At 44.6% G+C, this 141,834-nt stretch overlaps 4 protein-coding genes across 23 annotated transcripts in view; 2 read left to right on the top strand and 2 right to left on the bottom strand.

Moving 5' to 3' along the window:
• Positions 1 to 49,204, top strand: part of BCL9 (BCL9 transcription coactivator) — a 62,718-nt gene extending 13,514 nt beyond the window's left edge. The window contains 10 exon segments of the mRNA XM_054060723.1: positions 32,120 to 32,202; positions 35,189 to 35,495; positions 37,083 to 37,399; positions 38,300 to 38,489; positions 38,939 to 39,038; positions 39,469 to 39,597; positions 39,599 to 40,432; positions 40,434 to 41,700; positions 43,745 to 44,005; positions 45,644 to 49,204. Coding sequence (XP_053916698.1) covers positions 35,443 to 35,495; positions 37,083 to 37,399; positions 38,300 to 38,489; positions 38,939 to 39,038; positions 39,469 to 39,597; positions 39,599 to 40,432; positions 40,434 to 41,700; positions 43,745 to 44,005; positions 45,644 to 46,752 — 4,260 coding nt within the window. The 5' untranslated portion in view covers positions 32,120 to 32,202; positions 35,189 to 35,442 and the 3' untranslated portion in view covers positions 46,753 to 49,204.
• Positions 49,205 to 51,203: 1,999 nt separating this feature from the next.
• ACP6 (acid phosphatase 6, lysophosphatidic) lies at positions 51,204 to 61,564 on the bottom strand. 2 transcript variants are annotated; one of them, XM_054056464.1, is made up of 10 exons: positions 61,191 to 61,209; positions 60,292 to 60,420; positions 60,068 to 60,198; positions 59,342 to 59,421; positions 58,439 to 58,526; positions 56,731 to 56,863; positions 55,968 to 56,068; positions 54,608 to 54,703; positions 54,230 to 54,395; positions 51,204 to 53,905 (listed from the first exon to the last, which is right to left on the bottom strand). In XM_054056464.1, exons 3-10 carry the CDS (start codon positions 60,160 to 60,162, stop codon positions 53,765 to 53,767), a joined length of 900 nt encoding a protein of 299 aa, XP_053912439.1. In that variant the 5' UTR covers positions 60,163 to 60,198; positions 60,292 to 60,420; positions 61,191 to 61,209; the 3' UTR covers positions 51,204 to 53,764. The 2 variants fall into 2 exon arrangements, with proteins under 2 accessions (XP_053912439.1, XP_053912438.1); XM_054056463.1 differs by lacking the exon at positions 61,191 to 61,209 and adding an exon at positions 61,340 to 61,564 and having other exon boundaries at positions 51,209 to 53,905.
• Positions 61,565 to 79,201: 17,637 nt separating this feature from the next.
• On the bottom strand, positions 79,202 to 98,006 carry GJA5 (gap junction protein alpha 5). Of its 5 annotated transcripts, XM_054074446.1 has the most exons (3): positions 87,810 to 87,942; positions 87,691 to 87,710; positions 79,202 to 82,100 (listed from the first exon to the last, which is right to left on the bottom strand). In XM_054074446.1, exon 3 carries the CDS (start codon positions 82,046 to 82,048, stop codon positions 80,939 to 80,941), a length of 1,110 nt encoding a protein of 369 aa, XP_053930421.1. In that variant the 5' UTR covers positions 82,049 to 82,100; positions 87,691 to 87,710; positions 87,810 to 87,942; the 3' UTR covers positions 79,202 to 80,938. The 5 variants fall into 5 exon arrangements, with proteins under 5 accessions (XP_053930421.1, XP_053930409.1, XP_053930405.1 ...); XM_054074434.1 differs by lacking the exons at positions 87,691 to 87,710; positions 87,810 to 87,942 and adding an exon at positions 97,693 to 98,006; XM_054074430.1 differs by lacking the exons at positions 87,691 to 87,710; positions 87,810 to 87,942 and adding an exon at positions 97,699 to 98,006.
• GJA8 (gap junction protein alpha 8) lies at positions 88,088 to 141,446 on the top strand. 15 transcript variants are annotated; one of them, XM_054074320.1, is made up of 7 exons: positions 97,762 to 97,858; positions 100,392 to 100,520; positions 101,975 to 102,093; positions 102,599 to 102,719; positions 110,753 to 111,117; positions 111,562 to 111,655; positions 134,604 to 141,446. In XM_054074320.1, exon 7 carries the CDS (start codon positions 134,614 to 134,616, stop codon positions 135,808 to 135,810), a length of 1,197 nt encoding a protein of 398 aa, XP_053930295.1. In that variant the 5' UTR covers positions 97,762 to 97,858; positions 100,392 to 100,520; positions 101,975 to 102,093; positions 102,599 to 102,719; positions 110,753 to 111,117; positions 111,562 to 111,655; positions 134,604 to 134,613; the 3' UTR covers positions 135,811 to 141,446. The 15 variants fall into 15 exon arrangements, 14 of the variants coding, with proteins under 14 accessions (XP_053930381.1, XP_053930312.1, XP_053930304.1 ...); XM_054074337.1 differs by lacking the exons at positions 97,762 to 97,858; positions 100,392 to 100,520; positions 101,975 to 102,093; positions 102,599 to 102,719 and adding exons at positions 88,093 to 90,685; positions 90,909 to 92,311; XM_054074329.1 differs by lacking the exons at positions 97,762 to 97,858; positions 100,392 to 100,520; positions 101,975 to 102,093; positions 102,599 to 102,719 and adding exons at positions 88,093 to 91,035; positions 97,488 to 97,536.
• Positions 141,447 to 141,834: the final 388 nt, after the last annotated feature.

Genomic DNA, 141,834 nt, shown 5'->3' with positions numbered 1-141,834 from the left:
CAACTTGGTTAGATACAGTCAGGCTGGGAACAGGGTGAGTCTTATAGCATAGACAGGCTTTGCAAGGATCTCCATTAACTTGAATCAGCCTCTTCCCTCAGCCATCACATACAGCACAGCTGAGCCACTGTTACTAAACAGTGCTGGGATGTAGTTTCTAATCATATGCAGCATTGATGCAAATCATGCAAGTACATATGGCTGTCTGTGTGTGCTCAAGAATAATTTTTTTTAAGTTATAGTAAATCTTAGCACTGCACAGTATCCTACAGCAAACCTCCTTACTCCATGCAGCAGTCGTGGCCCTATGGATAATTTAAAGTGCGGTGAGAAGTTGTAGCCATCACTGAGTGACAGCAGTCTGTAGGTTTAGAATGAAACAGGCTGTGGTGGGACACAGCTCTGTTAATCCACTGCGTCCATTAGAGTAGAAGGTGACATGGGCCAACCAACAGAAACTACTTCAGAGAACATTTTTCTACCTTGGAAGGATCTGAGATCATCTGAGATCTTGAATTTCAAGATCTTCAATTTTAACAGAGTTTATCCATTGGGGAGGGACAGTCCATTTCGAAAGCAAAGTGCTGATGAGTCCAGGAATGACAAAATCACCCTTGGATTTTTTTTGTACATGTGAACTCCTAGAAGTCATCTATGTTGGTATAAATGAGATCATTTGGCCTAATTAGTTCCAAGCTTAATTAGCAGTAATTATCCCAACATGGGAGTAATACCCGAGTAGGAAGTACTGAGTCCTCGATTAGATAGATCTCTAATTGGTGTTACAATATTGTAATTAAAGCATGCTTATACGCCTCTGCCTCTGCAAGTGATTTGTTTTATGTCTGATTAAACAGGGAGTCCGGCAGCCTCAAGGAGGCCAGGACATCACCACTGATTGAAACAGTGTATTGTTCTTTGTTATAGGGAAGAAATGATGAATCACATATACTAGGAAACACTGTGGGCCAAATTAATCCTTTGAGTAATTGCTACTGGAGCTAGGGAAATTACAACAGGGGTGAATTTGGCCTCAAGTGCATAAGCTCTATCTGTATATCACACAGTTAAACAAATAGTCATTTGAAAGTGCAGTCTGGCAATTACACCGTCAGACGAATGCAAGTACCTTAATCTGCATTTGCAATCACTGGATTGCATGGGTGAGTTTGTTTAGCTGCTGGGTGATCACTATTAGATTGCACATTCTGCTCAGATTTTGCAGGAGGTGGTGCTGTGTGTCCCGGGATGTGCTGCACAAAGCAGAGACTCAGATGGCTGCTGCTGGCTGCAAGTGTCCTCTCTGTTGGGCTGAGACCTGAAAGGTACCACCACTAGGATCACCGGGGCGCCCTGCAAGTGGAGGCGATAGACAGATAAAGTGTCCTTTTTGCTCCCAGCGTTACCTTAAATCTTAAAGCCAGTCTGACCCTCCGTGGCAGAAGACACCTCAGAAGAACAGGTAAACCAGATGTTTTTTGAAGACTTTTAAGAAGAAGAGATAGAAATGAGAACTTTCTGAAATTAGTCAGCTTCAAAACGTGAAAGCTTCCTATGTCTTTTTAAGAAACCACCTCCTTAGGAGTTGGCAAGTGTGCTGCTTTATTACTTATCTCTTTGCTACATGAGTGGGCGACTGTACTTCCTGATTTGGTTTTTCAATATAGAGAGATCATCAGCATAGGTCTGCAGAGGACAGTAACTCCTCGCCTACAGAAAGTAACAAATAGGAATAAGGATGCATGCATCTTCTGGCTGTCACAAAAGATTTCAAAGCACATTTGAATCATAGCCAACGGAAGATGTCAGCTCATTTCCACTTTACATCTGCAGAAACTGAGGCACAAATCAGTTATTTCTCTTGCTGTACCTCATGGAGCTGCTGTGTATGGCAGCGCTAAAATACAGTACAGCTCTCATCACCTTCTGCTTCACTCACAAAAACATCTTTCTTTTCCAAGAGAGTCCAGAAGGAGGGAGGTGACTTGAGCAAGGAAATAAAATACACAAAATTCTGTTAAAGCAATATTAGGGATAAGATTTTAAACACCCCATATACAGGAATTCAAAGCAAGGGTTTCCATAGCAGCATTGCTTGGCCATATTGTATATAAACTATTTTGCATTGCTTTCATGATGTCAAAGGCATATTCTAATATCTGTGTGTGCAATATGTCTGAATCAGAGTTGCTATGGAACTTAAAGCTGAATTACACCAGAGAGGCATATTCATGTGTGGTGCTGAGAGGAAATAATAGAACTAGGTTTTGTTAGGATTTTTCTCCAGCGATACATTTTTCTTAGAAAATTGCTGATTTGCCAAAACTGTTGCTATTTTTGGGAAAAGTTGAATCTAGTTTTGTATCCTGTCTTGGAAAAAAAAAGTGGAGCAAACTTTTGAAGCTGTCAAAATCAAGTAAAATGCTTCAGGAAGGTAAAATGAAATCTTGTGTTTGTTTCACTTGTTCATGGTTTCTAGGTATAAGCTGTGAAAATGTTTTCCTTCTTTTTCCTGATCAGGTATAGAACAATGATTTGAAGTCTTCAAGATCTTGAGGGAGTAAAAAGCGCCTAACCCTAAACAGTCCTGAAAATTCTGGGAAGGGGGAGGTGACAAGGGAGTGCCTGCATCACTCAACATCATGTGTGGCTACCCAATGCACTGGAGTGGGAACAGTGGGCGAGGTTACCCACCAAGTACCTTTCTGACTACCTGGTATTCTGCCTGTATATTCTACTGTGTCAGATAGAAAGAAAGGCTGTTCAGTACTGCTCAGATCTTTCACAAGGCCCAACTCTCTCTAAAAACCCCAGGTATCACCTGGGTATCCTAAGTTTAAGCCTTTGGACAAGAAGGGTTTTGGGTAGGAGCCCCTGTCTCTCACATCGTTAAACCTCCCTTCAGCAGATGATGGGATCTCAGTGAGGAAGAAACTGCCACCTCTGCCTAATGAATGTCCCACGCTAGGGGTGGACCCTGTCCTTCTCACCTCCATATGCATGGACAAAGGGCCTCCTTCCTGGCAGCAGAGCTCTTCCTTACACTTGTCCCCCTCCACCCCCAGCTTTCAGCACCTCATCCATGCTCTGAAACTCTTTGGTGAAGAAAGAGGGGTGTTGTGCCCAGGGCTAGGAAGGAGTTGCTAGCACTCATGGAAAAGCCCTGTGAGTTGGTTTGGCGACACTCTTTCTCCTGGCAGCAATGTTTCGTCACTGCCAGCATTCCCAAATGCTGGTGTATCATGTATGCCAATGTCTCCTTTCTCCCTGCTCCCTCATGCTGTGATTGCTAATTTCTGTGTCTGAAGAGCTGTAGTTTAGCCTTGCTTTGCTGTATATTGAAGCCATTCTTGTTTAGGAAAGAAACTGCAAAAGGGCTGTGTGAGAGAGTTAAAAAAGGAGGAGAGGTTGTTTTTCCTATGTGGCAGTGATGGATGCTGGGTATTAGTGAGAGACAAGCTGACAAACATCTGAATGAGTGGAAGAGACTCCTAACCCAAAGGGAGGAGTTGTGGTTTAGGTTAAAGCCACAAAGGAAGTGAAGGAGGTTACCATTTTCCTGTCTGTGGGCAGGAGGTTCTCCTTGTGCTCATTTGAAGGCTTAGCTCTAGCTCATTCTTCCCTAGGAACACACTCATCTGTTTACTTCTTGAAAAGCATTTGATCTGGCATCTGATCTTGGGAGTGACAAACATCCCCTTTATCCACAGAAATCAGCAGGAGCTGGAAGCTAAAGAACTGGGAATTGCAGTCTAATTTATGGAGCCAGATATTCTAAAGCATCTTGTTAAGCCACATGTCTTGTTTGGTGCTAGGGGATGTAGTGTATTTCTCCGTGTGTCTTCCTCTTTCTGATTCCACTCAGATTTTTTGTTGTAAATATCCATACCTCTGTGGGCTGCTGGCTTCCCCCAGGTCTCACTTCTTTCTTGCTCCTGAATGACTGGCAAATTGTGTAGCCATCCTGCCTGGGTCTAGCAGTCTCATGTGCTGATACAGGGCAGATTCTGAATGCCTTTAGGTTCCTACTAGCATGGCCTGCGATCAGTATTTTCCTTGATTTTCACTGCATGTTTCTCTTTTAATGGCTCAGTGGCCCTAGCTGTATGTTGAGAAGTTTGTTGTCTCAGCTCTTACAGCTTCACTCTTTGTCTGCGAGGAGAGAGTGAGTGGTTAACCCTGGTGTGCTGTGAAAGGCATGCCGGGAGGGAGATGAAAGAATATAGGATTGCTCTTACAAGAGAGAGCGAGCCTCATCCTGAGTCTGAGGAGTGCTGGCATGCGAGCTGGCTATCTTAACCCAAGGTGTCAACTGGCGACTGCACAGTTAGAGCCGCTGTCAGTGACAGTGACTTTAGTATGTGCCACCAGTGCCTTCTGATCACCGTGTGCTGTTGTACATGAAAAGAGAATCTGAAAGATGTTCCCTGAAGAGCTGTTATGTGGTCTCTAACCTTCCATTAACAGCTCACCTTAGCCCCTAACCCTGGCCTCGGGATGCAGCAGAGTAATTTCGTTTACCAGGTGTGAAAATCATATTTTGCCATGTGAGGATGATTGCTCTATCAGGTGTATTACAGTGTGGTGGGGCTTTTTTTCTTTTATAAAGGCTTTGTTGGGACTACCGTTAAAGATGTATATGTGGCAAATATGTCCTTTTTTGCAGAGTGTTTCCTTTTAGGGACCTTCACAGTATTGATTTCAAGTAGATTTTCCTTCTCTGTTTTAAAACATTTTCTTTGCCTATGGATTTTCAACATTACTCACTGAATCTGTGTGCAGTGTGTTCCCCAGACTGTACTATCAAGCCAAGGTCCCTCACTGCTGGCCTTCAGGGACCACTTTTGAAGCTGAAAAGACTGTTCATTTGCTGTGTAAACTTGGTTCTGAGCGACTATCCAGTGTTACACCCTTCTTACTCCAGGATGTATGCTGTCGTCTAAGCGAGCTGTGAGTCTCCTTTCAGCATGTGCGAGTGGATCCTAAACCCAGTCTGGCAACAGTCTCGAGCTATCCCTTGCTTGGAGTGAGAAGTGTTTGTTTGGATGTTTTAGTTATAAAGGGAAAATAAGCTGTATAATGGGGAAGTGAAGAAACTGGAGTGGTAAGCAGTGAAATTGTAAGGTCATTTGGGTTTTTGTATCAGCGTTTTATTGCTCGAACTCATCCTTGTGGCCATTAGAGTGAGGTGTGGGGTTTCTTTTTTGGATAGGCCAGACAACTCAGCAGGGAGGGTGGGAGCGCTGACACAGCACAAAGTAAAGGAGTGAGGCACTGCTGCCCTTTCAAGGGGAATTGCCTGTGAGGAGCTGGCTGAGGTCCACCAGCCATCGCTCTGCCTCGGGATGAGGCCCTGGGATCCATGTTCTGCTGGTGGGTCAAAGAGCTCTGTGGTAGCCGGTTGAAGGTGTGGGTTCAGCTGTCTTTTGGTGGACCATCTATATAAGACACTGAAGACTTGGATTCAGACCTTAAAGCATCTGGCTTACAGTGCTTGGCTGTGTTTACTGTAGTGTTATAGCCTTAGGGCCACAGAAAGTGCAGTTTTATTTGAAATCATTGGAGTTGTGCTTGCTTATGGCAGCAGGGAGCTGGGGACATTTTTTTTTGGAATGTGTTGCCAAGAACATAAACCCTTTTCTTTGGGAGATGCTTTGTAAGGATGGCTCAAGTAAGTGCCTGGGAAGCATTGTTCTAATGGAAACAAGATGCAGAAATTATTTGGTCTCAGAACAACTGTTGTTTCTTCCCCACATCTGTAACTTCAGAGTCCAGCATTCTAAGGCTCAGTCCTTCTCTCCTTCCTCATTACCATCAAATCTTATTTTTGAGGATCATGTACACCACCAAGAGCTGGGACACTGTGGAGGACACGGCAGTCTGTGCACAGGGGAAGCAGGGACCTGGATGAGGAATCTAGTTGACTTGCATGGGACCCAGGCAGGCTGAAATGATGTTAACTGGACAGAGCAGCAGCAGTCTTTGTTGTCTGATTCTTAAGGGAACGTTCCTGTGTTTCAGCATTTAAATGTTTATAGGAGATTCATGCTATACTCTTTGTTCCTGGATACTCGTATAAAAGCAATTACCAAAAATGCAAGTGGTTCTTCAAGACAGTATGGCCAGAATATTACCTGCATTCCTTGCATGCTTGTTGGGCTGCTGGCATTCATTTTGACTTAGTTTGACAGAAAGGACAGGCAAAAGGTACAGGTTGCGTGTAGGAACAGCCCATCTTTTAAGCAAGCCAAGGCACAGGGAGTGTATCCCCATCACAGTCACATTACCAAGGCAAGTCCCCTATGGAGCAACCATCTCACACGTTAAATGGATGCCCTGTAATATAAAGATAGAGATAGAAAAGAAACATGCTGTCCTAGGTGTCTCTCAGGACCTGCAAGGCAGGTATTGTAAGCAGATGTATTCATGTTAGGGAATAAATAGATATCATTTAAAATAAGCTGGCAGATTTTGTGCTCAGATGGACTAGGAACATTTGTGCAGTCTGTTATTGCAGTTCAGCTGTGACGGGCCAACAACTTCAGCAGAGAAGGACTAGCAAAATGCTTGGGCAGAAGTATGTCCAGTCATGACATCTGTTGCTAAAGTGGTCCAGAGTCTGCACCGTAAAAATGCACAAGTGAAAATTCAGAAAAACGAGTGAAGCTTTTCTATAACTGAGCCAAAGCTCTCAAGTGCTCTCTAATAAGAAAGATTCCTGTTTCTGTTGGTCTAGTCCTCCATCATCTAGGATCTTGCAGATCTGAAAGATACTGCTGATTACTGCAGAACAAAGTCAGCACCACACTGATGATAAGCCAATGTCTAAACTAAAGAGCAAGGGGAAAATCTGCTTGTTTTCTTTGGAGGGATCTCACTGTTTTATGTAATCTTTGTTCAACACCTGTAAATCACCGACTGGTACTTTTGAAATGTATTTCCTTCATCAAAAGCTATTTGAAACAACAGGTAGCACCTATCCATTCAGCCTAAGCTCCCTTGACATTTTTAAATGACAGATAATGAAAACTGTCTTCATTATAACTCAAGCAATTTCATCAGACTGTCACCAGCAAACAATGGCAAATTAAAGAGTGAACATCCCTCGACTCTACTCTGTTAGGTACCTGTGCAAGAATACCCGAAGTCTTTTCTACAGCTGCTAGGAAATATAAGAGGTGATTTCTCAGGTGGGAAATGTTCTGGTATGCGAGGCACTGGGGGTCAACAGGAACGCGTTAATAACTGTCTGGAAACTGGTGGTCAGATGGCATAAAAATGGAGCACAAATGTGAGAATGATTGTGGGTGAGAGACATGGCTTATCTAACGGTGCTGAATTCTGCACTGCCTTCAGTTTATGAATGGATTTAAAGCATGGTGCCAAACAGAGCATATTGCAGTTGTCTAATCCTTAGGTGACAGAAGCAGGCATGATAGTAGACAGAGCTGCATCCAAGAGGACTCATCAGAACAGTCCAGTCAGCCTGGCATTATTGCTACCTGATCTATGGGAATCAGTCCAGGCCCCTGAATCTGAACTGCCAAAGGGAAACCTAGTTGAAGGAGCAGCTGTTGAGGTATGGTGCTAGCTTATCTTACCCTGCTTGTCTCTGCCCAGCTGACATTGCTTAAGGCCTGCCTGCGCTTTCCCCCCACCCCCAAATTCATAGACTTAACCAAGCTACCTCCCACAGTTAGATTAAAGGGAGATAGAGAGCAGAAGGGGCATTTCACAATAAAACATCATTTATATGAGATGGCTGTGGCATGGAAGATGCTAGCACCAGGGTGTGAATTATAGGGGTTCAGAGAAGAAAGAAGCTGTGGCAGGGAGAGGATTGTTATTGGAGCACACAGGGAGCAAAATGACTGAGATAGAGGGTGTAGATAAGTACTTAGAAATAGCCACAGTGGTGTGATTTGGAAGGAAAATCAGTTACTGCTTCAGTCACCAGTGGTGTTCAGTTTAGGGAGCTGAGTGGTAAATTACAGGCAGGTTAGGACTTCAGGAACTTCTGTGACCCTGTGAAATGCTGGAGAGAGAAAAGTTGCAGTAATGGTGAGTAAGATTCAGATCTCATCTATCTGAGCATGAGTATCTCAAGGTGAAATAACAGAAGGAGAGGAGGCGGGAATATTGATTTCTGCCTCACAAAACAGACAACAACACCTACTTTTTCATAGCAAGAATTTAACCATTCCTGTTAATGGGCCAGACTGCAGTACAGTGGGGGCTTGGTTTCTTCTTCATGTGCAATCTAGAGGGGAAGTCATGCTAAAGTTATTTTTATATTATTGTAGCCTTGCAGGAGAGACATGAGCAAAATTTTACCCTCGGAACACCTGTACAGGGCACACAAAGGTGTAGGACCAGCTATGGTCTGTAAGTGTAACCTGCCTGCCCTGCTGCCCTGTTGTACAGCAGGCGGGTACCCTGAGCAGCCGGATGCTGGAGGAGCAGCACTGGAAAGCACAAAAAGCCTGTTATGCCAAGAGAGCTGTTGTATGTGTTGGCGACAGATGATGACTTCTGTCTGTCTGAGGGCAGACTTATCCTCCCTCTATTTATCCTGTGAGAAAGATGCTCCTAATGGAAGGTGCTTTCTTCAGATGGTCATGGCTTCACCAGAAGTATTCTTTAGGGAGCAAATTTTTGTTTGGTTTGTTTTACACCATGAAAGTGCACGTGTGTGCCCCAGCGCTGCGGGGCAGGCATTGCAGAGAACGTAGCTATATTGTCTGTGGCAAGGGTGCTTGCTGTCAGCAAGTGGCCGAATGGAAGCAGGAGGTGAGTTTGGCAGTCTTCTGAGCTGCTGCTGTGTCTTTTCTCATTGAAGTCAAAGGTGATTGTACACATACAAAGAGACTGTAAAGTCATGGCTGAGAATCTTAAGGGTCAGGCAATTCCACAGCCAAATTCCCCTGGTGACGCCTCTGCAGTTGGTGTGTGTTAGTGTTTACCTGTAAAACATGGGGATGGTGTAATGGGAGTAGTGTTCCTGGGCAAACATTGATTTTGGAGTCTCCTGTATGCCAAAATTTCCCACCTTTGTTTAATATGAATTCATGTTTTTCATGTGTTGCATGAGCATATGTTTCCCCAGATTCTGTTTACCTGATTTCCCTTCTGATTCAGTATCTCTTCTCTCCTTCTCCCTGTTTTTTTTTTAAATCATAGAAGATAAAGCTGAGCATTTATCTCTGGCTGCATGGTATTTGCCTCGTACCTCCTTATTCACTGGAGAGATGACTCTCTAAATAGGGCAAAGATCTTCCTGCAATTGGAATGCTGTAGTATGTGGGATTTGTTCATTGAGTCAGAGTTTTGATGTGGGTTGTCTTGAAGTAGGAGACAGATCAACTAGAAATCTCTCTGGAGATCCCGAAGAGTATTTTAAACACAGGCCCAGTTCCATCCTCCAGCCCAGACTTGATAAAAGATCTGATTGTTTGGATATACATGTGAATAGGAAAACACAAGGTCAACTATTTATTTTCAGCGTAGAAAGGAGAAGTGAGAGCAGGGCCTTTCTTGCCCACCTGAATTTGCCATCACCCTTACGCTGTTGCTATAGGGTGATGCTGTGCTGCCAGTGCTGGTCAGATCCATCAGCCAGTCTCCTTCCTAAGAGAGGTCGGTGCACTGTGCAGCCAGAGAGACAGTAATAGTCCATATAGGTGAGCTACAGGTGGTCTTATGCCAGCAGTGGGGACAGTGGTAGGGGGGTGTGTGTGTGTATGGATACTGACATTGATGCATATATATATATATTTACATTTCCCTCCTCTGTGAGTCAGTGAAGTCTCACACAAGTCACGGTGCAGAGGGACTGTTCCCCCAAATCAAGTTAAAAATGTTCTGTGATGTTTGCCAGACTGAGGTTTAGCAAAAGTGGGGAGATTTAGGGTAATGTTTAATACCAGAAGGCACTAAACTAGAAAGCAAACCGCAACCCTTCCCCAGGCTTGATTTCCTAATCTTTTAGAAATGATTTACAATAAATAAGAGACTTTCTGAAAGAAGGGGTTTTTTTCCAAGTTAGCAGTGAATGTTAAACTACCCTTCCCTGTGGTCCTTTCCTGTCTCTTTCACACTGTCCAGCTTTAAACTTCATCCTGCAGCAAGATTCATGAAGGCAGCTCCCCTGTGCCCATGCAGAGAGATCACGGTGGTATGTGAACGGTAATCGCCTGGATTCCTTACAGAAATGGGTTGTTTCCTTTCGAGAAGGCTCATTAGAGCACGCAGCCATGTAAAACCTCAAAGCTTGTAAGAAAAAGATTTCATCAAGCCTGATCTTCTCTTGTCCTGCAGATCCTCTGATCATTTACACTACAGCAAAAAAAAAGGACAACCCCTCCCTCCCAATCCTAAAGCAAACAAAACAGAGCAAAACATCCTCCTAATGATGTGCGTTCTTCACTTCCAACAGTGATAGTGTTTTACTCCTACTTTGTGCAGGTGTACATGAATGCACAAGTCAGGAGGCAGTACAGAGAGCAGAGCTCTTAGGGAGTTAGTGGAGCTTCCCTGCTGGAAGGTTATAATCACACTGAAAGAGGGAAATCTTGCCTCAGCAGACAGGAAATATGTGATGCAATTTCAGCACAGAGTTGCTGGAGATAAAATGGCCCATAAACTGAAAAAAATTGTAGGGAACACTTTGCATGGCCCAAATGTGCTATGTCAAAGCTAGTAGCAAGGGATCCTTTGACTGCAGAAGAAGTGGTGTACTGGCTACAGATGTGTGTAGTGACTACATCCATTACCTGCAAGGAGGAGTGCACATCCCTCATCCTGGGTATAGTGACTCTTGGCAGATTCTTCTTAATGGTGACAGATTTTCTTGAGGGAAGGTTTTTAAGCATCAATGACTGAAAAGGCTTGATTTGCTGTTGCACGCGAGGTGAAACTTGTTTCATGTGGAACGACTATGTGGTTGGGGAAGAGGCTCTGCTTCAGAGAATGGATGGTCGAGAGCACGGTGTAACTTCAGAAGAGAGTAATGCCGCCAGCATTCACACACTAAGGCTCCATGTTGCCATTTTGCCTGCCCTCAATTCCATCTTCAAAAGTTCCTGTTCTTCAGATGTTTCCACCTCCTCCAGTTGTGCCAGTTCAGCCACTTGTGGGGATGAAATCTACCTCGGAGTTGGTCTGGCATTAAGGATTTGTTGCTGTTAGTAGAGCTTTAAAAAAAAAAAAAAAAAGTTGGATCATTTAAACAGCTCACCTATGAATGTGGCTGCATAAATAGTTTAAATGGTACAAGTGAGCTGCAATAACTGTGAGAGAGCACATGGCAGGATCCTCTTAAACTGGGTCTGCTGTAGATGGAATAGTGAAATGGAGCCACAGCTCTACACACTCTTAGCGTTATTTGCATGAGTAGCTCCATTGTGTTTCAGCGGGACTCTACTTACACATGTAAAATTCAGTGTTTGCAGGGCTAGGTCCTTAAAGACGATAAAAGGCATGATTGGGGTGCGCCATGCTCTGAAACACAGACAGAAAGTGTAATGCAAATGTGTTTTGCTGGCTGGCCTATCTTGTCTGCTCTGTCTGCTCTGCAGAACACCTACTGTAGCAACTTTCCTTAGGCTTGGATCTCTCTAATAGAAGAGGACTGAGCTTTTGAATAGGAAGGCTGATCTTCTGTCCCTGCTTGCAGCCAGGGAGTTGTGAGGAGAGCATACGCAGTGTGGTGAGAGCTGTAATGTTTCCAAGATGTTCTTGGATTTGCTCTCTAAAGAGCCGGGAGAGCTGGCTTCTCTGGGGCAGCTTTTATGAGCTTGGCCGAGGGAGGGCAAGGCTCTGATACAGGGGGATGCTCTTGAGGTTGGCAGTGATGGGCCTGTCGTCTGGGACTCCGCTACCTGAAATCCTGCCTTGTAACCTGCTATTGCAGTTGAGATCATTTGGGAGCCTGTTGTTGTCAGTTCCCATGGTAAAACTCTTCAAGGACAGGAGGAGGGATTTCTCAGCTGAGAATCCCTGCCTTGGGAATTCACTGCTCGTGGCAGTTTGCAATGGCAGATTCCCAAAGGTGTGGTGGGTGAAGTAGCAACTTAACTCTTGAGAGTGAAGCAAAACACCTTGATAGTCGCTATCTGGAGCCCCAAAGAGAGGAAGGAAGAGACATAAAGCCGTTGGAGGGGAGAGGCTTGGTGTGGTTATTTGAGACCGCTGCCTGCAGAGTTGCACAGTCATTTATAACTGTTTGAAATGTGGGGGGATGGGGTCGGGGGGATGGGAAGGGAGTTGTAGGAACCACAGCATCTGCAAACTGGTAGCATTTTATGCTCCTTTTCCCTGTTTTAGCTTTGCAAGGGACAAGGTACCAAAGTACTGGGTCAGAGGAGGGAGGAGGGCAAAAAAGCAGTCCACTAGCAGCTCGTATTTTGTTGCTGCTGTTGTATGTATCAGGATTGAAGTACAGGGTAGGATCTTCAAAGGTACCTTCAGGAAACGAAGTAGGGTGCCTGGCCTCTTTTGGAAAATCCCTACTGCCCAGGGGAAACAAACTTCCTTTTAAGCAAACCACAATGGGTCCCTGAGGTTGGTGAAAGCAGGACTGGTCTTCTGCCTAAAGCACCGCGAGGCAAATCTGTTCCTTACACCTTGTTTTACTGCCTGGCCGGTCTACTCTGTACAGCTCCGTACTGCTCTTGTAGCCTTTCCTGGGCTCAGTCCACTGAGCCCTCTCTGGTGTGGGATGTGTAATGGAGAGAGGGAATTGTAGGTGTTGCATGAAGAAAGATGCATATCAAGGTAAAAATAGAAGAGATTTATGTGTCAGGTAAAAGAGCAAGCTGAACAGATGGCAGCAAAGGTGATGGTTCAAGTGGAGGTGATCAGTCAGGTTACAACACTTCGGCTTTAGAGAATGCTGCTGTGATCAATGGAAAGGTACAGGTAGGGCTGACATTGGTGGATGAGTTGCAAAGACTGGCCAGAGAGCAACGGTTTCAACCTTTGAGTTGTGGGTCCTGGTAACTTGTAGTCCCCGGGGACTTGTCTGGAAGAGGTACCAGAGAGAAGCGAGCAAGAGGCATTAGTGGGCTGAAAGTCTGCCCAGTGGGAAACTACGGTGTCTGGTCTGCAAATCAGAAGGGATTGATTGTCTATCAAGGGTGAGAGGTGTGAATTGGCTACTGTTGCAGTGCTGAGAAAGCTGTAAGGAGTTCTTCAAGAATGTTAGCAAGTGAGCATGGAAGAGGGAAGGAGAAGAGAGAGACAAAAAGGAGGAAAGCCCCTTAGGGACTGAGGACTGAGCGGAAAGAGGAGGTGGTTTTATCTGCCAGAGCAACGCCCGCCCGGTGTGAATGCTCAGTGCTGAAAGGGTCTTCTTCCAAAGAGTTGGGTTGTTTAAAAGTGGAAGCTGGACAGGGTAAAGAGTGGGTCGTTTGAGGATAAAGGGAGAGGGAGAACACACTCTGCATTTCTATTCACTTCTCTTGTATTGGCAAAACAGGTTATTCAAGCATCGTGGATATGCAAAAAATGATCAGCCTGCTTTCTCTAGCTAGACTGGAGCAGTTCTGTGCCACCGGTGGTTTGGAATGCTCTTCCTTACAGCCCACAAGATCGCCCATTTTAAGAACATTTTGTGAAGGTGAAGGAAAAGGATTAGTGGATGTTGAAAGTGCTCTTTTCACAGAGTAAGTCACAGACTGAGAAGGGCGGGGGATTGCTACAAATCTTCAGAACTCTTAGCTGCCAGCTGGTTTTCAAAACTACATTGATGTTTAATCCCCCAAGCATGGAGCATTTGTTCAGGATAGGGCCCTTGAGCATATTTAGGAGTTGATAGGTTGTGTCTGTTTGTCATTACTGTCTGGTTCCTCCCTGCTCAGTCGCAAGCTGCTGCTTAACCCAGCGCTTTCTCCCATCAGAAAAGGCTCTCAGATCTCAGAGCAGCTCCATCACAACCCGCTGGCAGCTGGTGGGCAGCCAGGTTGCTCTGCCACCAGGAAGGAGCAACACGCTTCTCCTCCAGAAGTTCCCTCTCACTTTCTTCCTGCTGAGCTGATGGCCAGCCATCTCCTTCCTTCTCCAGAAATACATGGAAAAGAAATTCCGTACTTGGTATCAGTGGACCTGAGCAAGTGTGGTGCTCCATAATAGTCCTGCTCACCCACCCAACACCTTGGGGCCATGTGCCTTTCAGGATGACACCTGTGCCCGCCTTGGCTTCCCGCTACTTGGAAGCTCTCCTCCACAGGTGGCTGATGCCTAGCCTTGAGGCTGAGGCAGTGCCTGGCGAAGGTGCCATGGCACAAGCTGCCCTGGCAGCCCAGGTGGCTTTTGGGCAGGACAGTGCTGAGGTGGGAGCACCAACTTTGAGCCTGGTGACCTCCTTCCCGCACCCTCCCCAACCCTGCTGTGCGCCTCCCATAGGGACCCCTGTGAAGCTTCGAGGCTTAGCATGGTGTGCACACCCTCCCTCCCCATCCCCTCCCTCACCTATCTTCTCCCTTCTCTGTTCCCTCCCTTCCACTCCTCTCCTCCCTTCCCCATCCTCTCCCCTTGCCCATCCCCTCCCTCTCCTTTTTTCCCCCTCCTTTCCCCTCCATCTTCTCCCTTGCCCATCCCCTCCCTCTCCTCTCCTCCCTTCCCTATCCCCTCCCTTCCCCTCTCTCTCCTCCCTTTCCCTATCCCCTTCCTCTCCTCTCCATCTCCTCCCTTCCCCATTCCCTCCCACACCCTCCCTTTTCTCCCTTCGCCAACCCTTCCCTCTCCTCCTTTCCCCATCCCCTCCCTTGCCCATCCTCTCACTCCCTCTCCTCCCTTCCCCATCCCCTCCCATCCCCGCTCCTCCCCATCCCCTCCCTCTCCTCCCTTCCCCATCCTTTCCCTCTTCTCTCATCCCCTCCCTTCCCCATCCCCTCCCTCTCCTCTCTTCCCCTCTCCCCATCCCCTCCCCTCTCTCCTTTCCCCATTCCTTCCCACCCTATCTCCACCCTTCCCCTCCCTTCCCAACTCCTCCCCCTCCTTCCCCCCACTTCCCCTCCCTGCGGGTCTCGCGCCGTTTCCGTTAGGGGAGGGGGGCACTCTTCCCCCCCCCCCCCCCCCGCCCCCCGTTCGCCGCCTCAGGGGAGCGCGAGGTGCTCTTGCGCCGCTGGGCGGGGCGAGGGGGTTGTGTCCCGCGCCGACAGGCTTTAGGGCGGGGGGGGTGTGAGGCCGGGGCGGCCCCTCCCTGTGCCCCTCCCCTGCGGCTTTGCGGGCAGCGGGGCGCGCGCGGAGCCCCCGCCGCGGCGCAGCGGGGCGGGGCTGGAGGGGGGGCGGCCCCTTTAAGGGCGCGCGCTCCCTTTAAAAGGAGCGGAGGGGGAGGGGCGGGACACGGCCTTATGTTAATGGCGGGGGCGGTGCCGCCGCCGTGCCGAGCTTGGGAGGGTGGGGTGGTGGTGCTTCTTACCGCGGGGCGCTCGCCGCGGCGGGTCTGTCCCTTTAAGAACCTGGCTGCTACCACCGTGTAAGCGACGGCGGGAGGAGAGCGTGTGTGCGGGACGGGGGTGGTGGATCGAGTCCCCGCCCTCTCGCTGGGGCGGGCGAGACTACAGCCCGGAACGGGGGGGTTGGGGGGGAGAGTAAGAAGAGGCGGTCCCGTCGTCGGAGTGAGTAGGGGACGGTACCATTCCTGGGGCGGGGCGCGCGCGACGGGCGGTACCATTCTCCTCTCCGGGTTGCGGGACTCGGCGGGGGGGGGAGGGGGGGGCCACAGGAGTGGGGGAGTGAAGGGTTGAGGTGGGGAAGCGGTGTAAGGGAAAGGGGGGGGTCAGCGAGCGAGAGGGGCCGCGATGGGCGGTACCATGTGTGCGGGGAGGAGGGGGGGGGAGGCGCTGGCGGACAATGGAGCCTGTGTGCGTTTGCGGGAGGGGGGGGAAGGACCCGCCGCCGCCGGGGGGAGACGCTGCGCCGCCCCCTCCCGCCCGGGGCTGAGAGAGGAGCCGCGGCCCCCGCCCCTCCCCCGGGCCCGGCGGTGAGTGGGGGGGGGGGGGTCGGAGGGCACCCCCGCCACCGCCCGCACGAAGTTTGAGAGTTGGGGGGGGGGGGTCGGAGGGCGCCCTATGCGGGGCCATGTGGGGTGTGAGGGGGGGCAGCGTGTGCTGGTGGGCAGGAGGGGGTGCAGGGGGTGCCTGGGGCTGTGTTCCATGGAGGGATGTGTGGAGGGCAGGAGGTGCCTGGGGGCTGCGTTCCATGGAGGGATGTGTGGGGAGCAGGGGATGCCTGAGGCTCTACTCTCTGGGGCAATTTGTGAGGTGCAGGGGATGCCCAGGGGCCTTGCTCTGTGGAGGGGGTGTGTGGGGTGCAGGAGGTGCACGGGGTTTTGTTTTGTGGAGGGGAGTGTGGAGTGCGGGAGGTGGCCGGGGGCTGCGTTCCTTGGAGGGATGTTTGGGGAGCAGGCTAAGCCCAGGATGTGTTCTCTGTAGAGAGATGTGTGGGGTGTAGGGAAAGCCCAAGGGCTGTGTTCCATGAAGGGATTTGTGGGGTGCAGGGGATGCCCGGGGCTCTGTTCTGTGGAGGGGTGTGTGGGGTGCGGGGAATGCCCAAGGGCTGTGTTCCATGATTATGTGGGGTGCAGGGGATACCCAAGGGCTGTGTTCTGTGGAGGGATTTGTGGGGTGCACGAGGTGCTTGGGGGCCGAGTTCCATGGAGGGATGTGTGAGGTGCAGGCAATGCCTGGGATGTGCTCTCTGTAGAGAGATGTGTGGGGTGCAGGGGATGCCCAGGGGTTTCTTCTGTGGAGGGATGTATGGAGTGCAGGGCATGCACGGGGTTTTGTTCTGTGGAAGGATGTGTGGGGTGCACGATTTTCCCAGGGGCTCTGCTCTGTGGAGGGGTGTGTGAGGTGCTAGAGATGCCCGAGGGATGTGTGGGATGCAGGGAATGTCCAGGGGCTCTGCTCTGTGGAGGGATGTGTGGGGTGCAGAGGTAAGCCTGAGGGCTGTGTTCCATGGAGGGATAGGTGGGGTGCAGGAAATGTCTGGGGGCTCTGCTTTTTGGAGGGGCATGTGTGGCATCTTTGGGGTGCACAGGAGGGCCTGGAGATTGTGCTGTTTGGAGGGACATACGGAGTGCTTTGCATCGCATTCTGGTGCTGGGGATGCCCTGGGGGCTGTGCTGTGTGGAGGCATGAATGGGGTGCTCTTGCTTGCAGGGGATGCCATAGAGGGGTGTCCTGGGTTGCCATGTGGTGCATGGGATGCCCTAAAAGCTGTGCTACTTAGAGGGACGTGGGGAATGCTCTGCTGTGCAGGGGATGCCCTAAGGTTTCTGCTGTGTGGAGGGATTTGAGGGGTGCTCCAGGTTGCACTGGGGTGCATGAAAGTGCCACATGGCTGCATTCTGTGGGGTGCCGGAAGCTGAGCTGGGGGGGCACTGTGTGCCTAGGTGGATGTGCCGTATGGAGAGGTGTGGGGTGCTATGGTTTGCAGCACTGGGGTGCTATGGAGGCCGTGCTGTATCAGTAGGTGTGTAGAGTGCTCTGTGCTGTGGTGCACCGGCGTGCCCTAGGATCTGTGCTGTGTGGAATGGATGATGTTGGTTGGATTATAGAGGTACTTCCGAGTTTTTTAATCCCAGTGAGGGATTGGGACATATGATGGGAGGGGATGCAACATTGAGGCTAGGCTGTTATGATTCAGAGTGTGGACTGTCCTAGGAGTATGATGCTGGTGCAAGTAGGATGAGAACTGGGTTGATGGACTCTGTAATGGACCTGAATGGAGGGATGGGGGCACAAAGGTCTGTGGTAGGGATATTGGGAATGGGGTATGAGGAAAAGCAAGCACTGAGGAGGTGTGACGTTAGATGGTGAGGAAGGGATAGAGACCTTTGTTGCAGGAAGAACTGAAATGTGTGTATCTGCAGGAAGGGATGTGGAGAGGTGGATGAAGAAATGTGGAGTATGAAGTATGCTGAGGATAAATAAGTTGATATGCAAGAGGATGGATGTAGTGATGGGAAGACGTAAGGAGCTGGGACTTGAGTGATTGGGAGAAAGGGATGTGGGAGTGGGATTATGGTATTGGGAGGCATTTGGAGCCAGAATACAAGGTAGGAGATGCACGTGTTTGTAAAGGGAATTGTGAGGGTCTAGAGCTGGGAAACAGCATAGATAGTTCAGGGGGAATCCATGGAAGCTAAGCATGGAGGGTCAAATTGGTCTGTGGGAAAGTTGTGCAAGAGGAGTTTGTGGGATACTAAGATTGTGGGAGGGGATCTTTCATATAGAGATCGTGCGGAAGAGCAGGGGAAATATGTTTATTTGGAAGTGTTTCTGCTGTGTAGAGAAGAGGCAGAGTGTGTCTGTGTGTCTGTGTGTCTGTGTGTCTGTGTGTCTGTGTGTCTGTGTGTCTGTGTGTCTGTGTGTCTGTGTGTCTGTGTGTCTGTGTGTCTGTGTGTCTGTGTGTCTGAATGAGAAGGAGTCTGTGTCCTGGCCCAGGGCAAAGGGATGTACAGGAGGCTGTCACTGGGATAAAGGGGCTAAATCTGTAGAGATATCGGAAGTTCGGGAGACTCAGGGTTGGACAGTGGTGACAAAAACAACACTGGAGACTCCAAATGTCTAGGAAAATGATGTGACAGGTGGATACATGCAAGCAACAAGGCTCCACTTGTAGGATGAGAGCACCACGTATTTCTGTGCTGTCCAACTTTCTGTCCTTGAGGCCGCTGTGTAAGTGACAGGATTCATGGGATGAAAAGGGTCTCTGAGGATTGAATGTTCAGGATGTTGAAAGTGGATGTTGCTCTGGAAGGGTAGACAAAGCATGAGGACACAGATGGGAAGAATCAGATGTGACAGTCAATTGTGGGTTGTTATTTGGGTATAAAATATTAAGGTGGGATGATTACATAGTTAGTGGTTTAATAGTAAACAGAATGAGAAATCGGGGAAATTGTCATACAGCAAAGAAAAAGTGTGAAATAATAAGTGGCAGTAGGGAGCTGATTGTGGAGCAGTTCGAAGCCCACCAATGGGAAAGGGAATATGCTTTTATTTTCCAGATGCCAAACCTAACTTGGACTCTGAAACTGATCTGAAAAGACCCTGACCCTCACTTTCTGGGAGAGGAACATCAAGTCTTGTATCTTCTACCTTGTAAAGTAACATCTCCATAGTTTGGGCATCAGCCTCACTAACTTTGGGGTAGAGAAGAGAAGATTGTGCCAAGCCAAGTCAGACTCATTAAGCCTCCCTGTTAGTGACTTGTTGCTCTGCTGTCAAAATACAGTTGGAGGAAGCAGGGGAGACAGTTCTTCCAGTTTTGAAGAGTTCCAGTAACATTTTTATTTTCTCGGAAGATTTTGTCCTCAATGTCTCTGTGAAAAGCCCACACAGATGTAATTGGATGCTCTGAAGCATCCTAAAATGTATCAAGCTTCAAAAGCAGGAGGAAAAAGTGATGTAGATTTTAGAAGGATAATATTTGGTTAGTGATTGCTCAAAATATTACAAAAACAGGTGTTGGAAAGCTAGGTGAAGCATTACACGAAATCAAATAAAGAAATCGGAATATGAAACGAAAGAATTAACATGCTTAATCAGCTTTGTTCCCATCTTCTTGTTTACCTCTCTCCTGCTTTATGAGGGCTGTAATGCCTGATTGCTGTCTACAGCGGGATGTTACAGGTGTTGAACTGGTAAAGTTGAATAGAGGCAAACACACAGTTGTGTTGCATTCACCCTGCGCTTGCAGCGGAGCTGCACTAGCGGAAGTGCACACGCACATATCCCATAGCAGGCTGACCTGCTTTCTCCTGGGAATTGCAGGAGTTGCTTTGGTGAGATATTATAGCCATTTTGGACAAGTTGGCATGATGGCTGTGTTGTGCGTCGTGGCTTTTTTCCCTTTTAACAGTGATCTCCGAAGAGATTATTTTTAATGAATGTGTCCTTTTTTCTTACTCAGAGCATGAAAATGGCTCAAGGGCTCATATTCTTTCCCTGTCTCCCTTGCTGGCCCCTCCTCAAACAACAAAAGAAAGGCAGCTTTCCTTTTTTTAAGTTGGAGTTAGCAACGATGTCAGTTTTGGGATTTTGGAATTTTTCCAGTGGTGTGAGTGGCTTTTTTTGTTGCTCTGGTTTTTGGGTTGTTGGGGTTTTTTTGTGGTTTGGGTTTTATTTTTTTTTTTTTTTTCTTGTGGAGAGGGGTCTGTGGATCTTCGGTCTTGCTGCACTGTTGTGAACTCTTAACACCTTAATTGAAGGGGTGGGGATGCTGAATCACTAACAAAGACCTCCTTTATCCAAAATGTTAATCAATCATTGACGTTAAATAAGTGTGAACAAAACCAAACAAAAAACCCCCACCCTAAACAAGTTTTTGTCTGAGTTCCCCTCCCATTCAGCTGCTCATCTTTGGTCAGGTTAGCATTAGAAATTCTTTTGGGGTTGTATTTTATATGTGTGTGTACATACTTGGTTTTGGCAAAATTTGGTAAAAGTTCTGTTGCTGACTTCCCGGTGTAGTTTTCCCAATACAGATTATTAAGCTCATAGATGTGATGAAGGTGTTTTGGGAGAAACTGCGATCTGCTCTTGCGTGAGGGAAGTGGTCAGACTATGACAGTACTGCTGTAGCCATCTTTTTGTGGGCTAGGGGTGTGCGTATAGGTGTCTTTTTAGGTTTTTGTGGTTTTGAGGAGGTGTTTTGTTTTCCTTTTTTGTGATCAGTTAGTTTATTTATGGATCAACACAGTCTTCTAAGCTAGGCAGGACCTGAATTTTGATGTGAAAGAAAATAAATAGGTTTCTGTTCATACAACCAGAAACTTTCTAGATCTCTTCTGTATATTACGAATACAAAGGGTGTGGACTCCTTTCTTCCCTTTGCTTTCTCCCCTTCCCTCCCCCCCATCTTGCGTTTCATCTTTGCAGTTCATGTACTTGGATTGTTTTCAGTTGGGGTTAGTCCACAGCCAGAGAAACTGCATTTGTCACTAAATATCCAAATATAGAAACTAAGGCAACTGTAAGCCACGAGGCTAAAATATTCATATACCACAGCTTTTCTGAACAGTTTATATGTTTGAGGTGGATAAGAATGGAGTACCTTTGATCCATATTTGCTAGTTATTCAAAGGCTTGCTGCTCTGTAATATGTTGACTTCCCATGCCTATTTCTCCGTTTCTTTCTAGATTTGTTTTTTTTTTCCTTTTGCGTTTTTGACATGTAGTGTCGATTCTGTTGCCTTACAAACTGTGCCTATGGCTTAGGAATTTTTTTGTCTTTTATAAATTCAGTGGAGGGAAAAAATCCCCCACAACTTTATCCTGTGGAGCAATTTACACTCAAGTGAGTATTCAAACTAATTCCCATCTTAAATGTCAGCTGCACTACGGAGCAGGGTTTGATCTCTCCCGCTTTCTAGAAGTTTAACAGAATTTTGTCAGAGGGATGCAGACAGCCTTCATAAAATCCTTCTATCTAGTTTGTGTGGCCTTGGACTTCACAGAAATCTCTGTGCCTCGGTAAGGTCTGTGGTCTGTTTACATAGATATGAAGTCCTTTAACCCAGCAAGATTTGCTATGGGCTTGGATTTCCTGTGTAGAAGCACTGCTCCAGTCCCTCTAGTCTTCCTGCTGGCAAAATAACGGTGTTAACTGTGGTTTTCAGAGCAGTTTGTGAATGGGAGGAGATTTGATTGCTGATCTTTTTGTCTAAGAACTGCTCTGCCTATCATATTTTAAATGGCTTTCCCCCGTACCTTTACTTGTCTGTTAGGTTTTCTGTTTTAAAAGTTTAATAATTTTGGGACTGGACCCCCATTGTGGTGGGGACTATACAAGTGCAGAACAGGGACGTTTATTCATAATTAGAACATACAGATAATCTTGAACTAGAGCAAAAGAACCATCTGTTGGGAAATTTCTGAAGAGTTACCTTTAAGACAGTGCAGTCTTACAAACTCTAGTGAGATCAACAATAGCAAAACATAAGGTCGTATGTTAATGTGTGCTCTATCCAAATGAACTGGTCTGCTGTTGACTTTAATCTGAGCATTATTCATATTTTTGAAGAAATGATGTTGTATTTTGTGACTATATTGTTACCTGTAGCCCTGACTGCCTTCTCCTTGTATGCCTTGTGTGCATTTCTTTTGGTGCTAGAGTTGACTCTCCTGTTTTGGCTCTTCACCACCCCTCTGTGTGTGCTGGTACTGTTGCTGTATGCTGAAACAGATCAAAGAACTTATCTGGAATGCAAGTAGCCTGGCAAAAAAAAATACTTAGCCTGCATCAGTTTGCCAAAGTGGTTCACTGTTTGGCCAAACAAATGGTTGTACAGACGCATCAGACAGTGTGGTGCAGGGGTGGAAGTAAGCATTGGTAGCAACAGTTTTTTAAGTTGGTCTTGCTGTCAAAAGGAATGCTCATCTAACTGTACCCCTAAGAGTCTGCTAAACTTGCTAAATGTTATTTACACCTATTTGTTACAGCTTCCCTTGCCTGGAAATGGTTCCTTCAGCTTACCTTGTTCTTTTTGCCAAAAAAGTTTCTCATCTCTGAAAATACATGCAACATATAAAAAGAGAAATCCTCTTCAAGAAGCTTTAAACAGGGCAAAAATAAGAGTATGGTGATTTAGCTATGGAAAAGTGGCTGCTTCAAGACTGATGATACAGAAGATGTAGTGTAAATTCCTGATAGACTATTTAGTATGGTTGCAATTAAGCAGTGAAACTCATACTGTGAGAATCATCAGGAGCAACAATTCAACAAGAGTTAAAAGGGATCATATGTCTGCAGGAATGTGAAGAATATTCAATTATCATAATCAGTGACAGTAGAAATTTTGGAAGAGATATTAAGCCTGTGGTCTAAGCTTTGATTTTTATCCTGCTCTAACAGATGTACTTCTGTATTGGGAAAGAGAGAGGGAATTGCTTTTTGTGCTTTGGTTTGCTGTGGGGTTCTCACACACTTCTGTGGAAATTTGATTGAGACCAGTGTGCAAGATGTCATTAAACTGTATAGTCCTCTGGTTAGATCCTGGTGACCCATCCTGAAATCTGGTCTGAGCTACCAAACTGTGGCGACTGCAAAGCAAACGGCTTCTACCTGACTTTTTACGTTTCTTTCATTCCCGCTTCTATGGGTTGTTCTTACCTGCTTCTTGGCAAAGTCAGGTCTCGGTGCTCCGTTTTTGGTCTGCTTTAACAATACTCATTGAATTTATTTTAAAGGCTGTTGTGAAATTGCAGTTTACTATGTCTGAAGAATGGATGTTATGTGCTCCAAGATCCCTTTTTTCAGACAGACTTAAAAGCAGAGCTGAGCTTTTCCTTGTTTGGCCTCTGAAGAGCAGCTTGTGGAATAGGGAAGGAAGATGTAAAATGGAACTGTAAGGTGGTTGGCTTGTTTGTCTATTTTTAAAGTATAGGCAGAATCAATGAAGTCCTTTTGAAGGAAGGAAAATGGAAAGTGTGCTTTACCAGTGACATAATTTCTTTCAACAAAGTGGTGTTGAAAGGTGGTACAACTATGTCCTCTGAGAGATCACTGAAAATTGGGTGCTGTGTTCTTGAAAACAGTACTGATTTTAAGTGCTTCTTAGCAGTATGGTCTATGACAAAAAGAGTGTATGATATACACAATAACTTAACTGGATATAGAATTGAGGAAGAGCTTGCTGGTTTCTGTATTGAGTTTAGAGCAGTTGTGATTCAGGCACAAATAGCTTGAATCAGCTAGCTGCTCAACACTGAGCGTTTGCAATTTCTCTGAGCTTGTCCTGCTTTCGGGCTGTTTGGCCTCTTAAGGAAGCAGTGCCACTCTATTCTTGCTTGTTTTTCTGGTGGGGCTGTCTAGCATAGTAGCAGAGTGATGGAGCTTTAAATCGCTGACCTGTCTTGTCCGGTATGGTCTCCATGTGCCTGCTGTTGTTCTCTATGCCTCCTGAACAAAGGGTGCAGATACCTGTGTTACCTTATCAGTAGGGTGGCTGAGGCCCTTGGGCTATTTGAAAATCGGGTTAGTTTGGATTTGGTGGCAAACTTGAGAACAGAACCTGGCTCTTGATGTGCCTACAATTTGTCTACTGGACCAAGTTACTTAAGCTCTACAAATTGCTTTAAACCTGTGAGTGTGCTCCTGTATGTTGCACGAAGCTATCTTTGACACCTTTGCAGTGTGTATAGAATTATGCAAAACCTGAAGGAAAATTCTGGTTTAGTGATCACTGCTAAACACACTGGCTAAGATCAAAGCAGTGGACCCTTTTTCAGGTTACTCAGAGCTATGCTCTCTGCATTCTGCTAAACTGATGTCTTGGTATCACTGTTCCACTGCCTGTGAAATGGCAGTATATTATGTATGTACCAATCTGGTTTTGTTTGAGCATTGATTAGAAATGTATTTGCAGTGTAATATAAAACTAAGCTGTAGCCTGTTGAGGTGAGCAGCCACAGTTTCTACAGTGAAAGCTGTTATGATGGAGAGTTTAGGCAGTCTTATGTATGGAGAAACTCTTTGTGGAACTTCTGCTAGTGGAACTGAAGTTTTCCACCACATTTTGTATGTGTGTATGAGAAGTGAGTAAAGAACTAAAGACCAGAACAGGTTGACAGCTTGTTAGCAAGAAAGTGCTTTCTTCTGTCTATATATATGTATATTAAAAATATTTTAACCTTCTTGTAATTGAGGATAGAAAGTTGAAACTATCAGGTAAATAGCCACCATCCCACAGAAGAGCTTCTGGATGTTCTTGTGAAAGCTAGCTTTGATTTGACAGTTATAAGTCTTTGAAAACAGCACTCTGTTTATACAGTACAGTAAATACTTTGAAGTATGCTAGGCTTTGCTGTACATGCGTGGCTAACTAGAAGAATATTAAACGTGTACATCTTGTGTTGAGTGAGGGAGGATCCCACGGCAATTGGAATTGCATGTTCTTCGTACTTTTATAAGATCATGTCAAAGCAGTAGATTTGATAATAGACTTGATTATACAATTGCTTAATTTCTTGTCAAAATAATTTTTGCATGCAGTGTTCTGAGATCTTTTAGGTGACCTCATGTTATTTATCAAATGTCAGTTTTTCATCCCAGCAGCTTTGATATAATAATGTAGTATCATGGAGTGCTGTGTACATGCAGTCATAGCTTGCTGGAGTTCTTTGAAGTGCCTTACTCCTGAGAAGAGTCATTGCTCTGCTGAAGATCCTACATTTAATGGCTAGGAAACCAGTATGCAGCAGCATTGCACTGTCACTGAAGGTCGTGCTACATCCAACATGCCTAATGTGAGTCTGAAAGCAAAGTAATGAGAGGTTCAGTGCACCAGGGATTCATCCCCCTTGACACACATCTTACCCAGCAATAAGGTGCATGGGATATAGTAGCTCTTCAGCTCTGCTCCCGTGGGACTGCCTGCTTTGCAGTGTGCGCTTCCCCGGTGGGAGTGCCTGGTACTATAAAACAGCAGAATGGCTTGTGTGATGGAGGAGAGCAGAGGGTGGTGACAGTCCTGAACTGAAACTGGTCTCTCAGTCAGTGCTGGAAGGTAGCAATGCTCGGGAGAGCCTTGAAAAACTGTTCATTTGGGATGAGAGAGAGAGAGCAGATACCTGTTAAGGTGAAGGTTAACTTGAAGGCAGCTGTGTGGGTCGCCCCCAGCAATTCTGACAGGCATCATGTATGATGTCCCCTTGCAGCATACTTGCTTGGTGTAGCACTGGCTTTTCCTCGGAGGAGGTCTGTCCTGTGCTGACCCATCCCAGCCTCACTTAGCATATGAAAACTGACAAGATTGCAGCCTGAGGAGTTATGCCTGAGGACTGTTTCTTATCTTTCATTCTGGAAGCCTAGTGAAGGGATGCCAAAATGAAAAGAGAAAGATCTTGATTTTTTTCTGTGCTGAGCTGATAGGTGCCTTATTCTCCCAAGCCTTCTGCTTAAACACTGTGGTGTTACTACATGTTTAAGAACAAACTGGTGCCTCCTTGGTTTGGTCTTTGTCAATTATTTCTGTGTGTCTTGTTTTTTTTTTCCCCTCCCATTTCTCCACAGATTAATTTCTGAAGAATGGGCTGCTGGCAAGCTTGATGCAAGTGTCTTTTACCTATGGTTGTTCATGCTGATGTCCCTATTTAAATTTTAGAAAAAATAAGCCTAGAGAAGTAAGGGAAAAGAGTTCATTTCTGATTCTGAACATATTGCCTACTAGCAGAAAAGTAGATGAAGTTTTGACAGAAAGCAAAACTATGAAAGCAGCCTATGGAAAGCTCTGGCGTTGCCTACCGGACTCCTACATGTAATGCTGGGGCTGTTAACTACTAACATGATGTAGTAAGCTGTAGAAGCCTGTCATATATTAGGGAAATACTGTTAAAACATTTCTTGAAAAATCTCTTATTGCTAGAGCTTTTGATCTTTATCAGTGTTAACAGCAGTAAGAACTCTAGAGCAGACAGGCTGCTGTTAAGGTAAGTGACGCGCCACGTAAAGTGCTTAAAACTCCAGTTGTAATGTACATAAACTGCTCCCAGCATTGCTAACATAGGTGGAGCTGAACTGATGTTGGCAGCTGCGTTAGAGTATGCCAAGGCTGAGTTGAGGTCAGCGTGACGTCATGGTGCACTGCAGGTTTACGCAACAGCGTGCCTAACACCCTGGCAGCAATCTGGCTGACCTGCACTTGGAAAGGCCACTGATGCTGGTGAAGCTGAAAGGGTGTGAGCAGCAAGGGGAAGCGTCTATAGCATTCCTGTACAGAAGCAGATAGTGGTACTGTAGGCTTTGGATTTTTTAGGGGGTTTTCTGTTGGCTCTTTTCCCCAAACTGACTTCTGGAACTGTGTCAGAATTTGCCAAGAGTTGTTCTAGTCCCAGATGTACCAAGTAGTAGGGAAATTGAAACGGACTTCCGAGTGTCTGGCTGTGTGTACACTTCGAATCTGCTCACCAGTGTGCATAAGTGTCTGCTCCATTACTTTGGGGAAAGAGTTATATGAAGTCAACAACCATCTAGGACCATTGTTAATCCCATTGTATTAAAAACACGCTGAAATGTTCTTAGATGCACTGCAGTTTAATGGACATGTAGTAGTCTTTTTGTTAAAGAAGTGCTATTACTACTCCCAGCTCTTAAAAGTGATGGTTATGTGAGTGTAGTGAACAACATACCTACTGCAAAAGGTTATTTTAGAAAATTTTCTGTAAATATCTAAAAAGAATAGTTATTTAAACAACCTATATGTCATGGCTACTGCTGGTTATCCGTGTGCTTGTCAGAAGGAGGAAGGAAGATAATAGTTGGTGGAGATACCCTGGTTGGGGAGCAGGGAATGGATACATAAGAAATGTCTTAAACCATTTTATTTTCTAGCCTTCAGGTTTGTATTATGCTTTGTCAGCAATTGTCTTGATTGCACTTTTTAATGATAGAGAGTGAAAAGTTGAACTTTCTGTGGCTGTCCCTGTTTTGAATGGACTTCAGGAGGAACTGGTTCTTTTGGAAATGTCCATGTGTTTGGTGATAGGAGCTGGGCGGGGGTGGGGGGGGAGAGGGAACCTGAGAAAGAGTATCTGCACTGTCTTACTCAAGGTACGTGTATGGGCAGGCACAGGTAGGCTTAGTGGAGCTACACTTATATGACCACGCATACCGAATTTGCACAGAGGTGATGAAGTATGTTATTATAGTTTCTGGGAGGTTTGTCTTGCGGTCCTGAATTGTTAAATTAATCTCAGCTACTTGTAGGAACTTCTCTTCCTTGTAGTGGCATAGTCCTGCTCCTTCCCTGTCAATGTGCTTGTAGGTCATCAAGGTGCCAGAGTGATCCTGTCTTTGCTCTGCCCCCTTCTCTGTGCTCTAAGGCATGGAGGTAGCTGTGGAGTTTAGGTTACAAGTTCTAGATTCTTCTTTTGATTGAGTGTCACCTCTTGTACGAAACCATGAGCAAAGAGCTAATGTTGTGCAGATCTCAGATTAGCAGTGATTTCTCTGATGTGCATAATGAGGAATTCTTCGCTTTGGAAGACTGTGAAGACTTCACATACGCCATCGTTTTTTACTGCCAAGGCATACATGTAGAAAAGTCCATACTGTTTCAGGATAAGTTAAGACCATCTAGAAATTGGTGACTGGCTATGAGTTGCTATCTGATCAGCTTAGTATTAACAAGATAACTCTTACTGTTGTGAAAATAATTTATAAGTAAAGGGGATTTGTGGCTTATTAGGGAATGATGGAACATGGTATTTTCCCCAAATCAGCAGCTGCTTTGAGTAGACCATGGTCTGTGTACTGCATGAGTTGCCCCTAGTGCAAGTGGCCATTGCCTTTTTGGCAGATGGAGCATATGAGCAAATCAGTTTTAAGGGTGTGGTGTGATAACTGTGTAGTTTGATTTAAAGGATGAGGTCTGCAAACCCTGCAGTGTGGAAGGAGTCAGGACAGTATGTAGTGAGACCATCTACTGGTGACTTGCTTGGATAAGCAGAGTTGTGTTTTGTCTGGGTGACGTGTATTGATACTGTGTCTTTAGTCCCACCAGTTCTTTAGATACCTGATGTATTTTTCTGCCCTTTCTTAAGAAAAAGATCAGAGGGACCTGGCAGGAGAAGGGTGTATGTGTATTTGAACCAGCTTAAGCCTAGTGGTCCTTGTGCCATCAGTCACTGCTCTCTCCTCTGTGCGAATGCCTGTGAGTTTGTGGCCACCTGGTTTGCTGAAACAGGAAGCTAGTCTGCTGGAAATTAATTGTATCTTACCTAGAGCAAGTTTTCAGTTGGGTCACAAGTGCTAGCAGTGGATGGAAGGGAAGGCCGTTTGAAGTTGCTTTCCTGGGCCCCACATGCGCTTGATGTACAGGAGGCAAGATGGCATTTTCAGCAAATCTGTTTGAATGCTCATGGGTCCCATATTAGTTGGATTACAGGCATGTGCTTTATGCATTCATGGGAAATAAGAAGGGGAGGACAGCTTTTGCTAAGAAGTAGGGGCAGATTTAAAGGTGTAGTTAAAAGCCCTTAGTAAGGGCCATGTCTAGAAGTTGGGACTTATTCAAGGGGTTGAAGAGTGTCCTGTGTCCCCATATCCCCAAGTGTCATGGGGAGATGTGTGTGGTGTAGAATACTTATGTCAATTTTTCTCTGCGCTTTTCCATGATCTTACTTGAGTCTGATGGTTCAATAAAAGCATTGAATAATATACCTGCATCCTCCTTGTTTCCCAGTCGCACTCTTTATCAGTGAAGTGTGTAATCAAGTACTTTATTAAACAGCAGCTTATTAAAAGTAATGTGTGGTTCAGCTTCAAGTGTGCAGAATAAGCACATGCCTAAGAAAAACTGGTAAGTGCAGCACGTGGCAAGAAGCAGTGGTAGCTCTTGGGGTGTCTTGGGTGTTGTGGGAGTCACCTTTTGCCAGTGCAGCTGTTCAACCTCTTATGTGGTTGAATGAGGGTCTGAGAAATAGAATGTGCCCTTCCCAGTAAAATTGTGCTGAAGAGCGCGTTGGTTGATTCATTGCCTTGTTGCACAGGGAATCCACTGGTGGATGCACATGCAGAGGTTTGCTTCCTGGTGGCTGTTGGGAGGAACAGTTGCTCAAACAGCTTCTGATGCTGATGCTGCTGTTCTTGGTCCCTTCTGAGGCCACTGCTCTTCCCAGAGCAGTCTCCTACTCCGCTCTCTCTCCCACTGCACTACCACAGCTACAGTTCAGGATGCTGGCTCATTTTGCATTCAAAGCCATCATTTGTTTTCTGTAGTAGTAGGTCTCTAGCCTTTTTTTTCTTTTTCCATACTGATTTTTGGGCTCTCACCACCCTAAGTCCGGCACAGGCTGTCAGTCTCAGAAAGGCTGCAGGGAAAAAAGTGTGCTCTTTCCTATACTCATAGAAAGAGGTTTCTTGCCTTTAATGCTTCACGTCACAGTAAGGCCACAAGTCTGATACTTTTATCTACGTGGTATGCCTTTATTTAATCTCTGTGCATTCTCCTCAAAGAGGGAGAAAAGACTGAAGTGAGTCACTGACAACTGCAGCTGTTCCCACTGAAGCAGCCATAATGCTGTACACCTCCAAGTACCTGACCACTTGTCACTATCAAGCTTCTGCAGTTTAAGAGCATAAGGAGCAAAAAGCTAGTTGGGATGTTTTTTTTCCTTCTGTTTGCAGTACAATAATATGGTGGCAAGTTCAGAGAGGTACAGAGATGGTTCATGAATAAGTTACTGAAAGATAAGCAAAGACGTGCATTTGTCTTGTTAGTTACTCTGTGGAAGCTGTTCATGTATATTTTGTCACCTTTTTGGCTCTTAAATTCACTGTGAAGCAAGCTGTCTTGTGCCAGCTGTGGGCTAAGACCATGCAGGTGAGCAGCAGAGATGGTGAGCTAGGTGGTGGAATTACATTGCAATAGCTGCCTGGGTAGCCTTAAGAGTGGATCGTGTCTGATCATTTGTGTCCCTCTTGCAGTCCTGTGCTATGGTCTGTAAGGCTGCCCCTGCTCTGATACTTTGCTAAGCTGAACTTGAATCTTCCAAGCAGTAGAGCTCAGCCCATTTGCTGCAATAGATTCTCTCCATCCTGATGTGTCGTGGTGTTCATGTGTTCTCCCTTTCACAGGAAAAGGTGATCTCTGTCACTGCTTTGATAGAGGTGTGTCAGTATTGGCACTGGCATGGCGTAGCTTGTATTGTTTCATTGGGTGGGGTGGGGGAGAGGAGATATAACTGGTTAATTGGATTTGGGGATGATTGTGCTGCTATGTTAGGTTTTACTGGATGAAGCAGCTTGTTGCGATAGGTGTTTGTTTCAGCTTCTGTCTGCAGGTGTGACTTGGCTAGATAAGGATGGTCTATCATGTTGATGATTTCATTGTTTGATTTGGCTGGACTGGGTGGAGAATGTAGCTGCATTGTTTGGGACTAACTTTGTAGTTTGGTTTTGTTGAAGTGGATTACATGCAAGTGCATTGCTACATTATTAAGGCAAAGCTGCAGTAGGTAATAGTTGGAGAATGTTGGAGGTAAGAGAATAGACACAGGGTTTCACAATGTGTAACTAATTGAGCCTCGCAACAGCTCCTGTGTTCCTTCCTGTTGGGAGATCTGGTCAGCAGGACAGGATTACACAGAAAACCTCTGGCAGAGGTTTCGCTTTGCAGTCCTACTTTGAGGCTGTCTGTGCTGTGTAAATAGCTGAGAGTGCTCTGAGAGACCAGACTGGCCCTGACAGTGTGAATGTTGTCTCGATTAATGCTGTTCTTGCAGCCTCTCCAGTTTTCGCAGTCCGTGAGGGAGAAGGTGGCAGGTCGCTGCTCTGTCTTACTTTGCTGGCCTGAAATTTATCATTAATTCATGCCTCAGGGTCTGTGTTTCCTTGTGTTACAGAACTTCAGGTACTAGAATTTGCTTTGACATGTAAGCGAACATAAATTGATGCAGGATTGTCTCTATTACTGAAAGTGTGACTGGTGGGTTCTTGGGCCTTATAGGAAATAACTGTAGTGTAAGGTGGGGCTGACCCTGCTGTCTAGAGCAAACTTGCAGTATGTCTTGGGAAGGTTTGCAGTTGGATTGCCTTCTCCCTGTAGCATAGCGCAGTGATGTGAAGTAGGAGCTGCTGGAACATTAAATAGTGTTCCTTCCTTCTAAAACCTATCTGGTTTTCCCCTAGATGTGCCTGAGTGATTGGCTGGCTTTACTTGATGCTTGATGTTTTTATTTATACTTTGGCTGTGGAGGAGGTTGTATATATGAAGCACAGGCATTTGGCGAAATTTCTGAGCTCATAGTGACAGGAAGGTGAGCTTTTGAAGACAAATGTGTGCGGAGAAGGGGAAGTTACATGTCTGAGCTTTATGCCAGCTTCTCTAAGCACAGACAAGCTCATGAGAATCCAGCTAGCTCAAAAGTGAGAGTGCTAAAGCAGGTCTGACCTATTTCTTCTCCATGTGCACCATGCATCTTCAGACTCTTCCAGTTTGATGGTGGCTTTTTTGCAGCTGACAAATGTTGCCAGTCTGGACAGAGGCTTCCCCTTGTCAGTGGTTCAGAGCAAGTTTGAATTGTTGTGCTTCTGTGGCTGGATGTCTGGGAGGGGCTTGGCTGTGCATTCTTGTTGGTGAAACTCTTCCTCTCTCTTCCTTTTCTAGGTGAACTTCTGTTGTGAAACAAGCGATTTGCAACTCATGGCCTCCACAATGAGTACTGCTGTGTCGTGACGCCAGGGGTCTTGGTAAGCTACTTGTTGGAAAGGCAAGGACCTATCATATCAGCAAATGCAGGTCCATTTCTTTTGTCTCTGCGATTGAGGTTCGAAGTAATTTTATACCATCCAGATTGTAAGCTGCAACCAAGTGGAGTGAGGCTACTTTTTGCTTGTTCTCACCTCTTCCGTTGAGCTTGCAGTGGCGCTGATTGTGGTTACATGGTCAACTGGAACAGGAGACTAATCCAGCTGAATAGAGATTTCTGCTGTTTCCCATGGATTAGTTCACATTTAGATCTTTCCCTGCTCTGGCCAGGACAGAGATAATGAGAATGAGTAGCTAGTGGAATCATCACTTTTCTCTGCAGCTGTTGCTTGGCGTACCTTAAAACAGTCCTGAAAATAACAGTCTTAGACATAGCTTGCCAAAATATCTTGAAAAGTGGCTTGACCATTCACTGTCAGCGGCTCTGCCTCTAATTTTAGAGCAATGATAAGGACTTTGCTATAGGAGGCAGGCTCCAGCTGCAAAAATCCATTTCTCTAGAGCTTTTCCATTATTGAACCCTGGATTCCCAGACATACATGCATTAGAAGTGCATTTAGAAAAATCATGAAGCATTCCATTTCACATTATAGAAGATGGTACATTCCCAGCATGCAGAAATGAGAAGCAGAGGATGTTGAGTTGCTGTTGTTCCACCAATGAATATATTGATGTATCCTTTATAGCTCTCTATGGTAAGAAGAAATTTAAACTGAGATTGGAAAATACAGTTCCCTTGCAGAGCACATCAATTCTAATAGATGGAAGATACATGCATACAGGATAATAAAAAAGTAGGCTTAAAAAGGTGGATGGTATTTCCCCACCCTGTGAAATACTTGAAAGTTTGGTGATGTCAGAAATATTGTGCAGCCACTGTGATCCAGATTGTTTTTCATATTTTCTCATTGCATTATGTAAGACTAGGAGTCTAAGAAAATTCTCATCTTATAGTAAAAGCTAAAATGATAATGCATAAATATCAAAGGAGGAAAAGCAGGGGATGAAGCAACTAGAATACTTGAGCTTATCACAGTTACCTACACCCGGCTTTTAGCATTAGGTAACACTCACTTTAATGCTATTGTTTCTTTTTTCTTTCTTACCTGAAATTCACCATATTTTCAGTCATACCTTCACTGTAAATGAGGACTCTGAAGTATTGCTGGTTCCCTGACTTTTACAGATGCATAAAACTCTTTTGAAAAGTGGAATTGGTTGCTGCTGATAATGTTATGGTTTTGTTGTCAAAACAGATGTAGGAGCCAAATTGGCATGCAAAAATAGTACAATTCAGATACTTGCGAAGATGTTCTCTCTTGTCTTTAATGTATCTGAATAGCAACAGTTCCAATTACAGTGTGATATAGTAACAATAGTAATAGAGTAACTCCAACATTGTTCTCGGAATCGGTAGGATGACCAGCTGATAGCCACAGAGAGGCGTGTGGATCCTGTGGAGTGTGTGGCTCAGACTGGAGATCATCTGATTGTACCTAATAGGAGGCATTAAAGATGAGACCTTTATGGCAGAAATGTTCCCTTCATTAATGGGTTTGTGCAGCTCAGTGGAGATGAGAATTGGGAAAAGGATGATTTCTCTGGCTTATGAAGGAGGCAGGTGATAGAGGGGAGAATTTCTGGGGACGATGCAGAGCTTCGTGGAGCACTGTGTAGCACTGTCATGTTAAAAGTACAGAAGTGCAAAGTCTCTAAAAAGTGTAATGACATAACCTCACAACAAGATAAATTTGAAGAACTGAAAAAACATAGTGCTCAGTACTACAAATTACTGATAACACTTCTTGGCCAGAAGTGGTTCTACAGTGCCTGTGTTTCTTGACTCTGATGTCAGCATGTAAGCAAACATAATTTTTGTTTTCTAAAGGCAATTTGAACAGTAATTTCTTCATAAAATTCGAGACGCTTCCATTCTGGTGAGATTTATTTTGTTTCATTTGATACACACGGGAAGAAACTGCTTCTTTGGTGCTGAGAAGGAATACCAGGAATATTTACATTTGAATAATATTTAACTAGCAATGCTTAATACATTAACAATAAATCTTGGTTAGATTCTAAATTAAGTGGATTTGCATCTGAGTAGGTGAGATGAACAGGAGAGATTTTGTTGAAACATAAACAAGACAGAAATTTGTTCCAAAATTATTTAGCCCAGAGAACGTAAACAGTAATGTTCAATAGTCTCCTCCTCCAGAAACAATTTTACATGCCTTATTGCCTGCGTCATGCATGTTGTTTCTTAGAAAGAAGGTGAAAAAGCCCTTGTGTCTGGTTTTTTTTTTTTATAAAGTCTCAATAGTCTATAGTATTGCTGAGCAAATTTCAAGGGGTGGTTCTCTAGTGATCTCTTGGCCTCTCAAATAGATATGATGAGCGACTAACCTGATATTTTCAGCGTAATCACAGCTTAGCTGGTTGCTTACAGGTGGTCAGGAAGGCATTTTATTTTATTTTCTTCCCTTTATGCAACCCTTAGCATGTATCATTGAAGATATGTCTAGTTATATTGGACCAAGGAGGCAGAAAAGATTTCAGCAAAGTTTACGTTCTTAAGAAATCAGGTTATAGCCATTCACAGGGGAGTTCTGGATAGCTAAGTCATGTTGAGGATTTGTAATTTTGGCTTCCTACTGACTTGCTGTGAGATGTCTACAGATGTGGAGTCAAAGTGTCTAGGTATGAGTTGCTTCCTTGTTTTGTTGACTGCAGAGTGATTTGCTTTGGGTGAAGGGAAGGTGGACTTACTGCCTGTAAACTGAACGGCCAGCCAAGGCTGCCTCTGGTTTGAAATACGCAACTGTAGTGAGCCATCTGAAAGCTCTTCTCCTGTGCCTTCTCAGTAATGGGGAAGAATTGCCGTTTACTGCTTCACACCAGACTCGTAGCTGCTTGTAAAGTTCCTGACCGGTTTTCTGTTCTCTTGTTGTGGGGTGGTTTTAACAGCGTGCCCTGGAGATGCGAGACTTCCCCTGGGCAGCAGGAGGCACGCGTCTAGAGAATGCTGGAGCTGCAGGAGGGAAGAGCCCCGTGCAAAACCAGAGAGGAGCAAAGAGAAAAAAGGCAAGCAGACAGCCGACATTGAGAGAAGCGGGTGGCAAAAAGTGCTTCGACGCTGCCTCTGGCGGCACGCTCCCCAGAGGAACTTGACGAGAGCCCATCTGTGTGTGTGTGAGACTGTGAGCTCAGGATTTCTGTCAATGCATTCCAGTAACCCCAAAGTGAGGAACTCCCCGTCAGGCAACACACAGAGGTAAGGAAAAGAGCCTGCGATCAGCTACTCTGGATTGGTGAATGATGCTCTGCTGCAGGATTAGCCAAGGACTAGTGCATGTGACTTACTGGTCCTCCTTTGTGCTCCCATTGGACCCGCTGAGTACCTGAGCGCTGATTGCACAGTGCTGATGAACCTTTGTGTTTTCTAGGCTCAGGATGAGCCGAAAGCTCTGAACCTGTGGGTACTGATTCTCTGTTCCTCGTGCCCTCTTCCTTCCCATCATGTGTCTTAATAGACTATAGGAAAGAAAACATACTCTTTCTAGCTGGTTTTTTTTTGTTTCACCCTCCTATAATTATCTGTTTCCCTGAGGAGTAGTTGGGCAGCAAAAGGTCTTTCTGTCTGTACTTTCACAAAGAATGCTTCATCTGTATTATTGGTCTGAACAGCCTGGAGAAGTGATCAGCTTTGTGCTGAGATCCTCTGCATCGTTCACCTGCCAGTGCAGCAGATCAGCATCTCTCCTCTGCTAATTTGGAAGGGGAAAAATATGGAAGTGAAGCACTGTCTGGGGACTTACAGTGGTCTGACTGACAGCATTCTTGAGTTTGAATATATATTCATAGAGGTCATCTGGACCTTAAGAGTAATTCAGGGGGAATGCCTCTGAGTCAGATTGTTGTCTGAAGGGGCAAACTGCTCGTGCAAGTCCCACAGTGAGGATGCTCGCAAGCGCTGCCTGTTGGAAGTAGCAGTGATAAGGTGAAAACACAATGCTGAAGATCTGATAGCAGTGGAGTAACTGGAGGGTGAGAAGGAAGGGGTGGCTCTTGCATCTGTAAAGCCCAGATGAGCAGAATATTTTTGGGATGCAGTTTACCAAATAGAATAGGGAAGGAAAAACTTTGAATTTCCTTTGGCAAATTAAAGAAGCTTCATGTGCCCCATTTTGCAGGAGTGTGCAGAGAGGCGGTATCCTTCTCTTTCCTTATTCAGAGGCAGGTTGTAGCTGGTTTAATTGTTTTCATGGTCAGAGGTTTGTGTTTTCCTGGCAGCTCGCCGCAATGTATGATGAATGCTGCAGTAATGCTGGGTTTCCCTTGTGATCCCTGTAGAACTGGATAGAGAGGTGCAAGGGAGGGTGTGTGTGGGGGCATTCTGTTCTGATGAGAGCTGCAGTGTATAGATATAGTTGGGGTCCAAGAGAGTGGTGAGGTGAACTTTATTGTGCCTTCTTTGTTTACTCTGAGCTGGTCTTGGTGCGAGGCGCTTCTCTGTGCACATAGAAACCGTTGTCTTTATTGACAGAAGCCTTAGAGGTAGGTCCTCATGTGACAGTGGTTCCTGGGATCTAGCAGGTCTGTAGCTTGCCCTAGTGCCTTCTTGAGCAATGAGATCCCATCTTGGATAATAACCCTTTCAGGGCATGTTCAAAAAAAGCACCTGCAGGACTCTAAGCTTGCAGGCATTTCTTATTTGTCAGCAATTGTCTTAGCGTGCAAAGGTGGCAGTGATTGTTCCTGCTTTTTTCTAAAACGTTCCTACAGGGTTGAATGAATCCATGGTGTGATTTGTCACTTTTTTCTTTTCCTGTTTTTTTTTTTTTTTCCCCTCTGTCCCCAGTAGCCCCAAATCAAAGCAGGAGGTGATGGTCCGTCCCCCTACAGTGATGTCCCCGTCTGGCAACCCCCAGCTGGATTCCAAGTTTTCCAACCAAGGCAAACAAGGGGGCTCCACCAGCCAATCCCAGCCCTCTCCCTGTGACCCCAAAAGTGGAGGTCACCCTCCCAAAGTGCTCCCTGGCCCAGGTGGGAGCATGGGGCTGAAGAATGGGTCTGGAAATGGTGCCAAGGGGAAGGGGAAGAGAGAAAGGAGCATTTCAGCAGACTCCTTTGAACAGAGGGAAGCTGGGACTCCTAATGAAGACCCTGAAATCAAAGGTATGTTTTCTAGGATTTGTGCGCAAGTGCAGGCAGTTAGTCAAAGTCCTCTGTGAGAAGGCAAATCACTTGGCAAGTGTTAGCAAAACATTTATTTGTCTGAGGTTCTGTCAGTTGCAGCCAACAAAGTCTAAAGATCTTGAGAGTACGCAAAGAGGAGAGGTTGTCATAGCTGGCATCAGTAAGTGTTCTGTTCATGCTCAGTTAAAGTGCAGACCTCACTCTGATGGGAAAATTCCTTGGTAACTCTGAAACTCCCCTAGAGAATTTGAAAGTACAAATGCAACCTGTTGGTTTCCTTATGGCCTTTGGCCTTTCAGGAACCGCTCTGTTGTAACTGGGGTTTTGAACAATATGCAAGTGTGTTTTGTCAACACAGATACACAACCTGTAGCACCCTGACTGGTAACACAAGCCAGAGAGTTGGTATTTCTGTGCTCTGTTCTTGGCTCCAACATTGCCTGTATGAGGCAGTGCAAAATCGGACTAGGTGTGCAGTTGTCCATCTTTCCTTTGTTGTCACCTGGCTAAGGTGACTGAAGGAAGAAAAAGTAAATTTTTGCACGGAGTGTTCTCCTTGGGTGCAGACATAATTACATTTCTTCATTTTGGTGAGTAGTTTTCCTGCTTTTCTGTATGGCTGTTGGAGAACACAAAGGGATCAGCTCTGGTAGCTGCTGCTTGCCTTGGAGAGGGACAAGATAATCGTTCTCCCAGCAGTGCCTGTAGAGCAACATGGCATTAAAGGGAAGATGCATGGTGTAATACAAGAATTGCCTTTAGTTGTGCGTGAGCGAAAAGCAGGAAAGTTTGGAGAACGAAAAGTCAGTTTCCAGAAGTGATTCCCAAAGAGCTCCAAGGTAGCGATACCCTTCTCTTTACCTCTTTCTCCCCTGCCAGACTGCAATTCTTCTGATCATGTGAAGTCCCAGGAGTCTCAGCACACACCACACTCCATGACTCCTTCAAATGCTTCAGCCCCAAGGTCTTCCACGCCTTCCCATGGCCTGACTGCTACTTTGGAGCCAGCAAGTGGGCAGAAGACTCCATCCAAAGTGGTTTATGTCTTTTCTACTGAGATGGCCAACAAGTAAGTAGGTAGATGCTTGAATGTCTTCGGAGAGCGGGGCTTACATTTGTGCTCCCTTTTTGAAGAGATTCTTAAGTGCGTTTTCTCTGCCAAGTGCTTTCATGTAGCAAAAAGTTATTACTTGTTTTGGGCACGTTGAAAGGGCTGGAGTGGAGAATGTCACTACCTCTTGCCCTCTGAGAAGTGGTTATTTATTCCTCCAAGGTGTGGGTGTTTTTGTGAAATGCTGGTAGATGCTGTTTTGCAATCCGTGCAGTGAGTAGCAGTCGGGGTAGTGTGAACTGATGAGTTTGTAGATGTAAGCATTTTTCTTTTGCTACTCATCTGAAGTGAAATATGTGCGGTTAAGTCTCCTTTCTGCCAGCTGAAGGATAGAAGGGAGGATGGTTGAGGAAAGGAATGATTCTTGACTTCAGCTGGATATATGCATTATCTGTCTGTCTTTGCAGGGCTGCAGAAGCTGTGCTGAAGGGACAGGTGGAAACCATTGTGTCCTTTCATATCCAGAACATCTCAAACAGCAAGGCAGAACGAAACACTGTACCCTTGGTAGGGAATACCTGCATGTGGGTGGGAAGGGAAATGTTAAATTTGCTTCTGTGTGTGATTCAGAGATTGATGATTATTTGCACTCTGAAGTAAGTTTTAGGGTGGAAAAGAGAGAGGCAGTTGTTGTTTTGGCCTTCTGTAAATAAGTTTCTTGGATTATCCAAAGAAGAGTTTGAGTCTTGTGATATTTGGGTAGCATATTTCTGACTCACTGCTCATGCAGAGCTAGTACAGAAGAAAGGGGTACCTGCTGTAATGCTTGAGCAAAAAAAGTACCTGCATGGCCAGGATGCTGCTCTGTAATTGCAAGGCTAGCCTTTCTTGCAAATTGTGGGCTGGTGGGATTGAGACAGGACATTTCATTTGCACCATTGCTTATGTGACATGGCTGTAAGACAAGAGAGTGATGGTGTGTGGCTTTCTCTTGCAGAACCCCCAGATCACTGCACTTCGGACTGAATCCAAGCCTCTGCCGCAGCCCCAGCCCCCTGCTGCCCAGGACCAGAACCCTCCCCAGAACGCCAAAATGCAGCCGACTCCACCTGTGTCAGCGCCGGTATCCAAATCCACTGCCCCCCCCATGTCCCATAGATCAGGACAGTCCCAGTGTGGAAAGCAAAGTGATGTCTGTGGGCAGCCCTGCCAACTCTACCCCATTGCAGACGGAAGCATTTGGGCAGAGTTCAACCCCCAATAATCGAGCAGTTAGCCCGGTTTCCCAAGGTAGCAATAGCTCTGCTGCAGACCCCAAAGGTCCTCCCCAGCAGGTGTCTGGTGGAGACCCATCCAGTTTGGGTGAGAATCCAGATGGACTGTCACAGGAACAGCTGGAGCATCGAGAACGCTCGTTGCAGACCCTGAGAGACATACAACGCATGCTCTTCCCTGATGAGAAGGAGTTTGCAGGAGGGCAAAGTGGGGGGCCACCCCCAAATGCTGGGGTGCTGGATGGTCCGCAAAAGAAAACTGAAGGGCCAATACAGGCCATGATGGCTCAATCCCAAAGTTTAGGCAAAGGGTCAGGGTCTCGGACAGATGGTGGGGCTCCGTTTGGCCCTCAAGGACACAGGGACATGCCTTTTTCCCCAGATGAAATGGGGCCACCTCCGATGAACTCCCAGTCGGGACCCATAGGCCCAGACCACCTGGACCACATGACTCCTGAGCAGGTGGCCTGGCTCAAGCTGCAGCAGGAGTTTTACGAGGAGAAGAGAAGAAAGCAAGAGCAGGTGGTTGTGCAGCAGTGTTCACTGCAGGACATGATGGTCCATCAGCATGGACCTCGTGGGGTGGTCCGAGGCCCTCCCCCTCCCTACCAGATGGCCCCTGGGGAGGGCTGGGGACCTGGGGGTCCAGAGCCCTTCCCTGAAGGCATGAACATGTCACACTCTCTGCCCCCCCAGGGGCATGGCGCCTCATCCCAACATGCCTGGGAGCCAGATGCGCCTGCCTGGTTTTGCAGGAATGATGAACCCTGACATGGAGGGCCCCAGTGTTCCAAATCCCTCGTCCCGGCCTGGGCTTTCGGGAGTTAGTTGGCCAGACGATGTGCCAAAAATTCCAGATGGCCGAAACTTCCCTCCTGGCCAGGGTGTCTTCAGCGGCCCTGGCCGAGGGGAGCGGTTCCCAAATCCACAGGGCCTGCCTGAAGAGCTCTATCAGCAGCAGCTGGCCGAGAAACAAATGGGACTCCCTCCTGGCCTGAACATGGAAGGCATCAGGCCTGGCATGGAGATAAACAGAATGATGCCCTCCCAGAGACACATGGAGCCTGGGAACAACCCCATCTTCCCTCGCATGCCAGTGGAAGGGCCAATGAGCCCCTCTAGGGGGGACTTCCCCAAAGGAATACCCCCACAAATGGGCTCTAGCAGGGAGCTGGAGTTTGGGATGGGCCCTAGCAGCATGAAGGGAGACATGGGCATGAATGTCAGCATGGGCTCCAACCCACCTCTGGTCCCTCAGAAGCTGAGGGAGGCAGGCGTTGGGCCGGAAGAGATGATGAAACTGCGCCCTGGTGTCTCGGAGATGCTCTCCTCTCAGCAGAAAATGGTGCCGCTGCCGTTTGGGGAGCACCCACAGCAGGAGTATGGCATGGGTCCCAGGCCTTTCCTTCCCATGTCTCAGGGCCCAGGAGTTGGTCTCCGAAATCTCAGAGAACAGATTGGGCCTGACCAAAGGACTAGCAACCGGCTCAGCCACATGCCGCCACTACCTCTCAATCCCACCAGTAACCCTAATAGCCTCAACACTGCTCCCCCTGCGCAGCGCAGCCTTGGCCGCAAACCTTTGGATATCTCTGCAGCTGGTCAGGTGCATTCACCAGGAATCAACCCCCTGAAGTCCCCCACGATGCGCCAGGTCCAGTCTCCCATGATGGGGTCTCCCTCTGGGAACCTGAAGTCCCCTCAGACGCCCTCCCAGCTGGCAGGAATGCTTGCGGGCCCCACTGCTGCAGCTGCTGCTGCCTCCATCAAGTCACCCCCCATCTTGGGATCTGCTGCTGCTTCTCCTGTCCACCTCAAGTCTCCATCTCTCCCTGCACCTTCTCCTGGATGGACTTCGTCTCCAAAGCCTCCTTTGCAGAGCCCTGGGATTCCCCCAAACCACAAGGCGTCTCTCACCATGTCTTCTCCAGCCATGCTGGGGAACGTGGAATCAGGTGAGTGCTGCCTCTCCTAGCTGGATTTGGAATTGGGTTACCCTGAGGTGTGTGGGAAGGATGGGGGAGGAGGTTTCTTGCAGGGGCAGGAGCCTAGACAGTGCTTTGCCCAAGGGTCTGGTTGGTGGCTGCATGAGTGGAGTCCATGTGCCTTCCCTCCTCCTGGTGTATTTGTGGGTTTGCACTGTGCTCAGGGTAAGGGCTGATTGCTTGGAGGACACAAAAGTGAAAGAGTGGGGTCAAGAGGTGTGAAAAGATGTGATGTGTTAATGGGAGAAGGCTCTTCTTAGAGTGTGGTTTTTGGCTATTCTGCCATAGCTGGCGGTCACTGTAGCTTCATGGAGAAGTTCCTAATGATGTTATGAAAATGCTTTGAAATAGACGCTGACAAACACGTCTTGAGCATAGTTAGCCAATTGTCTATCTAGATGTGGTTCAGGTATGGCTACAGCTTTCTACCTTTATCACCACTTCAACCATTTCAGAGAGAGCTTAACACCACTGTAGGTAGCATTCCGTAGCATTCTGGAGCCATATCATGCCTGGCAGCTTGGAGCGAAGGTGATGGCATTCGCTCATCTGCTGCTGAACGTCTCTGTGAGCCCAGACAGGTCTGCTCCGCTGGCTGTAACAGACTGGGAGAGGAGCGCTGTGCCCACATTTCCCTCTAGTGCCACTGCAGGTGACAGCGCAGTGGCCGGGATCTGCTGGAGTTGGAGGGTGACCCCTTGCCGTGCCTGCGTGGTTTGCTGGCTGGGTGTCTGTCCTTGGGAGGTGAGCCTGGGTGTTGTGTCCAACGTGGCTGCTGAGGCCCTGCCCAGCATAAGCCCAGGTGTGTACGAGTCGAAACTGAATCACAGAGTCATTTAGGTTAGAAAGGACATTTAGAGTCCAACCCTGAACCCAACACTCCCAAGTCCACCGCTAAACCATGTCTGTAAGTGCCACATTTACATGTCTTTTAAATATCTTCAGGGATGGTGACTCAACCACTTCCCTGGGCAGCTATTCCAGTGCCTGACAAGCCCTTTTGGTGAAGTAATGTTTCCTAATATCTGGGTTAAACCTCCCCTGGCGCAATGTGAGGCTATTTTCTCTTGTCCTATCACTTCTTACTTGGGAGAAGAGGCAGACATCCACCTTGCTTTGGTCCATGCGAAACATGCTTAACGAATGCTTTTACATGCAGCTCTTCCAAAGCATGAATGTTTTGGCATTGCAGGATTTTTGTGTTGTCTGTTCTCCTTTCCTTTTTCTGAAGGGAAGGGTGGTGCTGAGGAAGGTACAGTGAATTCTCGGTGACAGTACAACTTTGTATTATCAATGTAGTCTGGGTGGCATGAAATTAATCAGTGAAGAACAAAGGAGATTGGAAGTACAAGTGAAGCTATTTCTAGTTTTAGGAGAGCAAAGGATGTTGTTAAGCTAATAGGTGCAGAGAATGCTTCTTTAACTGTAATGAGTAGTAAATACGTGTATATAAAACCTGAAATGAAATGATAAACAGGGAGTTCTACTTGTAGCTGCTGATGCAGCTTGTCAGAAATCTGCCTGCACATCTGAGCATATCTGCTATAGCTTTTGTTGTGCTGCCTATGTCTTTCATGCTTGTTTGATGCCCCCTAAAGAAAAAAGGAAAGGAGTTACAGTTGACATTTGTTGGGTGCAGGAACATGTAGTTGAGTATGGATTTTCATTTTTATGGCTAGACCTAGTACCTGAGTCTGTCTTCAGGCAGAAGTTGAGTAGTAGGATTTTCAGACTTACCTTATAGTGCTTCGTGGGAATTGGTAGAGGCTCAATACAAGTGCAGAATCCAGGATAACAGCTGTTAACCATCTCAATAATTTGGCTTATTTTTCTAGTTGCCTTTCACAGGTGGTGACTGCATTAGTCAGGTGGTTTCTTGGAATAAAAAGGAGTGCTAGTTTTTGAGATTTCTAGAAGAAAAGGGTGTGATTTAAGGAAAAAATTGTAAGAAGGAAAAAATAAAGTTTTTTTTCTTTCTTTCTTTCTTTTTTTTTTTTTTTTTTTTTTTACTAAGGTGGTCCACCTCCTTCCACAGTCAGCCAGTCTGCTCCTGTGACTCTCCCAGGAAATCTTCCCTCTAGTAGTCCTTACACAATGCCTCCAGAGCCAACCCTCTCCCAGAATCCCCTTTCCATTATGATGTCCAGGATGTCCAAATTTGCCATGCCCAGCTCTACACCACTCTATCATGATGCCATCAAAACTGTGGCCAGCTCAGATGATGACTCCCCTCCAGCACGCTCCCCTAACTTGCCATCTATGAACAGTGTACCAGGTAAGAAACTTAAACAAGAAACATAAGTCCAGGCTACTGGGTAATACAGTGAGGGTGATTTTTTTATGGAAGCATCATCAAGTGAAGATGGTTAGAGGGAAAAGCGTTGAAGAATATATAGCCATGGATTGTTCTTGAGGAGGGCAGTTGCAATTTTATGAAGTGGGGAAATGAAAACTCTCCTTGCAAGCGGTTTCTTTCTGTTCAGAAAGTGTCTGTTCTTCAGAAAGCATCTAATCTGGGAAACCCTTATGTACAGGAGAGATTTCCACTCAGGCAAACTGGAATTACTTGTGTGAGTGAAGGCTGCTCGTGGCAATAAGAGTCAGACATGTTATCCAGAGGAAACCGTTCTTCCCCTGTCTTGAGGCAGTCAAGTGTTTTGGGTTTTTTTGGACACAAACATCTTGTCTCTTCCTAGGTTTTGTGAATTGCTTTTGTTACTGAAGTGCGTGTTAGAGCTCTTTCTCAAAACATACTTTGGATAGAATCATAGAGTGGTTTGAGTTGGAAGGGACCTTAAAGGTGGTCTAATTCCAACCCCCCCTGCTGTGGGCAGGGACACCTCCCACTAGATCAGGCTGCTCAAGGTCTCTTCCAACCTGACCATGAACACTTCCAGGGATGGAGCATCCACAACTTCCCTGGGCAACCTGTTCCAGTGCCTCACCACTCTCATGGTGAAGAAATTCCTCCTTATGTCTAGTCTTAATCTTTCTCCTTCCAATTTAAAGCCATTCCCCCTTGTCCTATCTCTCCATGCCTTTGTAAGAAGTCCCTCTCCAGCTTTCTTGTACACCCTCTTCAGGTACTGGAATGACAGGTGACCTCAGCCAAGACTGAGGGAAATTGTCCTGATCTCTACCTGAGAGAGTTAAAGCAGAAGTGAAATAAAACACTGTTCTTTTGGGCTGCTTTGTGGGTGAGCACATTTATGTGAGAAATCCAATCCCTGCTGATAGCTTGAAATTTGTGAGTACATAGCTAATACAAAAATAGACTATAGCTCCTCCAACCAATTGAGCTAATGTATTTGAAAGAGGGAATAAGTAGATGTTTCATGAGTGACGACTGGTGGTGAATTCTTGAAGACTTTTACCTGTAGCTTTACTGTCTGTTTCAGGCAGCAATGATCAGAGTGGCTGAATATACCTGGGGAAGCTGGCTAATTGAATAAGTTCATGATGATAGCTCATTAACCTCATTGATTTCCACCTCCTAGTCTTAACGAAGGGTTACCTGATTCATCAGTTTGAATTTTGAAAGGAGATTTAGTCACCTCCCAGTGGGCGAATGTCCATCTGCTGATAATCTGCCACAGGCATTTTTGTTACTACCTGCATTATCTAGACTGCCAGGGAAGCAGTAAAGGTATGGGTTGGATTGAGGTCCTACTTGCAGAGTAGGCTTTACTCACCTTTTGATAGGGCAGTGACAAGCTTAGGGAGGCTGCTGTGCAGGTCGCATCAATTTTCTGGTTAAAATACCATTTTCCATAGCCACTGATGCTTTTTACTAGCGATAATTGGGGTTTTTTGTGTATGTGTGAATTTGGTAACCTTGCAGAAAGCTCTCTGATAGCTGTGCTTTGATTATTATTGGTTGTTATCTAAATGTGATTCCTTATTTCTTCCCTAGGAATGGGCATTAATTCTCAGAATCCTCGAATTTCAGGTCCAAACCCAGTGGGTCCAATGCCAACCCTTAGCCCAATGGGAATGACCCAGCCTCTTTCCCATAACAACCAGATGCCCTCTCCAAATGCTATGGGACCCAATATACCTCCTCATGGGGTCCCTGTGGGACCTGGCCTGATGTCACACAACCCGATGATGGGGCATGGTTCCCAAGAGTCTCCAATGGTACCTCAAGGACGCCTGGGCTTCCCACAGGGGTTCCCTCCTGTGCAGTCCCCTCCACAGCAGGTGCCATTTCCACACAACGGGCCCAGCGGTGGACAAGGCAATTTCCCAGCGGGAATGGGCTTCCATGGAGAAGGACCTCTGGGGCGTCCTACTAACCTGCCCCAAAGTTCGACAGATCCAGCACTTTGCAAGACTGGAGGCCCTGGTGGTCCAGACTCCTTCACTGTTCTTGGAAACAATATGCCTTCGGTTTTCACTGATCCAGAGCTGCAGGAGGTGATCCGTCCTGGAGCCACGGGAATACCAGAGTTTGACCTGTCCAGGATTATCCCGTCGGAGAAGCCTAGCCAGACACTACAGTATTTCCCTCGTGGGGAGGTGCCGGGCCGCAAGCAGCCACAGGGTCCTGGGCCTGGGTTCTCCCACATGCAGGGAATGATAGGAGAGCAGACCCCAAGAATGGGACTAACATTGCCTGGCATGGGGGCGCCTGGGCCAGTGGGAACTCCGGATATCCCTCTTGGGACGGCTCCGCCCATGCCAGGTCATAATCCGATGAGACCACCTGCCTTCCTGCAGCAAGGCATGATGGGGCCGCACCACCGTATGATGTCACCAGCACAAACAGCGATGCCTGGCCAGCCTGCGCTAATGAGTAACCCCGTGGCCATGATCCCAGGCAAGGACCGAGCCCCTGCGGGGCTGTACAGCCACCCGGGCCCTGTAGGGTCACCTGGTATGATGATGTCAATGCAGGGCATGATGGGACCCCAACAAAACATCATGATTCCTTCCCAGATGAGGCCCCGAGGTATGGCTGCTGACGTTGGCATGGGAGGATTTAGCCAAGGCCCTGGAAACCCAGGGAACATGATGTTTTAAGCTGCTACCATAAGACTGGATGTTCTGATCCTTGTCAAGATGAGATTCCAAGTCCTGAGGGCTTTTTTGGGAGCTTCAGGAGTACAGTTTGGCCATGCAATAGGTGAAAAGAGACCAGAGGACACTTTGGGAAATCTCGAATGTATGGAATTACCTGAAAAAAAATTATTCATTTTAACAGGTTGTTTTTTTTTAAGATTTATTTTTTAAAAATTATTTTTGTGGACTTGGGTATCCCGTGACGGCACCTGCTTTGAGAATCTGTAGCTGTATTTTGAGAATTTTGCCATTTGTCACAAGTTGCACCATTCTCTGTATGTTTACGTCCTTTGGACTGGCTTCTCCCAGGACTCTCGGTTATTTTTGGGGTTTTTTGTGTACTGTACTATATTGTAAAAGGGATTTTAGCAGAGACTTTAGTCTTTGGGGTGAGAGGAGAATGGGATTCTAGGCTGTTTACTTTAGGTGGAGAATCCATCTTCAGAACTTCGGGCTATTTTCCTTCAACTCCAATGTATAGAAAAACCAAACTACGACCTCAGAGCAGAGTATTAATGAAAAGCACAAAAAGGAACTTAAGTTCAGTGAGGGGAATCTTTTAAAAGAAATAAATAATAAGTTAAGGACATATTTTTCAAATTATGGCGTGCTGTCCAGCACCTTCTGTCTCTCCCTCCCACTCTTTATTAAATAGGCTTCTCTCTCTCCGTCCCCCTTCTGTCTCTCCTATGGCAGCTGCAATACATTGTGTTATTTTGGGGAGTAAATCTAGGAGAGCCTCTCCTCCTGTGGGGACTCCTCCCACTTTTAGGAAGGAGCTGGACTTGGACACTGTTACATCCTACAGTAGTCTCTCTCACTGTTTCCTATTCTCCTTTTCTTAGAAACCCCAAGTGATTTTATTAATGTGGGAGTGGAACAGACACTAAAAGTTATCCAGGATTTTTTTTGTGGTTATTTTTTTCCTCCCCAGCGTAAGACGTTCTGTGTAACCTCCATTAAATTTGGTACAAAACCACTCGCCAGGGCTGTGGTGTCAGAAAAATAAAATATATTGTTTCTTACAAAAATGAACTGTCTTCTTTATCCAGTCCAGTTGTTTCTATGTACATCAGACAGCTGGCCAGAGGACTGCTTGCTCTTCCTTCTGATCACAGCCAGCCTAGAGGCCAGATGGGGTAAGCTTTGGCAGCTCCGAAAAGTCTGGTCTGTAGGCAGTTGTGTGCTCCTTGCCAGGCGCTTCTGTTCACTTAATCCTGAACTGACTTTGTTTTCCTTTGGAGTGAGGTAGTATTTTGGAACACCCAGGGATGGTAGTTACATTCTTCCTCCATTTGTTGAGGGTCAAGGAACAGACAAAACTTGTCTCTGTCCCTTCTTCCTGGTGAGAGTTTTCAGCGCTACGGAGGTACGTGGTTTTGAGCTTTCCCTAAATAGCGGCATCGGCCTGCTAAGTGCCAGAGTCTGACACAATGTGGAGCAGCTGGGGTTGTGTTGGAGTCTGGGGGCTTTGGATTGGGTAGGGTCTCTGGCTGCTGTTGCTCAGAGGCTGAGATAGTGGGGAACAGGTACAATGACGGTGAAAAATTGTCAGTGAGTAGGTTTTTATCAAGACAACCCTGCTGACTAAATGGTTGCTTTCCTTTGTTTCTCACTGGTGGCTTCCTAATCCCCCTGTCTTTTCAAACTTGCCTTTTGAGAGAATTTCAGCAAGAAGGTTTTATGGTTTTGTCTGAGGAGCAAAAATTTGGATGCCAAAACATGGATCAGGAGTTGAACCCTCCTTCTGGAGAAGACCAGGAGGAGCCAGATGTGGATCTGTAGGGCAGGGAGTGGGCTCTGTCTGTCTGCCCCAGCTCTGTATATGGAGTGTGCAATCTCTGTTCTTCCTTCCACTTGCTGTTACTTGAAATTATTTCAATGAGTAATTTCCTCAAAGGGCTATTTATTAGTGTGAAACTTCATGTGGAGAATGAGTATCTTTAATATGCGTGCGTGTGAGGGTTTTTCAGGGTTGACTGATCCTTAACTCTGGAAAAAGAATTGCTGTCTGCGGCCAGTTTACCAAAGTTCTGTTGCTAGTATTACAAAATGAGTGAAGCCATGCACTGTTAGAGGCACGCAAGCCTTGGAGCCTTCTGTTGCCTGCTTCGAAATTCACCTTTGTGCTGTCATGCAAATTTACAATGATTTTGGGTGAGAATTACTCTTTTGACAAAGTGTAGGATGTATGTTGTGGTGCTTCCCTCTAACAAGACAAGCAGCATGCCTGCAGCACGGGCTTGTCAAGAATTTAGAAAGGGCTGACAATGACACAGTAAGTGTTATTTCTGTAGAGCGGAGTTACCTCTTCTTCAAATGCTTGCATAGCTCCCTTTTGAGGACTTTGCACGGCAGTTGTCACAGTACAGCCTTTTAAAGTGGTGCTGCTTCTGCCGTGACTCCTCACTGTTTTTACCACGTTGAACAAAGCAAATTTCTTGATCGACATGGAAATAACCTGCAGGGTTGGTTTGTTGTTGCGTTTTGGTTTGTGGGTTGGTTTTTTTTTTTTTGTTGTTGTTTTTTTTTTGTTTTTTTTTAGCACAGTATTCCTTAGTGCCTCCTGTGCCTGGTGAGGTATTTTGAATAGCAAAGGATTTGAGGTGGCTGTGGCTTATTGTAGAAAAATCAGCATAGGGAATTCACTGTTTCAAAGCCACTACCATAGTGAAAGGATACATTTTAAAGGTGCTGGATAATGAAGCTCCTTCTGATGCTGGCATTTAGTATCTTAACAATGTTTTTTGTATGGAAATTGCAGAAGACATGGATTCTGCCGAGTCCACTTAGGGTGCACTTAACCTCAGCGGTGTTGCCTGGTTTACACCAGCTGATTCATGAAGGGTTGCTAATCTCTTAGCTGACTCCAGTCGGAAAAACAACTCAGTAGATGTAGACTAGATTACTTAATTTTGCTCTGATTCTACTTCTCCTCTTTTTGCTTCTCAAATGAAAAAGCTTTCTAGCTGCCAGCCTTGCAAATTCACCTTGGGATCTCTAAGTCGGTCTCTGCTCTCTCCTGCTTATTTATAATCAATACTAACTGTGACTCAGCTCTGGTAGTCACGGTGCAGTGGAAGATGGAAAGTGAGGGTGCCACTTCAGTTTTCTTCCCTTCCCCCTCCTCTCTCTCTTTATTTTTTTCTTTTTAAACTTTCAAATCATCTTCCTCCACCTTTGTTTGAAAGAATGAAATAGACTTTATTCATACATGCTTGGCTGCTCTTCCTCTCTAGTAACATGGGAGGAAACAGTCTGCTGTTCAAATTATCTCATCCCAGATGGCTGCGCAGCCGGAGTGCAGAGAGACTTAAAAGGTAAACCCAGCAGATGGTGAACTTCTGAAACACGAAGTAATGTGCCTGCTAAATCATAAGTTTAAAATATTTGAAATCTGTTTGTTTTAAAGTAGTAGACTGTTGCAAATAGGTCATCTGTGAAGTACACTGGCAGTTCTAAGCACCATCCAAATAAACCCAAGCTTTGTGCCTGTATCATGGGCTAGCTAATCTACCAAGAGCATGACAAGGAGGTAACTAGCCTTACGAGTTTAGTCCTGACCTACAGACCAGTATGTAGAGTTCTGATCTGCATCGATCTTGGCTGGGATTTGAACACTCTGGTGCTACTGGTGCAGTACATATCTACTGACGTGGAGTAGATATTGGGTGTCCAACTCTTCCTGAGGGAAGCATGAATCCTGAACAGACTGTGTCGACTGGGAATGCAACGTTTGTTGTGATAGAGTTGGGACTAATACAACTATGGCATTCACAGGGCTTAATTTTGCAGTGCTTAGTATGCTGTCTGCTATGCTGGTTTTCGTTCTGGTGGCTGAAGAAGCTACATTTCACTGGTGGTGGTCTGCACTTATGATGGTAAACGCTTTCCTGATGCAGCCTTGGCAGGCTGTTGGCTGAAGCCTGTAACCTATTTTGATGTTTGTGGAGATGATCCATGTTTGATGTAGGACTGTATTTAGTACAACACACTTCACTGTATTGATTGGTAGTAATTCTTAACCTAAAAAGGGTAAGTTGTCTTCCATGTGTGCTGTGCACCATCTTTCTGGTGAGGTGACCTCTAATTTAAAGATTTTTCCATTTTTAGCCAGGCCACATAGTTTCCAATTATTTGTGTTAGTGCTGTTTGTTCTGGTAGATGTTACACCCAGCTTTTTTATCATACTCTTTCTGCTTAAGATTGAAGTGTATTATCAGGTGTGTTCTTCAGGCCTTAAAAAGACCCAAATCCAAACTGCTAACTTTATTATGGTGGTTTTATTGACAAATATACCAAGCTCACTGTCCTCTTGATCTCCTTTGACTTTTAACAGTAAACCTTTTGTGTTGAGAGATGCAAGTCCTTGTCCGCTCATTATGCACTCAGATTTTAGGCTTGCAATTGGTTTTGGTTGAGTCAGAGCATGAGGTAGGAGAGAAAAGTGATGCTATTTGGTCTGGGATACTGGAAACTTTAAAAGATCATGTTTTACATGAGAAGAAAACAAATCCCTAAATTTAAGTTGACTTATTTCCTGCCAATTATTTACTATACTAACATTGCCTAAGTGAAACGTTCTTTTGAGGATAGGTTTGCAAGCAAAATGGAAAAAAAGTCTTTTAGGTTTATGTTGACCAACCTGCGTTGACTGCGTTGGACTGAAATAGCAAGGGAAGCAGACTAACTTGGATTAGCAGCCCCAACTCAAGTCTGATGGGACCTGATGGTTGAACACATTTGCTGCTCGTGTCAGCAAGCAGTTCTCATTAACAGCCCGGATATTAATGTTTTGGCTATTTCTTTTCCTGTCCTTTGGGATTTGTGTCTTTCTCAGTTCTTGCGAAGAGTCAGCTGTTCATGTAAATGCACTAGTTGCTTGGGAATATTCCAGATTTCTAGAAATTTTTTATTCATGTTCTCAGAAATGCATCAGCTCTTCCATGTTGTGTTTGCAGTTCAGCCCTTCACAGTTATCTATGTCCTTTGGTCTTAACACTCTTCCACCATCCCACCAATCCTCTTCTGAGATCATTATTTATGCTAGTTTTGGTCAGAAAGAAACTACCCCTTCATCCTGTGGGCCATGACTACCATGGAGTTTCTCAGTGGGATGAGACCAATGCACAGCCCAACTACTTCCACACTGAGGGGAAGTGCAAGGCTGTGACATGGCACAGGGGCACTGCAGAAACCCTCTAAGAGGCAATAGTTAAAGAATCTTCCCGGTGGAGGCTTCTTCCTAGACAGTGCCAAAAAGCTAGCCCATTTTTCCGAGTTCTTCTGTTATTGAAATGTATAATACCCTGCCTAGAGTAATGGGATTATTTTAACGGTGTGAATGATGCACCCCTCAATAATCTTACGTGCACTAGGACGGCTGATGCTACCAAGTTCTGTGGGTCTTGACCATGTTGCCATTTTTAAGGTGGTTGCTGTTTTTCTGGGAGATGCTCCCGCCTCTTGTTTACAAGACATGTGAGTTCCCACTTTGTCTAGTTGTAGGATGAAGGCTTCCAATGCTGTTCCCCACTATCCCTGTCCCAAGCAGTCCGTGCCTCACAAATAACTTGAAGTTGTATGCCTTAAGTTTCCCATTGCCACGCTCCAAATACTTTATACCGTGCATATGAGAACACTTGTTTGGAGCAGTACACACTGTTCTCAATCAAGGATAGGCCATTGATTTTTATATAATGGCATTAGCTTTTTAGGCTGTAGAAAAACTTAGTGGAAAATAACAATGTTTTGTTTGCTTTTTTTTGACAGCTTCTAATAGCAGTTCAGTGAGACCTCCAGCAATGTATTTAGCATTCAAATGATTCTGTTCACTGTGCTTGGTGTCAACATGTAATTGTGGTGGGAGCAGGCTAATGAAGGAGTAGAGGTAAATCCAGCCCACGCTTCTCAGGGAGAAGGTACTGTAGTGCCTCCAGCCACATACCTGTCAATGACTTACATTGACATCACTGTGGTCTGTTTTCACTAACTGAGAAGGGGTAACGCAGAATTAAAACTGCAGAGCCATTTGAAGAAGTAGCACCCCCCATATTTCAGCCTCTACATATCCCAAAGAAAGTAGGTCGGGATCCAAGTTTTATTTACTCATTGAAAAACGTGGATTTTGGCAACCTGTCGATCCTTAGTTACTGTCTTGCAGGACAAAAAGTGTCATCATGTCAGCTAGAAGTAGTTCTGTTGGGCTAGGCCGGTGTATGCCTGCTTCAGAAAGAGCAAAATGGATGCAATGCTGCCCAAAGTTAGAGCCAATAGGAGCTTCCCAGACTTCCTTGTTTTTGAAGCATATTAGGCAGAGTTCACCAAGAGTGCATGTTCTTGTACTTGTCCCACTGTGGTTGTTTTGCATGTTCGCAGCAGAGTTTCCATAATTAGAGGAGAGCAGGGAAGAGGTTTGAAGGCTTTCTGTCCCTTTGGAGATCTGTGTGCTAAAATGCCCTCAAGAAGATTGGGTAGCTAAATGCTATGCAGTTCGGGAGGTTCATCTGTCTGCAGAGCGACCCTCCAACATGACAAAAGAAAGGGGGAAAAGGCACAGTGGCTTTTGCAGTTCACCATACATAAAAGCAATCATTATGTCAAAGCTCTCGAGTCTGGTAGCACAGAGCAATCTGGGCTTCATCCCTCAGTCCCAACAGATGAAGAACAGGTATGTTTTCTCTCGTATTCCTGAAGCAGCAGGGCAATTTAAAAAGGTCTGTTCTTCCCCTTGCTGTTTTCAGCCTCTCTGTGCTTTTGTACGGCTATCTCAGGAGTGAACTCGAGCCATTCTGTTATGTGGTTTCTTTCATCTGGCTGCTAGCAGTGAAAAGTGACACTGTGCCACCCTGTGTCTGGTAGGAAAAAGTCCCCTCATCTAAAATATCCTTACAATAGGAAAAGTTGGCAGGAACATAAAATAAAATAGTCAAAGATTGTGACAATAAACTAATTTTAATTTAAGACAACTTATTTATGAGTCAGCTGGCTGATTCCCCTCCATTTGGGAGCACAGGTTGCTGTATTCCTCTGGACTGACTGAGTACTGTTGAAGAGCTTCTAGAAATTCCTCCAGTGGGCAGAGACCTGCTCTACATCCTTTTACCACTTGCTCCTGCAAGGCAAGAAAGGACAAAATCACACATCCTGTACATTGCAAAAGCCTTTTTTTTTTCTGATACTGATGTATTCTGGGGCAAGGAAATACGCTAGTCGAGGTAAACACAGAGAGGCAGAGGTTCAAAGTCTTTGCCTAAGGTCACGCAAGATCCACAGCCAGCTGAACAGAGAAGATATCTTAGCGACCGTGGACGTGCTGTAGGTGTCTGTTATCTGGCTTGATGGCATGCTCAGAACAAGTCTTGTTTCACAGCTTTACACACGCATGGCAAAACCAACAGCCCAAGAACTGTATGAAGGAATTCCCCATGTCTCTCACCTCTCCATGGTAAGACATGCGAACAAACCACTCTTTGGATTGCTGGTGCTGATAGAGTTCCAGGGTCACATCTGCAGCATATGGTGGCCACTTGCGATCGAAGGTGCCCAATGCCACCAGGAGAGGAATAAGGGTAGTGTCATGAGAAGCATAGAGAATGAGCTTTCTGATAAAAACGGAAGGAAAGAAAAAACAAAACAAAATCAAACCTAAAATATTATCTCTCTTCCTCCATGGACAGTCAGTAGCACTCATGCTTTTTCTAGCAGCTAAGCATTCATTCTCTCTACCCCACACATTCAATACCTTTCTAACCCAACTTGTCACACTGATAGCAAGTCAGAATTTATAATTATTAGAGAAAGATCTGCCCCATACCTGGCCTTTTCAGCTGGAGATGAGGGATCTACTGTTTCTGTAATGTTCTTCTGTAAGGTATGGAAAAGGAGACCAATGCTCATCTTAAGAACTTCTCTATAAAAGAGGCAGAAAGAAGTTTTTAAACTTTCAAATTAAATAATTTTAAACAAGCACCTTTGTTTAAAATTTTTAACCTTTCTCATAAAACTGGCACATACTTTTCTAGTACAACTTGATAATGTGTATCGAGTGTAGCTAAGAACTATTAAGTAAAATTTCTGTTGTTACTTTTTATTTCAGCAGTTGCATAGTCACCACAGAGATTCTAAGGTGATTGCCGCTTGGGTGGGGAGAGGTGTTAACAAGCAGTCTCATGAGGTGTGGCCCACATAAAGGGAAACCTGGGAACTCCTTGATGTTCTGTATGCTATTTTGTTTCCCTAGCTGTGATTTCTGGATGCACATTTTCAGCTAGGGAAGATGAATGCAGTTGACTGCAAAACAGAAACTGAAGCTCTTGGGGTCTTTGGCAAGAAGGGGCTGGGGATAGGGGGGCAGGATTCTGGGAGGTGGATAGATTTACAAATCAGTATTGAACAAAGATCTTTAGACAACTTCTGGTGTGAAGGAACTCCCTCTACCTAATGAATACATCAGTGGACATAGAGGATGAGTGTGACTGTGGCTCTCCTGGCTGTCGTGGGAGTGGGCGAATTCAGTCTTTCAGTAACTGAGATCTCTAACACAGGTGAAAGAAAAGGTGAACAACTCAGCCACCCTTTCAAACAACTGTGGAGGAGGTAATTAACTGCATGTAGCAGCAGATTCTTTTGCAAGCACTTACATGTGTGCAGGGCCTGGCATCTTTTCCACTAGCATCAACACTTCTCAGCCCAGCTGTGCCAGTGCCATCCCTGGGATAAAGTTCCCAGGCTGGAATTCAGATTGTAGTTGTGCACCTGCAAGGGCAGCCTTGCCTGTGCAGCCTCAGTGCTCAAGCTGGAAGCATCTCCTGTTCTCTTCTGCTTTTGCCTTTGACACAGGTTCACTTAAACAACTGTGGCAACTGAGGCATTTACTGCCTACGTCAGTGGCTCACTACTGTTTCCACAACTCAGCTAAACAGGACGTAATCCCACATCTTAGCCTCCTCAGCATGGACTCCCTTTTTCTCAGCTCACGTTCCCGACTCAAGGCACTCGACTTTACGCTGAGGTGGCTGAGGCACAAACGTCGGCAGAGGGCAGTAGCCTCTGGCGGGGGAATGCATCAGATCAGAAAGGACTCCTCTCAGCCACAGTACGCTATTGTAGCTCATCCACCCGGGGTGAGCCTTAAGACTACCTCCGAGGCTGGAGGCATGGATACAGGCACTCACCTTGAAGCATCTTCCAGAAGGAAAAGCAGGGAGTCAACAGATCGACGCTCAACTGTCTGCTCAAAGTTTTTCAGCACAGGGCAGCTTGGCAGATTGTGCACCTGGAAGGAGAATAGGTACTGTGACAAGAGTTTGCCCCTTTCTGAACCCAGCCTGAAAACACACAGATGATGGCTCCCAGAAAACACCTGTTCATATCACAATATTTGTGCTCAGTATTGTACTACAGTTCTAGGATGGTTTTAAACATACAAACTCGCTCCGAGTACCAAAAGGATGGACGTTTGTTCTTGAGGGTACATTTCTGTGTGAAGGGAGTATAATGCCTGGAGCTATTCAACTGACAGCCAGACCAATTACCTACCAGCAAAAACGAGGTACTAAGCGGGGTACAGTGTCCTGGAACCAGGATTAAGATGACTGTGTTTAGGTGCTGACTGCTAGAAAAGGGAAAGCATTTTGTAATGGGGCAAGAAAGGCCCAGCTGCTCTTGTAGCTCTACTTCATTACACTTGAAAGAGAATACTAGATTTCAAGGTAAAAGCATAATTACTGGAGCTGGGCCTTCATTTATCCTTACAGCAAGACTGATTCCGCATCTTGCTTTTTAAAAAGGCCATGATATTTCTACGAACTTTCTGGATTGCATAGAAAGGTACTGGGGTACCCACTGGTATCGGTGGATGTTGGCTCTCTGTGCTTTCCTCCACAGAGTAAAGGGATGTTTCTGCATGTGACAGTGCAACAGAATTGCTTAGCTCACCTGCTCAGCACGAATGTTATCAAGGAGGAGAAAAAAATCCACAGGGTTATCATCATCAATACCCATCTTCTCCTTAATTGTTTTCAAGTCATCAGAAATACCTGGCTGTTGCAGAGCATTCTTCAGCTTTTGCCTATTAGGGAATTAAGAGAACAAAACAAAACTTTTTTCACACATCAGATTATTTTCTGGGTTTGTGTGTTTTGTTTTTTTTTTGATGTGACCCCAACACAGTGGAGTTGTCTTGCATCGCTGAGGGACAGCAGAGAAACACCACAGGATACTGATGGATTCCTGGTGTTAGGAGTCTAAGCTGAAGAGCAGACACTGTGTCTAGATGTCAAGGACTGGAGCTGGCTATCTACTCTCACAGAGGTGGGGGGGAAATTAAGATGAGATGCAAACACTTCAGAAGCAGTTCCCATAAGCAAGGGTTGTGTATCAATTAAAAGATCTTGTCATACTGGAATAATACAAGCCTATGTATTCAGGGAGTAGCCTTTAACTACCTCATGAAAGAAGAAAGGGTAGAAGCTTTAAACTTCTTGCTGTGTAGTGTAAGAAAAAGGAAACGCCTAGATACACATAGCTTAAATTCACTTCTTGCTTTGTTAGAAGTCATCTGCCTCTTCACACTGTTAGAAATTTTATTTTAAAAAGTTTAGCTGACAATACCCGTGCTGGCCGTGTACTTCAAGCAAAATATGTTCCATAGGTTTTGTTTTCTCTGACCCTGATCTGTTGGGGAGGAGGTGGGGAATGTTTTCTAAGTTTGCTTTTTATTTTTCCAGGAACAACTCCAGTTTCTGTTTGAAATCAAATGTGTTAGAAATTCTGCCATCAGCAGACTGTAAACCTAGGTGGTACTTCTTACTGCAGCTTAAAAAAAATCTGCCTTGATGTAGTCACAAAATGTGCTCAGTTGGTGAGTTTGGATGGGAGGGAACAAAAGGGCTTGCAATTTACTCCCTTTTTGGACAGTTGGTGTTACCAAAGGAGGCTGAATGTACTGCTTCTGTGCGCCATCACCTCACCTCAGTCAAGAACAACCCTTTGCCTGCAGAGTCAACCATTATATAATGAACTTTTGCAAGCAAATTCCGGCAACTCTTGAATTTTGGGCAAAGATTTATTTATGTATAATCCAACTAAACTAATGTTTGCCTCTTGCTCAGTGTCCACCCCGTATCCAACCTGACACAGGCATCTAGAATACTTGACTCAGCAAACATGGGTGTTCTTTCTGTGTAGGATGTTCTTTATTTTACTTCATTAGCCTTCCTTAAATATGTCAAGGCCTGTATATTTCAGTTTCTTCGAGGTATAAATGTGACAGTAACATTGTAATAACCCCTGAACCAGAAGTTAAATATAAAGAGGAGGTTCAATATCTTCACACTTGAAAGACTTGCTAAAGGATGTAGATGACATTAATTCTACCCTGCAACAATGCTGCAGAATAGCTATACATTAGCTAGTAATGAGTGTTTGCTAGACACATACTAAATGAAATCAGTCTTTTAAGAAAAAGTCTCTATTTTTTTCTTCCGGTGCCACTGCTTGGTATATGACTAGCTAACCACTCCCAAAGAAAAGTAAGTGGCAGAGGAAGAAAATAGGGAATGTGAAGAAAACGTGCTGTTTTAAATTAGTACTGCTGAAAGGAAACAGCAGTGGAATCATAAGGGGAGGTATGGCTGGCAATTACCTGCTCAAGCATTTCAGGTGCTGGCAGTTGTGGTAATTGGGGTAGAGGATTTCAGAGCTTGCTTCATCCGTGACAATGACAACAGATCCTGTGGAATGAGAAGGAAGCTTCTGTGATCACTGCTGCATCTGGGTGTCTTTAGACTGCTTTAATCACTCCCACAGTCTTTGTGCTCAAGTCCATTGTTGTCAACTAGCAATTCCCCCTGAGCTATTACCTGCAACATGAGCCACTGTGCTTGTTTCTGTGCACACAGCATTTAATTCCTCAGGGATGTCTGCTCTGCACCTTGTAAAGCTTTCAGTTGTTCATTCTTTCTAGTGTTTTTACGTGACAAAAATTAGTTTCTCTGTCATGAGGTGTAAGGAGCTTTGGCAAGTCACTTTTGCTATTTGTTCCTGGAACTGAGTACAGAGGGAACAGAAGCAAGATCTTCAAAACACAGAGCGTATTTCTAGGACACACAAGTAGTTGTCAACTGCAGGATGCAGGTGAAAGTTACTCCATATACTGAACTTGTACAGGATCTTGGTATTCCTACGGCAGAGATACTTGGGTTTCTCTGAGCAACTTTTCTCAGATGTGCATCTTACGAGCACTGGATCTGAAATTTCTTGCCCCCTTGATTCTGAAGTGGGCTAATGTTAACCTCCTCAGTAGGTCTGAAATTGCAGCATTCATGGCAACAGATCCAAGCTGAGCAGCAGCAGAAAGCTACGCAAAGACAGGGAGCAAGTGACAAGTTGATAAGGAACATACAGAACTAGAAGAGTATGGAGAATAGGCACAACCAACCAGGGAATAAGTAACAACCAGGAGCCAGAGGGAGCTGGAATGTATGAGGTGTGTATGCATCTAGGAAAGACTGAGAAAGGCAAGGCACTGGTTAGAAGTCTCCCCAACCTTCTTTCTGCTGTTGGAAGAGCCCAGCCAGCAGGCACCGTGTGGACTCCAGATTCCGGAAAATATTAGTGGAACGGACACTAAAAGAAAGAAAGCAGTTTGTGATGTAGCACTTTCTCCTTCACATGGATGGGGCTGCAGCTGGGGAGGACTTGCTGGAGCAGGGGGTTCTGCTTTCACTGTCACTTTGGAAACGTGTTGGTGGGATTCACCTCACCTCACTATAGCTGTCTTAAAAAACCAAACACCTGCATGCGAACTGCCCTTTAACTTTCCTTCAGAGATACTGAAGATGACAAAAGGACACTTTTCTGGTGTGATTTTAATCTCATCCTAGACCAGGCACTTCCAGCATTACTGATTTGAACAGCAGGGGTGCACTCCATCTCACTGAACTTCAGCTGTTTAATCTACAGTGAGTTCAACTGTGCTCCAGAAATGCCTTCCTCTTCCCTCACCATAAAGGCGCATAATACCACTATCAATGGCTAAATCTAGGTGAGATAAATCTGTCCTTGACATTCCTCTTGGGACTGCTGGGAAATCGGATGCTTTGTGTCATAAGGGAATTCTAGTACCTGGCTCTGCAGGCTGAGCAAAGATAAAGGCTAAGGGCTAGCCGATCTGTGTGTGAATTCTATACTGGTTGGAAAGCTTCCCTAGCGCAGGGCTACTTATTAGGAGAGGAAAGCAAGGGAAGTCTCAGCAGGGAATTGAGAGACTCACAAGACCTCATCAGGCTTAAATGTTGGTGAGAGAAAATTGGCTTCTTCCACGTATCTTCTCCTCAGCCTTTGCCCCAGGGCAAACATCTGCTGCATCCCTACTGTTGTCAGCTGTCCTGCAATTACACCACCCTAGGAGCAAAGAAAAGGAAGGGTCTCCAGTGGAACACAGAAAGAAACAAGTCTACAGAGGGAACATGAAGCCATTATGAAACACAGCCTTACTTTGAATGTGATCTTTTTGTATTGCTCCTCATAGAGTGAGGGAGGTTGAGGCCCTCCATTTAGGTCAGTGACCACATAGTCAAACTTAGTCTCAGCAGGCACATCTAAAAGAGAAGGATGCCATTCCACCTGTTCCAAAACAAACAAACAGTGATTCAGTGGAAAATAAAGACTTTCAAGAGCATTAAACTAATGCTGGGCTGTAATTGTGTGTTGCCTTGCCAATACCGCAATACAGAGCCAAACAGGTCTCTTCAAGCACACACAACAACGTGTCTGAAATGCAATGCTTGCTTTCCTTTGCTTAAAGGAGAAGAAGCTGTCAGAAATCACTATTACTGCCAGTTGTTATGTATTAAAAAGTTTCTTTAGCAAACTACCAGAGCTATCATCTGCCTCCTTGGAGGCAGATCCACTGCAATGACACTAAGGCAGGAAAGTGTGTGTTACCCAGTACCTGGTGCAACATGTAGTGCTGTGGAGAACAGCTCAGCACTGGGCGTTAGAGAACAAAGTCCCGGGGACAGCAATAACTCCCGTTATTGCCTCAGCCCTGTCATGCCCATCCCTGCATTCTTGCTCTGAGGGCTCCTTGCAGACACCATTCCCTTTGTAGTCACCTGCCCCACTACCAGGCGCCCTTCCACATGAAATCCCAAAATTCTCATGTTTTCAGAGAATCATGGAATGGCTTGCATTGGAAGGAAACATGAAGGTCATCTGGTCCAACCCTCCCTGCAGTGAGCAGGGGCATCTTCATAAAATCCCTAGAACCCAAACCATTCTTTCATAGAATCGTAGAATGGTTGGAAAGGACCTTAAAGACCATCCAGTTCCAACCCCCCCTCCCACGGGCAGGGACATCCCACTGGGTCAGGCTGCTCAGAGCCCCATCTAACCTGGCCTTGAACACCTCCAGGGATGGGGCAGCCACCACCCCTTCCGCAAATTTACTCTCGGTGCTGCCTTGGGAGGGGACATTCCCCCCCCCTCCCCCCAATTTACAGGCTGATGGAAGCAAGGCAGCAGCTCCATCCTCGTTTCTCACCGGCGCCGCCCCCGGGAGCGGCCGCAGCGGGGTGCGCGCCCCGTGCCGGAACACCACCTGCACCAGCTTCAGCTCCAGCTCCCGCCGCTCCCCACCGGCGCCCCGGGCAGCCGCCGCCCGCCGCCGCTGCGCCCACACGGCCAGGCCGCCCACGACACCCAGACGCGTCCCCCAACCCATGGCGGCAGCGCTCTCGCCGCCGGCATCCGCACCGCACCGAGGGGCACGACGGGAAGCGGAGTCCGCCGCTCGGTGCGGGGAACGGCGAAGGCGAGGCGGTGGACTACAACTCCCGGCGCGCTCCGCGCCGCGAGCGCCGGGGTCGGGCGTCGCGGGGAAGCCGCCGCGTGGGGGGCGTGGCCTGGAGGGGGAACTCAATGGAGAGGGGCGTGGAGAAGGGGGCGTGGCCTGGAAGGCACTGTTCAATGGGGGCGTGGCCTGGAGCTCACGGCTCATCAGGGAGAGGGCGTGGCCTGGAGGGGCGTGACCTGGAGCAAACGGTTCGATGGCGGGGGCGTGGCCTGTGAGGTTCGGGTCGATGGGGCGTGGCCGATAGGGGCGTGGCTCGGTTTGGCCCCGCCTCGGGGCGCCCGGTGCAGGTTCAGTCAGCGCCGCGGGAGGGCGAGGAAGGAGGCGGCCCGTCGCCCGCTCCTTAAAGCGCTTAGCGCCCTGCAGCCTGCCCTGCAGCGTGCCTTCTAGCCTTCCTGCTGCCTCCGCTTTTCTCTTATCACAGAATTATGGAATGGTTTGGCTTGGAAGGGACCTTAAAGCCCATCCATTTCCAACCCCCCCGCCATGGGCAGGGACAACCCACCAGAGCAGGCTGCTGGAAGCACCATCCAGGCTGGCCTTGGACATCTTTTCTGTACTCTTATATTAACTCTGTATAAGTTCTTTTTCCGTGGGGAAGCTGCTGGGTGCTCCCTCCCTTGGGGCTAATTCAGTGGCTTCAGTCATGAAGCTTCCCATGAGGGAGAAATCAGAATCAATAGGTTGGAAAAGACCTCTTGGATCATCGAGTCCAACCATTCCTATATGCCACTAAACTGTGTCCCTGAGCACCTCGTCTACCTGTTTTTTAGATACCTCCAGGGAAGGTGACTCGATCACCTCCCTGGGCAGCCTATTCCAGTGCCCGATGACCTTTTCCGTGAAAACTTTTTTCCCGATATCCAACCTGAACCTCCCCTGGCGCAGCTTGAGGCCATTCCCCCTTGTCCTGTCCCCTGTCACTTGGGAGAAGAGGCCAGTTCCCTCCTCTCCACAACCTCCTTTCAGGCAGTTGTAGAGAGCAATAAGCTCTTCCCTTGGCCTTTTCCTTCTAGACTGGGTATTTTTTGCTGCAAACCATTCCTACTGAAGGCATGCTTGACCCGGGGAGTGGTGCCTTCAGCTGGTGCTTATTAGTGGATTGAATTTAGTAGAAAGGAAAGAACCTGTGAGGACGGAGATGGTCCCTGCGTTCCTCCCCACCTGGTTGCTTGCACCCTCCTGTTAGCAGCTGCCGATGAGAAGGAGGTTTTGGGCAGGAGGGGAAGTTGCATTCGGCTCATATCTCACACGGACCACCCACCTGTGCACAGCATGTTGGTCTTTGATCAGCCCGTGTTGATATAACACAAGCAGTGGGAGAAGTTTCCCTCTTGGAGTTCCCTCTGGCTCACGTGTTAATGTCAGCATTTCACTGAGGAAGGGAACAGCTCGGCTCCTTACTCCTGTAGCTGGTTTCTCTCCCTACCTGTGCTCAGTCGCCCCATTAACCTTACAAGAAAGAGTTTGTAGTTGATGCTAAATGTGGCACAGCAATTTGTTTGTTGTTCTTCTTTAAATGAGGGCTTTTTTTTTCCCACTGTGAGTTCTCTAAATAAGGTCTTTTTCAGCCTGGATGCCCAGGAGCACACGCCCCAGGAGGGAAGCAGTGAGCCTTGACCTAGTCTTGTCCGGCCTGTCATTCCCACCACAGCTTTGGGAGCTGACATGGTGCTGGTGATGAGCTGCAGCAGTGAAGCGAGTGATGGCACCAAAGTAACCTGATGCTACCTGGAGGGCTTCAGGTTTGTTTGTAACATTGGTGCTGCCTCTTGGTAGCACTCAGCAAAGCTGTCCCAGGGTGAATGTGAACCCAGTGCCTGGAGATGCATGTCCCACTCTTTGTCTCTTCAGTTCGTTGCTTCTCCTTTCCTGGCAGTGATGTGGAGGACCAGAGAGTCTCTATAGACTTAACACTTCAACGCTATACAGTTTATTTTTTAGTGTAGTAGCAAATAACTTTGATACATGTGAAAGCTAGAGAGCGGTGCCTTCATAAAGTCTCTCCTGGACGTAAAATAATTAGCAGGTTCCTGTCTCCTTGTTTCCTATGAACCTTCTGGTTCAAGATTCAGTGGTGATGTCACTCTGGCATAAGTAATATTTTCATCAGGGAATAATCAGGTTTTTTTGTTCCTTAGACCACATCCACTCAACGTAGATTTATCAGGGATTCCTGTTCACTCCTTGTCTTCCATCCTGCCTCCTTATGAGTATTATAGGTTCCAGTACTCCTTCCTTTTCCTTTAGGTCTGAATTTCTACTTTACCTAGGACCTCTTTTCTCTCCCCCTTTTTCCTAGTTGTGCTGATGGTTCTGAGTGCTCTCATTTTCCTTGCTGCCCTTGTCCTCTGTCTTCTTGCCATTTGTCTTTACTCTTCCAGGCTGTCAACATTTTAAAACTCTCCAAGGAGATCAGGGGAAATTTTATAGAAATTTGGGATGTTAATGAAAGCTATTTAACAGTTATTGTTTTATTATCTGTAAAAATCAGTTCTTTAACTTGTCCATAGACCACTGCAGACCTGGCTACACTGCACTTGCTATCTCCTTCTTTCTGATTTTCCCATCTGGAAGTGGGCACTGTCTGCTGGCACCTGGATCACTCCTTGAAGTGCTGAAACTGCTAGACTGTGGTCTTTGAAGGGTAGCACACCAGTAAAATGCCATGGAGACTGGGCCAAAGAGGGTGTTTACAGTAAATGAGGCCTTAAGGAAAGCTACTGAGTGGACATCGCTGCAGTCAGGTGTCGCTGTCTCTGGGGTCTCATAAAGTGCCTACGGTTCATTACAAGGGTAAAGCAGTCCCCTCTGTGATTCATTGCTGCCCCAGTCTGGAGCATCCCTTCCTCTGGGGTGGGTCTTGCTTTTGTTTCTAAGACTTTGATTTTCTGCTTGGTCTGAAATGTGCAGGTCTGTTGCCTGCCTGGGCTCTGAGCTTCCTGGTATCTGTGTGCTTCCTATTGCTTTTCTTGCGGTCTGCTGCCAATGACACACCCTGGGTGACATAGAAGGTAAACGTCAGAAAGCCTTACCGGACAACACTAAGGCTGGTATCGTGGTTGCCTACCTGACATCAGCAATCCTCTGCACCAGCAGACAACCTTTTCTTGGGCTTATTGCATTCAAAAGCTCGTCACCTACAGCGAATGCTGGCAACGTGTAGGCTTCCTTTGCTGTCTTGGGCCAGACTGGGCAGTGAGAATGAAAGGACGCAGTGTCCGCATTGCCATCATAGCCTCCTATCCTGTCTACCTCTCCCTAGTTCTCATCTGTCCCATGTTCCACTGTTTCTATTGCGGGCAATTAAAGAAATCCTGGAAAGAGGTCACCTCTGAAAGAAGGAGGAGCCCTGTGTGGCCGCACGGCATGGGTGCCAAGCTGGTGTCAGGCTGGGAAAGAAGCTTAATGCTTGTAAATGTTCGCGTGGCAGATCTGGGATCTCCTGTTCCCGGGAGGGGCTGCCAGAAACTCATTTATGATCCCTGTCACCAAAGCAGCTCAGCGCTTGGCAGACTTTGGAGTACAAATACTACATTACAGATAGAAATCTGTGGCAAAGATAACTGAATAATTTGCCTTGTGTTGTGAAGAAGACCTGGCCATAGAAACCGAGTCGCTTAACTATCAGTTCTGAGGATGCCTTTATCTGTCTCTTAGGAGCTGTATCTAGCACCGATTCAAGCAGAACTCACAGAACCGCTGGCTGGAGGGGTGGTGGCAGGAGGTAGAAGAGTTGCACGCACCTGGTGCACACAGGGAGCGGGGCAAGGGCGAAGGAGCAATAGGAGAGGATGGTGACCTGTACAAAGGCCAGAGGGAGGAGCTGCTGCAGGTGGTGAGAGCCAGGTACAGCCACAAGGACGTGCAGATGAGCGCATTTGGTGACCTCCATGTGTATTTCGAAGCAGTGCTTTTCTGAAAGGATTACCTCAAATGTCTGAGCTTATAGCATATGGAACAGAGAGCGTGGCAAGAGCAGAGAGAGAAGGAAAAAAATATTTCAAAAGCCAAGAAAATAACAAGTGGAGTAATCTAGCCTAAATCTTGTCTTGTAGGAGGGTGAGGGGGCTGAGGATGCTGTGGGTATAGGAAATAGGAAAGTGTAGTTAAATGCAGGGAGGGAAGGAGGAAGAGAGCGAGAGGTGATGCAGTGGAAATGAGGTGAGGTGGAACAAGGAAAGAAGCTCATAGTGGATTTATTTGAATTTTCATTCAAATGTTGCCCTGAAAGAAACCCCCAGTTCCTGTGAAGACTGGGATTGCAGCATCCCTCCTGTGGGGACTTGGCTGCTGCCAAGCAGCATTACTGTTGAGATGTATTTTAGACTATACCATGCCACAGCAGGTGTCTGCAATTAGAGGAGAGCTCTCCAAAATAGCAGGCGGCTGTCAAATTTTTTAGCAAATGGTGTTGCCCTTTTTTTTTCTTTGTCCAACTGTGTAGAAATTTATTCTAAGATGCATCATCTTTTCAGAAACATTTTCAAAAGACCTGTTATTTTTACCCTTCTGTTGCTTTTTGTGACCAGACGAGGAGCAGAAGGCTAATCTAATGGCTACCAGGGGTGAGTTTTGTTCCACTGAGGGAAGTTTAATGAACTCTAACAAACAAGAGAGTTTCAGGAAATCTTCCACTCTGAAGGCAGAGAACAAATTTCCTCCTGACTGGAATTTAACCAATTTACAATGATTGCTGCCTTTGTGAAATATTATTATTGCTATAATTTGTCTTTTTATAGTGCTTTGTGAATGTATCACACCTCAGAACGCTCTTGTATGATAACTTTGCATTTACATCCTCATTTTCTTGAAGAGGAAACTGAGTCATACTGAGTTTCATAGTTTGACCAAACCACACAGTTATTGTGTGGCTGATATGTTGATAAGGTGTGCAACGAACTGTCATATTTAGACTTTTGTACCACAACATAGATTCAAATTAAATAGTGTTTAAAAAATACCCACCAAAGAAACAATTTATCCTGACCAGTTTCAGTGCTTTGTTGTTTCTTGGATTAGGCAAATACCTTCTCCCTGAACGAAGCGGTATAGCTCTTTGTGGTGATTATCAGAGATATACCATAAAATGTCTGTGCACTAGAGACACAAGCATTTGGACGCCTTTCAGGTAAGTGGGATTTTCTGCCCCTGAATGGTAAGGCTCAGAAAATAAACTTATATTGCCTTGGTTTCTTTTGTTCCTTCCCAAATGTTTATTACTCAGCAAGGGGAATGGACTGAAAACGTTCTCCTGCAACTCTACACAATACAGGCTGGAGCTGCACTAGGAACCTGGCAGCGGTGCTGGCTGCTGGAGGAAGGTCACATAACCAGGCTGGTGTGACTGTGCAAAGTGAGCCATGAGTGGCTGATGCCCAGCGTAATGTCTCCCTGTTCCAGCCTTGTGGGACACATGCCTGTTTTGGGGAAGCTCAGTGAACTGCATGGAGTATGTCTTAATGGCCAGGTACTTTGCTTGCCAGGGCCACTTCTGGGTAGAGTGTCTGCTGCCATGCTCCAGCATGAAGTGTTTAACTACCCTTCCAATACCCCTTCTACCCAAAAATGTTCCCACGACTGGCTCTCTGAGTACAATTAAGATGTTTTCACTTTGGTCTGTTGAAGTGACTATGGCTACTGAAATCTCAGGTGTTGTGACTGGCAGGTCTTCACTCTTGCAACATGGGCAAGAAAGTGTGCAATATTCATGTTCAAAATCACAGTCTGCTTTACCCTGTGGCCAAAAACACTTTTGCCGTTCCCAGCTGTAGAGGTAACGATGCTGTCTCTGTGTCCTGCAAGGATCGGTAACCCAGTGGCTATTATAAACTAGTCAGTCTGGGCACGTAAGCTGTATTTTGTTCACAAAGAGCAGAGATTTATTTATAAATTGTTCGAGTGTGCTGTATTGCATCCTGTGGAGCTGTATCACTCTTGTCTACTCCAGTCTGTCTGTCGTTGTGAACCTTGTTGCCAGCTGCTTTGTGAGCAAGGCGCCTGGGGAAATGGAAGGAATGTTTCCATTCCTAATTCCTGTGATCCTTTGGGGTGGAATCAGCAAAAATAAACTTCTAAGTGCCATCGCAGACCAAGCCCTCCCCACGAGGCACTGTTCGTGATACAGTGTACAGATCTATGCATCTTATCTCCTTTTCTGCATGGTTTCATACCAGCAATTTACCTCCCAGCAGTGAAAACGTGTGTGTTGGTACTTGCAGATCATAATTGTATTTCTGAATTCCTGAAGGTTATGTGGGACAGTCCTGGAAGTCAGAGTTGTGGTGTTTAGGGTTGGTATCCTGAGGATCTTTTTGGAGGTTTTCTTCTGTGGACTTTAGAAACAGGACACACTGGTAGTCAGTTATTTTGTGTCCCTTTTACCTGGGATTTCACATGATTTTCCCTGTCTTTTAAATTATAGACATGGGCATTTGGTCATTGTCAGTGTGGCAGTGTGAGAGCTGTGTGCTGGGTGACACACTGATTATGTGAAGGTTCATCCCCTGCCCTGTAACCTAGCACAGAAGATGCACTCCCTGCCTTCTGTTTTTCTTTTGTTCAAACTTTGTCATCCTAAACTGGATGATGCCTACAGCCATCTGCTGCGTTTGGTAGTATGCGGCATCATGCCGACTCAATTATGTGCCTCTCTGGGATAACAGCAGGCTGGTTTTCTCTTCAACTTTGAAGGAGTGTTTTTCCTGTGCAAATGAAGGCTGAGATAAGTAGAAGCCTCCAGAAGCAAGCTGGCTAAGCTCTTCCCAGCCACATCAGGTGGACTTTCTGTGTCTGCATGGTGGAGATGTCTGGGTGTGTTGGGAGAGTTGCCAGTCTTCCACCATGGCTGAGATCGTAGAATCATAGAATCATCAGGTTGGAAAGGACCCACCGGATCATCGAGTCCAACCATTCCTAACACTCCCTAACCCATGCCCCTAAGCACTTCATCCAGCCATTCCTTGAACACTTCCAGTGAAGGTGACTTGATCACCTCCCTGGGCAGCCTGTTCCAATACCCGATGACTCTTTTCGTGAAAATTTTTTTTCTGATATCCAGCCTGAACCTCCCCTGGCAAAGCTTCAGGCCATTCCCCTTTGTTCTGTCCTCTGTCACTTGGGAGAAGAGGCCAGCTCCCTCCTCTCCACAACCTCCTTTCAGGTAGTTGTAGAGAGCAATAAGGTCTCCCCTCAGCCTCCTCTTCTCTAGGCTAAACAACCCCAGCTCTCTCAGCTGCTCCTCATGAGACTTGTTCTCAAGCCCCCTCACCAGCTTCGTTGCTCTTCTCTGGACACGTTCCAGAGCCTCAACATCCTTCTTGTGGCGAGGGGCCCAGAACTGAACACAGTATTCAAGGTGCGGTCTCACCAGTGCCGAGTACAGAGGGAGAATAACCTCCCTGGACCTGCTGGTGACCCCATTTCTGATACAAGTCAAGATGCCATTGGCCTTCTTGGTCACCTGGGCACACTGCTGGCTCATGTTCAGTCGGCTGTCAACCATTACCCCCAGGTTCTTCTCTTCTGTGCAGCTTTCTAGACACTCTTCCCCTAGATACTGCATCCTGGGGTGTGGTGCTCTGACACAGAGGCAGATGTGCTCCCCTGTGGCAGCCTTTGACCATTTTGCACTTTTAGTCTTTACCACCTCCTTTGCTTTCTGTGAATATGTATTACACCTTGTGGTTTGGGGTGATATGAAATTAAAGGTGATGGCAAAAGTTTAAATAACAGTTGCTTTTTTCTAAGTGCTTAGGGGAGAATGGCTACAAAGAGATCAGGTTGAACCTTACAGTGGGTTCTTAGCAAAGTTGTTTCATTATGCTTTCATAAACAGAAGTGACCAAGAACTAGGATTTACGTGTGTGATACAACCTATGACCTCAGCCTTCTTCAGGTGGTAGGCTGGGGAGAAACAGCTGGAATCTGAGGTAAAACATTGTCTTTTCATTTTGCTTCAGGCCTAGGATAAATATTGAGACTCTAGGAGTGCTTCCAGTTTTCTTCTTTGCCTTCCCTGCAGGTGGTGGACCCTGATGGGTTTCAACATGCCATCATCCAGGCTTGCTGTTTGAGTCCTTGTGGGCTGTCCATAGTGCACTGATCCTTCTTCCCCTTCAAATTGTCCTCCTCTTTATTATTGGAGGATAGGGGTGAGATCAAATGTTGGGGGACTGGAAGAGAGGACATAAACCTCGTCTCAGGGACCTGTGCTATTTACATTCAAGACATTTCTCTCCCCACCAGCTGTTCCATGTGTGTTATTTTCAGAAGGGCAATAATCCGTGAGAGGTCAGGAGAGTGAAATCGTGTGAATATGTTGGGTGAAGGAGATCAAGACGTTTGGAAGTCCTCAGGCCTTGTCATGACAGAAAACCAGGATCCCAGATGATTATTGCTTGCAGACTGGGAGAACTCAAGAAGAGCTCTGAATGTGCCTCTTCTATGGCAAGGAAAGGCTGCCTAACTGGGTGTTTGTTAGCTGTTTTCTCTGTTTACACTGCTGGCAGCACCACCTGCTCTTCTTTCAACAATAATCTATATGTGTGTGTGTGTACATTGCTGCATTTCTGAATTTATTTTTAGTCCTTTCTAAAAAATCCCGACAGGTTTGAAAGATGCTGTGGATTGTGAGTGGTGCCTGGCGGCATTGCTCACATTGATGGTTGTCAAAATATCCATGATAAATCTCTGCTTTGAAAGGTTTATAACTCATCCTTCTATTCTTGGTCCTGTAGCTCTCATATCCTGGGGAAAAAAAAAAACAACAAACTTTTTTATAAAACTCCATTTCTTCCATAGGTTTGTGAAAAATCTTTTTTTTTTTTTGGCTTAAACCAGAGCTTTCTCAAGTCAGACGTGGACTCTTGTCACTTTATTTTTCAGTGCGTAATTACAAATGTGTGGCAGGTCTCTGTAATATTTTTCATATGGTCAAATGGAAAAAATATTTTGCATATCAGACTGACACAGACACTGGATGGTGTGAATCAGTAGGGAGCCAGCAGCAAATAGCTCCCCGTCACCAGCCATGAGGAAGCACAAAACCAGCTGAATTATGCCAGAGGCTGGGCAGTCTCCAGATTTGGTGTGATACCAGTTGCAGAATTATAGATCGAATGCTCCTCGTATCAAGAGCTAACAGAGAGATGACACATGTTTTTTTTTGCATTCATAAACGAAGGGCATGCATATTGTTATTACATGCAATCAGCAAGAGAAAACTGGTACAAATCAGCAGCTTATAATTTTAATGAAGAAATACATAGTTATCCCTTATTAACTTTATGGTTCATGTGTTTGTAGTGTCTTCCATCCATGCAGTGCAAGGCAGCTCGGTCATTAATCTGTGCGATTTCCCAGCAACGTCATGCACACATCAGTGTGATTTCTAGTGCGCACCCAGGAGAGATGGTGTTGTGATGAGATTTAATGATGTGCCCTGGTGATGCCGTGAATCTGTGGCAAGACAGAGAACAGCACGCAGGAACCAGAGTCATGCAAAAATGCTGAAGGACTGAGCTCCATTGCTTCTGAGGGTTTTCACAGTTTTTGAAAGCTGTTGAAACGTTAGCTACAAATAGTACACTTGTATGGAGATGGTAGGTGCTAATGCAAAACATGAAGGTAATGAACTTGAAACTGGGTCCTGACAAACGACGAGAATTATGGAGAGAGCATTGGGAACTTGAGCTGAATCAAAGTCAGTGTAATGTCACATGCGGTGGTTCAATAGGCCATTCAAACTCAGATTATCTTTTGGCAGATGGGAGTAACACTTATTCCCTGCCTTACCCAGGAAGGCTGTGAGGTAGCAAAGTACATGCAGTAGGCTTTGTATATGCAAAAGCTCAGCTGTTGTTGAAACTATATTAGTAGCTGTTTGAATGATGGTTTTAATTTTTCCTTCAGGTCTTGCCTTACAGTTCTAGACCTTCATGGTTACAAAACCACTGTTATGAAAAAAAGGAAATAGTCCTATGTGGTTTTTGTGCACATTGCACAGGTACACATGCAGTGCCATATCTGTGTTTTAATGTAGCTCCCGACACAGTGTTAAAATTTTTTTATCCTCATTTGTCTTCCTCTGCAACTGATTTTCCTTTGGACACAAAGGTTTTTGTGTTCTGGTTCCCCTGTCCATCTCTTACCTGTGGGAGAGTATCCCATTCCTCTAGGATCTCAGCACCTCCTTAGCAGGAGGCAAGAACCACTATATTCATTTTCCAGATGGGAATTTCAGGCAAGGAAAGTTTTGGCTGATCTGCCTGTTGTTACACACGAAACTTGTTGGAGCGCACCCTCCAAAGTTTCAGGCTGCTTGTCCAGATTCACTGTTATCTTTTGTTGCCATTCTGATGCCATCTGGCTGTCAGCTGTACCAGCCATGTACCAGCTGTACCAGCATTTAAGCTGCTGCCAGTTCTCATGTCTCAATTGGGAGTCATTTAATGCGGATGGCTGAGATGCCTTGAGAGGAAGAATTCTAAGTATACCAGACAATGGTATGATTAACATTGGGTTTGCTGTAAGATTGTTTTTTAGTATTTATTTTAGGGGTTGTTCACACACATGAATTTTTCTGGGGCCTTAGTATCTTTGGTTTCAGCTATGAAAAAGGGTCAGAGGCAACAGTCTTGGCGTTGGAGTTTAATATCCTTCCCTTGTAAAATAATAGAATAAATGGGAAGAGACGTGTATGATCTAACATCCTTGGCAATAGTTAAATTTTAAGAAAGGGACAGTGCAATGGTTTTCACAGTAAGTTTGGTGTTCCTGAAGAAAAATTCCTGGTAAAACATGACTGCAAGTCAACAGTCAGCAAATGATTCAGAGAAGGGAATGGGGCCTGTCTTCCTTTAGTAAAAAGAAAAATTATTACATGTTCTTTTGCTCTTAATTACCCAAATTTGAAGTGGGGAGCTAATGAATATTGCTAAATGGATTGAAAGAAACAGTAGCACAGTGGACAAAAATAATCATTATGAACTGCAGTATACCAACTGCAGCAATTTTTTCACAGATTTGTAGGTTTTAATGCTGGGGTGACTGATCTGACTGTCTGCATAGCATAGGGAAGAGGACCTTAACCAGTAATTTCCGGTGAGGCCAGTAACTTCTATTAGTACCAGTGTATACCTTTTTAAGCCCCACTGTGATAATTAGAAATTACCTCATCCCTAGATTATGCTTTGCGATTGTTAATTAAAATAATAGTTCTCATTATAGGAGTGCTTCTGTTAGGAGAGCAATTGGTTGTCAGGAGTGTTGTCCCCATTGTAAGGACTTGCGTAGCAGGATTAAAATGCTTCTTAACTTTGTCTTGGTAAGTGAAATAGAGCAAGCTGTGGTCTCCCATTGCAGAGCAGTCTACGGTACAGAGATGCTAGGGGTGACGTTGGAGCTGGCATTGTGTGCAAATATGGTACAGCCAGGCCTGGCTGTATTTGTGCTTCTGGGTCTGAGACCGTATGGATGCGTGACGCTGTGGTGTGATGCATGTCTGTATGTGCACCGCAGCCTTGCTGCTCGCTTAGAAATCCACATGGGATGGTGGCAGCCTTGATTTGATTTGTTGGGAGGATCGCTTTGGTTAAGCTAAAGCCTATTTGCACCACAGGAAGCAAGCCGTTCACCTTCCTCCCAGGTATGCCCTAGGAAAGCAAAAGGGCTAAAGCATCTCAGTGCTTTTTCCTTTGACAATCTTCTCAAGCTCTGAGTGAGTACCTCGCTGTGCTGGGGGCTGTGATGTCCTTGTGTGGTCAGAGATATCCATCAGGAGTTAATGAGGATTATTCTGAGTTCTCTTTAATTTAATGAATGTCTTTATTGTTGATTTAGTACTGGGTACTTTAATGAGCTTTTCAGAAATTTGGCATTTCTCTGGAAATGCCAGGGATGAAGGAATCTTGAGAAACTAGAAATATTGATAAGAAGGTGTAACTGTATCCTAAGGAAATACAAGACCGCAGAGGGAGAAAATAATCCAAAGCCTAAAATCAAAGGGAAAAATAAAAGGTGAGAAAAGAGTTCTTATGGTCTGTAAGGGTGAAACTAATTGAAAAAAAAACCCACCCATTTTTCATGCAAATGCCAGCTACCACGTATGCTTTCAGTTTGACAGCTTATTTTATGCAGCAAAGGTGGTGGTAGTTTCTGCTATATGTGTGTATCAAAGTGCTTTCTGAAATCTTGGCTGAAGAAAAGCAAGGTGGGAACCAAAAATGGCTTCATTGGACTACTTGATTTAGCAATGGCTAATTTTAGACATTTGTTTCTGAAACGTTTTGCCCATAGCCTAGCACCCATCAAACTAGTTCTGTCAGGAGCACTTTTCAACCTCAAATTTTGTTCCCAGGCTGAAGAGCTGGCACAGCATTTACTTAAAATACAAACCCAAACAAATAGCAGCAAGTTTCTGACCTCAGGCTTGCCTCTCCCTGCTAATCTGATTCCTTTTAAGGGTAGGAGCTGGTGACTAACATGATTTCTAGTGAAATCCTGTGTAGCTGAATGTGAGAGTGTTGGCTTTTGATGGAGCTGCTGGTAAAAATGTTGTGTCCTACCCGCCCATATCCAGTTTCTAGAAAAATTGCTCAATGTGTCTTTTGCTTTCTTTATGTTGTCACACAGCTGACAATCGCTGACATGCCTTTTTAAGGTTAGGTTAAAGTCCAGCATGGACAAGAAATTTTAATTCTGTCATGGGTCGCTAACAATTCATATTGATTTCTAGCTTGGCCCCATCTGTCTTATCCTTTCCCATCTAAATTAACCTCATGATAAAGAGGACCTCCTGCATATGAATAGTGGGACACAAAACCCAGCTCTGAGTAATCCCTGAGCCCCTTCCCACCATGACTCTGTCCTGAGAGATGGAGATGTCCTCTTATAAAGTAACAGTGGTCTGTAGTGGCCTTGGTCTTGCTCCTGCAGATGCTGTGGTTAGGCTGTTGCCTTGCAGGAGCTTGTCATGACCCAGAAAAACAGTCTGTAATACAAAAATGAAATAAAGAATAAAAGCGCCTAATCTACTAATATGTTATAGCCACCTCGAGGAAGGAAAGTGGCTCACTGTAGCAGTCCTACGGACATTGGTCAAGAGTTTTGCTTCCTGGCTTGCTCTGAGGAGGGGATACTATTTGCCAGCAAACATGGTATGATTGCTTTTATTCATCCAGACACTGATGCTTTTGCTTTAATGTGTAGGCTACAAAGCTTGGCGCGGCAAACTGTGTTAGAGGGCAGGGGAGTGCATTGTATGCCAGCACCATGGTACTTTCATGGTACTTTTTGCTACATTTGTACTTGGGAAGTACTTTGGGGCTCGTGAGGGGCTGACAAAACCCTCTGTGTGGGATCACAAAATGGTGAAAAGGCTTCAGGTGGAGAAGTGGCTGAAGGACTTTAACCTTCCCATGGGAACTTGGTGAGCAGTCGAGAAGGCTGGGCCTTTTGTGGGATTCCTGTGTGGGCACTGAGGATTTCCAGCCATGTCTCAGGCGACACCTAGGGACTAGCAAAAAGGGCTTAAAAATGCATTTGAAGTAACCATCATTTCCACCAGCCAGTACCTCACTGTTCTTTCAGGTTTTTGCTATTACTAATCTGAGGCACAACTGTCTTTAAAACACCTTTTGATGTGTGTTTATTGCATGTATTCTCTGGTGGAGGTGCATGGTTTGGTTTGTGATTGGCAGGATTGTTTACGTAATGTTGTTTGTGCTTCCCAATGGCTGGAGGAACACAGAGCTGCCTCTGGGGTGGATATTGGCCCATATGAATTTAAAATTGTTTCCATGACTGACATTCACATTCTGAGACATTCTGAGAACTCTGTTGCCCGTCAAAGTCAATTGCTCAAGTGTCTGTGGGAAACCAGTGGTGGTATGTGAATGTGGTCTGCGCAAATTAATTTAGAATAATGTAAACCAATGTTCACTGGACAAAAAAAATGAAGCATTTCTGCATTATTTGGCTACAGTGTGTTGTAATTTCATTTGAACCTCTTTCTTTTTTCTGTCATTGTATTTTCATGACAATTTTATATACATATGCTATTCCTATGGTCACCAGAAAGATGTTTAGTCAAGTAGACCATGTAAACAATGAACACTTCTGGGAAAAGAAAAGCTATTAATTTTGCACTTCAAAATCACAGCTTTTCTGCCTAGAAATTGTATCTTGCTGCCACTCTCCACCCTCATTCTTAGCTCATCTTCACCTCTGCTGCAGCACCAAAACGTTGCACCTTATTCACAGATGTCTGCAAAATCTGGCATCGGCCCTGTGCAGGATATCTGCTGTGACTCCTGCTGGGAGGAGGTGCCAGAATTCCTTGAGGCAGTTAGATGTCTTATTGAGGAAAGGGAGAAGATGCTGGGTTCTTACCTGTCTGCTGAGGGTAAAAGTTGACCTATCCCTATCCTGGGGTTTCTTGCTGCAAACCAGTCTTAATCATAGCTGGAAGATTCTTGTAGCCTGACCAACTCTGAGCTCAGAGAGCTGGATGTAATGTGAAATTACTAAAATTACTATGGAGCTCCAAACCACATATCACCGATTCCTCTCCTTTATTTATTTATTTATTTATTTTTTTGTTGGCTCTTTAACAGCTTCCAGGTTGATACTATAGCCCTGAACAGGGCGGCCTGGTTTTGTTTCTTAGTTGGGTTGTTTATTTATTTAGTTCAATGCCATTTGTAAAGACACTGCTGCCCTGGTTTTTTTTTTTGGGTTTTTTTTTGCCACTGGGAAATTTTTGTGCACCTGATGATAGTACACTATCACTTCGAAGAAAAGCATCAGGCTGTCTTGCGAGTTTTACTGAGTAGAGGATACCTGTAGTAGGATATGATTGAAGCAGTGACACTATATACTTTCAGATGCCTCTCAGCTTCATGTGAGTTCTTCCTTGTTCGGATGAGTAGAAATTGCAGCAGCAGTGTTGGCAGGGGAGCTGCTTCTCCACGGCTCCTACGCATGCTGGTGTTCAGCAGTGCTTACATTGCTGCAAGTCGCTGACTTTTTGAAAAGTGAATTTCTGCATTCTTTATACTTTGGCCACTTTGGTCCACTCAAGCATGTTCTTGTTCCTATGAACACGCAGTGCTTTTATTCTGGTTTATTTTGGATCTTCGTAATTCCTCAGCCTCAGTGATATTTTGTGGAAGAGTGTTTGAGGGGAGTTTGTGTAGTCTGGTTCCCTTTTAAGTCTTAAATGTTGTCAGCTTTGACTTTGCCTAAGTATTGCCTTTCTCACATATTCTGAAAGAGGAAAAAACTTGCTTAATGTGTGTGTTCTAGATCTTTTAAATATTTATCTCAGTTTCTCCTTCATGTTTCTCAGCCTGCCCAGCTGTCCCACTGTGCTGTCCGGGGAGAGGAAAGGGACTACAGGCATGACCTTGTCTTGCTTCATTACTTTGTTAGTTTTGGCATTCTATGTATTTTTATATATAGCTTTTCCTTTTATAGGGTTAAGTATTTCTGTTCTAAGAGCCTGGTGAAACACACGTTTCCCTATTCTCCTTTCTTAGGCTTGGCAGCTGATCAGCACCTGGCTGTAGGTCAGAACTCACTTGTGGCTCCTTCAGACACCGGTTAGAGGTGGTAGTCCTGAAATGGTTTGAGGTGTGCTGACAAAGGAGAACACTGGGGACAGTGACAGTATTTCTGTTAATTGTCAGTTCCAGCTTTTGCTGGAGAATTCACAAGTTTTGAGAGGCTGAGTGGATGCCAACAGGTAAGACTCTGGAGAAAAGAGGAATGAGAGCAGAATGAAAAGTTCTCGCATTTTCCTCCCCCTGCCTCAGAACATTGTCTTTGTAATATTACTATTTAAAGATTAAGTTCCTACCTCAAGAGCTGAATTTAATATATAATGTTGATTTAGGTCACAACTGTAACATTGTTCGTCTATCCATCTGATACAAAGCAATAAGTATAAAATCTGTCTGAAAGGACAGGCCAGCCTCTCTCCTTGCTGGCTGAAGTAAATGTGCTCTTATAGTGTGACAGCCTGACTGGCCTTGACAATGGATTCCAAGAATCCCAAGTTTATGGTCTGTCAGCAAGTGCAAACATCCATCCATTAAATGTTCCCCAGTTGTTACCTAGATGTCAGAACCAGGGAGGCATTAAGAAATGAGTGGCAGGGAGAGATTTATCTGCTTTGGTGCATGTGTTTTCTAGGCTGGGAGACAGAGAGCTGGATTGGTTGTACTCCTGTGATCTCATGGGTAACCAAAGCTCCACGTGTGAACATGTTTGGATCGTAGAGGACTGGTATGGCATAGAGGTGATCCTTATCTTCAATTTTTTGGGTATACCTTGCTTTATATAAGAAATACTATACTTCGGAGTGCCTGTAGCACAAGAGTTTTTAAAGTCTGGGTTACTGCTTGTTATAAACCAAGAAAAAATTATTAAGCAAGGCGTGGATTAGTGCTTGAGTGGCCCTGTGAAGAAGCAATATCCCTCAACAGCCAAGTTTTCCAAGGCAAACGATCTGCTGTAAGTATGCTTTAATAAGCTTCTGACTTATTCATTGTATATCTCTCCCAACAAGGTGACATTGTAAGGGACAGGCATACTCGAGACTGTGCACATGGCAGTTAAAAACCTCTGCTAGGACTAATCCTGCCTCCTTGCTCCATTGTGTGGCTGTGGATGCTTAGGCGGTGTCTTCCTTTCTGGGCTGAAAATCCCCAAATCAAAGCTTCTTTCATCTTTAATGATCCCTGCAGTCCTCATCAAATTCTGTTTTCATTCTTTATGCCTCCTCTCAGTCTCCTTGCCAGGACCCAGTGCTTTACTGGTCTCCATCTTCCCACCCTGCAGAGTCCCATGGGATGGGAGAGTCTGTGGAGAAAGCAAGGAAGGGGACTTCCTCTTGTTGGACAAGGGTGTCCAAGGTCAGGAGGAAGGAGCCTGTGAAAGCTAGAAAGTGGGAGCAAGGGATGAAATTCAGAGGACAGGCATCAGCTAGGGGAAGAAAGTGTTTCCTTTGGGCTGGACAACTACATCGTGAGAGCTGATTGCCTACAGGAACCCTTTGCAGAGATGGTCAGCAGTGGATTTGCAATGCTTTTTAAGATCTTGCCTCCTTAAAAGCTTTTCAAGGCCTTGTTACTGCATGAACAAGCAATCAGGTGCTCAGGGGACAGGTTTTGCTACCCTTTTCCTACTGAGTTGGCCTCTTGTCTCAACAGGCTTCTCCGGGTGCTACGAAATGCAAAGAGGGAACGTTTCTATCACAAGAGGGTGGAAGCTCTGCTCTCTGGCCAGCTCTTCCCGGTCTTCCTTGGTGTAATACAGAGGCAAGCTGGGGAGCTGGAGGGGGTTTCTGTTAGTGAGTCAATCAATCATTTTCCGATGTGTATTATTTATCCCCCTGGCTGAACCCTTCCCTCCTCCCTGCCACTCTGGGTGATGGGAATTTTTGTGATCTCTGGGCAGCAGAGGCTGGCGGGCAGCCTGATCGATGCTAGCAGCTCATTTTCAGCCACGTGAGAGGAGAAACATCACCAAGGAGAGATGGAGTTAGAACTTTATTAGGAGAAACCTAGGCACAATTAACTGAAAAGCCATGTTAAAGAGAACACACAGATCTTTTCAGGATTAAAAAATACGCATATATAAAACACCTTACAAACAAAAAATTTGTTTCCCTGTTTCCCCCCCGCCCCCCTTCCATGACTATGTATGTATATAAACAGGGAGCTGTACCAAAGCTGACTACATATTTGGAGCAAGGATTCACAATCCCTTTCAGTGGCCCCTAAGAGAGGGAATGGCTCAGTCCCCTCATAGCCTGGTCCCAGGCCATTCACTCACACAGTTCAATGTTGGGAAGCTGTGGCCTGTGCCTGAAAGGGCAGCACAGGTTAAACATCAGGGAGGAAATTAGCTCTGTTTAGCAATTCTCTTTAAGAAGTCAGCTCTGCAGTGAGAAAGTGTATCTGGAGTAGGAGCTACCTACAGACCTCACCCACCAGACTCGCTGTGCAGTGTTGGGCCCGAGAGGGGGTAGCTCTGAGAGGCTACACTGGTGGAAAGACCTGGTCCATGGGTGGTTTCTTATGCCATATGCGCTGGGGATGGAAATGAAGATGACCTGATGGCAGAACAGGGTCTGGCTGTGAGGGCAAATATCTTGTCTTTCACTGTCTTGCAGTCTTGAGAGAGCAGCCAAGAGCTGAATGATGTGCAGGACCTGGAGATGACTCTTGCTCCTTGCAAAAGATACTGAAGTGCTTTGGTAGTTAGTGAGAGAAGACATAGGCCGTACCTCTTCTGCAGATAAACAGAGGATGTTTTTTCTCTCAATTTGGCAGCTGGGAGCACCCTTTCAGCAGCATTCATATTGCTTGAAAGATGAATTTAAAAAGGGGAAAAAATACTTTGATTCCACACAGTAATTCCTTCTTTTTTACTAGTAGGATATTTGTTCTCATGGGAGAGTCTCTATTTCTGTTAACGGATGTCTTGCTTAGAATTGATGACAAAAGTATCTTGGGAAAATTCCCTAGTATTCATTGACTGATCATCTAAGTGATATCCTCGGGCCTCATAGCCAGTCTGCTGCTCTGACTTAGGAATGAGGAAGGAATTCCGACGTTAGACATGAGGCAGCTGTGCGTGGGAAACCACAAATGTCCTTATCTATCGGGAAGAGCTATATACAGGGTGTCAAAAAATTCAAGTAGGATTTACTGTATAGGTAAACTCATATAAAATATCTGGGCTCAGATAGAGAAGCGGAGGATTAGGAAGATTGAGAACAAAGCAGATGAGAAAATCTTTCTTTCAGATAGTCTGCTGGTGTCTTTCTGCTCCCTGCAGGGGTGAGAAGGTTCAGTTTAGTATAATTACCAAGCTAAAGTATAATATGTTGAATAGAGACCAAAGAAGATGTAAGAGAATCGAGGTTGGTTGATCTGTTGCATACAGTGTTGCAGTGGATATGTGCTGGGCAGCCTCAGGAATCTGCTTGCCTGTGCTCTACAAGGCTAAGGATGGCAAGTCATCAATCCCTGTGGTTCCGATGATGAAAATATGGCCGAGAACTTCACATCTTGACACTGGTGCTTCTCTTCATTCTGCATCTCTGTCAGCTGCCTCTGCCTTAAGCTGTGAGAGGTGCTGTCTGCAATATAATGATGATGTTCACTGAAAAGGAGCAAGAGGGTGTTAAAACTGAGAGAGGTTAGTGGCAAGAGTCTGGAGCCCACTTAGCAGAAATCTTATTAAACGCTCAGACTGCTACTCATCCGCCCTGAAAGTGGCTCACACAGACAAATCATCTGATCTTGCCTTGCTGCTGGCACGGCTGGTCTTGCTGAGTCGGCGTTTCTCATTGAAGTAGTTTTCAGGGAAGGCGGGTGCTGCACTGTCGTTGGCCGCCTCTGGACTCTCCACATAGCTGGACTTAATGAAGGACCCTTCACCAGCAGCATCCTCCTGGCTGTGGACCCTCTCGGTGGCAAAGTTGGCAGTGTTCTGCTGGGAGGCCATCTTGTTGCTGAACGGGCTGATGAACTTCCCATTGGGGCTTGATAAGCACTGGTTAAAATCTGGTGGAGGAGTGTACATCTGGGCCCTTTCTACTTGTGGGGCAGACTCCAGTCTGCCGGGGGCTGTGCTGGGGCTGGGTTTGTAAGATCGGGAGCACCTCTCTTTGGCTTTCTTCCAGCCCAAGTGGTACAACTCAGCTAGGCTGAGGAACAGGGAGAGCACTGCCACAGACAGCATGAAGATGATGAACACGTTCTTCTCCGTGGGACGGGAAACGTAGCAGTTGACAGGGTGGGGGCAAGGTGCCCTCTGGCAGATGTACAGGGTCTCCAGGAAGATCCCGTACAAGATGTACTGTCCAACAATGAAAGCCACTTCCATGGCAGTGCGAATCAAAATGCTGTAGACATAGGTGTTCAGCAGACTGCCTCTGAGTATGATTTTTCCTCCTGATTCATCCCAGCAAGACAGCTCAGTCTTCTCTGCCACGGGGCACTTCTGTTGGTAGTATGTGTCACCATTGTTTTTCATCTCCTGGGCCTCTATTTCTGCCTCCTTCATCTTCCTCTTCTCTTCCATACGCACCGTGTGCATTGCGTGACCCATATACACAAGAGATGGCGTGGAGACAAAGATGATCTGGAGGACCCAAAACCGGACATGGGAGATGGGGAAAGCCTTATCGTAGCAGACATTCTCACAGCCAGGCTGCTGGGTGTCACACATGAAGTCAGACTGTTCGTCTCCCCAGGAGGACTCAGCTGCTGTACCCAGTACCAGCATCCGGAAGATAAAGAGCACTGTCAACCAGACTTTCCCCACCACCGTAGAGTGTTTGTGGACCTCCTCAAGGAACTCTCCCAGGAAACTCCAGTCTCCCATTTCTGCTCACCAGGAGGGTGAGAAATCTTGAAGGGAGAATTCAACGCAGCTTCTGTGGGAGAAATAGAAGAGAATGGTTCTGAGGAGGGTTAGGAAAAGCCCAACTGGGAATGCATGGAATTAAATTATTTACTTTGTGTTAAAGAAAATGTTTTAATTTGACCTGAAATGAATGGGATCTGGTCTGCTGAAAACTTTGTATTATGTTGTATTATATGTATTATCCACTGAAAACAATGTATTATGTTGTTGAGTTTTTTGGTTGTTTTTTTATTCAGCTGCTGAAACAAAAAGTGATCTCTTTTGCATAGTCCAACTACAACCTGTTTTGGGCTGCCAAAACTTTGAGGGTGAGCCAGCTCTTTTCTTGTTTCATAAAATCTTTCACTGCCATCTTCATAGTGCATCCTCTGTGTACTGTGTAGTTAAAGCAGCATTCATCTGTCTCCAAACTGCCCTCTAGGGAATCCTTGATGGGATGGTGCCGTGAAAGATAAGACTGGAGTTTACAGCTTGGTCTGAGTAGTGCCTTTCATACCTCTCTGCAATACTTACATTGACACTTGGAAAAAGAAGTGCTTGCAGCTCTGGGCTTCATTTCTGAGCTTGAAACCACCACTAAAAGAAATGCAGAGAAAACCTTCCTGTTGCCCACCTGCCCCTTGCCCATAGGTTTTGGTTTGGTTTTGCAGTGTTGCCAGTTGCAAGTGTTTAATTTACAAGCTGCAAATGTTTTGGGGAATGTAAAGACTTTGGTGAGTTGTACAAGTCCTTAAACCTGATCTAATGCCACCCTGTCATGTCTCTCTGAGAAGGAACTGCTGCAAAGTCTAAGTGGTGGATCCTGCTCCCTCCTATTTTCTTAAGCTCTGAGAAAAAATTCAGAGTTCAAATGACACAGGCAAAGAAAAAAGCCTCCTTTGAAATGCCTTGCAAGGACCAGCAGCTCCTGGAAACTGCTGTGTGGTAGGTGGTCTGATGAAAGGAAAGGTTTGATGGGCTGGTAGTAAGATTGCAACACGAAGATGTAGGAGAGCCTGCTTCAGTTTTGTTTCTGACTCTGATAGACTGCTTCTGGCCAAGTCACTTAACCCTCTGGATTAAAAGGGAAAGATGGGTTTAATCCATCTTTTGTGGGGCACTGTAGGAGTGCTTGAACAATCATTTGACCCACTTATACCCACCATGCTTACCTTCCCGGAGCACTGCAAAGCTCTCCTTTGTGCATGAGTTAAGGGCTAGGTGTTATAAAGTGTACACTATTACCTTAGAGATAATATTTTCCCACAGACACTCTTTTTGAAAATATCCTTTTAATAAATAAATGAAAAACTTAATAATCATCTTAATGAAATATTAAAAGCACTAGGCAAGGTAAATCCCAAAGCCATAGGGACCAAAAGTGTTAACTCTCCTTCTTTATTGTCCCTTGTCTTGACTTTAAGAGCCAATTACTTTTACTGTACAAAGAACGTCTGGGGAGAGTAGACACTGTTAAATGCTGAGAATTTACTGCAGCAATATTCTGTAGATTTCCTGTGAGCAAAAGCTGGAGAACAGAGAGAGATACTTGCTGAGGGAACAATATCCTTTTCTCTATTTGTGTGTACATGGTATAATTTAATGTAGGAACACACATACTTATTTATGCCATCACTTCTTTATGTGCAGTGTCCATCTGCAAAGACGGATGGGAGAAAGGTCAAAAGCTGAATTCTTAAAGGTCTTGTGCTGCTGAGGGCTACCCCGAAGTAAAATGAGGATTGCTAAGGTGAGGACACAGGGAGGTGACCACTTGCTGCCCCATTGCTAGCTGAAAGCTGCGTGAGGAGGGAGAAGGGTCACACCAGGAAGCAAAGGAGGAGCGTTGGCTCTTTTCTACTTTGATAGGCATGCTGCAACTGTGCTGATAGTGGCTGCTCAGAGTCTGCTGAAGCTTTCATCTGCTGCCAGCCTGAACTTGAAGGAGCAGTAACACTGAAAATCAGCTAGTCTTTCTGACTCCCCTGCACTGCTGAAAAATGGCAAATCTGTGGGTCTGTCTTATCTCCTGAAATGGCTTTGCTACAATTACTACATTTCGGAGAAATTAGTGTATGGCTTCGGGGCACCAGGGGATTACATACTGGCAGATAAATCAGTGATGGGGAAGTATTTACAGATAATTACATTGAACTCAAGATTTTTATTTTTTTTGTCCCAGAGTGCAGAAAAGGTAATCAGCTACATATAGTTCAGTGTTCGGGTGCATACCACAGCTGGACATGTGGAATATTCCTTTCAAGGCAGCATGAACAATGTTGTGTGTCCTCATTTTTCCAGGTGAGTTTGTGTCATTTGCAGATGCCCCTCTTGCTTCTGCTGTTGCTAGTCGACACCTGCCTCTTTGATTCGCCTTGGCATAAAAATGGACAAAGTTCTCCCTGATTGTGCTAAGGATGAGTTTCACTTCCTGCCATGTGTGTGCACAGTCAAGGGCTGAGCACCTCTTCCCATCAGTTTTACCATGTGCAAGTAGTCTGGGGTTTTACTGTGGCTTGTTTTCCCCAGGGAAAGGACACATAGACACTTGCAAATTGTAAAAATCAACATGTACAGAGCACTAAGTTGGCAAAACTAAGTGCAGGAGGAGTCCAGAAATAAAAAATATTAATGGATGTGAGAATAACAGTAATTTACCTGTCTACCACATGCACAATATTTTACAAAAGGAGGTAAATCAGAAGGATCCAAGGCTGGCAGCCATGAGGCTTAGGCTAGACATTAAGGCTGTTTCCTCTGCCCTTCCTGCTGGCTGCTCGCCCGCACAGGCTTTTTAAAGAAGGGGCTGCCCAAAGAGCCAAGTGCCTCTTGATCTCCCTCCTACCATCCCACATAGAGCCAGGTGTCTGCTGCAAGGGGGTAGATGGCTACAGGAAAATAGGTGTTGGATACCGATGGAAGGGGTTTCCCTTCTCCTGCAGTGTTTTTGGCTTAGATGGGTTTTAGTTACTAGCAAGATATTCTTGCAATGCCAATCCACGGGCCTCATAGAACAGAAGACAGCATCTAGCACTCTGCTATCAGCAAGCAAGAAAGATTGTCACCTCCTAACAGCTTTTCCTGGCTATGCAGGACTGCCTCTGGCCTAGCCTTTCTTCTCAGGGCTTTACTATTCTTGGAATTTTTCCGTATAGTTCCTTTTCCTCATTCCCAGACTAATACTGTCCCCGTATGATTTGACCTCTCGGCATGTGAGCATCTGCAGCCTTTTATATTTCTAGTTTGGACTCAATCAGACAAATCTTGTCTCACTGTGGTGTGACTCAGCAAAAAACACCTCTGTGTATCTTTGTGGGGTCTCAGCACCTGATAGCAGACTGCCTTGACAGCAGAGTCATGCATATTCATGCAGATTCATGGGCTGTGCCACTGCCTTGGCCTTGCTTTTGGCTGTCAGCTTTCTGCTGGATCAACAAAGGAGCTGTGCACAGTCAGGGGATCTCAGCACTGTGAAGCGTGGATGGGACAAAGACCAGCACAGCCTGGCACAAACCCAGCAACGTGGCCGTCGTGGCTTAATCATCACCTGGAACGCTACTAAAGCTGGGGAAAACTGAACATCACACTGCAGACCAGGCATAGATTCTGCCTAGCTCCGGACTGCCTTGTGACTGCCAAATTCCATGATAAAAATACCCTAGCAGGGACTGCACCTGTCAGTATGCCAGGCTGCCTTGCCAGCCATGGGCTTCTCTCCACCATTCTTTTTTGTGCTACCTTTTCCAGTGGGAAACAAAGCATTCATAGTTTTTCAGGGCAGTTTTACCTATCCTCTTTGTGACGGTGCATGCTCTGAATGACAGGTGAGCATTCTGCATCACTGCTAGTTGCTCTGGCCAGCATGCTTTTTCTGGATGGACCAGCTGGGGCTTTGGGGAACAGCTAGGAAATTCACACCAAAGAGGCAGGAGGGCTGTTCCTGCATAGTTCCATTTTTTTAATATGAGTTTATTTCCCCTGGAATTTTTAGGAAGAAAATTTCCCCCTCTTTAGAAGACAGGCGAGACTATCAGGGTGATATAAATAGCTGAGCTTGACACTTCACAAGGTGTCAGGAGGTTGCCGTCTCTGCAAGATGTTTCTAAAATAAAGTGGAGAGCCTGATTACAATGCTGTTTCTGCTCTCCCTCGCTGGACTCACATCCTCACTTTGTCAGGTCCCAGGCACACAAGGAAGCTCTGCGAAGAAGGCTCCTTTGTGTGTGGGAAGCCTGGTTCCCAGGGAGCAGGAAAGTAATGAATTAAAAAACATTCTATTTTTTCCCAATCCGTGTGTGTCATTTGCTCAATTAAATACAAATGTGTCTATCTGATAGTTAATCAGATGTCCCAATGAACTAGAAGGCTGAGGCCCAAGATGTCATGAAAAGGCTCACACACCAGACACAGAGCTATCTGTAGAGGCCATGCAGCAAGTCCAGCCCCTCTGAGCTCCCAAATGGGGAGGCAGCTGTCTTCTTCAGGTATTGGGCACATGAGGAGAGACACCTCCATGCAGTGAGACATCCAGGCCAGCAGTGGCATGGTCAATGCCTAGGAGTTGCTCGTGGCCTTCCTTCCTCCAGCTGTCTCACCTTATAGCAGGTTCGGACAAGTGTGTGGCACAAGAGAGAGTTACTATGGGAGTATGAGGGCAGAGATCTTTATCTCCCATGTTGACAACTGTCAGGCTGCAGCCAGACCCCAGTGATCCCTGCACTGCAAAACTGGATACTCACGCTTGTAGATGCTTGGGAAGGACACTTTCAGCCCCGCACTGGAGGTTAGTTAATGCTCCTTTGCTACACAGCAATACATTTTACTTAAGGATCTCCAGTACTCTGTTAGCAGTAACTCAGCCTCACAGCATCCCGTGCAGTGCAGATGCTGTTATCTTTGTCTTGCAGATGGTGATCACTGGAGTACAGAAAGGACAAACTGCTTGTTTGAGGTCACTATGTTAGTGGCAGTGTGGGAACAGAGCTCAGGGGTCGTGACTTGCAAACTTGCGTCCTTTTTTCTATGCAGCACTGTCTCTTAGACTTGGTGTTAGTGACACAACACTACTTCTGCAGCACAAGAACATCTGCTTCTACAGACTGCAGCCCTTCTCTCCTGTGCCCTGGGGTAATAGGGTGTTGTTGACCTGAGAGAAATCCTTCTCATGCTGCCCTTCTGTAGCAGGTGCACCTGCTCTTCCTTTGCGGCTTTTCTAACAGACAAACATTGTGTTACAGCTTGCAGAGCCTGCTGCCATGGTCAATGCCCAAAAGGAAGAAGCAGTCTTTTCAGTGTACGTATGCAAGGTGCTTTTGTTGCCAGAACGTGGTCAGGAAGCATTTTGGGGGCATGTGACTCACAACATTAGAAGATGAATTAAGTTAGAAATGCACTGTCCAGCGTGGGTGTGATGCTTTGAATTCCAGAGGCTTTTCATAGCTCTGTGACTTAGATCAACACTAAAGCTCACCTCAGCAGGTGTATTTTCATTCACTGTTTACTGACATTGGCTCCTTCACATGTGCATACAATAGACAAGCAATGACCTACTTGGCATTTTTGTCCAAGCACCATCCTTCTAGCTTCATATACACATGCATGTGCTTATGACAAATCTTTACCTGAAATAGGCCAGTTCTTCAGCCAAATTTGTAACTCAGTTCTGTGTATGGATCTGGAATAGATTTGTACGTTTTGATTTTTTTTTCTTTCTTTTTTTTTTTTTTAAATCTGACATCTTTGCATAGGTTCCTTTCTAGCTCCTTGGGTTCAAAATATTGTGCTGAACCAGTATCAGGGAGAATGACTTTGACTCTTGTGCTCAAATCTCATGGAAGAGTCAGAGCTCTGTGTTAAAAGCTCCCGTCTTAGAAGACAGACATCTCTCTGCTCCTCTTGAGTTTCCTGCAATTTCTCTAAGAGTCATACTGGTATCTAGACCACTAGCCCTGCAGACAGCTTGTTGTTCCTTGATGAGGTGTGCTTTCCTTCTCCTCTCCAAATGTGGAAAATCTCAGAGTTCACAAAAAAGAGAATAGGTGGGAAGATAAGGAGGTTGAATGACCTGTCACCTCCCGAACACACACACACAACCCTGACGCACACAGAAACACAGACAGAAGGAAATCACTCAACACCTCCAAGTGCGTACATCAGGGAAGTGTTACACACACAGATGACAGTACTGTGTAGAATATTTTCATCTGAAGTGATGGTGGATGCTGCAGACTCCCAGTTAGCCGAATTTTTACTTTTTGTCTGTCCAGAAACTCTAATGCTATTCTTGACACTCCCTTGGCCAGTGTCAAATTGTGTGTTATATATCCAAATAATAGGCCAAGTAGATGCAGGAGAACAATAACAGAAAAGACCTTGAACTCAGATGAGTCAAGCTGAGCAATGAATTTAGAATGATAGAATATTAGAATAGTTAGAGTTGGAAGGGACTTTAAAGATCATCTAGTTCCAACCCTCAGATCATCTAGTTCCAACCCTCACTCTGTTTGAAAAGCCTGTGTCACATAGTTACATGACAGTGGTACCCGGGCTCACTGTTAGCGTGCAGGCAGCACCCTCTGATTCTCTTGGGATTCTCTCTCTTTGCTTCAGAGACGCATGGGTCCTTAGAGAGCCCAACAAATGTGACAAAACTGGACTTGAGATAGGCTAAATGAAGAGTCCCATGTGCTTTTTGATAGGAAAAAAATCAATTCTCTCTCTGATGTAAATGCTGCAAAAAGGCTAATGGATACTACTCAGTTTACTCCTTAACTAGCAGGATGAAGAGCACCTAGTTCAGGATTACAGTCAGCTTCTTTATCTTTGCAGGGAGAAACTAACCTATATGAATTTGCAGCTGGTGCTAAATTTGGCAGTGCTGTATACAGGTGAGGAGACAGCCAAATAGGGCAGGGGGAGCTCTATAGAACAGGAATGTGATGAGAAATTCAGGGGCTGCTGTATTGAAGCTGTTCCTGAGCTCTGCTGAGAGAAAGTAATCTTAAGCACTGCTTAGTCAGTGGGGCAGGCTGGTATAAGGTGACGTGGCAGCGATGGCAGGTGTCACATCGGGCCCAATATAGCAGCAAAAAAACCTGCCCATGTGATTTTAAGATGGTTCATAGTCTGCATGAGGTACACTTTGTTATAGTGTTGAAATAAAACAGACTGGAGAGATAGTGTGAGAAGGAGAGGGCTCTCATTCAGACTTTCCCCATGCTTTCTTGGTCTCCCTGTTTATCACTTCCCCGTTGCTCTCCTACAGAGCCTTGACTCGGCTTTTTGGCAGTTTCAACCACTTAACTCTCTACAGCATCCAGATTGCTAACGCTGTCAGGTTTAGAAAGGGGACATTTTCAGTGACTATCTACTTCCCACCTAGTACTACCTTGTCAAGACTCATTTCTTCCTTCTTTCTAAAAATCTGTAGGAATCTTTTCACACTCCAGCCTCATTGCTGGACCCTTGCCTCAAGTGTTTAATTTCTCATTCAAGGTGAAATCCATCTATAGCTTGTGAGTGGATTATTTTATATACCCAGTGTATATACATGTACATATGCACAAACGCACAGACATCCCCTCCACCTTAAAAAATGTTAAATTTGCAAACTCCAGCAGTAGGGAGTTAGGAAATGCAGGAGTTACTGTTCTCAGTAATCTTAATTCAATCTCTTTGTGCCTGTGCCTTATAGCTATGAGTCTTTAACCACATCCTCACATTGTCGCCTCATTCTTTGCACAGGATGCCTGCCTTGTTATGTGCCAGCCTGGCTAAGGCTTCCTTGAACAGCAGCTATTCAACGTTTTGTTTTCTCCTCATTGTTCAGTGGGTGGCCTATGCCTCGTTTACTGTACATTATTCAAGTCCAGTTCTAAAGACAGAATTATTAGTTTCCTTGTGGGTTTTCCTATGGCTTTCATCACAACAGTATCTGATTGCTTCACAATTATTAAATTACTTATTTTCATTACCACCTGGAGGTAAGGAGGTGGTATTAGATCAATTTTACAGCTGAGGAACTAAGGCAGTGAGAGATTAAGATTAAAAATGTTCATTAATCGTAGAAGCTTTTGGTGATATTGCTAATCTAGGGTTTGTTTTTTTTCCAGTGTATTAAGTGCTATATAATGTATGTTCAAAACAGAACCCTGTCTGGTTGATGTTGGGCTGGAAGAGTTTATTAATTCCACCAGTTAGACCACATCTAAAAGTCAGATATATCCAGAAGACAAGAGACACCACTGAGGGGTCATTTGTGAAGAAGCGTGGCTTAAGTGATTTGCCCCATTATGACAGAGAAAATTGGGGTAAGAAGTAAGAATTAACTCCAGTCCTTTTGGATAGCTTTACATGATTTTAAACTGGAGACAGTTTTTCTCCCATCACACTATTCCCTCCCTTCTTCACCAGACATCTGAATACAGCCTAAGACCCTGGAGCCCTGCAGCAGTCACCCTCACTGGACTGCTTCACTTTCCGAGCAACCCTGTGCCCTGAACAAGGCATCTGTCAACTTTTCTAACTAACTCAAAAGAAGAGGAGTTTCATATGGAAATTCTCAACCATTCTCAAGGCATGCCCATAACAACAAAGATAATGAAGAAAGAGGAAAATGTAAGTGTACACCTCTTAGTTCTTACATTAAAAAGCACTGACCCCTCTTTAAGATACACTAGAGACTTAGAAACACGCATCCCTATGATTATTACTTACTGTGTGGCATGAATATTTCTTTATTTCAGGAAAAAAGCTGCATGCAAGAGTATTGTTCATAGAGATCTTTCTGTTGCTTATCAGTAGCCATAAAATTCTTTTCTCCTTTTTCTTCATTTTTTAGCCTAAAGACTGAAGTTTCTGTGGTGCCTCCTGGGAACTATTTCTAATTTTAAGCCTCTGTCCTCGTGCCTCATAAAACAGCACCCGAGGTGTGGAGCAGCCTCTGAAATGCGCTCCCTAATGACACGGTATAGTGCTGAATTACTCATTCCTTCTCGTCTATTTTCAATGCTGTGAGATAAGTCAGAAAACAAGGGCAAACGTGCAGAATGTGTGAAATCTCTCTGAAGGTCAAAAAGAGAAGAGAGGCTAGGGCATGAAGTGGAAACATTTAAATTTTTCATGTGAAAGCCTGTAATAGTAAAATATTGTGATAATATATACTGTTGAGTGGAAAAAAAAAACCAACAACCCCAAATAGTTATAGTAGCAGGAATACTTAACATAGTTCCCAAGCGACCGGAGTCTGGTGAGTATTTTAAACCCTGAAGCCTCAGGAATTCTCCTAAACTACTGTTCTGCCTCCAAGGAAAGGATGTAGAAAGTTGGAAATCTACACACTTCTCAGAGTAGATTTCGAAAAGAACAGCAAATACAGATTTTTTTTTTTGTTTCTGGTGCAAATACTGAATATTGTTAGGATTCTATATAACAGTTTAACCTGCTCTTAGCTGCATGTGCATAAGCACACACATATTACAAATGTTAAGTGGTGTAGCCTTAAAGAGAGGATCGCACAGGCAGCAGTAGGGAAAACCTCTTACATGTACTGCTTCATGAAGCTGTTTTGACAGGTTTATTAGCATGGAGGATGACTTCAGGGACAGAAGCACTGTCTCAGTTTACCAGAGCTGTTAAAATAAGAGTGTCATGGAGCTCATTAGACAAGATGAATGGCCAGAAAGATGACTTTTTAGGAAATCAAAGGAATCACCACAGATCTGAGGTGGCAATTAGTAAACAACTTTTCCACTCATTGTGATTGGTTCTTTCCAGGTGGGTGTATAGTGCTATTGCGTTTTCAAGCCAGGCTGTTCTTTGAAACATGCAGTGACAACGCTAGAAGTATTAAATTATGGAAATATAATTGATTAATTATTCTGAGTACCAAAAGGAGGAAGAAGTTAGGAAGGTGACTAAAAAGAAGCAGCAGCTGCTAGTGGGAGAGGACGTTCGTCCCTTTAGGTCTGCGTGCCTCTGCTGAGGCTGCCCTTGGCAGTGTCGGAATGGAGAAGAAAGGCATTCCCCCCGTGGCGCACTCAGTACAAGTGACTGGGAGATACAAGCAAGGCACTTCTCTACATTTGAGTTATGTTCCCAGCTCCCCAGTCACAGACCCGCCAGGACTAAATACTCTCAAGGAAAAGAAATTGAAATATTTTGAAACCATCTAGCACGCTTCAGAATACAGGCGGTTCACGCAAGCACTTGATAGAGTGTTTATACCCTGAGAGCCTCTCATAGGTAAGAGTTCCCTTCACCACCCTCCCCTGAGCAGCTTGACGGCATGCTGAAATGGGATCTTACAGAAACAGCAATTTGCACATTATATGGTCTGAGGATACTTGTGGGTCTTATCCTGCTTTCCTGTACTTTGAAATCTATTGGTATCCATATTCATTGCAGTCAGGGAAGCTTCCTCGTCATTTCTGTAGCTGCTTGTGGCAAAAAAAAATATTTTTAAAATGTCCCGAGCCCCTTTTGTTACTGGTGAGAATATTTTGGAGAGAAATTAAAAGAAAAATAGATTTCTTAAGTTATTTTGACCCTCTTTCTTTTCCTGCCTCACCAAGTCCTTCTCTCATGCTGTTTTCCCGTTGAGTATAACAGCTTGATCTGCCATCAATGCTTCTACAGTTCTGTTACTCCCCCATCGCGGTTACTTACCTAATTTCCACTAGCTTATCTTCTGCCTCCTTTCCTTGCTTTAGCACTTTTCCTTTCTGTAGTTGAGTTGGTCTCCTTGTTCTCCTCACTTGCTTGGGTTTATCCTTTAATGTGGTTCTCTCCCTCTTCCTCTCTTTTTCTCCACCCCCTTTCTGTGTCACTTTCTGTCTTCCCCACTGCCTCTCTGCCTTTCCCCCCTCTTCTTTCTTCACCTACTTTTCTTGTCTCTCCCACCCCCTCCAGCTTAATCTTTCTATTTTCAAACCTAGTTTCCTGATGTTTTTCCTTTAAAGACCATGGATCTCATTCCCCCTTCTCCATTCTCAGCTTTCCTTACGCCACACTCCCCATGCCGACAGGATGCACTCACTGCCGGCTTCGCACTGTCCCTTCAAGTTGCTACTGCTGCTGTTCCTTGCATCTCCTCCCTCAGATAACGTGCCATGGTCTAAGCCTCCCTTAAATGAAAAGAGAGAGGGTTGCACCACAGTTACAACAGTCAGACCTTGGGAAGCTTTTTTCCATGCAAGATATCAATGAAGGACAATTTTTCTTACTCATTCAAGCTTCATCTGGCAAAGCAGAGTTCATAAGGAGCATGGTCCTCCAAGTCTCCAAATAATGTAGGACTTGCTCTGCTGGCTTGGCCAGCTGCAGCCTTGTCCTAACGGGAACCTGATGCTTCTCAGGAGGGTTTTACAGGCTCCCTTACTGATAAACAGAGAAGAAATTGCCTGTCAGGAGAGGTGGTTTTTGGCACACCACCCTACTTCTCCCCTCCCCCAGTCTGACGCATGTGTATTTGGGCCTTTCTAAAAAATACTTTTGGCACACCAAGTGTCTAAAGGTCTTGTATTTCTTACGTGTGTCAAGCCGAGCCTCTGATTCCTGCGTATCAGGCCTCAGAGAGGAGGGTGAATCAGAGATGCCTTCTGGCTTTGATAAGAGCTGGTCTCAAAGAACCAGTGTCAGGAGAGTGAGATTTGCACAGAAGACTCTGCTACCCTGAGAACTGTCTTGCTGCTCATAAGCTTTGGTGGGTGTCCCTCCAGCAGTTCTTCCTGGGCTAGATATCTCCCATCGAGAACATAATTGCCTTGTGGTCCCTATGCAGCAGCTGGTGTAGATCATGAAGCAAAAGCAGTCCAGAGATTAAAACACAAGGCTGGCAACTCTTCTAATAATTGTTCTCCTGTTAATTTAGTATCCCTTTTTCTCACAAGATTGAAAGCCAGACTATGAAGGGACAGCGCTGTGCAGAGGCTACGTCTAGAGGCATGTCCTGTGTGGATACTCTCACTCTGAAGTTAAGAGTGAAACTCCTTTTCAAGAGGGCTGAATCTTCACTGATAGTGTATAGAATATACAACGGTTGGTAAATTCCCATAGTAGCTCAGTAAACTGCTGCTATGGAGAAACCCACAGTCGTTTGCTGCTTAATTTCTAACTTTATTGAAAGGCCTCCTGTGACTTCAAAGAAAATGGGAGTGTTTCTGGAGTTGTTTCTCCCTCTACTGCCTGGCGGTTGTATACCTGTGATGGAATTTCACGGGCAGGAGAATGTCACTCTTCTTTCATCTTTCTGGAGAAATTTCCAACAAGAATTATTGTGTCAAGATCTGTTGATTTTATGCCAGTGGAATTATCAAAGACTTCATCATAGAAGGGTCCAAAAGAGGTGTTAATAGTACAGATCTAGCTCACAGATGGCTTTGGGATAGGCTAGCTAAAGCTTGTCAAGCGTTTCTCACGTGCTGTAGTGAGGCAGGTCCTGTGAGAGAGCTGTCTGAAATGTAACCCCCCTCCACGGCTGACACTTTGCTGTACACTCAGAGTGATTCTCCCTGCTCACAACTTTGTGTTTCCCATCCCAGCATTGCTCCTGAGTGGCATAATCGTTCTCCTGCAGAGTTAATCTGAATCCAGCAGATATAGTCTAGTTCTGTTGAATGAAGGAGAGAAGGCAGAAGGTTTCTGTTTGATACATGCATCAAGCATGGGTTAACTGTTACAAGCAAAAGACAGAAAGGTTTGGGAAGTTGTATAGACACCTCAGCCAGCCCCTTACAGTGTCATCCCTTCTTTTCTCTACTGCATCCTCTTCAAGGGAAAACAGAGGTGTCACAGCAGCTTCTCCTGCTGCACAGCTAGAGAAATAGCTGTTTTGCCTCCTGCTAAGCTGGGAAGAAGGATTTTTCCTCCTCTCCCCAGGAGACTGCTATGCAAAACTTGTATGACTTGAGTGAGGAGAGCAAGTGGAAGAGAATGCTCCTCCAGACAGTGGGAATCAGGAGAACAGCTGACAGCTTGCCTTGTGCAGCTTGCAGATCTAAGCAGTTTATGATGTTATAGAGCAGATTTTGAAGGAAAGGAGAACTAAAGCCAGGAGGTAAGGGGAAAATAGGACAATACGTGCCATCTTTCGATCGAAGGCAAATAGCTTTCTTGGTGTAAGAATCCTGAACCTTTAGGTTAAAGAAACATAGCAGATCTTATCTACCTGAACCTCAGTAAGGCTTCTTGTGGTGTCCCATGAGAAGCAAATTAGTGGTGAAGATTCATGTGAAGAAGACAGGGACTATTAGAGATATCCTCAAGTGGGTAAGAGATTGACAGAATTGAGACACTAGTTCCCTAACAGAGTGAAGGGACTCTATCTGTGAGGGTGCTCTAATATTGCATTTAGGACTGGTCTTTTACACTATTTGCATTAATCACTTCGCACTGAAAGTAGAAACGTTAATGAAACCTGCTGATGGAACAAAGCTGGGAGGTATGATGAAAGTCCTGGGTGAAGGTCACCAATGGAGGAAGAACCAGTGGTGCAATGTGGGGGTGCAAAAGGCAAGTGAGCTTTGAGGATGTAGCAGTATTTCCAGTTGCAGTGAGTGAGACTAATAGCATCCAACATGATGGGAGACTCCACTAGAAAAATGTGTGTAGTGCTACTCACCCACGTTCAAGAAAGATATTCAGCCTGGAAAAAGCCAAGAGTATGTTTACTTATCAGGCAGAGAAGTGACCACAGAGAAATATTTGAGCTGATTTGAAAATAAATGCAGTACCAGTTTGAGCTTTTTGGCATTAATTATTTTGCACTGAACTTCATGCTAGTGCAGCTACCCAAAGCCATTAAAACATGGTGTGATATGCCTACAGGGTGAATACTATAAAGGAGCTTAGTTACTTATGCTGGCAGAACAAAGGTTAAGAGAGGAGAGATTTGCTGCCTATAAATACTTCTAGGAATTGGGGGATGGGCAAGTAAGCGCTAGCGAGAGAGAAGAGCTACATAAGCTAAAGGACAATGTAGCACAAGAATAAATAGATATAAATTGGCCATGAATGAATTTAGGTTTGAAATCAGAAGGTTTCTAAGCAACAGAGCAGTGAAGGAGGTGCTGGAACAGCATTCTAGTAGCACAAGTGAGGACAGGAACCTAATGAGATTTAGAACAGAGCTTAGTAAGTTTAGAAAAGGCCATTTGTTTTGTACTTGCCTGTTATTCAAAGGGATTGAACCTGATAAGCTAAGAAGTCCCTTTTTCATTCTATTTCCTGTACTTGCCTTATTGCCTTATCAGAGCTGCTGCCTTTCACACAGAAGTCAGGTAAATCCTGAATAGAGTTTGTGTGATGGGTTTTTCGGCAGTGATCCCACAGTTATTTAAGGGATGGGTTATTTAATGAATCCCATGGAGGATTCATTCTGTGTCAGGAATTTAAATAAACAAAAAGAGCAAGCCAGCACAATGAGTAGAGAAGTTCTGCAAATATGTAGTAGTATAGATGAAAGCTCACATATGAAAAAGCTTCTTCACATAAACCAGACGTTCTTGGAGCACCTGGCTTTGCTGGAAGGCTGTTTCAAATATGGGTAGATACTCTCCTGAGATTTGAGAACTTCAAGAGACCACCTGAAGGGAAAATGTCTTGTACTTGCCTGCCATTACCAAGGACTTTATGCTTGGGGAGGATACCAGATTTACTGCATCGGGAAATTTCAGAAAAAGAACCACTCAACAGTGGTTGAGATAGAAACTTCTTTTAAGTATTTAATCTTTGCTGCTTGGTCACAGCACTGCACTTAATCTGATTCTTCATATTGTCTCATGCTGGACAGGCACCTCCAGCACCTTCTTTAAAGCACCAATGGATGCTACCATCCTGGTGAAACAGTTTGTCTATAATCTTCATGCATGGATGTGATTGAAAGAGAAGGAGGGAGAGGGAAGTTCTTTGTTAGACATTAGACCTCTGGAGGCAGCTTGAAGGCATCCTCCAGTAGGAGGCAAATTCCCAAGGCCAGACTAGGCCCAAGGGAGCAGGACTGGCACATGATGATGGGTCCTTGAATGAGGGGGAACAGTTTTACAGTCACAGTTCTTTATTTAGTTAAAAAATCAGAAATAATTCTATTATAGATGGACATGTTCCCCTTCCCAGCCCAGAGTACCAAACCAACACAGAGTGAGAAAAGAAGAAACAGCAAGGCGTGAAATGTCACTGTGTGACTCTCTCGTTTGCCAATGAAATTTTCAGGAAGAAAAACTGGAAGAAAATTTTCTCTCACTGAAGGGAAGTGACCATCTATCCTAAAGTAAATGCTTAGTTGTCAGCTTTATGCTACTGGAAAAAAAGCACGGCACTCTCAAAGCTACAGCTTCCGCTTTTCATCTCTGTAGCATTTTTGAGTAGTTTTGCAAATGACAATGTAATTCCAGTTCATATAAACACTCTCCTTGCCTTACAGGTGGAGGAAACAAACCATGGAGAGCCTAAACAATTTGTCCAAAGGATCAGTAAGTCATTTTCAAGCAAGAAATACTCATTTGCCTGACCACCAGGCATTCATTTTGTTCTGTAAACTTCCAGCTATTTTTTTTGCTGCTTTATGAAAATATATGTGTATATACATATACATGTTTGCCAAAGTGCGAAGAAAAGAAAGAACAGACCTTTACCTCTTTTTGCTGAGCCTGCACAGTAGAGGGAGGAGGAGGAGGTGAAGTTGACTGAAGACTGGGATTTAGCACAGCCCCTTGTTCTTGCTGGAGCCCACCTCTCTGTCTGTGTTCGGCTCCCAGAAGAGATCCTTGTCTGAGGGAGGACACTCTGGACAGGGTAAGCAAACTGCAGCCAGCTCCCAGGACCTCAACCTCCTGCTATGATCTGACACTAGCTCTCTGGTTGGAGAATCCCTCAAGCCTGGAGGACCAATGCTGAGGGAGACTAGCTCCTGGGCTCTTCCTGACATACACTGGCAGCTGTCTGCCTGCTATTCTTTTAAAGAGTCTTCGTGGATCAGGATAAAAATGTGATCTTACGCAGGCAGCATTGTAAGCACAACTTGGCTCAAGTTCAGCTCTTCCTCTGGCTCCCAGCTACTCTATTTTTATTGAAGGAATTTGAGGCTATCAGAAAGGAAGTCAAATTGTTTTAGGAAAACAATAGAAAAGCAACTTGAAGTTTATTAGCTTCCTGACTAGGGCCTGGGACCAACTTGTCAAACTTATTAGAGTGATGGCAGAGCTATTTATTTAAAAAGGCTAGCGACAAGACTCACTATTTCATTCCTGTTTAGGCCTCAGTGAAAACAAAAGAAAGCCATAAAATAATATCTGAAGGCAGCAGATAAATGGTGCAAGTGGTAAATGGTGCAAGTAAGGTTGGCCTGTGAGCCATTCATGGTGTTCACCAGAGCAATGGCTTTCATGGGATTTTGCTATCTGATGAATACCCAGGCTTGCATTTATAGGCTAGCCCCATCACCCTAAATTCCTTATTGTGGCTCAAATTTTGGAATTGAATCCTTACACCTAAGATTACAAGTTTGGCAGGAAAAGGTCTTCATTTAGAGATACTGAAAGGAACAAAACAATGCAGCAATTCTGCAGAAGAGCCAAGAATAGAGCCCAGGTGTCCCTGATCCCGTTGGACCGCTGGAACCCCCTGATTGTAAAAGATATTTTTATCCTTCAGAAGCAGTTGTAGTCTGCTTCCACATTCAGCTACCCCAAAGTAGCAGTGCCATTAAGTCACTGAAAACATGCTGGCACGTGGCTGGTGAGAATGGATAGCCAAACTATTAGACTCACAAGCAGAAAGTGTCTGTGCTGCCTGGGCCTTCCTAAGGAGTTTCATCATTTGCAAGGAAACAAGAAGAGAATAAACCAAGTAACTGAGAAGCATTTACAAACTCTGCTTAATTCAAAACTATATCCCTTTTTCAGAAGGCTCTCTACTAACAGAGTGTTTAAGCTGCTTCCAGGGAGCATATAGGAAGGACTCACCTCTTCTTTCAACAGCGCAGTAGTAGTCTCTAGAAAGTCAGCTGTTGAGAGGTACTGAGCCAGCAGAGCTATGCACACAAGCTTTCAACAAATCAGTAAGTGTTTTACAGATGACAGGAAGAAGAGCCCACCTCAAAAACCCTCTTCCTTCTTCTCCTCGTTAGCTTAACTAAAAGTGGGAATGCAGAGCTACAGTTTTCTCTGAGACCTAGGGCAAAAATATATCTTGTATTGGCAAGTGGAAGAATATCTTGATTTATATGTTCTTTTTAATTTATCCAGGTTAGATTCTTATAAGAGGGTCAAAGTGTGAGTGCATGATCTCTCTTTGGGCCTGAGAAACTGAGTCTTGAATTTGGTAGTTTTAATTTAAATGCAACAATCTTGTATTTATTTAAGGTATTCTTACTGCTTTCAGGAAGTTTCTCTAAATTCTCTCCCTCTGAGATATTTCTTTGCTAAACAATTCAGCCAAAGAATGTACAGAACAGTGCAGTGTCCTGGTTCATTATAGTCTGTAGGCATTTACTTAAAATCGAGTACATTCTTGAGCTGCGTTGATTTCAATGAGATTTAATAGACTGGAAATTAAGCACCCTACATTGCCAGCCAGGCCAGCTTTGCTGTGGGAATTCTGAGGCAGATAGCGGCTAGTCAAGACACTTCTCAAGAGCCTCTGCCGCAAGGGATGTCAAGTGCAAATCACATGATAATGTTCTGGCAATGGAAAGTATTTGATTTACATTTACTTGGAATCTGCGTCCTCCAGACCGGAATCACTTAATTAGCACTTTGTTCTAGTAAGTCATGTTTCAACCCCAAATGTATGCTGCGAGAGGCTTTTTGTCAGCTGCTCAGGACTGTTGGACTGTCAGTAGTCCCTAAGGTTGGGATCCTGCAAAGACTTTGTAGTTAGATATAACTTTATAGTTAGAGCTTGGGGCCATTAGTGGGGGTAAAGGTTCCTCTGCATACAAGTATCATAGACTGGAAAATGTTGTAGATTGTTGAAGCTTATGTGTTTTCTACCGGGAGCAAATACGGTTGCTCAGAAACTTCTGGGATGAGAAAGGTTGCTAGCTAGCTGGATGGATGGATGCTAAGGGACCAGTCACTCCAGAAGGCTGCAACATGCAGCCACATGGTACCAGTGTCAGCACCCAGTGCCTGGGACTTGCTCTCCCATGGTGGGGTTAGATAGCTGCACTGCTGTGAGATCTCCCAGCTCTAAAGTTTGAGGCTTTAGAAAAAGACTGCTGAAGCAATATTGCCAGTGTGCAAAGAAACACAGGCAGACACTTCATGATAAAGCAATCTAGCTTTGCTGTGGTGTAGAAGGACCTCAGCCTGCTCATTCTCCACAGGGGAAAGAGAAATAAGGAATCAAACCTGCTCTGAAGACCATGATCTCTAGAGCTTTCTCTGGAAATCATCTTCAAAGGAAGAAACAGTAAAAGGATTTGAGGAAAAAAGAGACGTGTGCTTGTACTGTGGTGAGTGAAACTGAAAAGTAAACAGGCTGAGTTATGGGATGATTCTCAGATGGTGCTTATTGCTCCAAGCCAGCTTGTTGTCTTTTGTGATAGTCTGAAAGCATTTCAAGACATGACCTCCTGGGTAAAATTAAGAACTTAATTAATTGCACAAATTTATGAGTAATAGTTCTTCCTACCAAGTTTGTGATGTGTGTTGGCTGGATTCTGAAGCCTTCTGTGAACAATGCAAGTTACAGCAAATGAAGGGGGCAGGAGGACGCTGATGGCCCAAGCAGACGAGAAGGGTACATTTTATATTAGAAGACCGATTATCCATGTGATAAGTATGTGTGTCCATGCGCGTGCACACGCACACAGGGAATAAAGTTATATTTCTTCTGTTGGCAAGAGCTCACAAGCTGGAGTAACTGCCAGCAATGTTGTAGTGCAGAGTGTACAAGGAAGGTGCCTGACAAGGGTCTTCTCTTTCCAAAGTGTGCCATGAGGTCAGCTCAAGTAGTACAAGGGAAGCAGGCAGCCTTGCTCCTTTACACTCCACCTTTCTTGTGGCTACATCAAGGCGAATATGCTCACAGGGATACATTAGGCAACTATACTTGTCTACTTGTCAGCCTGGTGTCCTGAGTATTTATTAGAAAAAAGCTTGGAAAAGGTTGGTGTGCAGTTTTACATTCTGGAAGGGTGAAGGATTTGGTCAATTCAAATCCCCTTAATTGTGTTTCTGGACACCTGGGTTTTCTGGTAAAATGCCTTCTGCTTGACTTTTCCTAACAGCCCTCTCTGCCCCAAAGAGATGATAACCTGCAGAGGAAGCAGGTGTGTGTGTATTAGTCACCTACAGCCACAAAGGCAAGGAAGTGAATGTTCTAGCTTCTCCTGCAGCAGCCAGCTGAGGCCATGCAGAGATCCACACTGGTTCTCCAGGTGGCCACAAGCAATACTCATGTTTAAAGGTACAAGGAGTGGGGAGGAAGCTGGGAAACTCAGCACTAAAGTCCTGCTGGTGGCCTAACGTAGGGCTTTCTCCATTTAGCTTCTTACTTAATTTCATTTAAATTCTACTCCCTTGTTTCTCATACATACCACAATGCACTTTGCTCCAATCCTAACTGCTGACTGCTTCGTATAAATCCCAGCACTGCATTGTCACTGGGTCATTCACATGCTGTAGCTTCTTGTTTTTAACAAGCAGAGGCAAAGATGACTTGTGATCATGAGATACCTAGCAGAAAACCATATGCCAAATTGCCAACCTGTATGAAGATGCCCCACTTGTGGATTGACGTTTTTTCATGTCTCTGATTTAGTGATTGACAGATGATATCGAAGTGGGCTTGCGCTGTGCTAAGATGCCTGTATGAGCTCATGCAGAAACCTGGTGATAAAATCTAACCAGTATGTGATGTCAGACAGGATTGTGTTTGTTTGCTGATGTTTATTGTTTTCCCTAGAGTGGTGGAAAAGGAAGAGACATTTAAACTTCATTGAAACAAGCTGAAATAGCTGTAGATTCATTGCTTTTGAGCTGAATCTTGGAGTTCTGTACTCAAATACAGAGTCTGCCTTTTTGGTGAGAAAACTTAAATTTATTTTCCTTAAAAACTACCCTTCACAGCCAATTGAGATCTGGCAAAAATGGCTATTAAAATAATAAGTAATTTTTTTTCCTGGTTGCAGTGCTGGGTTTTGCCTTTCAGCCTATGCAAGAAACAGATATGCCTAAGCAGTGCATGTAAATAGGTTAGATGGGTTTTGCATGTGATATGCACATGGTATGATGTGGGGGCTTCCTTTAATTATTGTGTGCCTGTTGCAGGAGAAAAGTAAATTGGCTCTTTCAGACCAAGACCAGTTGTTTTTTGATTGAAGTAATTTGGAATAATGCACTCATTATTTAGGAGTGTTGTCACCAAACCAGGGGCACCACAGGATGTGCCCGCTGAAAGAGCACTTCAGAATATGAATGGCAGTGGCTAAAAGCCATGCAAAACTGCTCACAAGAAGCAGAAAATAGGGAAATGGGAAGCCTTGATGTTGTCTGCTGTTCCCACACTCACTCTCCACTTTCCTTTCAGGCCAGCTTTGTGAAGAACCATCTTTTTCTCTCAAGGAAAATAACAATTTAACACAGCAGGGAAGAAAGAGGGCTTGCGATGTTCTGCGTGAAATGATGCAGTATCACTCAACTAACATCTGGTAAAACATTCTTAAATAGCCTCATCTTCCTGCATCAGCATTTCTAACATCAATAATTTTATTGGTAATAATCAGTGAGGTCTGAGATTAGTTGAAGGAGAATGGATGGCTGCATTTGGGGAGAAAATCTAAAGGGCTTTGAAGTATGCTGATAGAAAAATGCTGAGGCAACATCACAATTACTGAGCTGAGAAATCTGCACTGATCTGCAGTTCCCAAATTGTTTGGAAAACATGAGGAATGCTGCCTTGGGAGTAATTGCTGGTGCTCTAATGCCCTTCAATTCCTAATAACTGGAAAATTCCCAAAGCGCCACAACCCAGGCTACATCTAAACCTGACTTAAATGTTTCTCCTGGAGCTCCTGTGGCTGCCCATACTGGTCACGTGAGGTGCTTTCTCTTGCACTTTCTGCACCCACATCCCATAACCTCCAAGAGAAGTTCTTCTCCCCTTCCTAACTTATAGGTCTGGGCAAATCAAAGCCAGTCTTCCAGTCAAATTCTTTCCGATCCAGATCACACAACTTTTCTTCCACCTAAGCAATCCATTTCATTTTTTTATCCTCTGCTCAGAACTGTGTGATCAACCTTGCATGAAAAAGATATCTTGACAAATTGCTTTATGTAGTTAAAAAGAATGAAAAGTGGACCCACTTGTAAACTCCAGCACAGGAATGACACAAAATTGTCTTTCAGCTACCAAAGTGATGTGAAATAGTAGCCTGCAGCTGTGCAAGCGAATAGACCAGCATTACAGGAATCCACACAGAAGTCAACGGTGGTCTGTGGAGTGGTATCTGGCCTGCTTTGTGCAGGCGATCTGTTTGGTGCTGAACTGGATGGGAACTCACATTTTGTTTCCCCGTGAAAAGAAAGCTGTGAGATGGTTCCGCCATGAAAAAAGAAGATGGAGCTGAAGAAACTTAATGTGATGCCAACATTAATATTATCTGGCCTTAGTAATGGTCAGACATCTCCAAAGATGGAAATGGTCCATAGCAGGTTGAGGTCAGTGTGGCAGCTTCTATACAGGTAAATTGTATCAGTGCACAGGATTTCTTCAGCATATCAAGAAAAGTTGTAAAAGAAGAAATGATTCATTTTATTTTTCAAAAGTTACTCAGATGGAGCTATTTAGGAGGCCAAGTGGCCTTGGTTTAGGAAGGAAGCTTTGTTATAGATCATGAACAAGTTAAAAGAAGGAAATTACTGAAGTAGTTTAACAGTCTAACACAGAAAATATTAATAAAGGGATATGTCTCAAAGCATATTGTAACACAGATGCTGATTAAAATATAAAGTAGTGACCTGGAGAGGGACAAGAACATGACCAAATTCATAACTAGCACAAATTTATCTGTCTACCTATATATGTGTCTGGTGAGTAACATCATACATTGACACATATGTACCACGGCATCAATAATATTACTAATCTGGGGGGAATAGATTGCTCACCAAGGAAGAGCCTTTTATGTTTAAAAAATTATGTTACTTGCTTTTCTATGCGCAGATCTGTCAGAGTAGCTTTTTGGTTTTAGTTCCTTGAGTTTTCCTGATTAAAAAAGTGTATCAACACTTATTTTCATGGTTGGCTTTTCTCAACAAGAAAGTCTCCTGAAAAATAGGTACCTGTGTTCTGGATTTGTTTGCTTCCTTCTGGAAGATGTGCTGTGATTGGGACTCCCTTGACAGAGGGTACTTTGTCCCCAGGTTTCACATAGACTATCCTTGCCTCTGAGTTCCTGTTCCAGTTAGGGAACAGTTGTTGAAGTTCTTCATAGTTGGGCTTCTTTCTTTTCATGTGCCAGGGGATTTCTGAGGCAGTCCTGGAGGGACATCTGTCCTGCTCTGTGAGACACCATGCCCCGAGTCGTATGGGGGCTGTAGCCTGGGTACATGTGATGGAGTAATCTAAAACAGTCAGGAAACAAAGCAGTGTAGTAACAAGTGAAATTCATGGGAGGAGTATGATCCACTGCATTGGCAGAAGAAGTATATTGGTCTTTAAGTACTCCAGGCTCCTAAGTAAACTTAATGCCTCATAGAAAAAGTTGAAGGAAATATTCTTGTGACCAGCTCCCTGACAAGATGAGCCATGACCATCCAGACATTGGGCTCACTGCTGCAGGCAGAGGTTTTGGGGTTTGATCAGTACAAAGACAATATTTCACTATTGAGAAGAGTCTGCTCTGCTGGTCTTGAGAGCAAATGACATGGCAGAGCTCATGTCAATTTGCCTTTCTTTTTCCTCCTTCAGACCCCGAACAGGCTGTTTTTGTCCATGCTGCTTTGTGGGAGCTGTTATCCATCAGGGCAGCACCTGAATCATCCTTGGAGAGTTATCCTGACTTGGAGAGAGATTGCTAGGGAGCATGCTGACTGTTCAACAGTACTGATGATAAGCGGGATTGTATTGGAACCTGTCCCTTAGTCCTGCTAGTTTGTGAGTTATAGGTGCACCTACACTGTCTGAGAACAAGCTAGGTTTGGAAGAGTAAGAAAGTCAGGAAATAAGCAGTGAAAATATGACCACACCACTGAGCTCAAGTTGGGAGGAGCAGTCCTTTAAATTGCAACCTGCTGCATTTATTGGATTGGTTTTTGGACTGTGCGGTAATAGGTAAGGTGACAGATTCCTCAACTCCTGAGTGCTCAAATAGGTGGATAAGGACTTAACCAACATCTTCGCTAATCTCATGAGCTGATGCAGTAGCTACATTGTTTATCTTTTGATTGGTGTGCAGGTTAGTGCAAGAGTAATATTTGGTTTTGCAGAACCAAGTGCATCGAGCCTGTTGTGTCTGTGGTGCCTGTATGGACAGAGAGAGCCAGGCTCTGGGCCTCAGCTTCGCGGTCCGGTGTGTGGCTTGTTCTTTGCTAGGCACCGCCTGACTGCTTTTAAACTTTGGGAAGGTGAAAAATGCATGGAAAGAATGAAACTGAAACATGAAAGCCTGCAGAAAAAAAGTTGGCGCAGTCACACTATTACCAAACTGTGTATCCTTACATAGACATGAAACAGTGATGGAAAGTGTTTCTAGACCATGGACTAAATATCTAGTGTCTACAGAGACCATGCCCCTTGTTCGAAGACCCACTTTCCAGTGCACTGTGCTCTTTTATTTAGGGTGTCTTTGACATTAATTCGTATGTTGATGTTTGTCCAGTCAGTCAGTGCCTGAAGGAGTTTAATTTTTTATTTTATCTTAAGTGTAGATGAAAACAGAGAGTCCCATATGTATACATAAGGTGGTTACATGTGAGAACCTGTAGCAAACGAAGAACAAAACTACAGAGAATATGAAATCAGGAGCCAGATGCGCAGACCTGAGGGGAGCCAGAAATATTCTTCCTGGCTGAAAACTTGGTTGGTGGTCACTCTTTGCGTTGGTCGAATCAGATGTATTCAAGTACTGAAGCATGTTGCTATTTAATACATCAAGAATTACCAGGAAACCAAAGATTTTGCTTTATTCCTGCCTGGAGCTACCAGGAAACTGTATAACTGTCTGTGATTTCATTTGGTGGAGACTTGTGTTGGCTTGTTGGTAGGCTGCAGGCACGTGGATAGTTTAGGGAACAACGATACCTGCCACCCTGTAGTTGTTTGGTTCTGTTCAATAAGGAGGAGATGCCCTCGCCTACAGACATTATTGTGGTAGCTATTGCTATCTGGAGCCCAGCCTGGCTAGCCAAACCTGCTTAAGAGGAGGGATAAGGACATGGGTGGAGAGCCTGTCCTCTGTGCTATGCCACACTATATACAAAACCCAATCTGTTTTGTTTAAAACTAGGGTGGATAATTCTGTAGGAACAGTCCTCACAGAAGCTACTGAGGCTCAAGTTAAAATCCAAGAGTTTTTAGCATGCAGAGATGTTTTCTTTCTGCACCTCTCTGAACTCTCCGGAGCCTGAAAACAACTCAGGAGAAATGCTGGACTAGGGATGTGCTGCATCATGTTGGTGTGCTTCAGAGTTGTTAGCAGGGCCTAAGAGATCTCAGAATAAGGCTCTCCGTTTGAATACCTTTCCTTGACTATCAAACACACCATCTCTGGTTCCCAGAGACCCCTCTACTCAGATCAGTGATAAAAGCACTTTCTAACACCAAAACTGCTGTGTTCCCACGCCTGTTGCTGTCATGAGGGAGACCAGTCTTAAACAATAGCAGAGGAATAAAGAATAGCCTCACTAATCAATATCCTGCCTAGACGCTGAGTCAGGTGGCAGCTTGGGCCTCTTTAAAATTCCTGCATTGTTCCCAATTTTTTGTCTGAGTGGGGTAAATTTTTATCTTTAAGGAAAGAAAACACATGGGACCGACTGTCTCTGCCTGCTCCACTGTTCCCTTCCCACCCATCCCCACTCAGCTTTGGTGTCTTTGTCCTGCGGTAGCTTCCAGCAGTGAGGGATATAGATATAATTTCCTAGTTTGGACTTTCGAGTGGAGTGTGATGTGCTGTGGATGGGACAAGGTGGCAGTGGTCTGAATAGGGCTCTCTAAGCTTCATACATCTGCAAAGCTTTAGAGAACACAATCTTTATACCTACATATCCATGTGGACTCATATTTATGTAATTGTCTTAAAACGAAGGGAAGGGGAGGAAAGGCAAGGATGCAGACACAGCTTCCCAGAAAATTTCTCAATAGATGAATGTTTGGAGCCCTGGCAGGATGCTAGGACAATCTGTGTGTGAACAGACATTTGGAAAATTGACAAAAGTGGTATTTGCTTACACAAACTGCAAGATCCTGTAAACCCAAGCTCTTGAATCCACCTCAGCCACACTAAAAATGTTTTGCTGAATGAGAAGAGGGCCAGCGTGGCTTTCTGTAATCTCTGAATCTCACAGGGCCTGCAAGGTCCTGTGTGTGGGTTTCATTCAGCTCCTGTCAACCCTGAGCATCACCTCAGGGCTTCTCTCACCAGCTTGGTCTGGGGGCTCTCTGGCTCTGCTTGTTCCTCTAGTCATGAGCCCTGCACCAAAGGCTGCAGAGGAGGCAGGTCAGAGATGCCCCCAGGATTTTCCTCAAGGCTGGGGAGTCCCTAGGAAATCTTTGTGGCTCTTTGGCACTGCTTGTCTCCTGGTGAAAGGCCCCAGAAAAGGGGAAAGTGTGGTCCTCACTGCGCTGCCAGGCAGGAACTCTCAGAGCTGGAAAGGGAACTGGTAAGGGTTACATTTGTGTGTGTACATACAAGATAAGGGCTGACCTACCCTTCACCCTAAACTGAACTCCCTGAAGCTCAAACAAGGTAAAACAACCCCTTGTGAAAAAGCTGGGGGGAAGCCTGCCAGACCTGTGAACTTGCTGCTCTTGCCTGAGTCTAGGAGCAGATCTTGAATGACCATCCATGAAGTATTTGCTAGGTCCATGAGGAGCTTGCCAGGTCCCTGGCTGTATAATGCTTGAGGGTTGGTGGAGCAGAGGAACTGGAAGCCTAAAGTGCCTAGGGTGAGGACAACTCTGTCTGGGGGGGCAGTGGGTACTGGGGGCTGCCAACTTGGCTTCTTTGGGACACGCACAGTGCAAGTGCTGCCATGGCCTGTAAACCCAGCACAGAGGGTACCCATCCCAGCCACAGGGACTGTTGTACCAGAGTGTGCTGGGTGAAAGAAATATTCTCAAATTTTTTGTGTTCCCCCTCAGATTTGTTTTTTACTTTTCCTTTCCAAAAGTGCTGAAGTTATGGAAGAATGCTGTGTTCCTAGAGGCAAAGGGAAAGAGAAAGTTCATGTGGCAAAGGCTTGTTTTATGGGCCATTGGGCATCATCAGGCAAGGGAGGAAGCCCAGCTAGTGGCAGGATCATAGGGGAAGAATCCTCTTCTTGCTCCTGCATGTTGCTTGCGTCTGGAGACAGGAAGAATGAAGGTTCCATGGGTCTAGGACAACTCTCTGAGGTCAGCTCTCCATGTGACAACTTTACATGGCCAAGTCTCTTTGAGGACAACTCTACACGGGGACCCCCAAACCCTAGCCCTCCCCATGTAGAGTTGCTCTTGCAGAGACTCAACTGTGTAGAGTTGCCCTGTGGAGAATTTACCTGTGGAAAGTTATCCCCTTCTGAAAGCCCAACATTTGTGGCCCCCATGGAGAGAGCACTGGGGGAACCTGACAGACACCTGTGCTGCCCTCACTTGTAGGCAAAAGCAGCTGTGGCTGTTTGGAGCTGTTAAGGAGGTGCTGGCATGAAGGCCCCTCTCAATATCCATCTGTCTCTCCCCACGTATACCAGTATACCTGTGCACCTCTGTTGGCCTCTCCTACCCATCATTCTCTGGCAACTTTTGGTTAAGGGATTGTATTTTTCCCCTGTTTGGGGGTAGGGTTGTGTTTAAAAAAATAATGTAAAAGAGAAGAATCCAGAGCAGGAAAAAGCCCTGAGGTTCCCAGTGTGGTACTTGGCAGAGGCACAATCCTGTTTTTGGACGAATCCTTTGTCCTAAGGGATGGGAGTGGAAGGAGATAGAAATTACAGACAATGGAGAAATAATTTCAGATTAAGCTTAAATAGCATCTACTAGATATTTGAGTGGGGCCATTACCACACATAGCCTGTGACTGTCGCTTTCAGATATTTCTACAGTGATGCACATTACAGATACTGTCACAGCTTCTTCCCTCCATGCAGATATAGAGAGAGCAATATCCACAGCTAAGTGGCCTTAGATGGAGTTCCTGTACTGGAAATCTCTTTCTTCTGGGAAAGAAATATCTCCCTTTAATGATACTCCTGGGTCTTTACATCTTCTGGGAGACTCAGATCTGTTCTGCATAGCACAGGAAGCAGTGCTTGCCAACACAAGCATGGCACAGCGTGGTGAGGGCTGGCCTGGCCCAGAGACCTTGCTCTCAGTACTAAACTCTATGTGCTTGCTCTTCCAAGAATGAGCAGGGGACTCTGCCTGTGCTGCCTACAGCTTGCAATGTGCATTGATGAAATATGTTTTTGTACTGAATCTCAAGGGGTAGGGAGAGACTCTTCTTGCCCTGGTCTCTATGAAGAATACGAAGCAGAAAGCATGGGTATCTCAGAAGGTGTTTTCCAGCAAGCACAAACCAAGAAGAAGCATGTCTCTCTAATCTCTTTCTAAATGTAACTGAGAACTGGCAAGAAGCAGCTTGCCTGATTAAATGGTCTGTTCTTCTCAACCTCACACAGGCAGGGCCTCTTGGGAGATGAACTGACAATTTTTTTCAGACCTGAGCTTCTCTGCTGGGGCTGCTAAGGATTTAATTGGCACTAGCTAGGAAAGGGGGCAGTTTGACAACCACATCTGCCCCAAGGGAGTATAATGGAGTCCTTTAACTCATTGCAAGCATTGTGGGGATTTGTTGGGCATTAGAGCCTGTTAGTTGGTTGCTCTTGTTGGTTGCTCTGCAGACCAGCATTACTTGAGCCACTGGACCTCAGCTGCAGCAGCTCAGGCAGTGTGAGCATTCTTTGTGTCCTTGGTACGTATGTGTATCCTTGTCATGCAGATTGTAGATGAGATTCCCAAGTTTCAGGTTGTTTTGAAACACTCTGGTCAGTCTGTGACTACTCAGGCTACCTCTGCTGTTTCTACGCGGAGTTAGTGGTAAGGATGGACCAGGATGTTTTAAATGTAACAGCATGTATTGCCCTGTGTTATGATTAAGCCTACAGCTTGCTGGCTGCTAGTGTGGCTCCAGCTCAGGGACTGTGGTTGCGTGGAGGATGAGCTCTTCATCTATCCCTGAACTTGGTGGAAAAAGACTTAGGTCTTAATCAAGCTGTTAGTCACAGCAGGTTTCTCAAGTCTTGGAGCTTGCCTGTGCAGGGGGCTAATGTCTGTGGGTGACAGGCGTGCTGCTGCCGGTTCTGCGCTGCTGCAGGCAGCATATGCAAATGCTTGCCTGGGAAAGGAGTCACTTCAGGGAGCAGATCTTTCCTCTCTGGGAGGGAAGGTTGGAGAGAAACTGAAGCAACTCCATTTGAACAATGAAGAACCTCTTTAATGCTCACCAGGGAACGTTTTCATCAAAAAAGATTTGTTTCCCTGTAGGCCTGATGCTGTGACAGCTTCCAGCAGAGATGAGCTAGCTGGCTAGACAAGAGGCTACCTACTGAAAAGAGAGGGTGAAAGGTGCCGCCTGCCACAGCAGCAGCTGGTAAGAAGGTGACTGGACTGCACAGCATCAGTGCACACATGATCAGTGGGGAAGTGTGAGCCCAGCTTCAATCCTTGTCAATGGCACCTCGTTGACTTTTAACGCTTCCTTATCGTGTCTGCGCTCACCTCGTACCAGCACTGATAAAATGCCATCGCTGGTGTAATCTTCTGAGCAGCTCTGCGGAAAATGCTGCAGAACATGGGAGGCTGAATTGCCTGCAGCCAGCAACCAGCGTGGGACACTGGTCCAGAGGGAGGTAACAAAGAAACAGCCCTAACCTCAGACAAGGCGAGGGCGGAATAACTTCCTTGGTTTCTGGAGCACTAGGTGCGCCGCCACAACTGGCATGGCAGCACTTGAATTTTGGGTTAGAACAGGGGTTTGCAAAAGCTGGGATAACTTTCAAGTATCTGGTGGAGTTGGAAATGAGAGGCATCTGAAGTGATAGCAATATGTTAGCAGCCAGAGCTATAAACAATAGAGTTATGACAATGGGAAGGAATGCACAGGGGGTTTTGTTGTCGCTGTTTTTTTCCAGAAATAACTTACTTCTTACTCTCAGGGTACTAAGCACCTAAATAATACTTGTACAAATCTTAATTATCACTAAAAGAGGGTATTATTTTGCAACATGTAACTGTTACCTGCAGGCCCACAGGATTTTTTTTAAGCTATTTTTAATTGTTATTTTTTTTAACAGGCAAGCAACTGGCAGTGGTATACTTGGGAGAGTCCTCTTTATGGATTAGAAGAAAGAGCCACTGAATACAGAGTAACAAGTAACTACTGAGCAGGTATGTAATTTCTGGAACTTGTAACCAGTGCCATACTGGATTACAGTATCTTGCCACTAGAGGAGAAGACAAAATCTGCCATGGAACTAGCCGGAAAGAAGAATATTCCTTATGAGTGAGAAATCTGGATGTTTAAGGATGTATTTTTTCCTTTGTTTTCTTTTTTTTTTTTTTTTTAAATAATTAAAAAGGATCCTAGACACACTGTCCTTCTTCCTGAATTGGAGAGAAAAGTAATGATGCCAAAATTCCTTGCTGGAGAAAATCTTCTGAAGACTTTAACAAATATCTTGAGGCCAAAGACCTTCACTTTTCATGGCTGAAGATTTGGTTTCAGCTTCACTGGTTCGACTGTTTCAAATGATTAAAGGTGAAACAAGGAACTTCTTCAGAGGAAGGAATTACCATTAATGACAGAAACTTCCAGTGAAATCAATGAAAAGTTTCAATTTGCCTTGCTGTTTTGCTTTTCCATCTTACTCAGAAAACAGGCTTATGCACCTATCAGCATATTTTTTCTTCTTGGGCTACAGCTCTACTCTGTTATTCATTGAATGTTATTATCCTCTTTCTCGTATATAGAACTAATCTTGTAATCATCCCTGTAATCTCTTCCATATGCTGCAAACTTGCAGAATAGAACAACATTCTTCCACATTCCCTGTATTCACATTTTCTTTGCCAAGTTCTTCCTCTCCAATACTTACTTGTGATACTTAGAAGTTTATTTTCAACTTTCAAATTCAAGTTTATTTGGATCCTAATCCAAATGTTGTTCTCAAAGGAATATCTAGTGTTGCCTCAGCCACCTTTAGGAGTTTTTATTTTTTTTCCCACCAGCTTTGTTCTTTACTGTGTTTCTGAACTGTTCGCTCTCTCTGCTCTCTTTCTCTTTTTCCTGTCCAACATCTTGTACTACTATTGCTTTGTTCCAGTGCCTCCCCATTTCTCCAGTCTCCTATCATCCCCTGCCGACATCTGGAACTCAATGTGTGGGAAACCTGGTCCTCTTCCAAGACCACCTCTCTTCATCACCCCCAGCACTTTCACTAGTTCTCCCTGACAGTGACATCCAGATTACTGCATATTTTACTGTATCCAAGCTCTGCCTTGCATATGGACCTGTCAAATTTCTATAGTTTTTCTTCTAAAACCTCACTTTTTGCCTACATCACCTTAATGAAAAGTTCAGTTGTCTTCAGTTAATGCAGTGCCTCCTGCCTCACAGGTCCTGCTGCCTTACCTTGTCATCCTTCAGGTTCATATTCCTTCTGTTGCTTCTCCGTCAGGTTTCAGTCTCTCCATGTGGACACTCTATGTCCCCGTTTCATGTCTGCCTGCTGTCTCCTCACACTTGTCATCTTCCTGAGTAGCGTTTAACCATTTACTGACTCTTTCTGCATCTGCTTGCCTTTGTGCCTCTTTCCAAGTCTTCAAATTTCTTTTCCTGCACTTCAACACTTTTTTACCCTTGACCCTGTTCATACCAGGCAGGATCTAGTCTATCTGATTCCCATTGAAATTAATTCTGATTATCTGCTCACCTAGGAGTTAGACAGGTGAATATTGTTAAGGTATTTGTGTACCAATGTGCCACCCCACTGTTAACTCTTGAGACCACTACTTAGATTCCCTACACTGCTGATGCCACCTCACCCTGGAAGTCTGTGGTCCCTGTTAGTAATGTCCCCAAATTCTACATTTGGTAACAGCCTGAGGAACTTGATAGCTAGTTTTTGCTTCAGTCCATCAGGATCCATAAGCAAGATGTTTCTTCCCACATCCTAGTAAAATGTTTTAATTAGTGGCCTACTGGGCCACCTCACCTCCAGCCTGGCTTACTATACCTTTTTTTTCTGAAGTACTTTGTGACATCTCCTCCTCCTCATCCTCCGTATTGTGTACCTACTACAGGGAAGACAGCAAGGTGGTGAATCTCATTTTGAGACAGATAACCCTGCTACAGACAGGGGTGAGATACTCATATCCCCCTGAAGTCATGTTTGTCCAGTGTGCCACAATGAGGTGATGTGAGCTACTAGCTGAGCTGCTCCTGAATTCAGCACTAACCAGCTCACCTTTGCTGCAGACCTAGTGTAACGGTTGACCATGTCAGCAAAAAAAGAAAGGAGAAGAAAAAGGGAACAGAGAAAATAAACAGCAAGACACGGAGATAATTAAAGCGATGGAGTACTTCTGATATTAGAACTTCACCAGACTTAGATTTCTTTAGCTTCTGCTGTGCTTTGCTAAATAGAATGTGACAACTGACAGGGAAGTGAGAAAAGCTATGAGAAATCCATGAATTAAGTATATTCTCTTACAGTTGTTTTGTAAGGGGCTTAGAAGTAGCAGTTTTCAAACTGTGGTCTACCGGTTGCTTGTGTCAAGTGATTGGGAAGCTGTGGAAGGTGAGAGAAGGATGGAGAAAGCAAGAAGCATGATATGTCTTCAGTTAGAAAAAGAAAAGCATTTGAGGAATGCATTACTGGAACTGCTGAAGAATGACGGTGTGGTTGAGAGGAAAAATGTAGATTAGGAGTAGATGCTAGTGTTGTAGAAACGAGGATAGCGATTCATGTAGCTAAGAATGAATGGATTTATGGAAAGGATACTGGTGGTTCTTTGGTAACCAGAAGCTTAAATGATCAAAGAGCTTAGTAAGCTCTTCTGACTTCTCCTTGCCCTTCCAAAAATATATCATGTCTGTGTGGAAGGTTACCTCCCATCCATTCTTACATGTTGATCACCCCTTTCAATATAGGTGGCCTATCAAATTACATAGGCTGAGTAAACACTGGGATATATGATAGCACATTTGCTGAGCTGCAGGATCTAGAGGTAAGGTTGATATCTGGAAGGCCAAGATATTTGTGAAAGGAGGCAGGATTCTTGGTCTCTTCAGCTGCTTGCCCTTGAAATGGAAGGAGAGAGGATTTCAAATTCCAGAAGTCTTTGTAGGCTCCAGGCTATAAACAAGCTCTTCCTGTATGAAGCAATAAGAATCTAACAGTAATCAGGAGATGTCTGCTTTCACATACAAGCCTAATACTACTGGGGTGTGCTCAGTAGTAAGGAGAACAGGAGTGCCCTGTGCTGCAGGTGTCGAGCATCCAAGAAGAGGATATCAAAGATAAAGTCATGGGTAATGAAGAAATGAAAGCCAAGTCAAGATGAAGCAGAGGGAGAGGTAAAGGGGAAGGAGTCAAAAACAAAAAGAGAGATGGAAAGAGGAAGAAAATAATTAGGGAAAGGTGGGAGAAGTATTGGCAGTGTTGTGTACAACGGCTGTTCTCCAACCATTGAATACACTCCATAAATACTGTAATTTTTCAACTAGTTAGTCTAAGGGCCTCTGTGGGGGCAGGTGGTCAAATGATGGGTCCCCAAGTGTGCTGCTCTTTCCAAATTGAATGAAAGCAAAATTTATGCCCTAGATAACTATCCTGAATCTCTCTCCCTGTGTGTGTTTTGCTCTAGTGTGGTCTGGATCCTCTGTATCTCATCTCTGAGTATGTTTGTATTTCCAACAGTAATGTGAATGAAGATGTGACCGAAGGAATTCATTTGATGTTTTACTTTGTGGATCACAAGGCAAGTGCCATATGCTCCAGTTGTGATGTTCTGTTTATTCCCACCTCTCTTGCTAGCTTGAATGCAGTGGTACGGCAGTTTGAATCTCCAAAGCCATTCTTGGCGTTTAGGCTCTTTGCATTAAAAATCTTCAAGGGTCGTTCACCACAGGCCACAGCTGTACTTTGAGGTACAGAGTGTGCAGTGTGTTGATGTTTGGAAGTGCTTGTAAGACATTGCTCTATATTTCCTGGTCTTAGACAAGAGACTAAAGTGGCGGTTACTGTAAGTTAAATATCCAGAAGCACATTGCAAGAGGTGGTGTTTCCTGACAGCAAGGACTACTGTTTCACCCTATAACCACAACTCTGCTCCCAGGTAGAAACACCAAACCCAAGCAGCCTGGAGTGTGCTAGCTTCCTCTCTGGTGTGTGGTCTGACATGGATGGACAAGTCACCTGGATGAGACAGGGAAACAAAGGGTTCCTCATAGCTGAAGTGAAATCTTTTAGGAGGTAGGTTGTTCTCACAAGTCAGCTATGACAGTGGGGAAAAGTGCCTCTCCAGAAAGGACCTGTGTCACTTGGACCTTTTTTCACACTGACCAAATTGGATTTCATACCCTCTTCCACAGTGATCCTACAATAAAACAGGAAAGATCTAACATTTCTGTAGATACAGACTACTGACACTCTGTCCCACATGGAAAATCTACACAGTGAGATGCCCGTAAGCCCTTCTCCTCCCTGGGATGGAATAACTCACCTTTTTTCCACATGAATTTCACCAGCCAAGGGTGTTGCCTCACCTCATTTATTAGCCAGCCAGTGCCAGTATAATCAGGGGTTAAGTAGTTAATCTTCAAAAATCCCTTGGAAGTAAGGGAATCCATATATTTGCTTATTTGCAATTTGTGTAATTTGTGTACTGCCCCTGAGGCAACCAGGCATGGGAATGGAGTCCTATATTTGTGTATTTAACAGCCAAAGCAAACATGGGAGAAGAGGTTGGAATTTATAACAGTATAAAGAAAAGGTTTGACTGTCTAACCTCCCATTTCACCTTCCATGTTGCATGCCATGCATCTTCCTGGTGCTCAGTCTTGCAAAAACAGAAAGCCAGTATTTTACTGTGCGTTGAGACTAACAACTATGACACAGGACAAAGTTAAGCATGTGCTTTGCCAGATCAGGGCCTTGCACAGCAGATACTTCAAGAACAACTTATCTGCATTCTTTGTTCTCTTGAGAAATTTTATGTGTTTGAAAGACGAGATCCTAGCAGCAGTTTGAGAACTGCAAGTCACTTGCTTATGGACATGCCAGAGAGGAAGTCTACTGTTTCTTCATTGAGGGACCACTTTTAGTAGGCCCTACAGAAATGAAGTCACAGGATCAAATGGTACCTTTTACCTTAAAGCACTTAAAATCAAATTACACAAGGTAGTCTGAGCTAGGAGGAGATTGTTGTGGTATAGTGCTTTTAGAGATTTTTGTTGTTACTGTTTCTTGCAACACAGATGTTGGAACTTTACAGGAAATGTGTTAGTCCTCCAAATGGATGAAGATGTGTAATTGTAAGGGGGCATAAGCATTGCAAAGCTGGTCATTTGTAGCTATATACTATTGAACTCAACTATCAATGATCTGAAAGACAGCAAAATAGTCGTTGATCAGTAGGAATGACTCAAAAATCACAAAACTCGCAAAAAAAAATACATTACTGCTATAGTCTCAATGACTCAGAGAGACTGGGCCAAGCATAACACTAGCTGCTGTAAGTCACATGTCAAAGAATAAGGAACACAGGCTATCCTTATCAGCTGGCAAGTTTGTCTTGGGAAGCAGTGACAGGGAAGAAGTGGAGGCTGGAGCAGCTCACTGGCTGATGACAAAATTCCAGGATGATGCTGTAGCTAGGGAAACTCATGCAGCTTTCGGTAAATAACGTCAAGAAGAATAGCTCTATGAGAGGCTGAGTGCATGTGTCATTTAGCACTAACACAATCACTTCCCATGTATTCTATTTAGTACTTTTGTTGGTGGTTCCTGGATGGGAGAGGCTTCAGGGACAATGCCCAAGGTTGTTAAAGGATTGGAAGTGTGCGTTCCAGTGAAAGAGGTCGAATAGTTGAATGGAAAAGAGCAGGCTGAAGACTAACTTTTTTTCCAGTGTCTATATATACTTACACCTGGATCAAATGTTTTATGGTTTAGCATACTAAAAGGTAATAAGATCTAAAATCTGGAATTTGAAGCTGGGTAAAAAAAGTCATCTAAAAATAGCACTATTTTTTTAACATTTTCTGTAATTAACCACTAGAAAAACTCTCTGAGGGTTGTGGAGGATCCTCCACAGGAGGCTTTACATAGTGACTGGATTCATGTCAGAAAGTAGACCCTTGCAGAGACAGGAAGGATTACTTCCAAGTCTTCTTACCCAGGTTTTCGAAAGTGTGGGTCTAGATGATCGCAGCAGTTCTTTCTGGCATACAGTTGGAGGTTGGCTCACTACTGGAAGCTACAGGGTTGAGAGCTGGGACCTCAAGACAAAAGCAGAAGGCATCCTCTCAGCTCAAGGGATTACTTCTTTTTCCTACGTCCAGTGAAAACAACCTGCAAACAGCCAGACTACATAACCCTTCCTCTTTAAGTTTCAAAAGTTATTGCTCCAATAAGCAGCATTGTTCCCCTTCATTCCTGTTTCCTGTGTAACCATCTACCCTTTCCCTACTCCATGACATCAGCAGCCACCTCCACCACTTAAGATCACTGAAGATGGTGGAGGTGAATACCAACATTTCAAAGAGGAGCTGCCATCACCCCAACCCTGCCACCAGTCCCTCGTCTCACAGCACTGTTCCACTGTCTGTGGTAGCACCCATGGATCCAATTGTACAGAGTGGAAGAAGTCAGAGTCCCAGCAAGAGCAACCAGGCACCATCTTTGTAGGGAGAAGAGGGAATGGGGTAGATGCAGACCTCTCACCTGAACTGAGGATGTTTGGTTCACCTCCTTGTTGGATTGTGCTGGAGTGATATCACAAAATAAATAAGGCTTCATTAGTACCTACTGAAGTTCTCAGTGATAAAAGGTAATAATTGACATTGATTGGTGTTGTTAATTCTCCTCTGGCCAAGCCAAGTCATTCCTTTCTGTACAATTGTTGATGGCTTTGTCATACATTTAAAACTTTAAACTTCAAACAGTTATTCTCCTATATTTCGTAGCCAAACAAGAATGAGTTCTCCCCTGCACCACAATGGACATTTAAATTTATTTGTGGAAAAAAACCTATATTCTCACAATGCCATGGTTTTGCTTAATTTCTTATCTTATTCCCGATAGACTTACACTTGGCAGAGGCCAAGGAGAAGTGCATGTGGAAGGCTCAGTGGTGCAATGTAACATTATATACTTCTGAGAACAGCACTGAGCACTGATGCAGATGGAGGTTCAGGAGGATGTATTAATGGGCACCAGCAGCAGCTCTGAGCCTTTGTGCACAGCCAGTATGAAGAGGTACTTGCTGTACCAGTACTTCCTAGGAAACACAATGGCCACTTGTGAGCCAGCTTAACCCAACACAGTGGAAGAAAGCCAGACAAGGCAGCAGGTCTCCTGTGGTGCAGGAGGGCTGGTTGGGTGAAGTGTGGTGAGGGGTGGCAAGTGGGTGAGAAGCTGTGGATGTGACCACTGAGGCTGCATGGGGTGGGAAGCTTTTCCTCTTGTGACTTCACCTGGATTGCCTGCCAACCTCAGCACACAATGTTATCACTGCAAGCCAGCACACGGTCAGGACGGCTGTGCTCACACAGTCAGGCCCCAGGAGACTTTCTTGAGTCCTTATAACTTTCGGCTTTGTTGACTTTTGCCAGAAACATGCCATGACCCTGTTCCCTGGGTTTGCTTCCAATAGTACTGGAACTGCCTTTGCTCATGGATGACCTATGCCACTGGGGTGGAGATATGGGGAGGAGAAGTGAAGGGTTTTGTCAGGAACTGAAGCAGGGACTTCTGCCCTACCACACCCTTCTCTGGCAATTTGCGCTGCTCTTGGCTGTTTGCTTATCTAGGGTTTATTACTGGGCAAAACAACTGAGTTTATGACTCAAAAAGAACTTTCAGTCCATGTTGCATGAAAACTTTGCCACTCAGATAGATATCTTTCCCAAGAAGCCCATTCCGCTTTCTATAACAAACACATAGGTGTTGAAATCTTGAGTACTCTTGGATAAAGGCAGCCCTTCAGGGCACAGACCCAGTCTCAGTCAGTTGTTTCCATGAGTCAGGGATGTGTGGCCTGTGTACAAATATCTTTATTATTGTCACTGTTAAATATCTTGCCTAAAAGAGAGAGTCAGGCCTGGATCATCAGTAGCACTTGGCATTTTCACAATCTCCTTCCATGGCAGTCTGTGGAATTATTATCTTCTCTCCAAGTGACACAAGCTAGATTACGTGTTGCCTCTAGAAGTCCCAGGCTGAGCCTGTTCTCTTCCCTGAAACAGCATAAAGTGTACGTTATTTATTTTGTTCTGTTGTTTTATGAATAATACTTTTATTGCCCCTTGCTTGCCTTTTTGGCCAGAAAAGCACAGGCATCCTTTCTTGAACAGAAGAAATTAATACCCTTTCCTCAGTTCTTTGGTAGTCTTTGCTTTTCCCTGGACAGATGTTTTCTAGGACAGGTCCAGCTTTTCCATACTTTGGAAGGATACACAATACATTCAAAGAGTGTAACAGGATTGGACTAGTTTACCGGAAATGGAGTGGTTCCAACCTTTAACTCCTGAGATTCATGAGTGACTAAAATCTTTGGCATCAGGGAGACCTGTTAATGCAAGTATCAATTTCCAGCTAAATTAAAATCTACTCCTAGGACAGTCACATGGCTTTCAACAGGCATGGCAATGTGTGCAGCAAATAGCATCCAAGAGGATTTGCGGGAGTCTATATTTTTTTGAGTTTATTCTGGGTGTGTGATTGGTGGCTGGTTGTTCATAAGTCTTTGTAGGTTCACTGACAGCTTGCTAGGATTGTCAATTGTACTTCAATAAACAGAGTTGAAACAGTAACAAATAGGAGGTTGCTGGCACCCTCATGCCAGAGGGAGACAAGCCTGCCACAGGCAGCTCAAGTACTGATGTGTGATACCCTTTGATACAGATGTACTTAGGTGGTTTGTAGGACATCATCTGTATGAAGCCTGAGGAAGGGAGATCTATGTTCAAGTTGTCTGTGAGTTGTCCTTTGGCACATGTAGATGGTGCTCTGGCAGTGTCTTTATTGCTTTGTTTTCTGCTAAGTGTTCTTTGCTGTTCTCATCCTGCTTTGCAGTAATTCTATCCTTCTCGCTTCCTGTTTGCTTCTCACATGGTCTTGCCTGTGTCCTTCAAACTGCTTCCTTTATATGGATAGCAAACATAGGTGCTATCTTTCCCAGACTGAGAGATGAGATGTTGCTCATAGATGGGACCAGCTTTTGAAATGCATGAGCAAGAATCCTCAGGATGGTGCCGTACATCACCACTCATGACATTGCTTTCTGGGCTACCTTACAGATCGCAAATTATTTTTAGGACCTGGACTAGAGATAATGCAGATTTAAGCCTTTAAAATTACATACTAGCAGCCCATGTGTAGATTTAAGATTTCATACGATCACTACAAGGTGAGAAGGGAGTCCTGGGGGTACCCTTATCATTCAAGCTGGCAAGTAGTCATTAAAACAAACTGACTTTTGAATGAGAAAATAAGCATTCTTTTTCTAATTTGTTGAATTAGGGGTCATGGAGAACACAACTGGGAGATTTTGACAGCAGAGGACTACTGTGAAAATTGGAGAATAAACCAGGCAGCACTTGAGGTGATATATGTACATACCTTGCCTCTACGTGTACATCTAAGGATCACATTAGCCCTATGAAGCACAATGTTGCACAGTGAGCTCATATGCAGCTCTTCAGCTACTCTGAGCTCAGTGTTCTTCATGGAATCACTACTTCTTGGGAAGTTGTTCCCCATAACAGAGTTACAAATGACATGCTTGTGGATGTGCAAGACATAACCACCTTTATGCTACAAAAAATTCTTTCTATGCTTGCTCAGTTCACTGCGCCATCGGGGTGCTCTAGACCAACAATCTCTTTTTTTCATGATCTGCCCCTCTCCTGGACTTAGTGACATTTGCAAAACATTTGATGTTTGCTTACAGGTTATTGACTAAAAATATCAAACACCCTCCGAGATCTCGGTACAAACATGCTATAAACAAAACTAATTCTCAATTGTACTTTGGGACTAGTCTGATAGGTCATACAAATGTGCTATAAACAAAACTAATTCTCAATTGTACTGATAGGTCATTTATGGTCTGTTTAATAACTGCTATCTTATTTTTACGTCAAGCAAGTTCTTTAATCAAATTGCTGTGTGATAAAAGGCAAACTGCCTCTCAGGATCTTAAGAATATCGCACCAACTTTGTTAGCCTTAGCAACAGTATGTGCAATTTTCTCAGAACTGTGTACTAACACAGTTCAATTGGATGAATTTTGTTTAAACCCATCTTTCCATGTTGAGTGCAACATGTTATATTTCCCTTTTTTTATTAACTGTGTTCTGAGTTAGGCCACTCATTTTTTAGTTTAGAACTGAGATCCTATCACAGGCCTGTGGTTACCTGTGAGTAAGTACAGTTATGAGTTAACTATAAAATAATAATGCAGTCTTTACAAAATAGCAGACCTTGAGTTTTCTTCTTCTCCAGGACCTACCCATTGCACTAAGAAGTACAGAAAATCAACATAAATAGTGCAGACACCCTGTGCAGCTTGTTTTCTTTTTTTAAAAAAAATGTAGTGCAAAGTATCTAGTGCTGCTGATTTAAAATCCTGATTTTAGTACGTGGTATTCAATTCCTCTGAGATATTACCAGAATAGACATGTCGTCAACAATGTCTTCATCATCTACTTTCTTTTTTCCCCAGCAGTAGGATAGAAGTATTTATTGATTTCATTTTTCTTGTCTGCATTATTATTGAATAATCTAACTTTCCCATCTGATAACAGATCAATACCATGATTAGGACTCATTTTGTTCTTAATTTACTTTTAAAAAAATAGATTTGTCAGCCTTTTTTTTCTCTATCACTTCCATCACATTTTTTAAATAAATCCTATCTTCTAATTTATATTCATATCTCCTCTTACTATTTGTTATATGTGTTTTACTTACTTAAATCTACCCCCATTTCCATTTTAATCTGTATTTTATTTCAATTATACAATTCTTTCTTTATTAGGGAGTTGTGTGTTTTTGGTCCCTACTAAAAAATGTTTAAGCAATCCTCAATGATTATTTGTGTTTTCTTATTAAAATTCTGTCTTTTTGTTGATTTAGCCCTGAATTCTACTCAAGAATGGGAAACAGGACTTTCTAAAACATCATGTCTTTCAAAGCATTGCGTTACCACTTTGGACCTTCTTCTGTTTTCATTATAACAGTGCAGTTAACTGGGTATCAGTAAACCCGCTACCAGCCTTTCATTTATACCATCATTTTATGCATCCTGATGAGGGGAAATAAAAGATTTTTTTCATTTTGGATTTAAGAGTTCCAGGATGTTTAGAACATTCAAAAATCCCCAAGGCTATTTTTGAGGCAGCAACATCAGCATGTGTTAAGCTAAGCAATAGCTTTTGATTATTTTTTCTTCGGTTAGTGCTTGAATAACCAGTGCTCCCATATTCCGGTGTTGCTTGGTTATCTATTGCAGACCCAAATCATCAATCCAGTTGCTAGAACACAGACTCACAAATATTGAATATCATTAACTAGGAAATTATGATTCAAAATCACAAACAAGAGAGCAGGCAATACTTCTTCTTTTTATGTCACTCCTGCCCACTCAGTCTTTCTTAGGGCTGGGCTATAACCATTGATTTTAGCATTCAATCATACAAACCATCCCAGCATTTTTTCCAATGCCTTATAGTTCCCTGGGCAGGCAAAGCCTTGATGAATATAAAATGGAAAGCCATGTCACAACTGTATACAGTTAAAGAAGACGTATTAGAATGGACTTGACTTCTACATTGTGCCTCTGTAAAGGAGGGAACACTTCTGAAAGGAAGAGCCAGGGCTACAGCTGAACACGCCAAGAACTGGTCAATGGAGCTGATATGCAGCAGAGGGATTAGAAACCCACCAAACCTGCTGCACCCTTGGCCAAAGCAGGGTAGCCAACAGAAACATTAGAGTTCATGCCCTTGCTTCAGAGCTTCAAGGATGCAAGCTAGTAAAATAAGTGACTGCATTTTGCTAAGGAACTATCTGTAGTAAGAGCTGCATTATGATGGTGTTTATCACTCACACAAGAATGGGGCCTTGTAGTGCGGGACATGTGGAAGAGTAATCGACAGTTGCTATTCCAAGGTGGGACTTACCATAGAGGGAGCTGCTGGAAGTTTTGGCAGGTCTGACACAGCACAGGGGACCCCAAGGAGTCTTAATGCTTCTCTTACAAGGATCCTGATAAAGCTTTAAACCATATTGTTATGAAGAATACTGTATTCACTAAGCAGCAACAGGACTTCAAGGGATTGAAGTTTAGTGGAAATAATGAATTAAAAACACCCACGGGCCTCTCCAAACTGGAAGCCCTTCAGCCCTAACACCTATGTTTTCTGGCAGGTCTGTACACAGATAATCCTTGCCTTCTTCCACTCAGATGTTTATTTGTTTGGGGCCAGGTTGTCTCAGGGAACACTGAAGACCTTTGGATGGATGATCTATCTATGGATGCGTTATCTTCTGGATCAGGAAAAGAAAATGACTGGCTCATCAGCTTCCAAGTTTAATAACGTCCTTTGCTTCTTAATAAATTGCTGAGGCATGAGAGGCTTCCGTTCCTTGCTGGCATTTTTTACACTGTGCCCAAAGAAACAATCATATCAGGCTCAGGAAGGCAAATGACTGAAAGGGCAGGGAAACAGGAACCGTCCCCACGGATGTCCTCCCCAGAGAGGCTGGGAACGTGCTCTGCTATGGGAAATGGGAAGCTAAGGTCAGCCAAAGTGCACGGCAGGTATGCACATCTCTTGGGACTGGAATAACAGATAATGGCCTGTTTTGCCATCCCCATCACTCCCCTGTGCTACTTATGAGCTGTCCTGGACCACCTCCACACCTCATAGGCACAGTGCACCTCCACCTTGTCATTCCACAGTGTGGAAATGAAGGCAGGGACATAGAGGTGGAGAGTGGGTGGTGACAACGCTCCTGAAAGCCCTGAGCCTACCACTCAGCAAGGCAGACCTTGCTGGTGTTAGAAGGGCCTAGAAGGAGGGAGAAAGGAGTAGGGAATGAGCTCCTATAACTGAAATACAAACCGCCGCAGGGACAGTGAGGTAATGTGATGTTTCCAGACATACCAAATGGTTCAGATCTTTCAGAAGCTTTGTCCTTTCAAGCTCCTTGTGCCTGAGGATGTTAAGAGATTGTATGAAAAGTCTTCGTAAAACAAACATATGGAGATAAACCTCAAGAGGCTGGGAGATATTATTAGCCCTTCTTTTACTGGCAGGCCTGGAGCAATTAATTATTACCAGAAGTATTATCAGGTGCTTGTCACTGCTTTCCCTGGACCCACTTTACATAGTCCAGATTGGCTGTAAGAAACATGTTCCTTAATTGGTCTGATACCTTACAACTCCCAGTAGCAGTTAATCCATTTCTTTGATGTAAAAAATGGTGGAAAGACTATAATCTAGAATATATGCAGAAAGAAATTTGAGTTTATGGACCACCTAAGTATGCAGCATACCTGTATTCTCAGATCTTCTCAGTGATGTCCCCCAGCTGATGTACTCCATCTGCATGTCAGGGTAGGTGGTAGGTTCTAGGCAAGGGGCAGAGAAAGGGACAGGTATGTGGAGACGTAGGAAAGGCATTTTGTATGTGATGGCTACATAATGCGTCTGCTACCCCTTGGCTACACTCTCTGGGCCCTTTCGTAGTGCATCTCTTAAGAAATAGCACTTGCACTGGCAAGAGAACTTAGAGTTTCTAACCAGGATGATGTTGTATGGGTCTGTGTTTCTAGAAAGAGTGTGGTCAAGTTTTAAATGAAATCATGCCTGTCCATGAAATCACGTGTCTGATTATTCTCTTCCTAGCGCTGTTTGTGCTGCTGCCGCTGTACCATAGTACCTGCTTTTGACATGTGAGAGTTCATGTCCTTTTTCTTACATATTCTTTTTAAGTGTAGTGCAGTTTTATTATTAACCATGCTGTTATTACAGGGAGAATCATGCAGGTCAGTTGATATAGATCAGAAATATTTGCTGGAAAATGGATGCAGCTTCAAGTGAAAATACAGATTTTACGAGCAAAAAGAGTGCTTTGCCAACAAAGTTTACACTGATTCAATAGGCAAGATCAATGACATAAAAGTGATCTTCACACCAGTTTAACTCCATCTATTTCATCACCGTAAAGGTACTATTAAAAAAATTGTATCTGCAATAGATATTACTGCATCACTGCAACTTCCCTGTGTTTGCTTTGCCTTAGTCTTGTGTCTGCAGAAAAAGTTTAAGAAATAAGGGATGAGAGAAGAGAAAGCTAAGATTTAGCTATAGCATAAAGGCAACATTGTGCCTTATCTTTTCTTTCTCATTCAAATCATCCCTGTCTCCCCTGGTGCTGTGCAGTGCATCAATGAGAAAACACCGCCCACTAGTGGTTTAGGCTGCAGAAGCCCGACAGACCGCTTGGTAGAAGCTGCTCCGTGTTTCTGCTTGGCTGATGCTACTCCAACAATTGTACTGAGACAAGGTGGGTGGCTCTCATTCCTCCTGCCCTCAGATGAAATCGGCATCTCTGGAAAAGGTCAGTGCTGAATGGAGTGAGAAAAGAGGTTCTTACTGGAAATGCCACGGGTTGCTCACACCCTGATATTCACGTTTAGCGTCAATGTCCAGATGAAACATTCTAAATTGAGTTATGGCATTTAATTTTACAGTTGCCAGAGTAAGAGAACAAATTGGTTGAAATGTGGTTACAGTGAGTAAACACCTCTAAATCCACAGCATGTTCAGAGCCATCACTGAAGTTAAAGAACAAAGCAGTGACCCTCCTGAGGCTTCTCTGAGAACAAACATCCTTCCAGAATGGTGTGGTGATACCTCTGGTAGCCTGGGGTGAGCTAGTACCAGCACGGGAAGCAGCACAGAAGCACTGTACATCTCACTGACCTGCTAATTAGCTGCACTTCAGAGGAGATAATTAACTCAAGTGGAATGCTTTGCTGACAAAACCAACCAGCTCCTAGACCTGAGCTAGTATCTCCCCTCCTCAGCATTGCACCAAGTGGTGTAGACAACCTGGGATGTCCAGGCTGAGTTTGCAGGGTTGGTGGCAAGATACATTTTTCTTTTAAAGCTGAAAATATTTCTCTCAGATTCCTCTAGGTCTTTGGCCCTACATAAAACTGTAGAGCCAAATGCCTCAGAAAGCCTCCTTTTCTCCCCTGATTGTTTTCCTGCTTATGAGGTAAGATTATCCTTAACAGATGTTTGTTTACCTCTTCATAAAAACCTCTTGTGATTCTACAGCCTCCCCAAGCAGTGTGCTGCAGTGCTTTGCTATTCTTACCGTTGCAAAGTGTTTTTCTAATGATTAGCTATATCATTTTTATTGCAAATTTAGCTGATGGTTTCTTCTTCTACTTCAGAGGACAACTGCTTAGTGTCTCCACCCATTATAATAAATGTTTATGTGCTGGAATACTGTTGTCATGCCTTCCCTCCTGTTGTTATTTTCCTAGAGAAAACAAACTCGGTTATTTTACCCATTCCTTGTAAGTCATGTTTTTTCACATCTCTTATCACTTTGTTGTTCTTTTTGGGACTCTCTCCAATTTATCTATATCTCATGTAAAATGTAGTTCTTGGAACTGGACACGCTGTTCCTGCTGAGAGCTCAGCAGTACCGAGTAAACGCGCAAAATAATTGCTTCCTTTGCCTTTGTACACAAAACTCTCCTTAGAGCATCCAGGATGAGATTTGTCTTCTTATGCAAGAATCTTACTTAAGAGACTCATACTTGCTTCCACCCCAGCACACTCTTGGCTGCACTGCTGTCGACATTGTTACAATCTAGTTTGGACCAGTTTATTTGGTATTTGTGTGATCACCTTTCCTGAACCATATCTTGGTGTACTTACCTCTGCAGAGGGCAGCCCAGATCTCCAGTGTCTCATGTTCCTCTCAAATTCTGATCACCCCAGCTCCTCTGCCTTCAGGAGGGACTGCCATCCCCATCTCTCATTCTTTTGTCTGTTGCCCAGAACGTGAAAAGAAATAGAGTAGTCTTGGAGGAAGAAGTTCAGGGACATAATCCTCCTAGGTGGAAAATGAAGCCCTCATAATTACCCTTGATTATATTACTTCAACCTGTGTAGCCCTGTGTGGCTGCTTTGCTTGCTGCTCTGGGATCCTGCAGTCCAGATGTTTCTAAATGCTCACTAAAGTCAAGGTATTTTATATCTACCATTCCCTCCTCATCTACTAGGCCTGTTAGTCAAAGAAGGAAATTAGTGTGGTTTGATAGGATTTGTTCTTCAAAATTCCCTGCTGGTTGTCTCTTATCACCTTGTTGTCCTTTAGCTACTTATAAATTGCTTGTTTCATAATTGGCTCCAGTATCTCTCTAGGTATCACAGTTAGGCTGACTGGCCTGTAATTCCCCAGGTCCTCTTATAACAGTAATTTTCAGAGAAGAACTGCATTTAAGTTAAATAGATATTGAAAGACATATCATTTCTGACCTACGTATCTTTATTGATTGTCTAGTTTTGTTCCATCCCTTAAATTAAAAACGTTTCCTGTAAGTATTTGTCCTCCACCTGGAGCTCAGCACAATCCAACACTGCCTTCACCTCTTTTCTTGTTTTCTTGCTGAAATCTTCCTGTTACATATTTCCCCGATTTCCCTCCTTCTTGATGTTTTATATCTTCCTCCGTCTCTTTTCTTTATGTTTGTTTGCAGTTCCCTAGCAAAATATATTCCTCAGCAATTTGTATCCGCCAGTGTCTGGAGGGCTCTGAAGAGAGTCCTGAAAAAAATCTCAGAGCTTTGCCCTTAAAATGTGGATAGTGACATTTACCTCTCTTCTAGGGACTTGGCAGGTTCTGCCTAAAGATTTGCCCAGGTCTAGCTACCTTTACATGATTTCTGAGACCAGTAGGTGGCAGAGAGAAGATGAAGTCTGGGAGAATCTTGCCCTAGTGAACAGACCAATAGACCATTTTGGCTCTAAGATGGACAAAGAGACTGGAAAGCAAGTGTCTGCTAAGCTGGATAGTGTCTAGCAAACAAGAGTGTTAGGTAAAACTCCCAGGTTCTTGTAGGGAGGATGAATATACTGAGTGTTCAGCCACGAGCAGAAGGTTTGTGTGTTCAGCAGAAGAACAGGAAGCATGTGCCACTTTCTAGCTAAGCAGATCAGGAGAAGATAACTTTGTTTGAGGGAGAAGTATCGTTATCCAGGGTTGTGCGCTATATAATTGCACAATCTGCTATCATGCATGAACAGAGCTGTTCAATGGCATGGCCCTGCCTTGTCCTGACATCATGTCTGTGTTGGAAATCCATTTGGAATTAAAAATCCGACATTCCCCAAGTGACCTTGTAGTCTCTTAGCAAAAGGCCGAGTTGTAGTGGAGACTTTACAGTGCCAGAGACGGGAGCTCAGTCACCAGTCTCAAAGCAGCGAAAGGATGAGAAGTCAGCAAGGAAGCAAACTTCTTTCTGAAGAAAATAATGTTTTAAAAGTTCAGGGCATGTCCATGGTTCTTTGAAGGTAAAAAAAAAGTCTTGAAGGCAAGAAAAAGTCACTGTGAGTAACAGCATTACTCTTGTTAGCTGCTACTGTTTCTAGCACTGTTTTCTGGAGATGGAAGTACTCATCTCTTCTACAAGTTGCCTAATGACAATGTAAATGCTGGGCCAGGTACACAGGTTGGGAGTGTTGGCCATTATCAGTCTGGCACTGTCAGTGTTGCATCTCTTTTGCAAACTCAGCGAATGTTGCATGCTGCATGTGAGTTCATGTCCTCTAGACCTTTGGTTTTATGGTCTCTACTCCTTTCTTTCATGGCCATTGCTTTCCTAGTACAAAGGCAGCCCTGACTTGCAGCATTACCCTGATGCCCGAGAGAATCAAGTCCCCTTCTCGCTCTTCTCTTGCTCTCTTCTCTTCATCCCTATCTCAACCACCCACTTCTCTGTGTAGCCTCAGAACAGCAAGAATTCCTCATTGGCCATCTTCACCTTCCTTTGGGCCATCTTCTGTGGTCCTGCAGGGGGAGGAGGACTTAGCAAGCTGGACAATCTGCCTGAGACTTCAGTAGTGCCTTTTTGAAAGGCATGCAGTAGAAGGGATTTTGTCTTTTTCTCCAAACCAGAAATGTCCAGCAAACTCAGTGTGCACCCTGCACAAAGCTTTTCTTAGCAAAGAAAGTCACCCTGATCATTCAGATGAAGGTATCATATACCAAATGATCAGTGACTGGAATATAATTTCTGTATCAACTGCATCTTGCAAACTGTTCTGCAACTTGCCACATAATGTTTGATACTTGGATAACGTTTACAAGTGGCAGACAGAAGGTTAATGGGAAATGTCTCTGACAGTAGCTGGATGTAATTCAGAGATGGACTACAGCCATGTAGCTACATACCGGATTTGGGTTTTGGCTCGTTTTATTAGAGAGATAGGGCCCCAAAAGAGATATGCACATTCAGCCAGAGCTGAGTTTTCAAAAAAGATGGTTTCAGTCTGGAAAGGGATGAGCAGTTTAACATCTGAACCATCTGGCCTCTGTGGTGCAGCAGATGGAGGCGCTCTTTAAAGGTGTTAGCTGGTGGTAGTATCACTTAGTTCTTCCTCTTTTACAGCTTCTCAGAGTGGGGATGAGAGTGGCAGTGATGACCAGTACTCATATTAATCTTAGTTTATCTCAGTAAAATATAGCAAAACAAATCAACAAAAGTATTCCTTACTCTTCCTTACCATCCTTATTCCTCTTGTAGATCAAATTGCACTTGTTCTTATTTACTTCATATTCTTGGGACTTGTGTTTTCTCCCTTGTGTGTCCTATCTCTAGGAAGACTATTTTTTATGTAGCACAGGTGGAAAAAATGCCATGTATAGACCTCTACTGCTTCTCTTTTGAGAGAGTGAGTTATTAAGGTGTTCAGAATATGACCTCCATTCTAACTGCATGCATAGGAATTGATTTTTATTCTGTGTCTCCAAATTTGTCCCTCTTGCAAAATGCGATTATTTTCCATCTGTCACTTATCCTTTAGTTCTTTTGAAATCCAGTTTGAAAAACATCATCTCTGCCTTCATTTGTGCTTTGTTCTTTGGGGCTATGCAACTCAGCTTAAAAATTGTTTGGTAAGACAACTGCTGAAACAAGGCTCTGAATTTACATGGGCACAAATGCCCAGAAACACTGAAGAGAGGCCAGAAACCATTGGTTTGAACATACAAAATGTTGTGGCCCTCAGATTATAATATCTCATTCAAATTATAGCTTTTCCAGAGACAGAACATCTCCCAATGACATTATGGGGAATTAAATTCAGTGTTGAGTCTGCATAAAGAGAGAGGAGAACTACTTGCTGATTCATCACTTTATAAGCCTCGTATCTGAACCATTGCTTAGCAGATCTTGCTTTCAGTAATCCTCTTTTTCTTCAGAGCTGAGCACCAAGAGCAAATTCTGAGAAATTCATACAGAAAGACTACAAAAAATAGCACCTCAGAGTAAATTTATATCCTTTGGCTCATAATTAAAAAACACAGGACAGCTAGTTTTACTTGTGGATGCATTATGAAGCCTGCATTTTTTTCTCTTCTGCAGGCTCTCCAGCATTTTTGTAGACAGCCAGGGGTAGGCAAGTATGCCTGGGGTAACATTCCTGTTTGCTGGGCTGTTGGAATTTGGCTACGCTCCTTAACAAAACTGTTTGTTTTAGAGATTTCTGATGCATGTGCATTTGCAAGATTTATTTGGAGGAAAAACTAAGCAGAACTAAGACACTGAAAAGTAGAGTTGTAAAACTGACATTTCTCCACTTTGGTTAATATTGACTGAAGACGTAGTTTTCCCATACTGCTGCTTCTTCCTGATAAAAGGTGTTACAGAGCAGTCCAAAGTATCTGACAATGTCACGTACAGGTCCAGTACCTCAGTGTCTGCCTGTGCTGGAAATAAGCAATATGACTTGGCTCTCAGAGCTGGGTGTAGGGTAACAAATGAATTCAATTACTTCTGCCATCATGAGAGATGTTGGCACTCCCTTTTCACCTGTCACACCACAACACCTAAAAACTAGTGAGTGGGGAAACACACAGAGCTGTGCTGAAACATGGCAGAATTACAGAGATGTTTTGTGCCTGCTTAACTGTGCAAACTCCCATTTATGCATGTATTAGGTTTTCACTGCCTGTCGCCTGTTCCTCTCCCCCCTCTGCTTTTTCATGTTCAGTGGATTCTCCTCTCTGTCTCTCTGCCTCTCTTTCTCTATTTTTTTTCTCCCTATTGTTCCCCACGTCACTAGCTGTCACTCACTTCATAAAGCCGTCTGGCTCGGAGCTTAAATATTGCAGGGCAACTAAAACCCACCATCAGAGCCAATTCAGTCATATCTGCTCAGTCGTGCGACAAGATTGGGACTTTTAGGGTAGGGAAGAAGAGAGACAAAAGTTCACTCTTCCCTGCAGAGTGCCAAGAGAGGAGGGGGACACATTTCTTCGGTGGAGCCTTTCACAGCGGCAAGTTCCTTGCTCAACGTCCTTAACCTATACAGTCTTTTTCACTGGTAGTACACTGATCTTGCAATGTCTGGAAGTGCAGGGTGGGGTCTGCAACAAGTCCATGTGAGTTAAGAACATGAGCCTGTCGATTCTGAGTGGGCTTAGGCAGTCTCCTGATCTTTTCCTCATGACAAACAATTTAAGAGAAAAGGTGACTGCCTAAATTCATGGCTTGCACTTTTTTTAGGACTTGAGAGGCTGACTGCTTACAGGCAGAATCCTGGGCATTTGAACTGATTGTACCACTCATCTTCAGTCCACTCAAAATTATTGCAGTTGAACTGATCGAGCAAACTCAAACCACTTGGTTTGCAGAAAACAGAGAGGATGGTCATGGCAGATTTTTGAAAAATGTGACTGGTTGGGAAGTGATCTCAGGAAGAGTTCAGCCAAACGTAGCAAGCTGCAACTAAGGCATTTGATGGAGTTAGACAGGAAACATTTTTGTTTGTCTTGTACATTGAGTTTTCTGTTTGATAAGGTTTATCACATCTAGAATGTTGCTCTTGCGTGCTGCAGTGGAAATGTTCAAATGGTAGCTGTGGATGCCAGTGTGACTCACAAAGGAAGAAAAGGGATGGAGTTAACTTTGGTGCCTGGGGGACAATGAAATTTATATTGCGTGTATTCGTGTTTTTTACAGAGTTGCACATGATTGGTAACTGTTGAGCGTACTTTACTTTGTGAATCTGCAGAAAGAGAATGTTTAAATCAGTTTAGATAATGTATGTAAACAGCATAATCTTCTGCTAGACTTGTTAATGTAAGTGGCGACATTAACACACTCTTTTACACAACTTTAATGACTGAGAAAGTAGCAATTTTCCTCGGTGATTAAACTATATGTTTGCTGCTTATGCATTCAAGGTGTTTGTGCAAGCTGAAAGACTCTGTTCTGTTCTTCATTTTCTAACATAGGTGTCTGGGGTGAAAATTTTACAAGGTTTGCAGGCAAGGAAAATGAGTCCATCTTGTTTTAGCAAAATGACATGAGAAGGATTTTTTTTTGGTTGAAAATTTGTGAAATCCCCCAGAGTCACAGAAGTCTCAATATTTTGTGTGTTTTTCTATGTGTGATTATGTACACACAGTAGCTGAAGCAGACTGGTATGCGTTGGTGTCTTGTAGCATATGGCATTACAAATACATCCCAGTGGTATCTGGAGGAGGAAGGAGGTGTAGATACTGATTTCCATGTTCTTGACTGTACCTTCTTTTTCCTAGCACTTATCTATGTACACCTACATGTAGGAAACTATAGATAGAGGTTGCATCTACGCGATGGACTTCTAGGTCCCCGTGAGCAGCTATTTTATGAATCAAGTTCCCTAATTCACGTGACATGGTCCACAACTCAGTCTTTCTGGATCACTGTAACATTCTGTATTCCTCAGAGACTTTACAATATTGTGATGTGTTAAATCAGCCCATCCCAAACAAGTTTCCTCTTTATTTCCCTCATTCATAGATTTTTTCTTGCCTAAAATTATATAGTGGGAAGTTTAGGACATGCAGGATGAAGTCCTGGCCTAGGGATAATTTCTTACCAAGAAAAATACTGAGATGTAATGTTTGACTTGCATTACTTGAAAATAGACTTTTTTCTTAGCTTTCCAAAAGGATATCTGTTGCTGGCTTCCAGCTCCATGTTAGCTGGAGGCAGCAGCACTGACATTTTAGAGAGAGAAATATTCTAGGTCCCAGTTATAGACTTTTCTGTTTTCCTCTAGGTTGTTTCCAGTGTCAGTGTGGCAACTGACTTCAGAAGAGGATACAAAGAATAGCCCAAATAACACCAAATAATTATATTGTAATTATGCATGCTACATAGCAAAATCAGTATATATGGTAGTTATTGAGCTTATACAGTATTACTAACATAGTAATGATGTCCTAATTGCTATTCTTACCTAACAGAGTAATTTCTAATGTAGGATTAATATATGAAGCCTAGAGAGAATTCAGGTTTGTGTAGGTACAAGATGGGCACCGATTCCAGATCTGTTTGACCTCTGTATGGTTCTGGCATGGAAGAGCTTGGGTGCTTGAAAGCTTCACTCTCTTTTCAAACAGCTGATGCTGCATGCTGATAAATCTGTTCTACTGTACTGCCGGTGAATGTTTATACGTGTACAAAATCTAAGCAGGCTCAAGCAATGGAGCTTACAAGGCACCACAGAAGGCTCTTACCTGGTGAAAAGAGTTAAATATACTCCCCGGCTGAAAAGTAATTGTCCATTTAGAGCCAGGGAAGAAAGAATTTAGAAAGCTGTTTGGTCTGACTCCCCAGACCTTCTTGTGCTAATAAATCATTGTGAACAGGCAAATAAGCAAGCAAGCAGCCAACCTTCTTTCTGCTCTCAAAGTATATTAGAGAAATACTTGTTGAAAGAAACAATAGGCATCAGTGGGAAAACCTGAAATCTTTTAAATTTAGCATAATTTGTGGTCATTCTCTTTCTTTTTTCTTTCCTTAGACAGTAAGAAATGGGTGACTGGAGTTTCTTGGGGAACATTTTAGAGCAGGTGAACGAGCAGTCCACTGTCATCGGGAGAGTTTGGCTCACAGTGCTCTTCATTTTCCGCATCCTGATCCTGGGAACAGCTGCCGAGCTAGTGTGGGGAGACGAACAGTCAGACTTTGTGTGCAACACCCAGCAACCTGGTTGCGAGAATGTCTGCTATGATGAGGCCTTCCCCATCTCCCACATCCGGCTCTGGGTCCTGCAGATCATATTTGTATCCACACCTTCGCTAATGTACTTTGGGCATGCAGTGCACCATGTTCGCATGGAGGAGAAGAGGAAAGAGCGAGAAGAAGCTGAGAGGCGTCAGCAAGCTGAGGTAGATGAAGAGAAGCTGCCCCTGGCTCCAAATCAAAACAAAGGCAACAACCCTGATGGGGCCAAGAAGTTTCGCTTGGAGGGTACCCTCCTAAGAACCTACATCTTCCACATAATTTTCAAAACCCTCTTTGAGGTGGGATTCATAGTAGGTCAGTATTTCCTGTATGGCTTCCGAATTCTCCCCCTTTACCGCTGTGGTCGGTGGCCTTGTCCCAATCTTGTGGACTGTTTTGTCTCCAGGCCCACGGAGAAGACGATCTTTATTATGTTCATGCTAGTGGTGGCTTCTGTGTCCCTCTTCCTCAACTTGGTGGAGATCAGTCACTTGATCCTGAAAAGGATCAGGAAGGCCCTGAGAAGACCAGCAGAAGAACAGCTTGGGGAGGTCCCAGAGAAGCCCCTCCCTGCCATCACAGTCCCCTCCATCCCAAAGACCAAAGGCTACAAACTGCTGGAAGAAGAGAAGCCAGTTTCCCACTATTTCCCTCTCACAGAAGTAGGAGTTGAACCCAGTCCCCTTCCATCAGCCTACAATGAGTTTGAGGAGAAAATTGGGATGGGACCTTTGGAAGATATCTCCAGGGCATTCGATGAGAGATTACCATCATATGCACAAGCAAAGGAACCAGAAGAGGAGAAGGTAAGAGCAGAGGAGGAGGAGGAAGAAGAGGTGCAGCCGGGACCTCCAGAAGAGCCAGAGCTGAAGAAAGCAGAGGAGGTGGTGAGCGATGAAGTGGAAGGGTTTTCAGCACCTGCTGAACTCACCGCTGACATGAGACCCCTCAGCAGGCTAAGTAAAGCCAGCAGCCGGGCCAGGTCAGATGATTTGACTGTATGAAGGTGCAGGATATAGGGAGCACATGAAAAAGAAAAGGTAGAAAAGAAAAGCAGAGATAGAGAAAAAAAATCAGAAGATGTTTTTAAGTAAAGTGCTAAAATGGCCATTTGAATATTACTTCCTCTTGAGATTCTCAACTGGAAAGGTACTATCATGGTAACTGTGCCTTATTTGCCCTGTATGTCCATCTGACAAGGAACATTTTCCCTGTTTACACATACCAGCCCACTCCTTACAGTAATACCTACACTGTACACATAACTGATGTCTTTTAAAACATAACATGGCAGTGAACCCCAGATGTCACCACTGTGAATGTATTTACTGGAAGCTTTCTGTTCCACATTTCTCTAGGAACGTGGAGAAGATCTGTCCCTTCAGCAAACCAGGAGGAAGACTGATCAACAACTGTATCTAGTATTTCTTTTTCTGTTTCATGCTAGGCAGATCTCCCCTTCATTGTTGGCACGGAATTACAGTTATTTAATTCATAAAGTGAATTCTGTGCTTAGATGGTTATTATTGTTCATCGCCACGCTAAAATAGTAAGCACTAATTCCTCTCTTTATTTAGAAAATCAAGGCCAAAATTTTCTGTGGATACAAATCTGAGTTGGGTAAAACCATTTTCCCTTTGTCAAAAATATTTCTGCTCTTCAAGTGACATTGACAGTGGGCAAGGTTAAAAGTAGCTCTCTACTAGGATTTAGCAATGCCCACAGATGGATTATTTGTTCACAAGAGGGTCAACCACCCCCAATTCTATTTCAGAGCACCGGAAAGGATAATTTGAAGTGATATTTTTCACTTGTAGTCTTGTGACTTAAAAATCTGAAATTCAGTTTAGCGAAGCAAGCGTGGGAAGGCTTCTCTGAAAGGAGGAAACAGCTACAGCGCTGGGAGCAGGAAACAAAACACATGCCTTAAAGGCATGATCCTGACACGTGCTCAGATTCTGGAGCTCCCAGACTTACAGGCACTCAGCAGATCTTAGGTAGAGTCCTTAAGGCACCTGTGAACCTAAACCAGTGGTCTGGGTAGCTATATGACCATTTGAACATGGAAATACAAAACTGTTTGTTAAAGTTTGAAAAGTCTGAAGTGCTAATAGTCTTTTGACATCCTTTGTTTTTAATTTGACAGACAGGAGCCATCCAATGGTCTACGTCTCTATTAAATGCTGAAGTCTTGAGTAAAACAAAGGCTTTCAAAAGATGACTTAGGGCCAACAGGTCTGCACAGAACTCTCAGAGCCTCAACAAAATCTTTCTTGTTACAGAAGGCAGAAAACCATGAGCTTGCAAATGTTTAAATGTCTCTGAATTTCTAATTTTAGGACTACAGCAGCACCTTTTGGCTAGGACAGTGCAGCAATGCATTCAAAAGCTTCAGGTTAACAGCTATGTTCCCCCAAAACTGAGCCTCATGCCAGAAAAGTGCAGGTATGCATTCTCATCTGCTCTGCTCTGCAGACCTCAGACCCTGTCAGCTCAGCAAATTCTTTCTGTTGGGCTGCAGCCCATTCCATTGTTCCCAGGACAGGCTCTAATCCAGGTCAGGGAAAAAAAGGTCTTTGGCATAATGCATAAAACTTATCCCGCCATTAGCTAGAAAAGACCCCCTGTGTCCTCCCATTGTAGCAGGGCTGACTCCAAACCAATTGAAGTCAAATGGGTGGCTGAGAGAGCTCTGGGTAGGCTTGGGCTCACAATTTCAGTTCTGCTGCCCTGCATCCCAGCCCAGGCAACCACCAGTGCTGTTAGTTCTGTCACTAGCAGGTCTAACCTGTTTGGTGGAGATCCTCTGCCTTGTTACGCAGCTGCCCTATGTGAGTGCAAAGGTGGCTGGACTTCACTGATGAGTGAAGCAAGCTGTACATATGTAGAAAGTTTGTAAGGTGCATTGGGATTCTTCAGCACCATAGCGGTGCCACGTATTACGTTTTTACACTATTAATCCCTTTGCTCCTCTTGGGCCTGTGTATTTTCCTAAGGCTTGCAGCCTGGGGCCAAAATCTTTGCTCCCTGAATAAAGGCTGTTAGGTTGTCCTTCCTTATGAAGAAAAACTGGAAAATACCTCCTCAGTTTTGAGAAGGAATATGACAAAGCAACATATGTGAAGGAACATGCAGAGAATCTGAAGGCTTACCATTTATCCACTCTCTTAATACAGAAACAATACAGTTAACACAAACGAAAGGCAACTGAAGAAAGAGAATGTTTTCCAGCAGGAAAAGATTCTCACTGTGCTCAGTTCAAAATATTAGAATTCATACAAGGGCAAAGATTTTGATGAACAGCAAAATCACCACTCTTACACTAGATGGGATCTTTTACTTTGTGTTTTCTTCATGGAAAGATATAAGAGAGTTTTAATTGTTTTAAGCATAAATGAGCCCACTTGTTGAAGGGGTTTGGAAACACACTTTCCTGTAGGTAAAACCCAAAACCCTGTAACATTTCAGTATGAGGTATCTTATACCTTCTTCAGAGCATCTGACCCTCCCAGATGTCAAGATACTGGACTAGATGAATCACTCCTACCCTTATTTACTTCTAATTACTTGACAAGTCCTTTTACATACTAGTTATTTTAATAACCATCCCTGCTCCTAACCTCTGACGTGCATACCTTCATTGGATCACTGGACTACTTAAGGACTACTTAAAGATGACTGCTTATTCATCAGAGGTTTATGGTTCGCAATACGGCTGTCAGGCGGTCCAGTCTTTAGACACCAAGTTTTGTCCTTCCTCCAGGTCGCAACAGCACAATGAAACAAGCCAGTATTTTCCTCCTGCATCCAGCCAAATGCTTGTTGATTTCTTTTCAAGCTAGCTTTCAAGGACCCTGCCAGGCTGCTAGCAAATCTATAGTCACCAAATACAAACCACGGCATCGAGATGGTACTTCTCGGCAAACTGGGCAGGGAACTAACTGTCTGGTCTTCCAGCATTCAGCCTCATCTCTGCAATGAAATCACTGTGGGACTGTCAGCAAGTCATTCTTCCTTCTTGTACAATTGGAAATAATGTTCTACCTCACAAAGATAGTGTGAGGCTCAATATATTGTGTAAGTAATAGAATGGGAGGTCCACGGATGGAAGGCCCCACAGATGAGCAAAGGATTATTGCTATTTCTGCATGTGATAGCATATAAATGTGTTTTATTCCCTCTCAATGAGACAATTTCAATCATTTCTTCAAGAAACTCCTAGTGAAACTGCATAACAGCCTCAGAGCTGCGGATTCAGTGTATAATTCTACTAAAAAAGGGTAATTAAGTAAAACATAGACATAAATGTAAAGAACAGGGAAAATTATCTTCTTGGGAAGGGGGAAGTCACTGGATAATTAGAGCCATGCCTGGATCATTTAAAGGCATGTGTTCCTCCTTGGCTTCCTGTCCAAATGAATTTCTAACTGGCTCTCTGCAAGGAGCATAAGATGCAAGTGTCAAAATCACCAAAAGAGGTGAAAGTAGAAGAGAAAAGTAGTGTCTTGGCTTACAATAGCATGTGGGAGTTGGTGTTCTCTAGTGTCTAGAGCAGTGGACCTAGGATAATAACCTTAGATTTATTTCCAGCTCTGCTTCTGACTTGCTGTGATAATCACTTTACCTCTCAGTGCCTGTTTTCTCCACCTGTAAAATGGTGTAAGAATTTCCACCTACCTCACAGGGATGTTGTGAGGCTTTCTTAATTCTGTTTGTAAAGTAAGTAGGAATGATCTGATGAAAAGCACTGCTGAAATGCATGGTATCCTTGTTATTTCCTGGCAGAACTGCTAACTTGGTCAATACATGACTCCTTGACTAGAAGGGTAATAGTTTGAAAATGTGAACACTGCATTGCACTGACAACATCAACACAGATGGGGATTTGCCATGAATGAAAAAGACTCCATTGATCCCCCACTCATTTCTCCCACCTTAGCCTCGGCCTGGCCGTATGAAGAAGCGGTGGTTACATGGACTCCTCTTCTCCATCCCCAGCACCCGTTGTGGGGCAGCATTTATACTTAAACAGGACAATTTCTGGAAGGGGTTGCAGGTTAGTGGGACTCTAACAATTTTGAGGTCCCTGCAAGGTATGTGGGAGAGGGTTATATAACACGCAGTATTGCTGGGCTTCCGTTTTAAGACACTCGGTGCAAAATCCAAGTAAATTTTCCAGAGTCTCCATGAAATTTTACAATTGCTTATAGTACACATTAAAAAAAGCCACCCTCCATGAATGCAAACCCACAAATTCTCATGTTATACTGATTCTTTCCTCTAAGTGAGACAGATACCAATGACTTCTTAGTGCTGATACACAATGAGGTACAGATTCCTCTGCCTGTAGGAGGGGAAAGGTTTTGGGGGATCTTTGCTCTATAGGTTTGTGTGGGCATGAAATCTACTTACTGAGAGAGTAAAGTCCAGTCTCTCCTGCCACTCAGTAACTCACTGACTGTGCAGTTTTAGATTTAAAGAGCGGCTGTGTCACACAATGGTGAAAAAAAAAAAAAGTGGCTGTTTGCTGTTTTGTATAGAAAATTGCTTTTCAGGCTGACAGCTGAAAGTAATCCTAGCCTAGGCATAGTTTTGTTTAGTAAAGATAGGAACATCCATGAGAACTAGACTAAAGCCTTCCTATAAGCCTGAGGCAACTGTGATAAAACGGTATATGGTGCCAGACTTCCTGAGAGCCAGGGTCAGATATGTGTACCAAAATCAGGGGACTTATCTAAGTATTGGAATATTTTTTTTCCACCCAACAGAATGATGCTACCATTTCTTAGGCTCTGTGTGCACTACATCGTTTAACATGGCTCAGGGAAGGCTTTTTGCCAGCACCGAATTTGCTCATACAGTTGAGTTGTAACTGTATGGCAAATAAATGTCTGTTGACTTGCCAAGATGTAGCCTGGCACACATTCCTTGCCTTATAACAAGCTTGGCATGCACCTGTTACAGTAGAAATGGCAAGACATACATATTTCAATAGTTCAAGTCAGGAGCTTGATGTACAGAGAGACACTGAAGGTTTGTTCAGCCTAGAGAGGAGAGGGCTAAGGGAGTGGGGAGGTCTAACTGCTGTCCTCGGGTACCTAGTGGGGAGTTACAGCGAAGGTGGCACCTTGACAGAGATGCACAGCAAAAGACCAGAGGCGATGACCACAAGGAGCAGCAAGGAAAATTTTCACTCAAAAATTCTGACAAGGAAAAAAATTGTTCAAATGGAAAGTGGTTCAGCACCAAAGTAGATGCCCAGAGACATGGTAGGTTCTCCATCCTTGCAGGATGAAGTCTGACTGAGAAAAGCAATAAGTATCCTGGTGCAGCTTTGAAGCTGGCCATGCATTTTGCTGAAGGTTGGTCACTTACAGCCTGAAGTATCCATCCCATGGGATGTTGAAAGCTCAGTGCAGCCACTGAGCAATGGGTGGGACGGGCACTTTCTGCTTCTCTGGGGTGTTCTGCTGGAGTCTGGTTAGACTGCCCCAGCAGGCAACACCAACTAACTGGCACTGTAGCAGAGGCTAATGCATAAGCACAGTCAACTGATGTTTGGTAGCTAGAAAAGCTGCTTGAGGCCAGAACCACGTGTTTTGCGTCTGGTTTGGAAAAAGCATTACAAATAAAATAAAAAAGCGTGTGCACGTCAACAGAGAAAATCATGTAAATATAATGGGCTTAGGTCTTTCTAGCTCCCTTTAATTTCGGTGTCAAGTGTGCCTTTAAATCCATCTGAAAGTGCAGAGGACTGCATTTTAACGTTCTGTCAACAAAAAAAAACCCTGTGTATTTTAAAGCTTGCTGATCTGGAATGAAGCAGATTGAATAGAAATGGTGATTACAAAGCTACTGACAGAACATTTGGAAAAAAAACCCCAAAGACTGTTGGCCTTTGCCTTGCTAGATCCAGCCTGGCACAGTAAAAGCAAACCAAGCCATCTATTGTTTTCTGAGGAGAAATGGCTATATTGCTTGGAAAAGTTATTGAGTAACCTATTGAAAAGCTTTTAAGTCAACCTAGT

The sequence above is a fragment of the Cuculus canorus genome, chromosome 1, assembly GCF_017976375.1.
Source record: "Cuculus canorus isolate bCucCan1 chromosome 1, bCucCan1.pri, whole genome shotgun sequence".
NCBI classification, from domain to species: Eukaryota; Metazoa; Chordata; class Aves; order Cuculiformes; family Cuculidae; genus Cuculus; species Cuculus canorus.
Note: the sequence above shows the minus strand (reverse complement) of the source record. Positions and strands in the feature narration are given on the sequence as shown.

Coding starts and splice junctions, on each gene's coding strand:
- GJA5 (XM_054074434.1), bottom strand. CDS start 82,048: ATGGGAGACTGGAGTTTCCTGGGAGAGTTCCTTGAGGAGGTCCACAAA.
- GJA8 (XM_054074406.1), top strand. CDS start 134,614: ATGGGTGACTGGAGTTTCTTGGGGAACATTTTAGAGCAGGTGAACGAG.
- ACP6 (XM_054056463.1), bottom strand. CDS start 61,519: ATGGGTTGGGGGACGCGTCTGGGTGTCGTGGGCGGCCTGGCCGTGTGG. Junction 54,396..54,607: donor TCTCCAGCTGAAAAGGCCAG/GTATGGGGCAGA, acceptor CGTTTTTATCAG/AAAGCTCATTCTCTATGCTT. Junction 53,906..54,229: donor GCATGTCTTACCATGGAGAG/GTGAGAGACATG, acceptor CTTGCCTTGCAG/GAGCAAGTGGTAAAAGGATG.